General features: G+C 39.4%; 6 protein-coding genes and 1 long non-coding RNA gene across 11 annotated transcripts in view; 3 read left to right on the top strand and 4 right to left on the bottom strand.

The window, feature by feature from the left end:
* The first annotated feature begins 34675 nt into the window (after nucleotides 1-34675).
* On the top strand, nucleotides 34676-37078 carry ciao2b (cytosolic iron-sulfur assembly component 2B). The gene is made up of 5 exons (XM_058651869.1): nucleotides 34676-34904; nucleotides 35562-35639; nucleotides 35959-36084; nucleotides 36248-36293; nucleotides 36489-37078. Exons 1-5 carry the CDS (start codon nucleotides 34776-34778, stop codon nucleotides 36587-36589), a joined length of 480 nt encoding a protein of 159 aa, XP_058507852.1. The 5' UTR covers nucleotides 34676-34775; the 3' UTR covers nucleotides 36590-37078.
* A 2742-nt stretch (nucleotides 37079-39820) lies between these two features.
* Nucleotides 39821-59088, top strand: wipf1b (WAS/WASL interacting protein family, member 1b). Of its 3 annotated transcripts, none has more exons than XM_058651170.1 (10): nucleotides 39835-39936; nucleotides 47323-47417; nucleotides 53377-53481; nucleotides 53671-53800; nucleotides 53989-54168; nucleotides 54289-55012; nucleotides 56012-56112; nucleotides 56275-56496; nucleotides 56990-57103; nucleotides 57300-59088. In XM_058651170.1, exons 3-10 carry the CDS (start codon nucleotides 53422-53424, stop codon nucleotides 57350-57352), a joined length of 1584 nt encoding a protein of 527 aa, XP_058507153.1. In that variant the 5' UTR covers nucleotides 39835-39936; nucleotides 47323-47417; nucleotides 53377-53421; the 3' UTR covers nucleotides 57353-59088. The 3 variants fall into 3 exon arrangements, with proteins under 3 accessions (XP_058507154.1, XP_058507153.1, XP_058507155.1); XM_058651172.1 differs by lacking the exon at nucleotides 39835-39936 and adding an exon at nucleotides 44997-45146; XM_058651171.1 differs by lacking the exon at nucleotides 47323-47417 and having other exon boundaries at nucleotides 39821-39936.
* A 1014-nt stretch (nucleotides 59089-60102) lies between these two features.
* On the top strand, nucleotides 60103-69993 carry gpr155b (G protein-coupled receptor 155b). Of its 2 annotated transcripts, none has more exons than XM_058651168.1 (20): nucleotides 60103-60214; nucleotides 61573-61760; nucleotides 61915-62062; nucleotides 62276-62405; nucleotides 62523-62701; nucleotides 63135-63287; nucleotides 63379-63446; nucleotides 63685-63856; nucleotides 63948-64103; nucleotides 64508-64591; nucleotides 64689-64812; nucleotides 64947-65031; nucleotides 65193-65280; nucleotides 65407-65635; nucleotides 65739-65816; nucleotides 66098-66249; nucleotides 66363-66458; nucleotides 66571-66635; nucleotides 66724-66861; nucleotides 67382-69993. In XM_058651168.1, the coding sequence occupies exons 1-20, from the start codon at nucleotides 60197-60199 to the stop codon at nucleotides 67962-67964; spliced, it is 2934 nt and encodes a 977-aa protein (XP_058507151.1). In that variant the 5' UTR covers nucleotides 60103-60196; the 3' UTR covers nucleotides 67965-69993. The 2 variants fall into 2 exon arrangements, with proteins under 2 accessions (XP_058507151.1, XP_058507152.1); XM_058651169.1 differs by having other exon boundaries at nucleotides 67324-67522.
* Nucleotides 69994-69995: 2 nt separating this feature from the next.
* Nucleotides 69996-77266, bottom strand: LOC131473707 (transmembrane protein 41A-B-like). Its single transcript, XM_058651173.1, has 5 exons — nucleotides 76880-77266; nucleotides 73625-73775; nucleotides 73320-73481; nucleotides 73089-73227; nucleotides 69996-72663 (listed from the first exon to the last, which is right to left on the bottom strand). Exons 1-5 carry the CDS (start codon nucleotides 77005-77007, stop codon nucleotides 72428-72430), a joined length of 816 nt encoding a protein of 271 aa, XP_058507156.1. The 5' UTR covers nucleotides 77008-77266; the 3' UTR covers nucleotides 69996-72427.
* Nucleotides 77267-81982: 4716 nt separating this feature from the next.
* Nucleotides 81983-83365, bottom strand: LOC131474285 (uncharacterized). Its single transcript, XR_009242280.1, has 4 exons — nucleotides 83235-83365; nucleotides 83036-83144; nucleotides 82879-82938; nucleotides 81983-82076 (listed from the first exon to the last, which is right to left on the bottom strand). It is a non-coding gene; the product is annotated as an uncharacterized LOC131474285 (long non-coding RNA).
* Nucleotides 83366-84592: 1227 nt separating this feature from the next.
* On the bottom strand, nucleotides 84593-121649 carry bean1 (brain expressed, associated with NEDD4, 1). Of its 2 annotated transcripts, XM_058652400.1 has the most exons (6): nucleotides 120979-121649; nucleotides 117660-117706; nucleotides 113839-113955; nucleotides 93544-93747; nucleotides 92945-93086; nucleotides 84593-88526 (listed from the first exon to the last, which is right to left on the bottom strand). In XM_058652400.1, the coding sequence occupies exons 3-6, from the start codon at nucleotides 113861-113863 to the stop codon at nucleotides 88136-88138; spliced, it is 762 nt and encodes a 253-aa protein (XP_058508383.1). In that variant the 5' UTR covers nucleotides 113864-113955; nucleotides 117660-117706; nucleotides 120979-121649; the 3' UTR covers nucleotides 84593-88135. The 2 variants fall into 2 exon arrangements, with proteins under 2 accessions (XP_058508383.1, XP_058508382.1); XM_058652399.1 differs by lacking the exon at nucleotides 117660-117706.
* Nucleotides 121650-128297: 6648 nt separating this feature from the next.
* cdh5 (cadherin 5) overlaps nucleotides 128298-128919 on the bottom strand; it is an 18527-nt gene continuing 17905 nt past the window's right edge. Inside the window, exon 13 of the mRNA XM_058652140.1 lies at nucleotides 128298-128919. This exon is cut by the window's right edge and continues 3944 nt beyond it. The gene's annotated coding sequence lies outside the window, so the exon portion shown is untranslated.

Genomic DNA, 128919 nt, shown 5'->3' with positions numbered 1-128919 from the left:
CTGTAGATGGTAATTGAGCTCTTTGTGCAGCAGCAGCTTCAGGTTCACAGTGTTAATGGGATTTTACAGGCAAGTACTCTGCAACACAGGCTGGAGGGCAACACAGCACACAGTGAGTGTAGGAAGGGGAAGAGATGACAACATTGTCAACGTGTATATTTCTCTTTGTTTTTCTCATTTACTTCTATACTTAAAAATATAAGTAAAAATTTACCAAACACATGATTGAGACATCACTCACTTGTTTTTCAAACCTTAGTGTAATTTACACAGAAAGAGAGACACAAATCTCACATGAATGGTGTTCAATTAAAGGCAAAATGACAAAACATAATATGTAAACACACAATGTGTCAGTGAACATGGGTCAAAGGTAACAAATGTTACTCACTCAGGGACCTTAATTAATGCCAATTCACCTGTCCTCATCATTCATTCACCTGTCCTTGTCATTCACCTGTCCTCATCATTCATTCACCTGTCCTTGTCATTCACCTGTCCTCATCATTCATTCACCTGTCCTTGTCATTCACTTGTCCTTGTCATTCACCTGTTTAAATTCAAGTACAAATACATTAGTCTATGACCATGATCAGGGCCTTGCCTGGTGATAAGTCCCTCCTGTGTTGCTGGATATTTGACTGACTAACTTTTTTTTCCTTTAATACTCAAATGTGCATCTGTACAAATCAATATCACGACATGATCAGAAAATCCCTAATGATTCCGCTGTAAGTGAGCGGATTCAGCTATGTTACAATCCTGTAGAGATGTAATGAATTTGACTAAATTATGAGTGTTTATTTGCCCTCTTCACACTTCAGAGGGGGAAAAAATCAACTGAATAAAACATGCAAGGCTTTCTACACATTCACTGTGCATGCAAAGGCAAACATGGCGACACATAATTAGTGCGAGTGTGTGGCAGTGTTGCATTTGACGCCGTCCTCCTGTTGTGCTGCTGCTCACTGTTGCACTGAAGGTCGTCGAGCAGACAATTTTTCATCTGCTGAGATGAATTTCAGCCGCCTGACTCTATCACTGCCTCTCTCTGACTGTTTGGTGAAAAGAAAGACGATAAATCAGATAGCCTAACTTCTGTCTTTGTCTCCGAGTTCTGCAGGAAAGAAGTGAGAATATAAAATGTATTTTTTTATTTTTGCTGTTGTGCCACTTTTTATGACCTCTGCATTGAAGTGCTGTGTCAGAGTTTGACTGGTTGGATTGTTTTTGTTAATTAGTTTTGGCTTCTGTGGCCACAAAACTTTCAATTCACTGGCTCACTCCGTTCAGAAACTTTCCAAATGAGATCTGAGTCCTAGTTTATATAGTTTAAACAATTATTTTAACTCATGTTTTGATGTGTTTGTGCATTTTGATTCTTTTAAGTCGCACGACAGAAATGAGATAAACAGTGGGGAGGCATTTTTAGATTACTTTGAAATGGATTAGACTGTGTGTTTATGTTATTTCTTTGTTGAGGTAATTGCTTTTCTTTGTATGCATTTGTAAAGGACTTGCACATTTCTTATAGGACAGCTGTGGCTCAGTGGTAGAGTGCGTCATCTTTCAGCTTAAAGGTTGTTGGTTTGATCCCCAGCTCCACTAGTCAACATGCCCATGTGTCCCTAAGCTGCTGCGGTATGAGAGATGTGTGAGATGGGAAAGCGCTGCACATAGACATGCTGCATTAATGTGTGATTGGTGGGTGTGAATGCTTGAATGGCAAAAACTGGAGTGTAAAGCATCTTTGATTGGTCATCAAGACTTGAAATGCTGACCATTTACAATAAGAATACTACAATCAGTCAGAGCAGAGGTTTGGGAAGCACAGTTTGGCAAATGTCTTTTTTTTTTCTAAATCAAAAAATACCATATTTGGGTACAGAGGGTATGGGGATAGGGCGAAGGATGGAATTTACAGGACATGTCAACAGAGACAAACACAAAACCCTGAAAATAGGCTCTAGATAGTGCCAACTCTCAAGAGTTAAATCATCACCAAATTCAAAGCAAATCCTTCATGTCTATTTAATGATGATGAAATGTTGACAAAGCCAAAAAAACAGAATTCAGTGCAGCCTTGCAGGAGCAGCCTGTCTAATATATTCTGTGTCCCTTTGTAAATGTGTCATTTGTTGCATTTCAGTTTGTTGCTTGTGAGCTCTGATAAGGGAAATTGAAAGAGGGACGCTTGGATGTCTTCCAGGTTGTTGTTGTTGTTTTTAAAAAAATGCTACTCTCTTGACCTCCTTCACTTTAAAAATGTCATCAGGGGCTCTGTGAAGGATCATAGTGGTGGATGTTTAAGTCCACACCATTTGCATAACTGTGGAGCAAAGCAAATGTAATGAAAATAAACACATTTTTAACAAATGTTTGTAATGAAGCAACCTGACTGTGAATATAAATAATGCATGTATGAATTCATGAAAAGCATAATATGGGGTTTGTTTACACCTTATATATTATTGGTTGATAGTTCATTTTCACTGTTATTCTTTTCTTGAGCACACAAAACAGTAAGATTTCTACAAAGAGAAATGGAATGAATCCACTCACTGAACTCGTTATTGGAACGGTGTCCATTAGAGTACATTGCACATTAGTACAATGTTCCTAATAATAATCCTCAGTTCTTTTTAATGTTCTCTCAGTAGAGTGTCTTCAGTCTCACACAAGTCTCAGTTGTTCATGAATTCCAACACCACTTTATTTGTAAAGCAATTTAAAAAAAACAAAGTGCTGTAAAGAATAATAAAGAAAAAACAGAACAAATAAAAGACACAAAAGCTCACTCGAGGCAATAATGCCAATAATTCCTAGCAACGTTGAAAACACTTGTGTGAAGTTCACTGTCATGCCAATGAAAGCAGTTTGTGAAAACTTTGTGAAAACATGCACTTGTGAGTGACGACGTAAACGGCTTTATTCGCCCATGTATGATACACACTGATCCTATGCAGTCAACAACATGCAAACCAGTGCAATACCCCAAAAATCTGAAGTTATGTGGACCATATAAACCGACTGTGCATGCTCTATAGGAAGGACATTATATGGGCTGGTTCAAATACACTAGTTTCTATAGAAACACATAAATGGTTGTGTGCACAATGCACATCCGTTGAGACTGTATCTGTTATCCTGGATGCATGCACATCTCATTGAGGCAGATATGCTAGATTTAAATTCCTCCTTACACAGTTGACCACTGCATCCCTGTGTCACATTTAACCTACCCCAGGAAGAGGTATCAAGGGCTCAGCACTCATTCTTTCATTCCTATCTCACAAACAGAACCTTTTCAGTTGCCCTGCATGTGACCTCTACATCAGCTCAGCTAGATTGTGGTGTTCCAAGGTTCTGTCTTAGGCCCTCTCCTGTGTTGAATCTACATGCTATACCTTGGCCAGGTCATCCAGTCCCATAATGTATACCCAGTTGCATGCACCACTGAAACCCTCTGACCCCTCCAATCTTTTTTTAGATCTTTTTTGCTTCTTTGCAGATGTAAAATCATGGATGTCTCATGAATTTAGGAGTCATCTTTGACTCCAAGCTCTCCTTCTATGACCATGGATTCATGCTGTTGGTGCCATGCAGTGGATGATTTGATATGTTTGTTTACGAGAGTAAACGTCTGGTTGTTGCCTAAAAACAGAAATACTGTGGTAAAAACTGCACAACATTATTCCCTGCAGTGTGAAGCAGCATTGTTTAAAATTCTGATGGAAGAAAGTACAAATTAGTTTTCCAAATGGTGGAGTTTACAGTTGGTGACTTTACATCATCTGCCAAAGAGCAACAGCTTGTGTTCTACGATACACATGATCCCAATAATCTACAAGGTTGGTGTTTTTACTCCGTCTGGTTGCCTGCATTAAATTAATGTAAAAATCAGCTGGCAGCATGCTGATTTCCTGTTCCAATCACAGCTGATCCAAAAGCTGTAATTACATTTTAAAGTGGAAAAAAAAGAAAGAATAAAAATCACTGTTAGACCCGCCTTATCGTGACTTGCTGATTTACCCAGAGGAATGGGTGATCGTGTTTGTGCCTGCCATCACACACAAAAACCTTTAACCAATCAGTGGTCACAGCAGTCGTCTCTACTGCTCCATTAGTGGTCCCTGAAATAGAACTTAACTGATTGATATAATCAAATATGGCTTAAATATCGGACTGTGTATGCGATGGCTCTAAATAACAAGTATGTGCCAGCCTTTAAAGAAACGTTTAACAAATGACGTTTAATAAAAATGTCATTCATTCCTGACAGCAATCACTGCTCTGCTAACCCAGTCACTCTTCACACATATGTCCCACAGTGGAACTTTGCATTAAAGGGGGCTTGAGTTTGGACAACTTACATGCAGTAAAACCAGGCAATTTAAAACTTTAAAAACACCTTGACTCCCTGCGTTCTGTCCCTGAATCCCACCATCCCAGGGTATACACGGTATAAATACCTACTTATTTTTCAGTCAGCATTGCATATAACCACTTCTAAATCCCCCCCTGATACGCACCATTCAGTAATATCTGTGAGCCAGATTGCCCATTTTTTCCTCAAGGATGGTGAAGCCATGACCCACCCTCCTCTGCCTCTAATTGGCTGGTACTCGCTGCTTTCACTGATTAGAGTGGTTAACTTGAGGAAGCACTTGCTAACTTTTAGCATGAGGACTGATGAGCCAATCAGAGGCAGAGTAGGGCGGGTCATGCCAAGGAAAATATCGCTAAAACCTCAGGTGCCAGTGAAAAAAAAACAAACAAAAAAAAAACCTCAGGTGCCAGTGCCACTTGACTACGATAACGGCAGCAGACCAAACAACAGATGAAGAAATAACACAACAAGCGGCGGTGTGTGTTGAGTTTTCAGCAGACACATAACAACCTCACTGAGTTTTGTTTTATTGTTTGATTTTCTTCGCAGAGGAAAACACACGACTAACTGTTGCTAACTTTGAGTGCCTGCTTATTTTAGTTAGCGGGCACTCTTATTTTTATCTGATTGATATTGTTTATCTGATAAACTATCTTGTTTAGTTTATCTGATTGGTTTTGATGTTTTGCAGAGAATGATTTGTGCGATGATTTGAAACACCATGTTTGGCTCATGATAAATACATTTTACCCTGGTGCAGTTCTCTTACAGTGGGAAATGCAAACGCACTATCAGTGAACCAAAGGGAGGAAGTGATAGAGCGATAGTTAGACAAAGAAATAACAGCAAAACTAGTAAAGTGAAGTGGTGAGAGAGCAGAAAACTGCTAAAAATGCTAAAAAGCACATAGTTCTGGCTTATGCAAACAGCATGTGTGTGTGTGTGTGTGTGTGTGTGTGTGTGTGTGTGCGCATGCGTGTGTCACAAAGCTGCAGCAGGAGAAGACATGTCTTCCTCACAGCAGCATCTCAGTCACTCGCTGCAGAAGCTAAGTTCATGTCTGCTTTTTCCTTCCAGCAGCTTGTTTCTGAGCTTCAGATCATAATCACTGAGAAACGATTTTTGGCCGATCTGATCATGTCAATTAATGTTACTAATAATAGAGAAACCTGACCTGAAATGTTCTTTGTATTTGCACAATTCAAAAAACGAGAACCAGCTGCAGGGAGAATAAAATGTCTATTTTTAATATGATTAAATGATCAGTTAGTCACTTATATAATGTTCAAATGGTTATTTTATACACATTTGCATCATCAAAGGCAGGAGCTGTTCAAAAAAGACGGACACCAAGCCTGTCTTCTTCTACCGCTCTGGTGCTTTTAATGATGTTAAATGTGCTACTTCAGTCGCAGAGCATCAGAATGATTGACAGGAGCCACGTAAATAACGGAAGTCACACATTCAGTGGTTGGAACTTGGAGGCAAAGACTTCCATAAAGCAAAAAAAAACTAAACTTATTCCTCACGGCTCCTTGTGGAGAATTTACCTTTACACTTGTTGTTCTGCAGGTGGTTCAATGGTCAAGGTCAGCAGTCAAAAATAATAACTCACAAAGACAAGATTGATTTGAAATACCTTTCACACACTGAAGTAGATTCAAGGTGCTGTACTGAGACACTCTGTAAAAACATCATGGAGACCAAGTTGAAAGAAATCAATGCTATGTCAAACAAAATACTGAATTTCTGAAGAGGAGCCGAATACAAAGAAATAATAATAATCAAGCTTGATTAAAAAAAACATACTGTGTCTAATAAAGGCCAAAATGATAATATACAGTAATATGTTTGACCCAACGTGCAATCAACCGAGTATAATTGGATTGTTGTACCATGTTGTACCATGTTGTCTCCATGTGCATGTTCCTCCTTCCTTTCTTATATGTTTGTTAAGGTGTTTGCAACAAATGTGTGAGAAGCGTGTGAATGTGAAAAGCTCTGTAATCAGTGTGTTTCCTTATCTGTTCCTCCAGCTCTCCTGTTCACACCTGCCACATACTGTACTCTACCCACCTCTACATCTACACAATAAGCAAATAAATACATATATGAATAAATAAATAAATAAATAAAATGCTTGTTATATTTCAGTTGTCAACACCTAAATAAATAAAGTTAATTCAAAGCAAAGTTACAAAGTTATACAAAATGATCTTAATTTATTTAGGTGTTATAACTGTGCTAAATGTTTTAAAGTTTGTCAACTCTTCTTTTTTCAGTGATTTAGCTCAGAGAGTCTAACAGCCTGATAACTGCTGCTTCTGTTACTGGTATAAAATTGAACGACATAACTGATATCATTAACCCTTTAAAACTGAGTGCATCACTGACAACACATTTGCACAAGCGAAAAAAGTATGAAGAGTATGATAAGCAAAAAAGGCCAGAGGGACATTTTGAGGCTTAAGTGTTAAAGGGTTAAAAAAGCACTGGTCTAATGTGCGATTTCTCCTGGTTTTCCATATTTTTTGTATTTTCTTGCATTTCCCACTTTGTCTTTGTCCTGCGTTTCAATCAGATTCACTCAGAGTACCTTCTGCTCCCCCGCTTTTGTCTCTGACACACACAGACACATATGCAAATCTCAAATTGCATAAAGGCATGAAAATGTGCTGGATATTAGTCAAGAGCTGAAAGACCCTTCAACGGAGAAGCTTCGAGGATGTGGGGACAACAGTGCAGTGTTTTTCCGTCTCATTAAAAAGCAGCAGTCGTACCACTTGTATCACGACAGTGTCAATCAGAGTTTCAGTGATACTATCTGTGAGTCAACAACAGTGCACGGTCAGTAACAGATGATTAGTAATTGTTGGGCTGGAGCTGTTGTATTGCACCACATCAGCAGCATGTGCAGGTTGGAGATGATAACAGTGTCAGATTTTAATCACTTAAATTGATTTTCTAGGTCTTTAAATGGCATAAACACTAACATACGGCATGACTTTAAAGCCCACTTTACAAGGATGTGTGTGAAGCATTTAAAGATGATCTATATATGTATATATAATAGATAATATATAATGTATCATGTATTATGTTAAGGAAAGGCTTCACTGATACTGACTTAGTAATACAGCTCTGAGCACTTTAACACACTGGATACCAGCAGAGTGAGCAGAAAGCAGCTAATCCTCGGAAATACTGAACAATAGCAAATGTAAAAAGCCTTGGTACCCCTCTCAAAATGTCTCGACCAGAGGACAAGAACAACAAGTGTGGTCTGCGGTGGAGATGCATTCAAATATAGACTATAACTGAAACTTTCTATAACTTTAACTTTGTTAAAATTTGCATTAAGGTTTGCAGTAACCATTTTAAACGCTGAAGGTTGCCGCTATACACATTCCATTTATATATCACCTTTAATAACTAATGATAATAACTTGAAACATACCTTTGCATACAAATATTTCAATTTATGAAACTAAAATGCTCATTTTACTCTTTTATACTTTCACATTACAAATTATATTAAAATTCAATTATATTGTAGTATTATATATCCCATATAGGATATATAATAATTACATATTTACATATGTAAACTATTTATATTTTGAGTTTTAATGCATGTTTTTTTTGCCTCTGACTTTTGTCTGTCTACAATTGTCAATGCAATATAATTTTCTGTGCAAACAGACAATAAAGTATAATCTTATCCTATCTTTTCTAGAATGTAGTTTAAAATAACAGAGAAAAGAATAGAATAAAAAATAAGAGTGAATCATCTAATCAGTGGGTTGCTATATTAGAGACAATCACAGTGCAGATGTAAACAATGTTTTACTTATTACCACAAATCCACTAACAGTCTTTTGTAGAATAGATTTTGTGTTACTGTTGAAATACTGCAATTATGATGTAGGTTTAGTTTTTATAATGCAATACCTTTTAGCACATAAGCTACATCTGCCAAGAAAATTACACTTAAATGAATACAGTTATCATTCATATCACATTGTAGGACTCGTCAGTTACTGCTAAAAACCACATAATGCTTCTCCTTCCGAAAACAAGTCTAGTATACGAGATTCCAATTTGAAAGTCAGCGATTAAGTAGCACTTTCTTAAATAAGTAATATAAGTTGGTTTGTTTGCTGTCCAGCTGATGGAGTAGGGTTTGATTGCTGCTGCTCTGGAATATGTTTGGAATAAACAAGCGCACACAAACATGATGCCACAGTGATGTTATTCTTTCATATTGTCAGGATCTGCAGAACATTGTCTACTTCCCCTTTGGCGCTCTGGTGGTTACCATGCTTCTTGTAGATTGTTAGTCCCCAGTTCAATGCCCTCGCCTGGTCTTTGTGTGTGTGTCTTATGCCTCCTACAGTGAGATTTCAGCAGTTTCATATGATCATTTTTAAATCGCACTCTACAAGATGGACCTAATAAACTTGGCTAAGACAGAGAAGTCAACACCTACGTCATCACCTGTATGAATGTATTATCAGTTTCAAGTCAGGAAAAACACAAAAACTGAATTTTATTTCGAAAAGAAACACTGTAGTTGTAGATAAATAAGAGACTTTTTGCATTTTATTTTGAAATTTGAACAGTATAAAACATTATGTCCAATCAAAAAGTCACCACACGATACAAACATGATCCGTTGGTCTCAAATCCAAACCTCAGTTTGCTGCTGTGTGCAGAGAGGGGGGGACACAAAGGCCCTGATTTGCCGCCTCCTGCATCAGCATCAGTGAAATTACCATAATAGCCACATAAGTGCAACTTCTCAGCTTTCAGAAACTGTTGGAAATGTTCTGATAGCACAAACTGTCGCGTCATTCCCGTAATGTAAAGAGCGCTTGCCCAAACGTGTCTCGACGATACGCTCGGTGTTAAAGAGCCACAATCAAAGAAATCCCCAATGATTACGACTAGGACAGTTCAAAATTGTACAGTGTATACCAGGCTTTATTCTGGCTGACCTATATTCTGCTCTCCTGCCACATCCTCAGTCACCTGGCTTAAGCCGGGCTTTCTTCTCTAATCTTTGCCAGTTTGTTACAGTATCTCCACGGGTAAGCCAAATCTCTGCCAAGTTTTACTTGGTTTTTGGACTCCTGCCTGAAAACCTGCTCTCTTTGTGTCAGAGCCATAATCACCTGCTCCGTCCAGCATCGCGCCTTGCCAGTCATTGCACCATAGTAAGTGCTCTGCTCCTACCAGCACACTCCAGCACGCTCATCAAGATCACAGACATGCACAGTCAGCTCCAGGTGTCTGGGCTCTCACTCTACCTGCCATTTACATTATCAAAAAAAAACAACCTTACTTTTGTTTGCTCTGCATTGCTTTAAAATGTTAAACCTTTGCAAACACCACTGTATTGTTCATGACAGTACAAATGTAAATGAAGTAAAAAAAATACCATAATATTATTCATAATAAAACTCAAACCACAAAAAGAAGTACATATGTAAACAGGGTTCTGATGCTGCTGGGGAGGGAAAGAGAAGCCACAGCTATAAAATGGCATTAAGAAAAAAGACAAAAGATAAACCTGCAGGTGTGGATGATGTGATCTCGTTTGCATTTGCACTCTGCATCCTTGAACTAACTGCCCACAGGGAGCTGCTCTTTCCAGAGCTGACTAGGTTTCCTCATTAGATTCAATATTTCTTATTCTGTTCAATTACATGGACAGGAAAATATTTGACTGTACAGGCTTAAACCTTGCGTGTTAAAGTAGCTGTGTGCCAGATAATGAGTTTATATTTCAGACGGTATAGATTTAAAACGTGTATACGTTCCTCCATCTGAACAAACACACACACACACACACACACACACACATAACCACATACACACCTTAATCCCACAAGTGTAAGCCTGGTTGCTGGACACTGGCCTGGATCTATCAGCTTTCCCCTCATCTGACTCTGTGAGTTTGGCTGGTGCCATGTGAGGAGCAGACATCTGTTCAGGAGGAGAGCTTGTCCTGTCCTTTGGCTGTGTCTGTTAAAATAAAATATCATATTTTTTTTGTTATTTTTACCCTTGAAAAGAATATCCAGTTAAATAATTTTATGGTTTATGGCCTACTGCAATTTCTCTCATATTACCATTTTAGATTAAATATAGTCCTGAAAGACTGAAGAAAACATCTTTGTTTCTCATGGATCTGCACAAATATCACACAGTTGTCATTTTAAATGTATTCTTCAGATGAAAACGAGCAAAATTATGTAAAGATGACCATTCCCTCTTTAAATAATCGCAATAAGATATGTATTAGAAATCATTCAGCCCTAGTTTATATTAACACTGACAATTTACTAGTAAACATTTGAGTCAATAATATACTACATGATCCTGAAGTCAGACTTGATCTGGGTAATTCCTCCCATCCAAGAAAGAAAGTACTGCCCACAACATGTCAAATTTCAACTGATGACATTCACGCTTTGGTTTGCTATCGAAAAGAAATCTCAGCCTTATCTCAACACATTTGAAACCAGAAATCTGCACGTTTAAGATCTTCTGCCTCGTGTTATTTGAATTGCATTTAGCACAGAATGACAAGGGCTTCAGATCCGATCAATGACTGAGTCATTTGACATTCAGCTTCCAAACCCATTTCACTAAACTGTCACATCATCTCAGCTCAAACACTTTCCAGTAGAGACATCGTTACTGAGGCAAAACAAGGAAGATGCCAGTGTGCAAAGCAAAATATTAAGTCTTACTTCTTTACACTGATGAGGCGGGTTCACATCATTATCTAACACTTAAGTCATCTCAATACTAATGACAGTAAATTCATTCACAGAACAATAGATTGACCCAGATGAAACACACTTTGTTTGCAGAAAGTCCTCTCTGCTCGTGCATTTAACACATTTAGCCATTGTTTGCTGCATTATTTCACAGTCAGTGTCTCAAAACCAGCTAAACACTAATCCAAAACAGAAAAACTATTTCAGACTAAGACAGTCAATATATAAATGTTTTACCAACTACTAAAAAAACATGTTCAGAGATGTGTGATTTATAAATTTATGCTGCAATAATTGGATGTGATGAAACACAGGTGCGTGTAATCGGCTCGTGCCAAGCTGCTCCTGCACACACAGAACAGGGAAACAGCTAAAACTAATAAGGCCAATGTGGCACTTAAATGTTGAATAATACAGTATACACAGCATTTTAAAAGCTCAGCAACCTTTAAAATATGTTGTTGTTTTTTCACGTCAAAAACAACCACAAGTGGAACCATGCAGGGATTTATTTGATTTTCTTCCCTTTTCATTCTTATTCCCAATAATCAACTGAGCAGAAACAAAATCTAAATCTAAGTAATACTTGCATGCCTCTCCTGGGATATACTGTACACAATCGATATTTTTTGAGTTCATGGTTTTGCAATATAAACTTCAGAAAATCCCCCTCTCTCCCTCTACCAAATCTTTTCAGATTTTCTCTTTTAAGGAGCTGTTGCAGAAAGAGATTGATAGAGAACGAACTTTGCTGTTTGCACCCTGAGAACTCCTGGTCGCTGAACGTTTAAAATATTGTGTATAGAGCTCCGGTAGCTGACGTCAAACAACCAAGGTAACACCCTATTATTTACATATCTTGATAAGTACTCAAAGCTGTTTTACACCACCGGCTTTGCCATTCACAGCCAACAGCAGCAATGTGACTTAAGTGTCTTGCCCAAGGACATATCGGCATGTAGCCTTGCAGAGCTGGGATTAAAACCCACAACCTTTGACTTGAAGGACCGCTCTACCACTGAGCTACCATTGCCCCTTAACAGTTGTGGTTAACTCTTGGTAAATCATGGACTCAGACTAGATTTACCAAGAGCTAGTTTGCAATGTTAACATTAGAAATAATTCACATTAAACTGTCTGTAATGATTAGACGATTAGATGATTAGTTAAAAAACAAGTTTTGTCATTTCACAGCTTTTTATGTAGTTTATGTAATGCAGTTTGAAACATACACTGTAGACTACAGAATTCTGGGCACACAATTCATGACAAATGCACTTTTATTTATTAAGGGAAAAGTTTTTATACGCTTTTTAGTGTCTTTATTGTTGGTTTGCAAATGCCCAAAACAACCTCATGGTAAAGAGCAATTGAGTAACAATGAGTAATTGTGTGATTAATTATCTTATTAGTCAAGCTGCATCTTAGGCTGCCATGGTGGCGGTTCATAGAAATGATGTCGATCTCACACCAGTGCCACCACTCCGGTGTCTGTACTTCACCAGTACCTCACTCCTCCCATTGTCGTCTCCCCACATCTCCACTGCCCTGAAATGGTCATTAAACTTAAAAGACATTTTCCTGCCTCTGATTCTGCCTCAGGGTCCAGATTATACACACGCTTACATTTGTCTTATTACAGTTTTAACAGGCCCTCCATTATTGCCCCATGTATTTTGCAGCATTGCCCGGTTTTGTCTTATTCTAATCATCTCACCCTGAACAGTTACTTTAAAGAAGGTTATTGTGATTTGGGTTCTTTATTTTTTTGCTGGGCATTTTTGGATATCTAAATTCTTTATTCTAAGCATCTTAGTGTCACAAAGGCATTAAGCAGCTCTGTCCTCGGCACTAAGCCTGAACAGTCTGAATGGAAGCTATTTAGTGCTGAGGGCATTTCTGTTTAAATCCCATTCAAGATGATGCAGTTTATTACAAAGGATTTGAAGCTGAAAAGAGGAGAGGGAGCATCCACAAGGACTCGGAGGTGAGACTGTGGCTCTCTGTGGTAAAGTTAGTGACAATTTATGAAAAACCAAAACAACTTTCACAAATCCTGGTGGCTTCTTGGTTAAGATTCACATCATTTAATTATAGAACCTCATAGAATAAAGGGGAAGTATAGCTGTAACATTCCATTCAGGTTATGATCAACCTTGGAAGAATAGGAATAGGAGAAAAAAATGTTCCTCTGCAAAGAAAGATTGACTCTGAGTCTGTTTGACTGGATGAAGGTTACAGTGAGGATCATATTTCTGTCTGAATCCAACTAATCTAACCAAACCCAAAAGACAGTTTAATCTGCGGGGTCTGATTCAGGGATTTCTTTCATCCTGAGCTTGGCTAACATCACCTCAGTTTCTACTGCCTAAAATATAACTTACGATGTTTAAGATAAAGCACCGAAGATTATGTAGCCAACGTTCAAAGACATTTGCACAATGTCAACAGTGGCGATTGCTCTCAGACAGCAAGGGAAGCTCAGCTTCCTCTAAAATGTCAAAGTCAAATATGTGCTATGTTGTATTTACATTTCAATGCTAAACGTGCACTAGTTTGTTCAGAATCAGCTGTTTATCACAGATGACGGATCGTCTTACATTTATTTTCATATCTCGTAGCAGCCTCCAAACCTGAAACTAAACTCATTTCCTGAATAAGTCCTTCAACATATTTGTGTCTGCTATAAAACTAATGTTGCTCAGAAAAAATGCATTTTGTTGCTTTACATAAATTTCTGCCATCATGTAAAAGAAGCATATTCATATGGTGGTAAATAGAATTGGTCACCTAGAATAGCTTACAAATGCATTATGCATTATGCATTTTCAGGGAAAATAAAGTTTAAAATAAACATTTTAAATGTAGTGTTTTACAATGTTAAATGCACAAAAGAGTAATATAATTTATTGCTGAACATGGGTGTGGTCAGAAACCTGTAACCACACCCAACAGTGATGTCACAGTGAGGTACTGTTCATCCAGCAGCTGTTTATCCAACATGTTCTCCCTGAATTGTGCTAAAGATGTGTTTAAAAAGTGAAGCCATGGTGTCTTGAATAAACGTCTGCATGAGCCTTTGCTTTATTTGGCAAAGGAAAGAGAAGACAAGAGCAGTAATTTAACATAGATAAGCTAGCTGCTATAACACCTCAAACAAACAACGGACAAATCCCAATTTCCTATTTAGATTTCCTCTTAATTAGTTATCACAATAAGTAACACAATTGTCTACACTATTAAAAACTGTGACACACACATCCTGAATTACTTGAGCTATACACTTTGCACCAAAGTCATTATAATGAAAAAATGTACAGTATTAACTTGAGGTCATTCTCATACTTATAGTCTGTGTTTGAATTTGAAATACATTTTGGGGGATTTGAACACTACTTTGGGGCACATCACGATCTTATAAGGGACTCAGCAGTAGGTTGAGTGGGGTTAAACGGGTTAATGAAGGTGCTGCAATCAATGTGATATAAAACAAGGCAAAAAAAAGTGTAGCTTTCTCAGGGCTGTGGAAAGAGCTACCCATCCATGTCAAACTGGCCCTTACTCTGGAAACCTTTATATCTCATCTTAAACCTCATTTTTACTCCTTGCCTTTTTGTTTACTGTGTCCAGCACTTTGGCAACCATGTGTTTTTTTTTAAATGTGTGGACGACAAAGTGGTAGAAAAATGGATGGATAGGATCAAAGGATGGAGGCTGAAAGCATGTAAGTGAACGTGTTTTCAGGATAAAAGGGGGCATGAAACTTTATACAAAAGTCTTCTACTCTCAGTTACAATCTTAACTGCAATATTATGTAATTATATCCATTACATCTGCACTGAAATGCAGACATAAATGAATTAAAACCAATTTCAGAATGAATTACACTCTTCTTTAACACAGTCACAGAACTGGATGAATGGATGAGTAAGGATGAAACTCCAGTTTTATATTTAATGAGCAAGAGAGCTGCTGACTCTGAAGGACTCACCCTGTCCTTACGTTCTTAAATGAGCTCATGTTTGTATTTATTGTGTCGTCATCATCATCTCTCTTCCTTTCTTCTGATCACCTGATGTGAAGCCAGCCAACAAAGAGAGAAGGGTGGGATGAAAAGAAACAGAGATTTATATTTGTTTTTCTTTTCAAAAGGCATTTCTTTAAGATGCCCCCTTCCCTCAAACACACACACACACACACAGATCTCCCTTAGTTGTCCTGCTTTCATCTAGTGTCACATTCACTCAAGGTTATGGGATGTATATGTTGCTGTATCTCATGTCATGTTGTCAGCTCTTATGGTTACAGCGTCAGTGCTGGAAGTTTCCAGTGATGGATGCAATGACGTGAAGTTGGTGCCCTGTCCTCTTGTTTGGACTGTGCGGGGGAAACTCTCCTGTTCTGGCCATTAAATGATTTAATGTCATTAGATCAGCAGATTGGCCTTTAATCTCATTAACTCAGGAACATGCCATTCCCCCGTCACTCATCAAGCCAAAATGTCAGAGGAAAATTAACGCCTTTGCCCTGGGTGCAGCGAGAATTCATATGGGCCTATGAAACGCTCACCGCCCAGAGAAACCTTCTGTTTTCCACCTCAGAGTTATAGCACCTGAATTATCAGTGAAGCCTGGTGCTCTATATTCTCATCCATCCAAAAAAGAGATTGCATGATATATCACAGCATACATGGTGCTGAGAAACACAGCAGGTAAAGAGCTGCTGCTAAATGGGCCTAAATGACTGTGGGTTCATACATCACATTTATATTGTAGGCAAGTAAACGGACGTTCTGATGCTAAAAAAAAGCTAATCATTCCCTTGATTTAAAGTTGTAGTGCAAAACTTTTAAATATAAATGAATGTCTGTTGCATTTTAGCCATGGCCAAATGAGCTCACACATTGCTGAATATGTCGATCAGCACAGGCAACTCTGTGTGTCTCAGTATAGTTAGGACCCAAATGCAAAAACGTCTTTAATAAAACAAAAATGCAAGAAGTCAGGAGGGCATGAAATAAAGTAAAACACAAACAGAAGCAAATGATCCAACAAAGACACTGTGGAAGCACAGAGGTGAAATACATGAGGGAGGCAGATCTAATCAGACACAGGTGAAACTAACGAGACACAGGTGAAACACATTAGGGTGTGCCAGACAATCAAGAGAGAAGACAAGGCAGGAAATCAAACTTACACACAAGGAAATACTACAAAATAAAACAGGAAACAAGGCACAGAAAACCAGACATGAATAACTAAAAAACCCAAGGTTAAAGAAAACACGACAACAAGCAAACAGAATTTTGTTGTTGTGTTTTTCAGTTTTATTTTTTGTTTTTTGTTTTGTTTTTTTAATCTTGCTACACTCCTGATGTAATCATTTGTGTAAGTAAAGACTGGCAGAGGCAATGAGGAAGTGTGTCACAGAAATATGGTGCAAGTACAGCTGCAAACATTTTGGGTATGGCTGAAAACATCCAAGTGCCCATAAAATGGTTCAGCAGAGAATTCCGCAGTTGTTGTTTTTTGCAATAATTCAATTATCTTGGGCGAGAGTCGTATTTCTTCCACAGATGTTGAAAGTAGGGGCATCACAGTTACCAAATCCAAAATACCCAACAACAGCACCCTTAATAAATAAATAAATGAATTAACATTTCTCTGCACGCTAACCTGTAACTTTCGGAGTGAATTCTTACATCTACAGTATCCCTGTGTTATATCTTTGAGAAAGACATTGATCTTTCATGATGAGACGCAGCACTGTGGGAGGCAGCAAGGTCTCACTCAGTAAAGGCCTCTGGCCAGATTTTTGAGTATATAAATGATAAAATATTCAAAACCTTGCTCGAAGAATAGTGAAAGCAGAAGAATGTGTAACAGTAGAAGATATGAGGTAAAAACCATGCATTTCTGATAAAATCATATCTGTTGTATCATTATATTAATGTGACACTTGCACAATGTGTGGAACCTTGCAGTGGTACTCGGCATTATTCATAGTCATCCATGCAGTAGGCAGTAAACTTTGCTTTAGACTGAGTTGTGAACAGTCTCATTGCAGCCTCACTAAAAGTGAAGGATCTTCTGTCCACGTTGGCTATGCCCTGATCCGTGCTTGGACATATTATGTATGTAACCTGAATGCAACTCTTCAGCTGCAGTGCATAACTTTTGGTGATTTCTGGTGTTGTCGGTGTTATTATTCTGCCTCTATTTGGCCTGCATGAACAGAAAGCATCTCACATTATTTGTATGCTGCATTCCACATCGGAGCTCTGTCAAGAAATACTGTCAGATTTGACTTGAGGGAGTGTTTAAGTGTATACAGCGACAGTGCAGGGGCGGGAAGTGTCAGAAAAGTATACCTTTCGTGGGCGCTTGTTTGTGTTCTAAGTCATACACTAACCTGTTTGACATGAGATCTGAACACTGAGATGCTGAAAAAACAAAGAGAGCTGTGTGGAGCTGAATCAGCAGTGTGTCAACTGAATGTAATGGACATTTTTTTGGTTAGTTAGTTTTTTAGTTTAGTTAGTAGTTATGTAGGTTTTTTGCATGTGATTCTGACCGTTGGCCGGCCTTAGGAAGCTGAGGTTTGGAGCGACAGGCTTGGAGTCACTGTACCTAGGCAGAGTGAGGCCTCTGTCCTCAGCCTCTGGATGTCTACGGTCAACAAGTCTTCAGTGGTAAGACACCAGCAAACAGTGTGATATGAATGAAGAATGAAGTGATACGTCATTGTGTGTGTGTGTGTGTGTGTGTTTGTGTTCTCACCTGTCTGATCCCAGAAGTCTGAAGATGCGTGTGCTGTCCGAGATTTCCCGTGTGATCTGATCATTAAGGAGAAGAGACACAATGTCAATAACTTCAAGTTTAAAGGGTCTAATATAGAAGAGGTAGCTGAATATGTAACAGAAAACAGTGATGATCTGTACTGATGGTTAGATAAAGAAGAAGTCAGTGAAAACACAGAAGAAGCACATGGCACAAAATTGCCTTTGTCCTTACTCAATGTGCAGTACGTAACACGCACTGCTGTTAATTGTTCAGATAACAATACATTATTTAATTTGATTCAGTTACCTTTGATAAATCAAGGTGTTCAAATGTATGCACATTCAACTTTAATATCATACACCAGTTGTTGCTCCTTGATAAGTCTTTATTTATTTATAATAACTTTATTACTGAGCAGGTGATGTTTATTAGCGATAACGATATTTTTCTGAACGTAGAACATTCAAATGAGTTTGCTTCAAATTCAACATGAATTATATGGATCTTTAATCCATTCTTTCCACTCTTTGTTTATGACCATGGTTTGATTCTCACCCTTTTATTTTCACTTTGCATTCACTGCTGAAGCAATGAGATTCAATAGATATTTAAGACTGAGAGAGGGAGAGAGGGAGAGAGAGAGTGAGAGAGCGAGAGATCTCTATTAAGATAGTTGTGAGGGACTGCAGGGTTTAACAGCTGAGCAGCCTCTTCTCCAGCCAATAATGGAAAGCAGTTGAAACCACACTGCAACAGTGAGAAAGATGAGCACAGCACCGGCCGAATAAAACCCCTGGGAAGCTGTTCTGCTTCATAGAGTGCTGCTCTGTATTTATGGACCCTTTTGTCCTATTTATGGAGTCTATTACAACAAAGGACCGACCATTTTGCTTTATTTATTTCACTTGGGTTTACAGGGGAGGTTTGCAGTGCATGCACACGGCTCCTCAGTACTTTCATCAGTCAGGACTCCCACAGCACAGAGACGATAATGAGAATGTTCAATAATAACCTTAGAGGGTTTGCTTTTTTTTCAGTTTGCTGTCCTATATTGCAGATTTTCTTCAGAAATGTATTGTGCACATGAAGTGTATGCAAGCATGCATATTACATATAGGTGTATACACCCAGTCTGTGAATAACGAGCAAGGAAAATGACACGTCCAGTGACCGGTATGAGTTTGCAACCACAGCATTAATAAAACAATAACAAATTCATTTCTGCATTAAGAGGTTAAAAATGTTCTTTATCCTAAAACAAATGTTGGTCTGATTATTGGAAAGCTTGCAGTTAAACCTTTCGTTTATAATCCAGTCACATTTAAGATATGGGAGGTAAACAGAAAGACTTTGAATCAGCTCCATTCTGAAAGAGCTTATAAATGACTTCTCAGACTTCTAAACATCACCTGGGAAAAATGAATGGTCCACTTTTGGTGTGTGTAACACTAAGGCAACAATTACATTTGGACCGGCTGTGAAGAGGCTGTCAGTCTGCAGTTTTGGTTCATCAAATTCATAATTTGCAGTTTTGTGTGCTTCATCCTCCTCCCCAATGCTTTCAAGGTGCCGGTGATAGTCCGTGTTAACTCTTGTTCTAGAAATGTTTAAAAGCTTTTGCATGATTTTATCTTTGAAGTTTTCCCTCCATCCCTGAAGGTAAAGCCTCGTAAGTCTATCACACGGAAAAGCAAAAACTCCCAGTAGATCAACAGATATCCCTTTATATCGGCGAGATGTGCTTGTTTTAGGTCTCTTTTCTTCCCAAAAAGTTGTATATAAAAAAATGCAAAATGCTCGTCTTCCTGTGTCTTTTTCCTCCCCAAACTACACTCAGATGAATGTTGTCCTACATGTCATATTTCTGCTATGTGACCCATATTTTCCTGTAGAAAACATCTTAAAAGCCCTTTTTTTTTTCAAGCTAAACCTCACCAAGCCCAAGAGAAAAACCCAAAAAATACTTATACTAATACCCTTATCTCTAATGAAGGGAAATCTTAACACTTCAGCATATCAAGACATTTTGGACAACGCTTCCGACTTTGTGGGCAAAAATTTGAGGAAGACCCTTTTCTATTCCAACCTGATTGCGCTCCAGTGCACAAAGCAAGGACTATAAAGACATAGTTTGACGAGTCTGGTGTGGAAGAAGTCGACTGGCCCGCACAGAGCCCTGACCTCAACCCCATCGAGTGCCTTTGGGGTGAACTGGAACAGAGATTGTGAGCCAGGGCTTCTCATCCAACCTTAGTGCCTGACCTCATAAATGCTCTAGAGTGGATGAATGGACACAAATACCTAGAAACACTTCAAAATCTTGAAAACAGTCTTCGAAGAAGTATGGAAGCTGTTATAGCTGCAAAAGGTGGACCAACTCCATATTAAAGTAATGTATTTGAATAAGTCATTAAAGGCCATACAATGTGTTTAAGGGCTGAGGAATTAAATCACTTTATTTTTGAGGTAATTAAAACATAATTTGACACTGCATATGTCCTCTGTCAGAAGAGCAGCAGTGTGGATCGTACACGTTTCTGCATGATTATTTTAGGAAAGTAGATGAGACAATGAATTTGCAATGGAAGTGCAGCCTTTCTCATGGTTTGCAGAAAAGTAAAATGCCAAATATTTTCTGGGAGACCAGGCTGTAGGTCATACTTATTGTCTTGTTTTAATATTTTGGTTGTAATCTGAACTTGTATTTATTCTTTTACAAGGTCGCCTTGATCTCAATGGGGAATATGAAATACATACCAAAACAGACGCTTTCATGTCAGTCGATGAAACATGATCCAAAATAAAAAGCAAGCATCTAATACGTTAATCTCTTTAGGTAGTTTTTATTATTTTACATTTTTTTTAATCATACCGATATGTGGATATTTCAGCTTAATTTCTGTAAAGTGGGAGGAATTGGAGATGTGCTGCGATGTTTGCTACTTTGACAACATTTCAGCACAAAAAACTCAAATCATTTTACATGAAATATTTATTATGAGACTTCACTGATTAGATTCAAGCTGAGTTGCCCTCATTTGACATGCACGCCGTTGAAGATGTTGCTTTAGTGTAAGTTAATAGTTCACCAGCACAGGCTCACAATGTGGGAGCTGATCTGTACAGTGAAGCTTATTCACCCTGAGATGTTGCATCGCCTGTTTTGATTTTCATCCAGAAATGTAATAGGGATAGATAGATAGATAGATAGATAGATAGATAGATAGATAGATAGATAGATAGATAGATAGATAGATAGATAGATAGATAGATAGCAGTTCTACTGTAGAGCCACATCTGAATCAGGCAGAGAGCAGCACACAGGCCTCACTGACAGAATATAATTACAATAAAAGGTCAACAGAGACCCAATCTGCCCAAATGACAGGATAGGAAATGTTGGTCGAGCCCAGGAGTGTTGGACACTGGCAGAGGAAGAGTCACAGCTGCTGGTCATTACTGAACAGTCTCAAGCAGGAGCATTTACACTTTCACAGCAACTGTGATCATTTTTGGCAACATGGTCACAATTCTGCATGACACTATTGTTGGGGATCAGCTTGTTTAAGAGGGAGCCAACATGCATCTTGGATGGAGACCACATGGCCCTTTGTTCAAAGACAAAGAGGGCCTTCAAACTCAGTCTCTCACGATCCCCTATCTTTCACACACCAGTGTTAAAAAAACAAAAAAAACAATACAAAACTCAGGTCCCTCTCCACCTCACTCTCTTCTCTCTCTGGTACTCTTGTGAGAAGAACCCTGACTCCTCTCCTCCATGCAGGCCTCCTGGGTGGAGGAAGGACACAGATGCCTCTTCAGCCTGGACATCCAAGGGCCAGACATCAACTCTTCAACTAAATGTCCTTCAGTACAGAGCTAAACAAACTCCAAGCACGTCTACTTGAAGCAGCCTGTTATCCTCCCATCAGAGGCAGTGACACATGCCTAAGGATCAACAATAGATCCAGAGCCAAGTAGCCATGCGGTCAAGAAGAGGCCATCTTTGATTCCGCCATCTTGTTGTAGTTTATTTGTCAGCTGCCATCTTGATTTGCAGTCTACCTCAACCCATTTGGTCTGTACACACACAGACATTAATGAGTGCCACCCTCTTCCCAGTCGAACTCCAGTTAATTATTTAATTGAATAAGTTCATTATTAATCATAATCCAAATTGGCTAAATTCATGAGACTGAATCAAATAAATTGGCAATTTTGTTCTTTCTTTCGAAGGGTGGTGCCCCAAGGAACTTTATTAAAGCAAGTCATTAATATGATATTAATAAGATTTTTTTTCATGTTCATGTTATAATTAATAATCTTTGAAAGCCAGTAACTGACACAAAAGACCCCATTTTATGGTGACTAACATGATACAGGGTAATGTCTCCCAACACTACTGTGTTTATTTAGGTTTCTCTTGAGAAACCAAGTTTGCTGTAGGCAACTGGACTTGCTTAAATGAATATGGAGATGTTTCACCTCTCATCCAAGAGGCTTGTTAAGTTCTGACTAATTGGAGGGAAAATCCAGGTATTTACTGTTTTCAGTGTAGAGCACAGGACAATCCTCATTACATTGCTCTGCATAAACCACATTGATCCTTGGACTTTTGTCCTTTAGGTGAACGAGTTTCTGTCTTAAAGTGCTGCAGGATTTGAATTTTACAGGAAAGTGGTATTTGTTCTCAGAGACTCCAGCAATACACAGATTAACAATGATGTTGTTCCATTTACTGCTATTTTCTCCCTTGTCTGAGGTTTTGACAAATGCCCAATTTGGGTTGCAGCAGTTGTTTTGCTGTTGTTCCTTCACCTTTCCCACCTTTTCTTTTCTCTGGCCTGGTTGATGAAAGGGTCTGATGATGATGTGTCAAACAACAGATATTGGTCTGTGTGTTGTTTTTTTCCTGTCTACTTCAATGTTGAGGCTTTTGTCTTCCTGGAAAGTGTAGTGGTCAGACTCTTAGAATGTACTGAAAGTAATGTTCTGTAAAAAAAAAAAGGAAAAAAATCCTGGGCTCTGATCTTGACCCAGCTACTGTCCACATAGCTGAACCAGTAGCTTGGTGCAACCACTGTGAGGGAGGCCAGGGCTTTACTTTCCACCTCTTGTATGTACATTCCTACAGCTAACTGACCTGGATGACTTAGAACCTTTACTTGACACTTTACCCTACAGTATGTTATGTTAATTCTGTATTCATATTTCCTGCATTTTTTAAACTTGGAAGTTTAGAAAGGACATTTGTGTTTGGTCGATTATTTATTTTCTTTGTAACATCATGTAATACATCTTATACCGTTGGAAAGCCTGCTCATTTCCCTTTTAAATGGTGCCACATTTGTAAGGAAAATGCATTTGGACCAGTGGAGTCCAAAGAGCAGCAGAGTTCAGAATGTGGGTTATGCCCATGAAAAACTTGCCAAATCTTCTCTATCAATCAAACCGATTATTCTGCTATTGACTCTTTTGGTGTTGTTTACTGGATTGGATGATTGAAGTTCACGAAACAATTTCACTATTAAACGTACAAACAATTTGGACATTTAACAATTTATTCATTTAACAAACAGGGGCCTCAGTAGCATGTGGAAGAACCATACACAGCCACAAAAACCTGGCACCTCCTCCATGTGTGTTGTTTAGGTTTCAGTCAGTTGAGTATTTAGGTCCTATATAATGTGCCATCTGTGATACTGAAATGTGCTGCTGTTACAATTACCCTCGTTGTTTATATCATGCATTTTGTATGTTTATATGTTTGTTATCAACCTTAACAAACCAAAGCAGAATGGATTACATTTTTATACTCCCAAATCATTATAGAATTATAAAGGTGTATAATGTGTGTTCATGAAAAGCACATTGCTGTTGCTGTACCAAATACAAAATACAACTTGTGGTGTTTCTCTGCGAAAACAGACAAACTGGGGATTTAAAACATTGTTTGTGTCCCTGTAGTGTTAAATCACATGATAAGAGGGGATCATTGATGAGAATGAGCCATTAAAAAAGCTTTTAACATCAAGAAAAGATGAGACTGAGATGCTATAGCTTCAGGCTGTGATGCTCCAACACCAACACACACACACCATGAAACATCAATGTTTTATCAGCATGAGTTGTTGTTTTCTCTTGTTGAAATCCATTTCTCCTTGAACCTCCCTAACAACAACGAGTGTTATGGAGCAGCGTCTTTGAATAAGACTGTCCATTATAAATTAATTTGCACGAAACTTGACTGCTCTTGTATTTCAAGGTAGCTTCATAGATTATTGTTTGGGAAACCTTAACGCTGCTTCTTATTATTGTAGATATATAATAAACCACCAGTTAAACCTCTAAAAAGTTAAATCTTTAGATTTTTTTTCAGATTGACACTATTAACCAATTTCACTTTTAAAAGGGTTGAAAAAGTTATGGTTGTGTTTCCGGTGAATGAGTCACTGAGTTTCTGGTCACTCACGGTATCACAGTGAGGACAAACTGACAGACTGCGGGTAGAACATAAGCCTGTTGCACAAGTTTAATTACACGGAGTAACAGACCACACTTCAGCGTGGTAGGTGGCGACCGCAGAACTACAACATTAATGCTTGTTTGCTTCCTACAATAAATAACGGCTACATGGCTACATTAGCTAAACGATGGCCAAGGGACCGAGCACTCAAGCTTTGTTTCCACCCAACAAAACATCTTAAGCCATTAGTATGGAAGCATTTTGGTCACTCAGAGAATGATCAGGGGTTGTTCAACCCGCAAAACTTGCCAAGAAAAGTCACTGCTCACACATCTCAGTGACCTCTTTCCAGCTGCACATGATTAAGTGGAGATAATGCACTAAGTAATGGCTAAGTTAATGAATAATTACTAGCAATTTGCTTTAAGTTCCTGTGCAGAACCTCCATCGTCCCCTGTGGACCTCTGACTAAAGACCACAACACTGTGATCCTACAGTGCAATAAAACCTACAAAGATGTTTATGTAATTTTACTGTGTAGTGATGAAAAATAACAATTCATTAAATTGTAAAACCATAAAACTGTGTTTTTGCTCCTCAGACTATCACTGTTCCATTAAAACCTATAATTGTTGTAACCTCAACACCTGAAGATATTTTGGTTGCTCTGAATTGTCAAATGAATCCCTTCCTTTTATATAATTGTACTAATCTGGTCGTCTCTATCTTCCCCACATATAGTTTCCAAGATAGAATAAGGTTAATTGCTATTAAACAACCTACATTCTTAGGTGTTAGGCTCTACCCTTTCTGCTATAGAGACAGATAAACGATTTAGCATGTTAAAAAAACCACAATCAATTTACTTAATTCAAGTAAAGATTTATTTAAAATTCATAATAATACTTAATAAAGTGGCGCTGATGAATGGGTTCAGTGTCGGGCAGCTGAGTAAGCAGCTGTGTCTGTGCTAATGATCTGCCTTATTTTCTTAAAAGGTCTTTGCTTTTAAAAATAAGCACCCTTGTCTCTGGTATTTTCTTAAGCTTTTTTAATGAAATGTTCTACCTTTTCTACAAAGGAAAACATAAAAGATGAATCCTGAATATAAATATTTTTCACATAGTGCTTTCAAGTTGCCGGAGTTTAAACTGAAGTCGTTTCAGTCTGATTCATTTTTTCCAGACTTCCACTTTTGTTGACAGAAGGTGACTGTTCAAAGGTTCTATAGTTATGGGTTTTAAAAGATAACTTGGATATGGAGGGCCAAGGTTGTTATAAATGATTGTTTTTGTTGTTGTTTTTTAAAAAGAAGATTACATTTAAAACTAATAAAAATGCATAATGGGGAGAAACCAGACCACTCAATGCTAAACACTCTGAACAGAAGACATCAAACAGCACCAATTGTTTAATCTTCCATAAGCAGCAGTGAATTAGACATAAAACAAGAGCAGCTGAAATAAATAAACAACTCCTCTTACCAGCATCAATTTGGGCAATAACTGTATGAACGATGGGCTGATGAAAAGATGTGACCTGCAAGAGCTCAATCAATATGAGCCTTGCAGATTATGCTGGAAATTAAATGAGCTGGGACGTGGACTTAACCACACAACACATTTGAAAATAACACTCCTTCAGGTTACTCATCCCAGAGATTTTGGCCATCAAACTGGGATGAGAGAAATGTGCAATGCTAAGGACCATGTTTTGTCAAATTGTCAAAAAATTGTTGTTCTAATCTACTAAACTTTAGAGGGAAATGTTCAGATTATTCCACTACAGTTATAGACATTTCATTTATAGATTTGTATAGCATGTATGGGGGCAACATGTACAGGGGCAGCTCTGTCAGAAAAGCCAGCTGTGGGGCATAATGTTGTCAGTTGGAGCCTCAAACTGCAGTTTGGACTACCAGAATAAAATGGTTAAAAGTTTTCCATGAGCACATAGTTTAAAATGTGTCATATGAACATATTTAGAGTGAAGTAGTTTCATCAAGCAACAGATTTAGAGGTTTAGACCAAACGCTATGAGAACAGAACATTACATTGTTTTGTAGAATCCAAATCAATGCTATGATGACAACCTTTATCTTTTGCAGTCATAACCAAATGCTTTCATTACATTGTCGCTAAAATACTACCACATGGATTTTCACATTTACAGTTGTAATTTTGTTCTCTCTCACACTTTTGTTAGGACCTAGAGTGAGATTATGGGGACTTGTCTTCCTCATGGTGATATTAATCAAGTCCCTATAAAGCACATCATTAAATTTTAAGGTGATGAAGTCATGACGGAACTTGTGTGTGTTTGTGTGGGTGATTGATGGATTGTGCTGCCACCGAGCAGAGATCTGTGGCAATAAATTATTGCATGCTGCTATCATGGAGCTGTGATGTTTCCCACCACCTTGTGAAGCCTCATTTCACTCAGCATTATAAGCCAACAAATAGCCAGAAAAGCTCTCAAGAAAGGAACTCATACTGACATATATTTTGAGGGTTTTGGGTTGCTGGGTACCAGAGTCTGTGTGACTGAGGGAAGCTGTGGATTGGAGGAGTGAGACCACCACCACTCATGTGAAAGACCTGTCTTTGAGCAGCCTGTATTGGTAAATGCCAAGCTCAAATTACCGCTGCGGTTTGTGGAGGTAATTAACCCACAGTGAACCACAAGCATACTGTCCTGTGACAAGAATAGTAGTGTTATAACGATCAAGAGGTGACGCGATGGAGATTGTCAAATTCAAATACTAATCTGACAGTTTTAAGAGTCAAATTGTTCAAGGTGAAAAGATCTCAGTAATAAAGAGCCATGATAGAAAGCATCATGTTCACTATGTCAGTAACAGCGTGACCTGAAAATGTACAGATTACATTTGCATTTAGCAGACGCTTTTATCCTTGACTTACAAAAGAGGAATAAACTACAGTAGTCTTGGAAAGAACTCCACTAAATAGAAACAGTGGGCTGATTTGACAGAGGGTGAGAGTGCCGAGGTGGATCCAAGTGCAGAAGGAGATAGTGCAGGGGGAGGGGGGAGGGTAAGTGCTAGGACAGAAGATGCTCTTGGAAGAGCTGGGTTTTCTGAATTGTCTTGTGCGGGTGTTGGCACCGCCTAACGACAATTCTTTGATGAACGGGGTAGTGGAGGGGTAACATAAGTCTTTAGGAGAGCATTACTTTATATTAAATAACTCAATGCTGCTGCGGGGTCCCATCAAAGCTGCACTGGATAGGTGAGCTTGCATAAAAACGCTAGTGCTACGGAGACAAACTGCTAATTTATACCTTTGACACACATTTCATCAATCATTCACGTGATTAATGCAACACAATCTAAGGTTAATCCAGAAGTTTCAGACTGGGACTGTTCCATTTATAATTCACCACATAGTCTGTAGTCACAGGCAGTATTATGTAGGCTCGTGATTCTACCACTTGGGTAGGCAGTGGTGGAGTGGGCCATAGACTAACCGGACACCATGGTTATAACTGCCGGCTTCAAGCCACACAAGAGGAGGAAAGGGCTATACAAATGCAGATTCACTTTTTACATAGACTTCTCTAGGCTAGCACTGTTGCCTCACAGCAAGAAGGTCAACAGTTTGAATCCTGGTTGGACCAAAGGCCTTGTGTGGAGTTTGCATCTTCTCCCTGTGTGTGTGTGTGTGTGTGTGTGTGTGGGTTTTCTCTGGGTACTCCAGTCTCCTCTCACAGTCTAAAAACAAGCCAAGGCTAATTGACAGTAGTGTGTCAGAGTGAATGGTTGTTCATGTGTATTTTCGCCACGATGGACTGGCAACCTGTCCAGAGTGTGCCCTGCCTTTCACCCTATGTCAGCTGGGATCGGCTCCAGCTCCCCTGCGAACCTCATGTAGAGGATAGCGTGGTAGATTTCTCTAGTTAAACTGTTTGCATCTGTCTCCACTTGGCTGTCGCAGGGTTTTCAACCATAGATCACTAACGCTTGGTATATTTGACCTGATATAATATGCCTGAATAAAAATACTTCTTATTAAAATATCCATCCATCCATCATCTACTGCTTTATCCTCCACCGGAGGGTCGTGGGGGGGGTTGCTGTGCCAATCTCAGCTGGCATAGGGCGACAGGTGTCACCTACGGTCAATTAAGAGTGTCTAATTGAACGAATCCCCATGTTTTTGGACTGTGGGAGGAAGCCGGAGAAAACCCACACACACACGGGGAGAACATGCAAACTCCATGCAGGATCTTCTTGCTGCAAAGGCAAGTGTCTTATTAAAATATATTAAAGTAAAAGAATACATGGCAAATACTCTTCAAAGTACTCTTTTTTTATTTCCAAACATTCAACATCTCATAAAACAAAAAAGGCATCATTGGAGGACCCTATACAAAGCCTCTAAAATTAGTGAACGTTAACGAAAAATACCCCCACCAAACAAATGATGGAGCTGGGAACTTGTTATTTGGTCTACCCCTTCCTGGGATATGTGAGCCTTGTCTGGTGAAGGCACAGCATCCCTGCATCACTGACAGCTGTGGGAGAGATAAACAAACAAGGGCATTTTTTGAGAGGCGAAAACTGACCAGCTGATTTTTACAAAATAACCATTAATTGATATTTATTCATAACCTTACACTAAATAATGCACATTGCAGTACCACTGTAACTTACCTTATGCCTTTCATACAGTCAGTACAGGCAGGGCAGTAGTGGAGAGGGCGCACCGGTCGATGGCAGACGTGACACCTGCGTCTTGTCTTCCTGTCGAGCCTGTTGGGCAGTCAGCCCCCTTAGTGAGGACTAAGGGACCTCTGCTTTTTGTTGTCACTGGTCTTGCCACCTGCAGCAGTGACAGGTGTAGGGTAGATGAGGACTCTGGGTTGACAAGATAGACTTGAAGAGGGGAGCCTCTGCTCTGCCCATGGCTTGATTGGTGTCAGTGTCAAAGCCTGCATATACTGCCTCCTCTTCATGGCATTCTCTTATGATCCATGAAGATATCACACCAGCGTTCATCATGCCATAGAACACGCCACCTCTTGGTTTGCCGGCCAGGTTTTACTCACCGTGTGCTGCATATGAATAATGTCTTTAAATGGAAAATTGAAAGATTTATATGATCCAATCATGCAAAATACATGTATTAGCTTTTCAACAGCAACAACACGATACCTTTAGTGAGAGAATAAGGAAATGTATAAAGATGTTGGGATGTTGGAATGTAGGAAACATGGAACATTACTTTTCCTCACAGTAACGGTGCACACAGGAGAATATGAGCAGGACAGTGGAAAAATACATGTGTTCCTGTTATAATGGAGCACATATGATAGGTTGACACATTGTACTTGTGACTCACAAGTGATGGACAGCAGTGTTTTCAGCAGGTAAACTAGATCACAATGTTTTTTTTAAATCCCACATATCCAAAGCTTCACTGTCAGAATGCAAACAGAAGTTTCAAACTAGTTTGTATTTCTCAGCTGTCGATGTTCAACCTCATGATTGTATGTTTTATTCAGTAATTCATAAATGATGGGGTGCAACTCGTTATGTGAGAGGCTCTCTGCAGATGCACAAACCCTCTAACAAAACCAGTGTCTAATATATTCCATGGAACTCACCACTGGCCAAAAGCTATATAATACAGAAGGCCATGGTCCCCGTGGGCTTAATTATAGAGCCAGTAACAAATCTTAAACAATCTAAACCTGTCAGATACAAATAACTGACCTCATGAATAATTGGTCAGCTGTCAGTGAACAGTAAAGTTGCTGTCATGCTAAAATCACTCACTCATTAGTCACTCATTTCCATATTGTGGCCTTAGAGCAATAAACAGACATGTGCACTTTTCTTTGTCGAGTTTTTGCTCAAAATATAAAAGTTTGACTGATTCTCTCCTGAATTTTCAACAAGAATTCCAACAAAACACAGTTCCCCGCATGTCAAGGACCATCATCATTACACTGCTGTGTGTTACATAACAATAACAAACAATTGAATTACCGGTATGTTGTGTTTGAAGGTAAAAGTGACTCAAACTGCCAAAAAAAGTTGGTGTAATCATAGAAGTAATGGAATAATGTCATACAAACTGGGGACTAGCTATGCTCAAAGGTATTTCACTCAGACATTCAAGACCCCGACTCGCTGTTCTGTGGTCTGGGAGTGAGCATTGTTGTTCCCTGAATATCAAGGACCAATGTATTCCTTTTTTCTCATGACATGCACATCAGCTGTGCTGCTCTTGGGACACCAACTACAGAGTTAGTCGAGGATTAAGACCCAGTTCTAAATAAATACAGGAGCCATCATGTATGCGACGGCAAGAAGAAACCAGAATAAATCATCTGATACACACAGTGCATGACAGCTGCTGACACATGTAGTCAGTGCTACTGAGTTACTGGCGGCGTTAGGAATTTTAAAAAGGCTGGTTTAAATGCAGAGGGGCTGAAGTTTCACCACTCTGAATGTTAACCATCTTCATATTATTCATTTTTTTCACCAATATTTTGACAAATTGACGTTATTTATTGCACAGGATGAATCTGTATGCATAACAAAGCCCACCAGGCCTCTACATTTGTCACATCTAACTCCAGCATATTTGTTATTGTTTTGCGAGCACATTTTCAAGTTCAGGTACAACTTCAGAAACAAATTTCAGAGATAAATGATTGGTTTTTTTACTTCAGTTGCTTTAGTTGCTGTTTAATTAACATTTTTTGTCTGCAGGCATTTCCTGATATATGAGATTATAAGTAGAATCTTGTTAAACTAATAATGTAAATAAATCTTTTTAATGAATTTATGATTAAAATGAGCAATCCTCTTGAACCACACCCAGTTGAACTCTACAGAAGGTGGGCGCATGAGGAGCAGCCGCAGGTGGTGTACAAAGAAACCAGTCTGGAGAAACAGGAAGTCAACCAGATAATAACGTGTTGATCGATGGCGTTGTCCATCCGTCCATTTTCTACCACTTTATCCTCCACAGGAGGGTTGTGGCAGGTGCTGTGCAAATCTCAGCTAACATAGGGCGATAGGTGGGGTCACACCTAGGACGGTTCCGTAGAGACAAACAAACCATTCACACCTACAGTCAATTTAGAGGGACCAATTTACCTAATCCCCATATTGCATGTTTTTGGACTGTGGGAAGAACCGCGTGGCCTCGATGGCGGTGTATTTAGGCAAATCACTTTTTTCCAAACACTGTCACCTTCTCTCGTTTACACATTTGAGTATTGTTTTCACACCTGAACAGCTATTTTCACCTTCAAGGCAAGCAAGTAAATCAGCATGTTGTAAAAACACATGTAGCTCATATGCAAAACCAGCCTAACACGCTACCAAGAGAAGCTACCTGCCATCTGAAACCCTACAAAGTACAAAGAAAACAAGCGCTGTCTTTTTTTTCTTTTCTCTCTCTACAACCAGTACTCACTGAATCAGCAGTCAAAGAGAAGCAAAAACAACATGCACGTTACGCAGTGACATACTGTAAATCATAAATTATGTCTTACCTTTGCTGCTGTTTCATCAAAATAACTTTTTAAGTTTGAGTCCAAAGCTCCACTGCACTCTGCCAATCCAATGATACTGTGGTACTGTGAAATGATTCCAGGAAAATTTCACTGGTTTTGACTTCCAGGTCAAGGTCCAGCTGTGAAATAGGTCCCCCACTGAGAGGTCAGCCCAGTTTGCCCCCAACACAGCAGACTGACTGAAATAAGGTGCTTTAATGATGCCTTTTGCTCAAATATTCGAATCAGGTGCTGATCACTTGAATTGACCAATGACAGCAGAAGCACATTAGGTGTTACACCTAACACTACAGGTGTTAGTGATTTCCCAAGAAAAAAACAACTGTATTTTGCTGGAATGGATACTAATTTGTAACATATATTCAATTAAATGAGTTTTGTAGTTAGAAAACATTTGGCACAGATTGTGCTTTAAGGAAATTCACTTAAAATTGTCTTATTTACTCTAAAACTGTGATCTTTGGTGTGTTTCATCATCATTTACTCTGACCCAGTACTGACGCTTACACATCACTTGTGTTTACACACTTTCTATCAATACATTTTTTTTGTATATACCTTGTAATAGTTGTACAGATGTTCTCCATGCACTCCTACTCCAAGAAATTTGACTCTGGTTAAAAAAAGGTAATCGTTTTGTTTCCATTGACCATCTTAAATGCAAAAAAAGAAGCAAATGTCAAGATTGTTGGTGTAAATTTTCATAATTAATAATAAAACACTTTGTTATTTTCCTGCGCTATTGCCCTTCTGTGTGACATTTAAATTACCAAGGGCTGGCGTGTCAACAGTCAAAGGCAGCCTTATTATATGCACATTTTTTAAAAGGTGAACACATCGCGTTGAAATGAAGCTTTTTATATCGACTTCAGCAGCTCATTAAGATTCTGCACTGATGAAATCAGCATTTAGATGTGGCCACGGGCTCTGCTGGTGATGGACTTGTCACTACTCAAGTGAAGGATAGAGAGCAAGGGAACTTTTCTCCTTTTTTTTAAATAGGTCTCCCATCAGTCTTTACTGACAGTCAAAACATGACTGGGCTTTCTAGTCAAATATGTTGAAAGCTATCAGGCTGGCTTTGAATGTAGAAAGTTCAAGTGAAATAATCAAAAAAAATGTTTCAACTACTTTTGTTTATCATAATAGATAATGATGAATTATACTAGAATATGTGGCATCCAGAAGCTTATGTTGTCCTTTGACTGTGTATTTCAAGACAAACTGCACAATTTTACAATACTGCTGCATTGTAGAGCTAAAATGAGCTGCCACTGCCATCTGGTGGACAAATAGAGTCACTACCAGACAGTAAGACACATTTCACTTTCACATCTTCAGGTACATCCTCTGGGTGTACACTGCATGTTACTGCTGGAGTAAAAAGTACAGAATTGTTTACATTAAAATTCAATTCAGCATTTATGTACCATACAATAAAATGCTCAAGTTGAATAACAAGTGCCTCATATTTGCCAAAGAACACTAATAAGAGCACTACATATAAAATTAACAGGCAGTTTGTTTACAATTTCTTCCACAACCCAGTCATTTCTGACATGAATTTAAAATTTTTGGGTCTGCATCCTGTGGCTCTAGAGCCGCATGTGACTCTGCAGCCCCTCTGCAGTGGCTCCCTTTAACACTGCAATAAAAACAATGTGTTTGTATTAATTTTGCCAAAAAAACAATTGAACAACGAGGTCTACTTAATTCTGTTTTATTTTATACAGAATTAAGTAGACCTAATTCATACTAGTGTTTGGTTTTGGGGGGTAAACCACATTGGGTTTCCAATGAAAGTGATAAGCGACCTCCTTGTGATGTTGTCTGCAGTTGATCTGCCCTCTTTATTGTTTCCTTCTTTAAACTCCACATTCCTGTACCTTTTCTAAATTGTTTTCTCAAATGCCTCTGTCATTTTCTGTTGTGACTGCTTGGTGTTTTCCTCTACCTTTCGTTATGTGTTTTCTTGATCCTTTTGTTTGTCCTTAGCAAATTAACAGTAGTCCTCAGGGAGTGTTGTTGCAGACAACTACATTTTAAGAACATAGCATTATTGATGCAATATACAGCACTACTACACAAAGTGCGTTGGCAGTAAGTAAGTGTTTATCTACCATTCTCTTAGGCTACTCATGTACCATTCCTCAAGGAATATATTACTAAATTAATAAATTGGCAATAAAACAACTATGGTGAACAAAACATTAATTATCAAGTGAGTTGCACCCCAGCTGCAGTTATATATAAGATGTGCTGCACCTGTGGCAATAAATTAATATTAATTAACACAAAACTGCTTACCTTCAGCCAGCGGTTTCCTGAATTGATGGCTTCTGATAGGCGCATGAGCAATCCAGCGTATTTCTGTTGTACGCATACACATTAACACATAAATGTCAGAACATCGGCATCACCCAGTCATTTTGTTTGGTATGAAACCATAAGCAATATGACTTTTTTTATTTATTTACATGTAATGCCACTACTGGCTTTATTTATTTAGCTCTTTATGTTGTGAAAACTGTTTGAAGAAACAAAATACAACGAGACTCTGAACATTTCAAATGTTGGTTTAGAGAACGCCTTTTCAGTTTATCAGGTTTTTTAATTATTATTATTTTAAACCGTACTGTCTCTTTAACGCGTTTTCCCTGTCGCCCTTTTGGACTCTATCGCTTTCCGTTATTCCAGGAAGTGCACGCACTACGCAGTGTGTTTGGTAACTATAGCTAGTTTGAATTTAAATTCTGACTTTCATTGTTCGTCGTGGACTAAAACAGCCAGTAAACATGTCTGGAGGGACTCGTCTGGAGAACGCAAACCCTGTTATTTTCCAGCGGTCTGGAGAGAGACTGTTGACGGCGTCAGATGAGGATGAAGACGTCCATGATCCGATCGACGACAGAGAAATATTCGATATCCTGTCGTAACTTCCGTTAGTTTATTTTTCTCTGGTTTTACTAACATACAGCAAACTGTGCACTTCGTAAACTGTATGATTAATGTATGGCCAGTTTGTTTAGTTCCGCATAGTCTATTTACATTATTATATATTATACATGTAGAGGAATCAGCTTCATGTACAAATATAAACTATTGATCTTTGGAATTTAGCCATTTGTCATTCAATAATTGGCAGTTAATTGTTTTGAACCAGTAGTTTAATAAAAGGCACAGTAAATGTTACTCTATGCGGTCATTTCCGGTGAATATAACTATAGCTGTATTAAATAGCATCACTCTATTTAATGGTTTATTTGAACAGTAGCTATGTTGACATGTTTTAGCATGTGTTACTGATCACATTAACGATTGCTCTTCGTGAAGAAACGTGAGTCAGCGTCATTATATAATTCCATCTCTCAAGCTTTGGCTCTTTGACAATCTTCAATTCAAGCTTATAAGCAGATGTGATAAGGTGCATATTTGATTATCATTATATTATTGAAATTGCATAACTTCAGATTGTTACTATTTGGAAACACGACAACATTAATAATCGTGCTACAGTTTATTGCACATAGAGGCAGGACAGTTGTTGTTATGTTGTCTTAATTCTTTAACTAAAGCTACATCTGATCAGAGCCATCAACGACCCAGAGCATCCTCTGTCTCTGGAAGAACTCAATGTGGTGGAGCAAGTCAGAGTCAAGGTATCACCGTACATTCATATTTTTCCTGGTTTGTCATTGTTTCCCTCCAGGTTTATTAGAATGTGAACAGGGGAGAGCAAGATAACTACAGCCTTTACTCCCTCTCCTTTGTTATTTTTAAATTACAGGAGAAAAGTTAACTAACATTCACAATTTAACCTTTATCAGCAAATTATTCATTGTCTTCTCCATCCTAATTTCTTAAATGAATACTCTGACCCTGAAAGCAATTTTTAACAAATGAAGTAAACTCTTTAAGGCATTCTGTAAGTAGAAGTATGTTGTTTATGAAGTATCTATCTGTATGTCTTTATCACAGGTGAATGATGCAGAGAATTCAGTGGGTGTTGAGTTCACACCCACAATCCCTCACTGCAGCATGGCAACACTCATCGGTCTGTCAATCAAAGTCAAGCTCCTACGCTCCCTTCCAGCCAGGTTCAAAGTACGTTTGTGTGTTTTGGCTGAAGAGATGTACATTTAACACCACTCCTTTTGATTTGAGTCTTTAAGTTAATATAAACACAATATTGTGACACTTCTATGTGTCTGAGTTTTATTTTGAAGGTCCACTCTAAATGCAGGGGTGTTTTTCTGTTTCTGCTCAGATTGATGTTCACATCACTCCTGGGACTCATGCGTCAGAGGAAGCAGGTAAAAAACAAATCATAGCAAGTCATATGTGATAGTCCCAGTATTATTTACTCGCCAATATTCCTTGTGTGCTTCCTGTTTATTCTGGTCAACATGAGATACACTGTAAACAAAAGTATTCTAGTGTAATAGTTACTGCTCATTTGTGAATGTGTTGGTATATTGTGTGAGATGTTGTTGTTGTCTTCTGTGCAGTGAACAAACAGCTGGCAGACAAAGAGAGAGTGGCTGCAGCTCTGGAGAACTCCTCGCTGCTTGAGGTGGTCAACCAGTGTCTGACCAACAGGAGCATCTGAGCAGCCTATCATCTTTATTTGTGCCTTCTTCATTCCGCCTTGAATGTATTTTCAACGGTCAGATGTGTTTGGCTCTTTCTTTGACAAGTGAGATGTGTCAGCCAAGCTGTCTGTCTGTCTGTCTGTCCACATACGGTATCACCTCACTGATGAACAGCTCTGACTTGTGGACACTTTCTGATCCTGCAAAACAAAGTCACAGTTTGTTTTAGAAGTACAGGGAAAGAAACCATGTTGACAACTGTGTCCACCCACAGAGAATACTGCAGAAGGGAGAGATTATTCAAGTTGTGAATTTGGGGGGAAATAAATTCTCCTATTTAGGTTTATATCAGAAGTTACCGCCCTTTCTTATAGGGCGGTATATTGTCACATGAGAAAACAATTGGGACTCATCTGCTTAGAGACTGTTCAGACACTTGTTTTCTGTACATTATTTTAATCCTTTAAAAATGTAATTCAATGTAATTTAAATAAATGATGACAATATTTGTGTTCTCGGTCCTTCTCTCTAAACTGGAAGATTTCCATTGATAAGTGAATAGTCTTGACTTAATCTTTTTAAACAATATGTATATGGTTATGCACCTTTAGTCTGCTGGAGTTGGTCCAAAAACTCCATATACATCATAAAATGTACAAAGACAGCAAAATAGTAGAGAAGGGTGCAGAGGTAATGATCATAGACCTAATAAGATAAAATATGCAAACAACCACCAGTGTCAAACCATGCTTGGGACCTATGGTGGGCAATGAAGTCTCTGGGAGGAAAAGGGAAAATTAAGTTATCAGACACTAATTATACAGCATGTACTCAATTAAACAGGCTGTCAGTAAGAGGTCTGACCTTAATCCACCTCTATCTAGTTATTAAATTAAAAAACAAGTTGACATTTACCATCCATGGTGCAAACTGCCTGTGTAATGTCCATATAATTCCACTAGATGTTGACATTGTCCTACTCGTGCCAATCGTCTCCAGCTGTGGAGGGAGACACTGTGGTGAAATTTCTGTCCATCAGACATGAGCACACAGCAGAGAGTCGTCCAACATGTTTTTCCACACACTCCCACCTCATTTACTCCACTAAACACATCTAAATGTCTTTAGGTCTTACTCAACCAGTTAAAATCTTGCCTAAAGTCTTCCATAACTGAATAAAATGGCAGATTCTGTCTCAGTGATACATTAATAAGAACCGTTTCCTCGGATATCTGACTTACAGAACCATGAAACCATGTTGAAGTTCACACTGTTGTGTAAGTTATGGTGAGAAAAAAACACCAAAACAAGTTCAGAGACTATCATTATCTTAGTGCAGTTGTATAACAACATATGTAACTATTTATTTTCAGATTATGATCTACATTTTTGAAAAAAAAAAATCATCAAAAATACATATTAGTAACAAATAAAAACACACTTCTTAGTGCCAAACACACTATGCCTATTACAGACACATTTATTTGTTGGGAGGAAGTAATAGCTTTTCCTGAGGCTCGACTAAAAAAAACAGATTTTTTTTCTCTCTCACTTGTTCCACATCTGGAAAAATTGCATCACAGCTAATACCCCGGATAAGAAAACCAGACGGCACAGCTGCATTAGCAGAAGCCAGAGTCCTGCAGAAACACAGTTAAATCAAACAAAACTGTACTCAGAGCAAGAAGAAGAACAAGAAGACAGTGTAGGAGAGAAACAGAGGACTTTGCGACATGTTACATATTTCTGTCAACATAATCTGTTGCACCACTGAAGAACAATATGTGATAATATGAACTGTTGTTTGTAGGCCGCGTGTGGCAGAGCAACCTTTTACATTTAAAATGTGATCAAACTCTGATCTAAAGTTATCAAATTAGTCAAATAAGTCAAATAAATAACACCCAGAAAACCTTGAGCAGAGGCCGTTTCATTATTTTTATATGTATGCTCATTATTTACTATATTAATTAATTTAACTGAAATTTTACTTTGATTTGGTGCTGACTCATGTTCTGTTTATTAACACAATGACCAATCGTCTAATTTAATTTCAACTCTCCTGTTCAGTAGGTACAAGTGTCTGTGCCTGAGGTGCCATAGGTGAAGTCTCCCTCACTGTGTGTGAGTGTGTGTGTGTGAGGGAGAGAACATCGATGCACTGTGGAGGTCAACAGGGGTCAAATACGTTCTGCAATGTGCACAAAGTATAGATACTTCAAAGCATAGGGCCACAGTTAGTTTTCCTTGTGACAGTTTTGCTCATTGACAATTTATGCATTGAAAATTTTAACAGACTTTATTTTTGGAACTAATTTTAGCTGATTTCTATAACCTACACAGTTATTGTGAACTCATGTTAGTAACTGGTTAACTTTAATATAATGAATGCTTCTTATCAGTGAGCTTTTAATGATTTAGGGGCTCATTTTGCATAACTTCAGGTGACATTTTTGAGGATTCAAGGACTTTTGAGTTTCACATGCTCAGAGATACAAGGTAAAAATACTGAAATGCACGGTATGTGTACGTATGAGAGAGAAAGATAGAGATCATCTGTGCAGACATACCAAGAAAATAAATTAAGATACAATAAAAGGGTCTAATTGCAAGAGCATAAAATATAATACCTGACCTGGTGTTCAAGAAATAACAGACACATTGTTTGACATTAGTATTACTAGTGTGCATTATTTGGGTAAAATATGTATGTACTTGCAATGTTTCTGACATAACGTGTGATTATAATATGATTTGCTACATTATCAGTTGACTTTTAGTTCACTTGTTACTGTGTTTATAGATGTAAAAACCCCAAAATGGAGCATTTACACATTACACACTATTAGCATATACATTGCAACACTCAAATCTCAAATGCAGAGGTGAGACTTCCTGCTTCAAAGTCCCTGTTAAGTGACATAAATGTCTCTTCTGACTTTGCCACCACACAGACAAATATGTTAAAATGCCTCAAATGAATGACTAAAATAGCCAGTGTGTTGTTTTAGTCATTCATTTGAGGCATTTTAACACATTTTTCTGTGGGGTGGCAAAGTTGTTGTTGTTTTTTTTTATTTTTTTTAAACAACAACATTGTTTTTAAATTAGTGGAGAATGTGTTGAGGATGGCTGGAGTGCAGATGTATGAAAACTCCTCCTCTGAGCTGGAGGAGAGACTTGACTCACCCCTCTGTTGCTGCTCTGTTTGCGGCTGAGGTCACTTTAACTGCGCGTCCTCCGCTCTGACTGCTCACTTCAGCAGTGACTGCACAACAGTCCACAGCTCCACGCAGTCCACTGACACTCCACGGAAGCCTGTTAGCCGCGAGCAGCGCCGCGTCTCATGCTTGCAGAGAGAGAGGTACGTGAAGCAAACATTTTGGACCGGGTGTGGTGGTTCAACTATTTTTTTTCCTTTTTGTTGCGTTTGCGTGCGTGTGCGGAAAATAGCTGAAGAGAAGCGGAAACCGCGGGACCCCACAGTTCAGCCCAGTTCAGTTCAGTTCAGTTTACGGGCGGAACGAAAAGAAGTTGTCATCCTGCAGAAAAATAGCTGGGACTGACTCCAGCAGTGATGGCGAATGAATCGAGGCGAGTTGTTTATCTCAGCGTTTCAAGACGCGGTTAGTCGTTTACAGACAGGCAGACGTGGTCCATGGCTGTGTGTGTGTGTGTGTGTGTGTGCAGGGGCTTTGGCAGCTGGCCACGGTTTGTCCTTTCCTCCTGTCACAAACTGTGTGTGTACATTTATGTTGTGTTTTTCTAATGTGAGGATGTGTCTCATCATCATCATCATCATCATCAGCACCGCATACAGAGAAGCTGAACATGAGACGTGTGTTTGTGTAGTTGCATAGAAAGCTGCAGCAGCGCGAGGAGAGGGTGACATGAAGGAATGAGCTGTGCACATGTTTGGGTTTTGACTTTGGACACAGACACAGAGCCGTTGAGCTGCCTTAGTATTGAGAGGAGAAATCTAGATATCCTTTTTTAGATGTATTTGGATATTGAAATAGTTTTGAGCTGCAGTTATTTGGCTTTATTTTGGAGATGACTATTGCTCATTTAGTGCACATCTGTTCCAAGTTTTTAAAAAAAGTCATTAAACTGGTTTAATTCAAGTTCATTATCACTGCACTCAGTGGTTCACTTGCACATTTAAGGTTGGATAAACAAGAGTGACACTGGTTTAGTGTAACAAACACAAGTATAGTTATTGCAATTTAAAGTGATACATTGCTATCAATAATAGTCAAGGTACTCGGATGTGGTGGCCCCAAGTCAAATTCTGCTTTGTTTTGGTTTTGGTGACGTGAATTGTTGTTCGGTTTGGTCAGGATTAGGCCTTGACTGTGTTATGGTCAAGGAAGGTTGATAACCACAACCATAGTATCCCCAACTCTGATTTAACCACGTTTCAAATCTTACAAATAAACTTTATCAGAGGTTCTTCCTCAGTCAGATGATGCTTTGGTATCCACGGGCAGTGCCTGTCCTAACAAGGTCAGTGTTAATGCCAGAAAAAGGGAACTTGAATCCTTGTTCCTTATGATCGAACAAAAGACAAACACTGAATGACATCACCGCTTTGTTGTACTGTGTCTAAATTCATAAGAAAATAAAGCTGGTCCTTAGTCATGGAGCCCTGTTCTTTGTTGAGACACTGCAGTGACCTCCTTTCTTCGCTAACAGCCTAACCAAAAACCAAAAGTTATCCCTGAACATAACCATAAACAGTTCATGCCAAACCGTCACCTAACCACAACGCACATCTTTAGGCCCTCAGAAAATGAGGTTCTTCCTCATTTGGAGGAGGTTATGTTCCATATGAGGCCTACTGGTCCTGACCATGTCATGGTTTACATTGGATGAGTTGACGTGTAGTCAGAAGAGGAATTTGTGTGTGTTTGTTCACAACCTGTTTGACAGAATGTCATTTGGCCGTAAGCATTCGTCCTGCGTGCACTTACATAAACACACACTCTCTCTGAGGCTTGGCTATAAACATTACAGTTTACACAGGACGTTTTTTTTTTTTTAATGCATGAATTCAGAGTAAACACACGTGGATATGACACTAATCTGAAAGCTCAGTCCAGTTACTCTCTGCTCCGTACTGTCGCTGGATTTTCAGACATAGCTGGCTTGGAAATGAATAAACGGACACTATTTGTGTTGGGTGTTGCAGTTATGCTGATACACATGCAAGCTGGTATAGTAATCATTCATTTCATTTTTACTGCTCACCCGTTTTAGAACCAAGGGGGAAGCTGGAGTCAATCCCAGCTGACAGAGTCCACTCTGGACAGGTCTCCAGCCAATCACAGGGCCAACATTCAGCAGTTATAAAATATTTATTTCCTGTAGTTTGATGCACCATACCTGATAAAACTTATCAAGTCAATGTAAAAATAAACCTGCTCAGTGTTTGATGTGATTGTATCACTGAACATGTATATAATATTGTATTTATTTCATATATTTACACTCGTTATGCAGCAGCACCAAAGTCCATAGAGAAAATCAGCATTTTTAGCGTGTAGAGACCCAGGAGCTGTTGGTCTGCTGCTGCTTCATTTGGTACGTTTGTGTCACGGAGGTCAATCCGAATGATGGTTTTCAAACACTCAAGTCACAAAATAACTCGATTGAACTCACTGATGGAGGCAGCGGTGGATCAGTAACCTCTGTGCGCTGTGATGTAAAATCCCAGTTTTCTCTATGGGGTTTGGTGTGGGGAGTGAGCAGTTTACAAAGCGAGACAAACCTCAAGGCGGTGAAACGAGATAAAGCAGCAAATGTTTTCTTATGACAGCGTACACGTCAAGTGGGCATAGATTTTATCAGGTTGGCCTTTTGTTAAGTGGCATAATATATCCGTGTGTCTCCACTGGCTCAAACACAGGGAGTGGTTTTTACTTATTTTGTCCACCTCAACTTCCCAATTTAGTTTTTCTTTTACCAAACAAACAAAGACTCAAACCTGACCTCAGACCATGAAAAGTATTTTCAGAAATGTATTTGTCACAACGGTGATGTCATGTTAGCGTTTCTGATAAATACTTGCATCATCAAACTATTTTTTATCAGATGATGTTAGATCATACTTGAACTGCTTCCTTTGCTGGACGTCACACAGGCGGAGCACAGATCGTTCAATAATTCTCCGATTCCAGTATTGTGTTGCAGACGTGAGGCTTGTTTGTGCGCTTGTGTCGTGTTCTCATCCGTGTGCTTTGTCACAGAACTAGTTTTAGCTCATTGTCGCTCTGAGTTCTTGGCATTCCTCAGGGGTACAGTGGGATGAACCCAGTGTTGGTTAGGAAGTGAGGGGCTGGGTTTGAAACCGTAGCTCGTCCATTTACACGAGCACATCTCCAGTCGTTTCCTGAAATAGTCAATAGCTCCCAACAAAGGACCTCATCATTTCCTACTGTGTAATCAGAGATAAACAGACTGAATGTATGGAGTATTATTCAACAGTGTTCACCACATTTTCTGCTCTAACAATATAGCATGTGCATTTGGTTTGCGAAACTGTGCTGTAGCTGTTTCCTGTGTAAACCATGTGACGCTGGCACATCTGTCCATCCTGCACTGCAACTCATGACCATGTGCCTTGTGTGTTGCTAACGGGTCAAAGCTGGTAACAGCCATTATAGGAGTGTAAAAGAAAAGGATTTATACGGTCAGATGAAATTAAAAATGATATACATTTTTTAATGTATAACACATGATATGGTATGAACCATATCATGTGCAGTGTTTATTTGCATTTTTAATATTTTAAAATATAAGTATTTTGATAGATGAGTAATTGGTTAGTGTGTTTGTTTTCTGAATCATCATTATCCTTCCTGAAAACAAGGAACGGCCACTGAGAGTAAGCTCTCTTTTCAGGTTCATTATGCATTAAATAAAAAATAAGAAAATGGGGGGAAAAACCCTACATATGACACGGAATAAACAAATGTAATGTTTTTCCAATTGTGGGAACAGTCAGATTTATTTTTTTAATGACATCATGAGATCTTGTCCACATGGTTGGTGTAGTGGTTGGCACTCTGGAGTTTGCATGTTCTCCCCGTGTGTGCAGGGGTTTTCTCCAGGGTTTTCTCCAGGCCTTCTTAAATTAAATTATTTGCCTATTTTCACAAACAAAATCTAAATTTAGTTTTGAGTTCAGAGCTTTTATTCTGAAAAAATATGTACTGATTCAAATAGGTTGTGTTGCTAGAAATGACAGTTAACTTAAACTAAATGTTTGGTTTGAAAAATAAAAATAAAAACACTGCTGTTGTCATGGAGACAGCCAGGTTTGGGGAGTCAGTGTCCGTAAAATAACTACTTGCATATGTTCAGGCTCAAAGAAGAAGTAGTCATTTTTAAAATTGAAATGATGCACAATAAATATAAATGGCACATATGCATTTGTCTTCATAACAAGCTGGTGATTAAAGGCAACATCTACATTATTAAAACACACACCCTGTGTAAGCTAATAAAATAATAATTTATCCCAAAGTTCATATTAACGTCTCAGTCATATTTCAGCGTCTCAGCATTTGAATGAGCATTTGTGCGTTTCATCCTTCAGAAATAGTTGTCACATTGCTGAAGCATTTGAATGACATCCTGTTGCAGCTCCGCTTGGCCCAGAGTATGTGAGTCATATGTGGTGTGATGTGTGATCACAAAGCATCTAAAGTGAGTGAGCAGCCTGCAGGCGAGCCCCACTAATGTCCATGTGACTGTGCCACAGACTGAATGGATTCTTTTCTCCTTGCTCCTCGTCGTTCTCCTTTCTTTGTCGTTAAGTGATGATTTCATTTTTAAGTTCTATGATTGCCTTTGTGTGTCAATGATTGCAAGTTACAGTAAGCGTTGAGGTTTTAAAACTGTTGAACTTGGTTGACATTGCTCCACAGAGTCTGTTGAGACCGAGAGCCAGCGCTGGGCGAGAGATCTGTGATCTAACTGTGTCACAAAGAGGAAATGGTGAAAATGTGCAGTGCAGCTTCTGTTGTCGAAGTGTCTGTCTGAAACTGGAGGTTAAGCTGCTACACATGCGGAGACGATATCACAGTTCTGACACAAGACGGTTCAGTTCAGATTTTTATTGTTCCTCATTTCTTCTGCAAAACAATTAAAGAAATATAATAAACAAGGATGTAGAACAACCACACGCACACACACACACACACACACACACACACGCACACGCACACACACGTAGCGGAACGAAACTTGACTTAAACCACTCCCAGTCAAATTTCAACTTCATAAGAGCAGTCAATAAAATGCAATAAAAAAAACAATGCAACAGTAATGTTTTGATGTCTTTGATGTTCTTTCTGCGACCCTCTGGCCTACTAATGCAAGTTTCCTTTATCTTTGATCAGTGTGATGTCAGACTCGTGTTAAAGGTTTTGGGGAATTATTAGATTCTGCAGATCAGTTTTACGGCATGTAGCAAGTAAGAACAGCGTCTGCGTGACTTGATCATCTTGATTATCTGTGAAATGTCCGACGGAAACAACACAGCAGAAGGTTGCGACATCGCCTTACAATGTAATGTCTTTTTTTGTTTCTTTTTCAAACACAAAGTAAACTGTAAATTTACAAACTGTGACGTATGAGATTCGCTCTCCTCATCTGATGAACATTACACTGGGATTCAGCTAAATGACCAAAGCTGAACTTTGAGTTACTTCATACATGGCATCGTTTCAGAATGTAAATGTGTTGCTTTTACTTCATAAAGGCTCCTTGTTCTCCTTTTTTCGAATGCTGTAACACTTTTAAACGATCCAATCTGGACTTTGAGAAAGACTCTTGTTTAAGCTTCACATGTGGAGCTTTGTTTGGTTTTTAGATGTTTCTTTCATTCTCAGTCACTTTAACAGTATCAGTTCCAGTATCTGCAGTGAGGAATAGCCTCCTGCTGTAGGATTGTTGTGTTGAAAGGTTAGGTGCTACTTAACCAATGCAAGCTTTTTCCCTTTAAGCATTAGTTATGGCCTCGCAAGGAACACTGGCCTTTTTTATGGTTAACCTCAGACATGTTTTTCCCCGGCTCACACTCTCGTCCGGAGCCTGGTAAAGAAAAACCAAAAGCCAAGGTGTCTCTCCCTAAGATGCAGCTCTGTTTCTGTAGTTTGCTGGAAAGAAAAAAGAAAATAAGGGGAGAGGAGGGGGAGAGTGCTGAAGTGCGGCCGATGTTGGGTTGGCGGGCTGCCACTGACTGTGTTGCGAGGCAGGAAGTGTGACACTGAGAGCACAGGAAGTGACAGCTGTGGAGCTATGCTAACCCTTTTTGTCTCGCAGCAGCGAGGGCTGGGATCAATTCACTTTGGGTCAAATGGAAGCCATACTTTTTTTTTTAATTTACTATTAATAAAACACCGGAAAAGGCTTTCATTCTGCGTGAGCTTATATTGAGTTCATATTCCAGAAAGCATTTTGATTAAGTACATGTGAGGTAAATGTCTGACCAGAATCCAGCAGTGATTAACACACACTGAGCCTATATATAGTATATATCGTGTATACATACAAATTGTATACACGAGGATATTGCTGCCAAATTTTATATATATATATATATTTGGCAGCAATATGCTCTAATTTATCAGAGCTCTGCATTGGTATATTTGCCTTGTAGCAAATAAGATGACATTCATTGATACAGACCCTGATGTTTATCAGGAAATAAGTGAATAAACATGTTTCCAAAGTAAACATGTTTTCCATAGTTTTTTGTGTGATTAAAGGTACCTGTTTGATGAACAACAAAAAACAATTTGAAACATGTTTGAAAATATTTAAAATCTTTGTCATTGCACATTTACACTGTACAACAACATTGCAATCCTACCGGTGCAACATCTATTAAAAATGTCAAAGTAAATGTAAAGTAAGACATTTATAACTTCTAAATGAATGGTAAACAAAATAGTCCGAGTAGTATAATGTGGATGTACGCAGAGTGTAGAAAGCTGGATGTTTTTCTCTGGTTTTCTTTTTATTCTAGTCACTTTTTTTTTTTTTTTTTGTCTCATTCACATCTCATTGTCTCACAGCCATGTCTTCCTTCTTTATTGCATTCATCAGGCTTTGCATGGTTACATGCCTAGTAGTAGTAATAGTAGTAGTGGTAGTGGTAGTGGTGGACGGACATCATGGTCGCAGGTTCAACTCCACCCCTGGCTGATTGTACTCAATTCCGCACTCAAGTTGCTTTGGATAAAAGCGTCTGCTAAATGACATGTAAATGTGTGTGCGTGTGCGCGACATCATGAATTTTAAATGGGTCATCAATTGTGTCCTTTTGTTCCAAACAATGTGAACTCAGTCATTGTCAGTGAATTTCATTAGATGACATATTTTCACATTGTGATTCTCATGCAGGAATTTTACTAACTTTGATCCGAGTTCTGTTTCTTCAGCTCGCAACTTTGTTGAAGACGTTTTAAAATCTAAGCCCCAGTGGGAATCCCTCCCCCAGGTGGGGAACTGAAAAAGAGGAAGTGGCGTGTGCTGTATATTAGGCTTGTGTGTGTGTGTGTGTGTTTGTGCACACGTGAGTGTGTGTGCGCTTGGGAATCTGTGTAGATGCAGATGCAAACTTCTCTGAATTTGCAGTGCGAGTTTAGAGGAAGAGGAATCAAGAAGTTCTGCATGGTGCAATCTGCTACATTTAAACATTTTTAGATGCTGCTAATGTTCCGCTTTCCTCTGCTTTCAGCTGTATGTGGCTGCTGTTTAGCATTTTTATGAAGAAAGGTGCTTCTTCTACCGTCTTCTCAGCGTACTGCTGATACGTCTATGGACACAGGCTGAGTAAGTAGACTTTGTCGTCGTCTCATCAGAGAAATGGATGGATGAATTGGGACATACAGTGAGAAATAGTTTTTCTTCCCTTTTATGCACGTCTACCTTTCATTATAGTGTTGCGTTTCCTACTAAAACATGTTCTGTGCATGTTTAATTTATGAATCCATCTCCCGAGGCAGGTCATAGGTAGGTCCAAGTCTTCAGCTACGATGGGGAAATCAAAGTCAAACATCAGTCGTAAGTTTTGCAGATGGACACTTATTTAAACTTGCTCGTACACTTACATATGCAAACATTAAAACCATTACCATTGTTCCTGCCATACAGAAATACTTTTATCATTAAACACATCACAGAAAGACCTTTGTACGTTCTTGAGCTGGTTCGTTGTCTGAATCAAACGTCTGTTAACCGGTATGTGTTTGTGTTTCCAGCAAATGCATGTGAACACACCACAGGATGTTAGCTTAGCCACTCAGCACTGTTCGTTCACAGCTGACACATTTATTGCTGCGCCCGGCAACATTCAAAATGTTCTAAAATAAGCAATTGCCCAAGGTCAGGCTGAAAGTAAACTTGATCTTTTTCTGTTAACAGCACCACTGCAAATGGAACATTCTCAACACTTACTCTGAGCCATTTGACATTGAGTTGAGTGAAGGTTTGGGAGGTTCTCGTGTAATGATATATCTACTTCCTCCCACTGCAGACGTCGCTGTAAAAACAACACATTTATACATTGAACCACAGTTCTTTGATTATGCTTAAAAACATTTTAGTTAAGAAAACAAATGTTATCTGTTTAAGCTTTAGCAGATGATATTAATATGATCGGGAATGGGTTTTATTTCCATATCAAACAAACAATTTCTGCTTCATTTCTATTCTTAAAACATTAAATCTATTTTGAGAAATGGTTTTGGTTGTAAAATGAGAATTTGGCAAAACTCTTTTGTATTTACTATGCGTTTTCCTCCTGTGAGCCAACAGTGACATGTCAAACGTGCAGTGTTGGGGAAAGAATGTGTGTGTGTGTGTGTGTGTAGAAACTCTAATGAGGCTCAGTGGCAGGATGGAGAACCCTTTTTTTACGGCCAGCAGTTATAAACTGAAACATGTGTACGCTATAGTGTGTGTGAGTGTGTGTGTGTGTGTTTTTGACGGTTTCTCTTCAAAGGATCCACACCCTGGAAACCCCTCATATCTCCCTCTGTGAAGGCAGCCATTATGAACGTGTGCATGTGTGTTTAGTGCATTTTGGATTATGACGGAAGTATCAGTTTCTGTATCCAATTCTGTACAAACTGACAGATTTATAAACTGCCTCGATTAGTTTGTTTCAGTCACTGATGTATTTTAAAGTACATTGAACTAAGTCTTTCTAAACTCTCATCGAGACAAAAGGAAGGAGGGGTTTTCCATCACCTCTGCAGTTCTGTTACTTCATGACTGCTGCAGGAAATAAGTCACCATGTTAAATCTCATATTCATAAGACTTCACAGCATTCACTCGCAGCTTTTTTCTCTTTGACAGCTTCCCTTTGGCTTCTGTGTGGTGTGCATGGAATTACATACATTCAGCATATTTTAAAATCAATTCGGCAGCCTCAGCACAGAGTTATAGAAGTATATATTCCCTGCCTCAGAGGGTTCTATCATGATGGGGGTCAAACAGAAACACCTACCGTGTTTTGAACAGTGGGAACATCCACATGTTGCTTTAAATCTTTAAATTCCACCACCGCAGCTTCTGCGGCCAGGTTTTGCTGAGAAGTTCTCTACAGTGACTGATGTTTTCTGGTTCAACGATAGTTTGTTCAAGCCAAAAACTTACCACAGCCAGGGCGGTTTCCTTTTCTCTAACTCAACTATGACTCTGAAGAAAATTACTGTTACTATTATTGAATAAGCAATCAACTGGACACTGGGTCAAATTAATCAAGCTTTAAATTTGATTGTGTTCAGTAATTGTCTGATATTTAGTCAAAATGGCAGATATTTGCTAGCTAGTTGCTTAATATTAGAGCACTGCATGAGCTGGCGAGACTATCTCTCTCTCTCTCTCTCTCTATATATATATATATATATATATATATATATATATATATATATATATATGTATATGTATATATATATACACATACCTGTGTTCTGTACCTGTATCTCAGGACATGCCATCTAAATGGAACCTAGCCTCCACTGATTTGATTATGTACCCCTGTGATTGTAGGCAACATGTTAGTAACCTATTATTAATCTTACTGAATGTGGGCCATTATAATATAGAGTAGGAAGTGACACACTTGGTGTAAACGTCACAAAGTTGACACTACCACTCACTATGAGGCAACATTAGAACAATTTGTAGTGTGTGTTTGTCCCTGGTTTTAAAACTGACTCTAAATGATGTGTTATGTAAAAAAATCACGTGTCCATGTGCTCCAGTCTCGCCATTAATATTTTCCTGTCGTCACTTGCAGACATCATGGACAGTCATGGTCTCCATGTCAACTCTAGCAGGTTTTAGCTCTTGATTCTGTGGCATATAATGTGCTGTACATGCTGTCCTGTTCATGCCTGGCTCTGACTCAGTGATGAAGCTTATTTTCTGTTTCTGTTTCTAACCAACATTTCACATTAGCACATTAGATGTTCAACGGTAAAAGTGGCATTTAGAGTGTATTATAATGGCTTATGCCAGCATAGGTGTTTTCCCACTACAACAGGGTGTTTGATCACATTAATGACGGTTCTGTTCTGTACCTGTATCTCAGGACATGCAAATCTGGGCAATCTAAATGGAACCCAGCCACCACTGATTTGATTATTTACACCTTTGATTTTTGGCTGCTGTACAAAAGCCTAACATGTTTATAACCTATTATTAATCTTACGGAATGTGGCCCAATATAATGCCTGAACATTGATTGGTATTGCTGCCTGGTATCATGTAGTATCAGTATCAGTACAAATCAATTGTGGAACCCCTGAACTTTGCAAATTGTATATTGTGTGTGTGTGTGTGTGTGTGTGTGTGTGTATGTATGTATATGTATACATATATGTATATATATATAGTTATATATTTATATATATATATATATATACATATACATATATGTGTATATATATATATATATATAGTTTTATATATATATATATATATATATATATATATACATACATACATACATACATACATGTATATATAGTTTATAATTGTAATGTTTGATATGGAGTTCAAATCAGGGTAATGTCCATATTTTACAAGCTGAACCGCTGAGAGAGACAAATCAATTGTGCAACTGTGAAAAAAGCTACAGCTGTTCAAGTGAGGTGAACAGCTGAGCTGGAGATATGACACACATTCACACATTCAGTTAAACAGGCCATGTTAACTGCTGTTTTCTCATGCCTCTTTCCTTTTGCTTTTGACCTACGAGTAGAGCAAACACCACGATCTAATCCATAATGAGAAGTTAAATTGAATGGAATGAATTCTCAAACATTTATTTATCATGCTTTTTTTTTTTTTTTTGTGAATTGGCATAGAGCAGTTAAAATGTCAGTGTGGTCCAGTGTGATCAGACTATGGAGAACTGCACTGGGATGAAGGAATGCATTCAGGGCATTAGAGGATGAACATGGACAGGCTGTAAACAGATAATGGTTTAAGGAAGAGAAATGAAGGTGATGAACATCTCAGAGGAGATGATGCATGGTTGAGAGAGAGAGAGAGAGAGAGAGAGAGAGGGAGGAGAAAGTGGGAGGAGGTGCATTCACAGAAAACGTAGCTAGTTTCAATGCAGAGGTACAATGTGATCGCCATCATCACCATCATTTTGGCAACCGGATGGCTGCGGTGCTGGAGCTGTTTGTTGACTTCCTGTTTGTCAGCAGCATACAGGAAGTAAGAGCCTCCTTAGAGGATGGTCTAAGGATGTGTTAAGAGGCCGAGCTGTGTGAATAGTCTGCATGGAGGAGTTAATTATTTTATTTTTGGGTTTTTAATCAACAGCAGAAAATAGTTTGTTAAATAAAATGTAAATAGACTTACTAGGACACTTTACTTTGCAGAGTGTGTGAAAATTATTCAGTTGCATTCATGGTGATGCTGCTGCACTGCTCTCTGTGAGATTAAAAAGACTTGCGCAAGAGTCATTGATGTTTTGCAGCTGTTTTCAAAGGAACTTTGTTAAGATTGTCTGGTGTGTTCCTGGTTTGTGTTGTTGGGCCCTGAAATTGAACTTGACTCTGAATTGAATTCTGAGCTGCAATAACACTAACAGAAAGCTTAGCTTATTTTCCATACACTCTAACATTTGGTAATATGTGTCACCTGACCTTGAGAAATTCAGTTCTAGATATATGCAAATCATGTTTTGAGGTTGTAATTTAGGGAACTTAACACTCAGGTTTCATGCGAAGTTGTACATTTATTGTCAGCCATCACAGGTCAGTGTTATATCACCTGAAGGGAAACCTCTTGACTTTTTAAAGCCACTGTCCTTGGGTTATGTGTACTATGAGTGGACTGTTAATCCCTCTGGGAATTCACTACATTATAAACACTCCCTGCTAATTTAACTTCTCTTTCCAGTTATTCCATTTCTGACAGTCACCTGCAGGTTTACTGAATGCTCAGCACTTGCTGCCATTTTGGGTGTTACAGGGGTTTGAAAGTCCAGATCCATTGACACGGATAAAACCTGGTTGAAACTGAAAAATTGTCTTATTTTTCTAGCCTTGATGACAACTCAAAACTGTACACTACAGATTTGCCATTCACCCATTCACTCCCACATTCAGACAGTGCCGACAGCACGTCAGGAACCACTTGGGGTGTCTCAGGTGTCTTGTCCAGGGAATCCAACGTTTGACCTTCCAGTTGAAAGACAACTCACTTTTCCACTTCTCCCAGAGGAGCAATTTTCCACAACAGTGACTTCCCACAAGAGCACTCTGTATTTTTTTAGACCTTACTTGGGTTGGGGCAAACCCCAAGATTTAAAGAAGGGAAGGTATTGTCAATAATAAGTACCGGGTCTTGCTAAGGGACAAGTTAATACCTCTTGGAGTTTTTTTCAAATGTTAGCATAGTTTTTGCTTCAAACCAGGTTTGTTTTTTAAAAGTTTGAAGGACACAAACTCTCAAGTGCATCAGGGAATTACAGTGTCCTTTGCATATCAGAAAGGATGTAAACGTTCTTTTGTAAACTCACTTCCACTTTCCTCCCTCTCAAGTTTATGCATTACATGCACCTGTTTTTGTGTAGTAGAAAATCATATTGTGATTATGTTTGACGGATATTTCGGTACTATGCAAACATTTGTACGACTGATCATTTTGCATCTTAATTTTAACACACACACAAAAATTGTGTGATAATTGTGATAATTTGAGGTTTTTCTGAGTCTGACAACAAACAAAACATCCTGAGTTTGTGTCTCTGTCACAAATTTGTATCTTACTCAAATAGTTGCAGTGATTTCAATGTGGATATCGGCATTTGGAATAAGTCATATTGCAAATTTGGATTCTTTCCTGGTTAATTGTGCAGCTCTAATAGTGTGTATAGAGCTGCACCTAACGATTATCTTCATAATCGATGAATCTGTCGAATATTTTTTCGATAAAAACAGATTATTGGCTCATACAAACATACTTTTCTGCTAATAAATGTCACACACTGGACCATTGTCCAAATGTGAATCACACTAAAACTGTTGTTTTGTCTCTGAAGCAGAGACAAAGATTTTACTCAAGAAAAATGTTCTCCGTGTGTGTAAAATGGCAGTGACTATCATTATAATTATAATTATACAATTATTATAATTATAAACAATCTATTTCCTGTCCTTTTTTCCTGTCTTGGCTGCACTACAACTGCTATATGCCTGCAGTGCTGGAATGTTTAGTTATTTTCTGCTGTTTCATTAAGTATTTGTGTGATCTGTCTTTCAGGGTGCAGCGTCCAGTGCTAGATTAGATTAAAGTGGAGAGAGGAAGATGCCAGTCCCACCTCCCCCACCACCCCCTGGACCTCCCCCTCCTCCCACTTTCACTCAGGTATGTCTGTTGGTTTGTCCAGTGAGCTCCGGCTGTTGTGATCATGCTCAGCAGAGACCTCTTTTGGCCAAATTGCACCACAACACATTACACATTATTTCCAGTCAGTTTAATCCCACTTTTTTGTGCGCTCTTTGTGTCACATTATGTATTAAATTTTCAACAGTTTCATAAATGTGTGTGTTTCAGGCCAACACAGAGAAGCCAAATCTAAATCGATCCCAGCAGCATGGAAGGAACGCTCTGTTGTCAGATATTTCGAAAGGTGCCAGATTAAAGAAGACTGTTACCAATGATCGCAGTGGACCCGCACTGGACAGTAAGTCAACACTTCTGCGATTGCTGAAATAGGCCTGGTTGGTGTGTAGCTAGGTAACACAGTCACAGTAACTTTGACATAGTGATACAGTACAATACAAACATGCAGCAAAAATAAATTGTACTGTATATAGAAAATGTATCATGTAAGTATACAGTTAATTTAAATGTTTTTCTTAATCTTACCAGAACCCAAAGGAGGAGGTGGAGGTGGAGGTGGAGGTGGCGGTGGAGGTGGAGGTGGAGGCGGAGGTGGAGGCGGTGGAGGTGGAGGAAGTGGCGGTGGAGGTGGCGGAGGAGGTGGTTTAGGAGGGCTCTTTGCAGGAGGGATGCCCAAACTGAGGTCTGCAACAAACAGAGACACCAATGGTAAAAAAAAAAAAAATACATATAATTATAATTTACTTTAATAATGATGATTATAAACAACATAGAAGGCATTGCTTTTAGGACCACATCTAATATATTTGATTTTCTCTTGTGCTTCAGACTCGGGACCCAGTCGAGGACCTGTCCTCCCCCCAGGAGGCCGCTCTAGTGGCCCCAGCCCCTTTGGTGGGAACAGTGGAATCTCCACTGGTCCCCCTAAACTCCCAGGAGCCCCTGTTGGTGCCCGCAGCAATGTCCCTGATCTTCCCAGAGGACGCCCAAACTTCTCATCCAGACAAGACACTCCAGGAGGTCCACCTCCTCCCATACCCAACACACCTCGACCAACCCAGAACTTCCTGTCTCGTGGGGGCCCAACTCCACCGTCACTCCCCGGAGGACCCAGATCCACCCCTTCTTCTGCACCTCCACCTCCCAGTGTTCCTCCGGGGAGACACGGACCTCTCCCTCCAACACCAGGAAGCTCCTCATCTGGATCTCGACCAGGCTTCTCTGCACCTCCTCCTCCACCACCAAACAGCAGCCGACCTCCTTTGCCTCCAGCTCCTGGAGGGAGACCTCTGCTTCACGACGACCGCCCCCCGCCACCACTAGGTCCTGTGGGAGGTCATCGGCCATCTATGCCCCGCGACATGCCCCCTCCACCCCCTTCTGTCAACTCCAAACCTTCTTCTTCTGCCTCATCGCCTCGTTCCTCACCCAGTGGGGGTCCACCTCCTCTTCCACCAGGGCGACCTGGCCCTCCCCCTCTCCCTCCCACTCCAGCTGGAGGGGATGACCACGGTACACCTCGGCTACCCCAAAGGAACAGCTCACTCAACAGGTACTGGGAAAGTTAGATTTTTTTTTTTTGACATCCAGAAAACCAAATTTATAAACAGTTAATGGATGAGTAGCATTTAAGCCAGATGTGTGTCCAATGCATTTCCTGTCTGGCAACAGATGCTGAGATTAAATCTTCATTGGTGGCTGTGTCAAAACATTGAAGCAGCCAGTCCTAGTATCCTTGTTTTCTACATCCTTTCTTCTGAGCTTGAACCAGATGCTCCTTTGCCCTGCCACCTCTGTCAAGTCTTTGAGGGCTTCTTTTCAGTTTGGAACCTCTACTTTCATGTGACTTTGGAAAGTAATTTGTGGATGTTCCAGTGTAGCCTCTGCATTCAATTTCCACTGTGGAGTTGATGATCTGCAATCCTGACTGGGAACCGTCAGCTGTCAGAGTTTTCTTTTCTTTTCCTTTCAAAAGCAGAGGGCACCAAAAGTCGTTGGACCACAGCATGTTGTGCGGTTATAATGTTGGGGTAATTTCATAGGGAAACTACACCCTGCTGTCCAAGCTCAGTCTTCATGTTCCAGTCACTTCTCAGTGAAAGAAGGGTCTTTTCTGAGTACCTTAACTAACATTTTGCTAACTAAAAACTCAACCAGTGTTGTAAGTAACCGACACATGTAATGTAGAGTTTAAATGAACAGTTCCACTACCTGATAATTGATTTTGCATGGCACAGTGTGACGGACAATCTCTGCCAACACATGAAGGGAGTGAAAGTGGGAAGGAAAAGGGAGGTGGTGTTGGAGGTGTTGATGCCATTGAAACACTCGCTGTATTATTTAGGGCTTTGCTTATTGAGATTCTGTAATTGTGCTCAGTAACTTCTTTCCTTTATAAGATTCACTCACTCACTCATCTTCATATGAGGGCCACGGGGGGTGCTACTGCCTCTTTATAAGATGATACTTTTTTTTAAATTATTATTATTATTATTATTATTAGTCATTGTGAAATTCATAAATACATTAAAACTAAACTTCTTCTCACCAGTCACAGTCCAGTTCCACTTCATGCCAGGGCAGGACCTCTCCCTCCTCCGCCAATTGAGAGACCGCCCTCTCTTGGTAGGACCCAGTCCTCTGCACGCACAGGTATACAACCTATCAATAACCTGACCAGTGGGTTACTGCTGCATTCAAGTCATTTAACAAAGAAGAGAGCAGTTTATGTGTGTACCATTTACATGAAAACATGATTAATCTCAAGAATCGGCTATGAGGCAACTTATCAATTTTTATTTTTGCCTCCAAAAGGGCCTCTTCCTCCCCCTCCTCCCTCAAATCGTAACATTGGTGGGGGCAGTATAAGGTCATCGCCTGCTCCTCCCCTTGGTCGGCCAGGCCCTGATCTCCCTCGTGGTGGACCTGGCGGTAGACCTCCCCTTCCTCCAGACAGGCCAGGGACTGGAGGAGCCCCTACTCCACCACCACCCATGGGTAACGGCTTCCAAAACTCTCACCACAACCAGATACAAGGTAAGGAGGTTCTTCAAAGTGTTAGTCTATTATATTTGAATATTGACAAAAACATTTGTGGGTGGAAACCTACAGAGCAGAATGCTAAAAATAATACAAGGCATATACTGTAAAAATACATTAGAATAAATGAGCCAAACAGGATCTAATATATTATCCCATGGACACCAGTCAAATGACTCCAATTATAGGGTTTGTGGGTGATCCTCTTTATTTTTGAAAGACTTTACTGTTGTATGAGTTGTTTTTACTGTGTTCTCTGTCAGAGAAACATTCTGACCTCCATTTGTGTTGTTTTATCCCACTGAACTATTGACTGTAAGTTGGATTTGCAAAGAAAAGTCCTATGTGCTCTGCCCTGAAAAGTCTCATTTGCAGAATCTGCAAGTTTTCTGTTAAATTGACTCTTGCTTGTAGCTTATATGACTTTCCCTGCATGTGCATGTGTTTTGTCATGAGAAAACCATTGACTTCTATGTCACTCCATTAACAGATGAGTGGGAGTGTCGCTTTAATTTCCACCCAGTGTCAGACCTTCCTCCACCTGAGCCTTATGTGCCCTTCCAGAAGACCTACCCAAGCAAAATTGCCAAGACCGACGGCAGAGGTATAGATACAAAACATGCTGTTGGGTAAATTCATGTTTTTTTTTAAGTAAAACAAATGAAGGGTGAAAAAAAAAAAAGTATTTTAAGAAAAAGTGGGTGCTACAGTTTCCGGTAAGTTGGACTGTAACACAGTGCCTCCCAGTGGAGGAAAGTAACATCGTTCTAATGAAAATCTGTTGTTTTTTTTCTTTCCAGGTTCTGGTAAAAAGGAGAGAGGAGCACCTCCTCTACCTCCGATACCCAGGTGAAGAGGAGGTGGCAGCCATGACAACACCTGGAGCCCCCCCCCCCCCCGTTTTCCTCCTTCTCTCTCTTCCTCTGTTGCCTTCACTGTGCTTTAAGTGGCAGCATTTGATTTTGTTTATGGACTACAACAAGTGATCTGAAATACAGTTGACCAAGTAAAAGGACAGACTTACATCATACTGTAAACCTCTGCAGCAGCAGAAGGGTAGCATCTAAAGACCAAAGCCTGTTTCTACTGTGGTACACTGTGTTCAGACAAAACGTCAAATATGTACCTCTTTGGGTACTTGAATATTTTGTGTTGCTTTTTTTTTTTTTTTTTTTTACACCTATGTTTTGAGTGGAAGATTTCTGTTTGGGCTCTGATGTGGCTGCTGTGACTAGTAAATTCCTGATAAACAGTAGCATTTTCACAAAACTCAATCAACATTCTATTCACTAACATGTTTTTCCAATTTATAGATTCCATCACATTACATTGCTTGCTAATATTGCATCAACCAGCTGCACTTTTAAAAAAAAATAATTCAGACTTAGTCTTGATAAATAGCAGAGGTAAAGCCCTAAAATAAGTTCTAATGGCAATAGTATAGTCAACATTGCAATCCCACGATCATAATGTAGTAGTCCAGGGCATTTAACCGACTTGCTGCCTTCCTCAAGTGTTTTAATAAGCTGTTTCTCTCTCTCTTTATAACAGTGTTTCCATTGTGCCTTTTTCTATTTAGGATTCAGCTCCAAAATGTTAAGGGAAATAGTATTTTGTGCCTTTAAATAATATATACAAGTCAGGTTACCTGGGTTAGACAACCATTTGTTGATTTAAATGTAGGAACAGAAGCAATAAGGTTGTTTTGGTTGCCATGTTATCTGGGAGGGAGGTTTCAAAGACAGGAGACGGGTCTCTCTGAGGGGGGCGTCACACAGTGTCAGTGGAAGCTCAGTGAAAGGAAGTGGAATTTCATCACAACCTTGGGATTTTCCTAATAAATTCCTTCGGAGAGAGCATTTTTATGCATTTAATGCAATCTAATATTTGTTTCTGACAACAATAGCTGGCCATCTTTCCTCAATAATTTGTTGTTTATGAGATCAAATCACATAATCATAGTTGCATAGGCATCTGAGGGGAGGCCCATAGTCTCAGTCTTTGAAAACCTTTGATCTAGAATCTAGATCTAGTATTGTCTTATTTACAGCATTGACACTCAGACATGAAACCAACTCCCTGTCAGCGCTGTATAGAGGATCAGGGGAAATATGCACGTTTGATTTGTCAAAGCCGTGTGTGCCTTCACAGTATGTATGTATTTACATCTGCATCTCTCTGTTGGAACAACTTAACGGTACTTTTAATTTGATTGTTACATGCAATATGAGCTTACGTTTGATGTTCATGAGATATTTTAAAGGATATTGTGTTGGTTCACGGCAGCATTGGTTTACAATTGAATTGATTGTTATTTTTGCTGTTTTGTTAAAAGCTGCCCTGACCAACCATGAAGGACCCATGTATGTACTTGTATGATTTATCAACTGGTATTGAAAGATTGTAATATTTTAAGTTATGTTTAAGAACTGTGCAGTATTATGTTTTTGCTTCACCCAGCACTGCTTTGAAAGGTCTGTTGTATACATGATGTATTATTATCATGTGTTGGTCAAAGAGGCATTTTCTTTTCGACAATCACACACAAAAATAATCTATTTACATTATAAATAAAATGCTTTAAGATGCTCTATGTTCTCTACTTGAGGTGAAATGTGCTTTCATTTGAATTCACAGCAGAATATGAAATAACTTGATTTCTAACAAGGACGTTGAATTGCAGTGTCAGCGTCCAGATAGAGTGTCTGACTTTGTATTCAGATATGGTTCATTTACATGTTTGTGCAATACAATTGGGCAATCATTTGATACAAATGTGGCACAATATTTAAAACATCATCAAGAACTTATGACACATTTAAATAGCTTTTTGCATATTTTTTATCCAATGTCCTATCAAATCTGGATTCTTGAACAAGTATGTGCAGGTGTTAGTCATCAACCCAAACATTGTGAAATTAGTGTGAGCGACTGTAGCTCTTCAGCAGGATTGGCAGTGTAACATTGTCACTGCTGTTCAGTGACATTATTAATCACTGAACAGCAGTTATTTTAGCATGTTTTAGCAGGAAAGGCACAGGTGATACTGATCAAATTAACGGTGTCTCTGCTTGGTTTATGGGTGTCGGAACAGTGTGACTGAGAACCAGTGTGCACCCTTAAACTGAGGCAGCTAAATCGAAGTCAGGTGTTATTAATTTGGCTATTTGTGATTTTCCTCATGTGACCTGTCAAACTGACGTCCGTGCTGAGGGTTTCTTTGAAATATCAACCTGGCTAAGTTTGGCATGCTGTGCCTCCATGGTGTTTTATTTCACATAAATAGAACATAGTAAGGAAGAAAAAATAGCTTACTTTAAGTTGAGAAACGTACATGTGTAGTGCTGTAGGTTGTTCTTTAGTCCTAAAACACAATAATGATGTTCTGGCTTGAAGTTTTGATTATATTCATCTAAAACATGTTCAATCTTCAGCTGTATTGTAATTTGTAATGCGTTTTTGGGGATCGGGGTTAAAAATCCTATTACCCAGTATCACGTGAATGCACCACCACACCGACCCCCTTTATCCAATCACTGTTAGACTGTTCCGTGTAGCTCAGTGTTGATTGGCTTAAACGTTTGTCAGTCATTTTTTGGGCGTCGCCACTCGGCTGCTGTCAGCTTCAGGAGCTTGTCACTTATACGGTGAAAACACGTAGTGGAACAGATGAGTCTCACGTATTTCTGGAGCAGAGATGGTCTTAACAACACAAGTAAGAGATACAACCACATGTCAAGACATTAAAAACAATTATTTCGTGCGCTTTGTGGCAAACATTTTACTGAACTCCGTGTTCACCTGATGTTTTTAGCCATCTAGCTAGCGCTAACTGCTTGTGCTTGACAATGGTGCTGTCATTGAAATCGTGCAGCTTATCCGATGATATAACGCGATGCAACATTCGTTTTAACTGGTACAATGTCATTAGATTGACATTAGATTGTTCATTATGGTAACTCAGTTGACGGTGTGTTATTGCACAGAGACGCAACTAGGATTCTGGGCTCCCAAGCGAAAGCCCCTCCTGGTCCATATACATTAAAGGTCCAGTGTATAACATTTAGGAGGGTCTATACTGTGAATGCAACATCATTATGTATATATATGTATGTATATATATATATATATATATATGTGTATATGTATATGTATATGTGTGTATATATGTATATGTATGTATATATATGTGTGTGTATATGTATATGTATGTATATATATGTGTGTATATATATATATATATATATATGTGTGTGTATATATGTATATGTATGTATATATATAAATATATATATATATATATATATATATATATATATATATATGTATGTGCTTGGGAGAGGAAGGGGTGAGCAGAGGAGTTCTTTGTTTGTTGTTGTTGTTGCAGTCTGCAGTCTCATCAGGAGATGACACTTCCACATGCAGATTCTGCTTGTGAATATGCATAATATGGTTGGCTGCATATAAACCGAGTAAAGACATGCTAAGCAAAAGGTGGAACACACTGACAAATGGATAGACAAAGAGAGATCAGTCAAAAGCGTGTTACTTATGGATGTAGTTTGTAGATGTTGTGTCTCAACTGCAACTCAATTCTTGCATCTCACATTGCTAGTCGGCAATTGGAATATGGATGTCCTTAACTGGATATTTTCTTCTCACACTAAGAAGCCACAAAATCTCTTACCATATTACCCCAGAGGCACATTTGTCACTAAATGATGGATGAGGTTGTGGCCACTAACCATTGCAGGTACTACTAATTAAATATTAGAGAAATTTGATATTCTGTGTATAATTGATCTTTTTTTCACAATGTCCTGGTGTGTGTCATACGTCAAAAACTCAAACTCATATAGTTTTCAAAATTCTTGAATTTTCCCAGCGAGGAAACATTTTTCCAGTTATTCCAACACCATGTGTTTGCACAATTTCTTTCTTATGGGCCCCACAAACAGGAAGACTTTGTTATGAACATAGATATTTATACAATAGACTGTAATCTATTCCCATATTCTCAGTTCTCACCCATTCTTGCAAGTCAACCGTGAGTTTCTTCTCTTCTTGTCCTAGAGCGCTGATTTTCCACAGCCCAGTATCACCATGGAAACCGTCAGCAACTATGTGCTGATTCATGGGAAGAACATATCCCATAATAGCCTTCCAGGCACCACCGCTGGGGCCCACATGTCCATCGACAAACTGTTTCCTGCTCTTCTTGAGTGTTTTGGCATTATATTGTGTGGCTACATAGCTGGCAGGTAGGTGTGTGCTGAATGTAAACTTAATATTTTGTCTAATTAAGTTTGCAGGTTGCATGTTTAGATGTTCACCAATGAAAATATGAATGTAGCTCGTGCTCAAACAGAATTACTTGTTGTGCATTGAGCGTTGTTTCTTGCTTCCTTCATACAGGGCAGATATCATCACAGAGAGCCAGGCAAAGGGTTTGGGGAACTTTGTATCCAAGTTTGCTCTTCCAGCTTTGCTCTTTAAAAACATGGTGCTGTTGGACTTTGGAAATGTGATCTGGGCGTTTCTCTGGAGCGTCCTGATCGCTAAGGTTGGTGTCTCTCTTTCTGTATCTCTGTATCTGTCTGTTGTTACATTTGTACAATATATGAATACATTTTAAAATTTGATGACTCAGTGTTTCGAGAATATTCTTAATTACTGCACTAAGTTATCTCTGTATAAAGGAGAAAATGTTGTACTGTGATAGACAACCTAATAAATAAACACAGCTTTGACTTCCATGTTCCCACTCTGTGTTTAGGTGTCAGTGTTTGTGCTGGTATGTGTGCTGACACTGATGGTAGCCAGTCCAGAGAGCAGGTATAGCAAGGCTGGTCTGTATGCCATCTTTGCTACACAGAGTAATGACTTTGCCTTAGGATATCCCATAGGTGAGGCAGACACAAAACACTAACACTGACATGTAGTTAATTGTGAGTGAAAAAAACAAAAAAAAACGCTGTTTAAAAAAATGATTCTATGCATCTCTCCATGTCTCTTTTTTCTAGTTGATGCTTTATATCGCAGCACATATCCAGAATACCTCCAGTACATTTACCTGGTTGCCCCGGTCTCCCTAATGTTCCTCAATCCCATCGGCTTTGCTCTTTGTGAGGCTCAGAAGTGGAAGCAGGCCAGCCATCCACAGCACAGCACTCTTGGCATCCTGGGAATTGTGGCCTTACAGGTACGAGTGTCTACAATTTGCATGTTTTTAAACTACAAACTACAGCAAGACCTTTCACTCTGACACAACTGCACTGCAGTGCAGGTCTGGTACCCGTGGTTAAGTTTTCCGTGGGTATGTCAACTTAAGCTGTAGACGAGTGAATGAAGGAAGGAAAACTCCTTCCACTCATACTGTGAGCCATGCAAGTCGTTAAAGATGTATGGTGGTGAATCTTGTGTTCCGCTTAGCTGGTGTGAATGTGGGCTGGTTCTCTGGGAGCACCAATATTCTGATGGGAACTAGAGCCTGAACGAGAACTGTGTCGGTTGTAAGAACTGAGGACTTTCTACCACAGATACTGTATCACCTTGACAAATTTCCAATGTGAGAAAAGTTTTTAAACGTGTTGTACATGAATGTTAAACTTTAATGCTTTGTGTAATATCTTCAGGTAATGAAGAACCCAATCGTGTTCATGGTGATTGTGGGTATCGTCTCCCATTTTGCCCTGGGTCAGCGTATACCCGCAGTGTTGTCAGAGTTCATAGATGGACTGGCCAACTCTTTTGGAGGGGCAGCCTTGTTTTACCTCGGCCTCACTATGGTGAGTTTACTTGAGTTGTCATATTTTATTGCAGTTTACTTACATGGAATGACGTATTTGACGTATTCTATTGCATGTGTTACTGTGGCAGGTTGGTCAACTAAGAAAACTAACCAGAGACACTGGAGTAGCCTTGATACTCCTCATTACAGCCAAACTGTAAGTGCGACTGTGATAGTGTGTGATTGTCATACAATATGAGGTGGCCTTACTAATAGTTAAGTGTTAAGTATATTCGTAGAATATAATATAAACATAAAGTGACACACAAGTTATAGTGGCTGTGTTAGAAATAAGTATGTATTTGTGTTTTTAGGTTGTTTTTAAGTATATTAGTATGTATATCATGGAAAGTGTTAAGAAGCCTGATCTTTGACTGGATCTGTTCTCTCTGCAGTCTGGTGATGCCACTGGTCTGCAAAGACATGGTCGATATTCTAGATGTCGGAGAAAACAGCACAAGTGTCAACCACACCAGTTTATCCAATTTCGCTTTCCTATATGGAGTCTTCCCCACTGCACCGAGTGTTGCCATCTATGCTGGACACTACAACATGGAGTTAGAGGTGGTAAGTTACCACTGATGTTGCAATTGTACATTAAGTCAGTAAATTGTATTAGGATTTCTTATTGTTTATTTTGATATTACGCACTTTCCAGGTGACGTCAGGAATGGTTATCAGTACGTTTCTGTCTGCACCGATCATGTACGTGTCAGCCTGGTTATTAACAATCCCCCTGATGGACCCGACGCCCCTGGTGACTGAGCTCGAAAATGTTAGCTTCAACATCAGTATTGTAAGCCTTGTAGCACTGGTAAGTCTTGTCTGGTGTCTTCTTTGCATACTTATGTCCAATTGTTTCATGTCCTCCAGGCTTCCACTCAACCTAATAGATTTATCTTTTTATACTGTTCTCTTATTTTTTTAACACAGTGTATGGAATCATATGAAAATATAGAACATTAGACTTTCAGAATCAGAATCAGAATACTTTATTAATCCCCGTGGGGGAAATTGTTTTTGTTCCAGATGCTCCGTGCAAAGTGAAATAGAAATACAGCAGTGGAAACAAGGCATAAGATATGGATATAAAAACAGTAAAATAGGCAATAAGATGGAAAAAAAAGGGGAGGGAAAGGATGGAAAGGTTTTGATAAGATAATAAATAATTTCCAAATGGAGCAGTAGTTGTGAGCTTGTTCCTCTTTATTTTCTCAGGTGTGGACCATCGCTGTGATGTTACTCAGCAGGAAATTTAACAGACTTCCTCACCTTTTTGCCTTAAATCTTTTCCTGGCTCAGGTCGGTTTTTTCAAGGTTGAAATATTAGGTTTATTTAAAGTGTCCTAAATCATGTTCTTGTCTACAACCTTGACCAACTGTACTTGTTCTATACTAGTTTTTGGTGTGTGTCAGTATGATCCTGTGGAACTTCTTGGTGAAACAAGATGATAATCTGGTGGGCAAAATTCTGACCTTCACCCTGCTCTACGGATCTCTCTACAGTACTTATGTCTGGACAGGTAAGTGTGTGTGTGTGTGTGTGCGCACAGCAACAGTTACACAACATTTGATGAGCAAACAGAAATGAGCTGTATTCAGTATGCACACACACTGGGGTACCATGTACAGTATGTGTTTGTGCTCTGTTTTTCAGGCTTAATCCCTCTTTGCTTGGCCCTGACTGACAGAGATGATCTGCTCAGACTAAGACCAGGAATATTCATGATGTTGGGTTGGGGGTAAGTTAAGACAACTTAATGATTGCTACATCCAAAATAATACAAAAATAAAGGATAAATCAGTCAGCTGCTACAGCACATAGTTAATATTGATATTAATAATCTGTAGTAAAGACAATGAAACTAAATATGCCTGTTTTGAATATTGTGTATGTGTGTAGGGTCCCATTCCTTGTGGTTGGAGGTCTTTTGATATCAGGAGAGAGGACTGATACCATGGATTCTGCTTTCTTTTATGGCAGAGCTCAGGTTAGAAGTCAACCTGTACAGTGATTTTCAGTCTGTACTGTGTCTTTCCCTGTCTTCACTCTGACTTCTGATCTAGCCCTCATCATTTATTTCCAATAACACATCTTTCCTCTTCTTGTGTGTCAGATCATCAGCACAGCAGTGGTGCTTGCCGTCAGCCTGGGGCTTGGTGCAGTGTCTCTGATGGGGCTCAGCCAGGGAGACCGCGAGCAGAGTGGTTACCAAGCCCTGAGCAGAGCTGCTGTAACAGGCATCGCTGATGAGATGAGGCCCCCTGATGGTTTGGAGGATCCACACCCACCACCACCACAACAAGCTGAGATGGCAACCTCACCTTTATGCAGCATTAACTCAGGTAAGTTACATTTTTGTGTGCTTGGGTTTTTAAACTAGATTAAATTAGACATTTACCTAATGAGCTACAGTCAATATTTGTACATTATTTATTGTATTTTCAGACCTCCACGGTTTCTCTCCTGTTCAGGCTATGCCTGACATGATAGCCAGCACACAGAGGGAGCACACAAACAACACAGGTACCAAATACAGATTTTATCTTTTCACGTTCCAACCACTGAATTGTTCTGCATTCTATTTTTGTGACAGGTATGACATATTTTTGAATTAGTAGGATATTCATTTAGTTCCTAAAACTTAATAAGAAGAATAAGTGTACATGTTTTTATCTGTCATACCAGCAATATTCTAGAATTAATGTCTTTCACATAGTCACTGGTTCAAATTGTCACCCTCATCTTTATTAAAACTACCACTTAAATCTTACCAGTACTGTGATAATGTCTTTTTATCTTGCCAGGCCACAGTGGGGCGCTGTGTGACGTGCCGCAGCAGAGTTCTTCCTCAGAACAACCACTCAACCTGCCACCACCGGGGCTCCAACCCACCGATGATAAACAGACAGTCAGACATGTTCTGCTCTCTCTGCTTCTCTTTGTCAGCCTGCTGGCGGTGAGGAAATAATATTAATACTGTGTGTCTGTGTGTGTGTGTTGTGTACTAGATCAATGTAACTGTATAGATAAATGCTATGTTGTTTGTGTTTCTGCTCTGTATCTGTATAGAACCTGTCCAGCTGTCTATGGTGGTTGTTTAACAAAGATCCAGGAAGACTTTACCTGGAACTGCAGTTCTTCTGTGCTGTGGCAAACTATGGGCAGGTACAGAAGGATAGAGTGTGTGTGTGTGTGTGTGTGTGTGTGTGTGCACGCACATAAATGAGCCGTCGTGTATTTATAGTTTCTGTCTTCTTCTGTCTGTCGTTTGTCCCAGGGTTTCCTCTCCTTTGGGATCTTTGGTCTGGACAGACACCTCATCATCTTGCCTTTCAAGAGGAGGTGAGCAACTCATTTACCGTGGTTTCTAGATTCATTTGAGCAGCACAGGAACAATGGTTGTGTTTCTGTGTGTGTGTGTGTGTGTTAGGCTGCTTGGTCTGTGGTACGGCAGAGACAGTGAGGATTTGAGTCCCTCAGGTGTCCCAGAGGAGGTCAGACTCACCTGTACCCAGTTTGTCCGCTATCACAAAGACCAGTGTGTACAAGACATAGTACACACACGCAGGTATGAGCACTCGTTATTTACCTTTTATGTCATGCTGGACTTTTTGTCTTCTTTTCTCTTAATTTGTCTCTGATTTTAAGAATATTTTTTTCTGCATCCTTTTTGCATGTTCTCGGCAGCATCTGTTAATCCATTTTTTTTTTCTATTTACCAAATTGATTATTTTTCCTAAAATGTATTTGATTTCAAACATGTATAACACTGAGCTGTAAGCAATGTGGCATCCAAAAGGTAAAATACATTTTCTTCCAATCTACTAACTCTAAAAAAAAAAGATTAAATGAAATACAAACTTCTGCTGGATTTTTGAGTCTTCCTTTGGAAAAACTCAAAAATGACTGTTCATTTCCCTTCTCTCTGCTTTATTAACGTTTTTCTTTGCTTTCTTTCCCTCATATTTCCTTTCTTACCTCCCTGCCTCCCTTTGCCTGCCCCTTTCCTCTCCACTTCATCACCCCCTAGTGGCTCAGGGGAGAGTGTTAGTGCTTCCACAGGTGAATCCTTCCTCTGATAATGACAGGTTTTGTGGAGGTAGATGGCTGGATGAGGAGAATGGGGTTGTGAGACATCCCTCGTCCCATCAGCCCCAGCACACAAACCAGGACGTCCAGGAGCCACAAAATCTGCACCAGATTCACCAAAGTCATGAACCAGCTGAATGCGGCCATTTTTTGCATCCACCACCAAGACCCCAGCTCGAGCCTGAACAAGCTTGTGTTTCAAACTCTGACACGTCAGAGGAGCAGATTTCCCAGCTTCCCTCTGACAAATGTCATGATCCAGCTAATCCTCAACACCCGCACCAGCATGTTCTTTCTTCAAGCCCATCCCACCACCATCATCATCAACGTCCACAGACCCATGTCAAAAGTGTGTTTACGGGTAGTGCCTTGGTGGACTGGCTGGTCGATCGGGGCCTGTGTGCGGGGCGAGCTGAGGCCCAGCTGTACGGCGTTCGACTTCAGCGGGGAGGAGTGTTCCATCACTTGACCGGTCAGCACAGCTTCAGGGACACAACTACGCTGCTGTACCACTTCACACAGGGCAGAGGGGAGGAGTGGCTCCAGAATGTGTGTTTGGAAAGGAGGTGTAGAGATCGGTGAGCAGCAATCACCATGAATGAATGAAAGCCGGCATGGAAACTTCCCATGATGTGGTTTTAGTGACAAGCATCAAGTAATTGTTCTAAAAACGAGGGCAATCGCCTTTTTTCCTCCACAACAATCTACCCAACGTCCATCATTGTGGTTGTTTGAATTAATTTTCTACATAAAAGCATGTTTGTCTTGATTAGCGGTTTTGAGGACACGCGTGACGACACTCCTGAGTCTGCATGACCGTAATCCGCCCTCAGGATCGAGCAAAGATCTTCTGACCCACTGTAGTGTCACAGGAATTTCTTATCTCTTATTATCAGCACTCGTATGACACTTTTTTTTTGTAGCCAACGCCATAATATTAATGTTTTTCACATAATTCTTTCCTTGCCAACAGACATGACGTAGGCGTGTAGTTAAATAGTGAGCGGGGAAAACCAGGTCTGATCTCCTGTGATCATAGGAGATGTGTCCAGGAAGCACTTTAATGCCAGGTGTAAACTTCTCTGCCTGCGATCAGGTCACCTGGTTAATACCAGGCCTAAAGGATCCTTAGTTATTTGTGGTGGTTGCAGCATGCTTGTCCATCCAGACTTCACCCCAGGGCCCTCATGTGAAAATGTGTGGATATTTTTATTTCACTGTTTGTTTTGTTTTCTTTCCATTGCTCTGATCTGAGCTGACTATTGTAACATTTTGATTTGATGTAGTCTGTGATTTCTTTGAGCCAATGAGTATGTTCAACATGAAGGAGAAGTAAGCTTTTTTTTTAAGGACAAGTTGCCATTTATCAGTATCTATTCTTCAAGTGTTTGAGTTCCAGTTGTAAGAGCAGACCTGAAAACTGATTGCACTCCATGTCTGCTCACTGAAAGCCAGTGGTCTCATAGTTTTCTCTTCTGAATACATCAGAAACAATTCAGGATCTGTGTGTTATTTCAGTGTTTGATGTTTTGCACGCTGTGTCTTATAACACTGGACTATGCTGCCTTCTTGCATGACTGAGAGCAGTACAACAACTCTGCTCACTACAGAAACCTTTGCACTGAGTTAATGATGACACTCTCTGTGGGTTCCATTTCTAAGTCATAGAACTCACTGGATGTTTGTCTTGTGATGATACTGCACTTTTGAGAAAATCTTACATTATGTGAATTGACACTCACTTCTTAAAAGGTAATGTAGCACCTACTGAAGGACTGACAACACTGACCTACACTACAGCTGTTATTTGTTGTATTAAGTTGCTGTTGATTTGTGATGCTGTTACTACGGAGTTTACAATGATTTGTCCGGGCTGTAGAAGGTGGATAAATGGTGAATACACTTGTGTTCATGTGAGTATAAGGACTAATGCCAGTTAGATGTGATATTTCTGTGGTGTTACAGTTTAGATACCAGTGAACTTGATAAAGAACGAGACATTTTCATCACATTATAATTAGATTTGTATTGTTCTGGAAGGAAATGCAAAGGATCTGATGACCAAACCTTGTCCAAAAAAGTGGATGCGGTGAGTATTCCTGTCATCAGGTGCCTATTTCAGCTGTTTTCACTCGTGCAAATGTGTCACCAAAACAAGTGGGTGGGGCAACGTTGCTGCATCCTGTGATTCATGCAGACCAAGATCACTGTTATTGATTCAAGAAATACAAAAAAAAGTATTTCCCCCCCCTCCCATAGCATGATAAAGATGTACGCAGACCATTCTCAAGTGCTGTGCTAACCCCTGACTTTGTTCCGTGCTGCTGGGTCCATGTGCTCCTGTATATAACCATAACTTGCCGTCTTTGTGACTTTTGCCAACCGGTTTCATGCAGTTCATGTCAGGCTCTTGTGTTTACTGGGTTTGTTACAAGTGAGATTTCTTTATGGTGTGAATGGTGTGTGTGTGTGTGTATAGTCAAGTAGTGAGAGGGAACATGAGAGATTTCTCTCAGATGTGACTGTGTTGTGTCAGTGGATGTTTAGTTTCAAGCGAGTCAGAGTCAATGACTGTGAATACGAGAAAGACACAAATAAACTACTGTCTGCATCCAAACTTCTACATTTCACTTTATTTCACCACTGGTTACTGTTTCTGACAGTGTATTTAACATTGAATTATGTCATAGAAAAATAACTCGAATCATGAACATTTTTATGTTGTCTACAAAATACCTGCATTATACACAGCATATTACATTAAAGCTTCTTTTTTTTCAAATTCTGTCTCCCCTAAGCAAGCTTATGAAAACGGGAACAGTGGAGTCCTGAGTTCTACATAAAGCAAACGCAACAAGGACAAATACAGTTCAAGCTGCTCACACAACGTTCAGCAACTGAGCCTGAGGAATAAGTATAACCACTTTAAATATGGCCTGCACCATAGGTCCCTATGCTGACTGCTGCATGTCTCCCTACATTTGTAAGCAAAGGGAACAGTTTTGGAGCTTTTGTCACTGCAAAAGTGCTCATTAAAGCTGCTGTCAGAGAGACCGTATATCTGGCACTTGGGTTGTTTTTTTCAGATTTACAAAACAGTGGAAGCACCAAGCTCACAGAGCAATGTGACAGCAAATCCTGAATTTAAACAAAAATTCAACACATACTGTACATTTTACAAAAGGCCATCACAAGATCAGGTTGATAATGACAGTAAACGATTCCGATACGTTGCAGGATTTCACTGTCCCTTTTTGGTTGTGTTTTTGTGTTAAGACGCAACAATTAAGACTTTTTTCTAAATGAAAAAAAACAGACAAAAATCTTGTAAGTTAAGTAACAGTTAATAGGTTGCACTGATAGCAGCAGACACAAAGTGCATCACCTGTTAAGTCTTATATTCACAGCAGCAGATGTGATCTTCTCATGACTGTAGGAAAGAGATGGTATCAAAGTGTGATGAGGGAAATACAACTTTTATTCAAACTGAATATTTATGACAAATGGATAATGCATGGGAAAAAATGAGTCTGATTAAAGTGATTAAACAGATGTGTTCTATCTGTGAGTAATTATGTTGCCAGTCTGATACAGGTTTGGCTTTTAAGACTCTTCCTGTGCCGCAGAAACTCAATCATGAGACGATCACAACTGTCCTTTCGCAGAGCAACTGTAAACAATCTGCTGTGAATGCAATCACAGCTCCATTAAGACACATAAGTAAGTGCTTTGGGAAAAGACAAACGCACAAAACACAACAGTTTTCCACAGAAGTCTCTGTGAAGAAACTGTATGGCTGCAGGAGGTATTGAGTAAATATTATGCAAAAAAGTAAAACTTATCATCTAGCTAGTCTGGTCTTCATAATACACAGCAGTGTGTAACAATCAACAAATACATAACATGCAGCTGCAAATGCACGTGTGGATATCCAATGTGAACAAACAAGCCAGTGTACCACAGATCAGAATATGCCACTATCACACACTAAACTATAAAGGTTTAATAATGGTCATGTATAGGGTTCATTCTTGTGTGTCTTGAAGATATAATATGTAGCATTTCTGTTTTTAAATCCACTGAAATTCATTTTTCTATTCAAGATAGAATAAGGACTGTTTGATTTTGGTGACGTCATCACTAATGCAATCACAACTACTCATTCCTGTGCAAACGCAAAAGGGAGCCCAATGTGAACCAAACAATTCCCATGATCCCATTCTGCTTCCCAAGGTCAACAAAGTAGGTCTCTTGTCGTTGTTTTGACTCAGAGACACCGAGATATAGTGTGCGTTTAAGCATTTTTTAATTCAATAAAATGATACTCATTCATTTGAATCTGTACTAACATTAACTTTAACACAACTCTCCATCATATGAACTACTGAGCTCTGTCAAGAGCAACACTAAACAGCTGTAACTTTTAAGACTTTTATTTTATAATACATGAATATATAAATCTTGCCTTCTCAGCCGCCCCTGAAACTTAAACGTCTGAGCAGTGAGAGATCACTGGTAACCTTAAAGGTCCAATGAGCCTTTTATATTTATACCACCGCTTGTTGTTTCACAATCTTTGGAGTTTTGATGCTAACTGAAGGCTACATAGATTCTCCAAGACACTTGGAAAGGAAATGTGAGGATATTCAGCTGCAACATGCACCGATCCTTCTGACTTTTTGTTTTTTAAGCAGGAGGTGTCAGAAAAGTTACCTCAGTGATAACTGGCTTGTGGCGACACAAGCGTTCAAAAGCATTTTGATCCTTCGATGTCGGCTCTTCCTCTCGTTGTGAAGCAGAATTCACCGAGCGCCGGATTGTTCACCCACTAATACGGATCGTGAGCTGGGTTTTTTATTCACCAATAAAATAATGTTATATTTGAAACACTGTACCTTTAAAGTTTGGCAACAAGACCTGAAGATCTTTCTACACTTGTGGTACAGACCATGCTATTGCTGCTTAATGAATGATGAGCCTCAGGCGTGGAGTAGATGTGACACACCTGCTACCAAGATGCTCTACAGTCCTCCTTTGTCCCAGAATCACTGTCTCTTCCGGGCATTCTTGATTTCAGCTTGACTCGTTCCATTGCTGTCCAGGCCGTCCACCTTGAGACAATCTTTACTGCAGTGTTTGATCAGTGCTCCAGGAACAAGAGCCATGAGGGCGATGGCCAGGAGCTGAGCCAGCGTACTCCAGGAGAAGATGTCGTCCAGAGAGGAGATCTTGGAGAGTATGGAGCCCGTGCGAACGCAGATGAAGTTGTAGGGAATCAAACCTGGAGACGAGAGCGGCAGCTGAGTGTTTTGTTTTTTCACTCATTTTCAGCCCCCCCCCCCCCCCCCAGTGTGACATCAGATGACTTACAATGAATGCCACTTTTACCACATACCTTTTTGTGTGTTTGTGTCAAGTATGGGCTCAGTGCTGCTTGATATGATTTTAATCCATATTCCTTTTTGTTATTGGGAAGCACTTTATGCACAGTGTATACAGTACTGTGCAAAAGTACTAAAACTTGGTCTTGTATATTACCAAACTGTCATGTTTTTATAGATATTTTTCAATGTGAAGCAGTAGAACAAGCACAGGTTTTACCAATAACATTAAAAAGAGCTGTGTTCTTCAAGTGTTAGGAAGGTCACACTAAACAAACCTATTTTATGTTGTTGATTTTTAGTGCTGTTGTGTGTGAAGTCTCACCTATGAGCACAGAGAAGAAGAAAATAGACATAGGGATGTTGAGGACGGGACAGGTGATGTTAAGGGTCCAATTAGGAGTCATAGGGAAGAAGCGAAGGAAAAGTAGGAAGAAGAATAAACTGCTATGATTTTCCTCCACCTGACAGAGGGAGGGAAAGATAAGGAAAACAGAGAAGGACAAGGAGAAAAGCACCCATGTATGTGTCTTATGAAGTTAAACCACAGGCTTACCTTCCTCTGCAGCACGGCCACCGTCTCTGGGAACAGATAAACCACGTAGTGCTTTCCAAACGCAGAGGAGAGCAGGAAGCATAACGTGGAGCCTGCAGTGGAGCACACACAGGCCAAAGCCAGACCCAGCCAGGGCCCAAATATCGCTCCAGCTAACATGTTCTGAAGGAAGGATGGATCCATACGTGAATATTTGAAATAAATTTATATAAGACCATACAATTTACCACAGAGCATTATTACAGCCAGGACTAAGTGGTACTTATAAAATGAATTGAAGAAAACCTTTCACAAATGAGACTCACCAGTAAGGAGGAGCCAGGTATGGCAAAGGACTGTTTGTAAAGGTAGGCACTGCAGTACAGCAGCAGAACATAGCCATAATGCTCTCTTTCATAAAACTTGAGCGTGTGTGCGAGCTCTCGCAGCTCATCCAGGTCCGACGGGAACTTCAGCCTGGAAGAAAACACAAAAGAGAACATTTATTTATTGATCCGACTAAACTGTCATTCAAAATAAGAAACTGTTCCACTTCCCTGACCTCAATGTGGACTATTTTCCTTTGGGATTATTCCTCCGGTAGAAAGGTTTTGAGGTCTGTGGATTATCCACAGTATTGATTTATAGAAAACTCCATCCACTTTCTTTAGTTTGAGTGAAAATCACCCTTTCAACAGGACATAAACTCTGCTCGTGTGTGTGTACCTGGTATTCCTTATGTTGTGGGGACCTAAATCTGTTTATACGGTCACATTATGGGAACTTGTCTTCCTTATGGGGACAGAAATCAAGTCCCCATAATGTAAATGACTATATTTTAAGGTGAAAACACATTTTAAAGTTAGGCTGAGGTCAGGGTTAGGTTAAGGTTATGGCCAGGGTTAGGATTAGGCCAGTAGTAATAATGGTTAAGTCTCCAAGAAATTAATGTAAGTCGATGCAATGTCCTCTGAAGTCATGGAAGTGTGTGTGTGTGTGTGTGTGTGGTGGGGGAAACAAGATCCCTTTGATTGAGAGACAGAAATAGAATCAGTGCCTGTAGACTTAAGCAGAGGTTCGAAGGAGCCTTTAAACACGCACACTTTGTCTTTCTGTAGTTCTCAGACACATTACACCATGCCTTTATAACCTAAACTAATTCTAACCCGAAACCAAAGTCTCAGCCCTTTTAAAAAGTGCTTTGACTTTTGAGGATCAGTCAAAAATGCCTGAAAACATCTAAAATGTCCTCACAGTCATAGAAAGACATGGACAGAAACACACACACACACACCAAAAATCCCCCCCCATGAAACTCAAGACGCCGACTTCCTCTCCCACCTGCTCTGACAGTCAGCATTCCTCGCTCCTACTGGTCAGAGGAGAAACATGCTGTTCTGTCACTGGTCAGCAGGTCGATGATGCGTCAGCGCTCGGACACATGAAACTGCATGAATGTGTGCAGCATCTATGGAGGGAAATGTGCCATCGAGGGCACACGCACACTTCACTTTGTTACAATATTGTCACACTGATATACAGCTGGAGCAGGTTATTATCATTATCTGTGTTAAACGTGTTGAACCATTAGCATTAAGTATAAAATTGATCTGTGGATTATATGTACCTCAAATGAAAATCAATCTAAAAATACTTAACGATCAAAACAACTTTACAGTTTCCACGATGACGTCTTATTTGCGACTTTAAATATTATGTCCTTTAAAATGTATACTATATGTATGCTAAATTTGTATAGTGCTGTGTGATTTTGTTTTTTGTGTATTAGAGATAAGTAACTTTGGTGTTACTTTTTATTTATTTACTCTTAAGTTAGTAACACACACACACACACAAGACTAAGCAAACCTGTTGCCAAAGGTTAAATGACTTCATAAGTAACAGTATAATGAGTTAGGAGCTACATCACACACACACACACACACACACACAGATGAATCCCCCTCTTGCTTCAGAGTGCCTTGGTCGGCGTTATTCTATCGTCCCTAGACAACCACACACATGACTGTCTGGCACACACTACGTTCATGACACACACACACACACACACACACACAAACAGATGCATGAACACACTAAGAACCTGCGCACACATTCTGAGGAGTAACACGATCAGTGGCCTGAGAGTCTGTATTTAAAACACACAACAACAAGCCCGGCAAAACATCTCATTTCACTGTCATATTGACATTATTATATTTGTGACACAGATAGTATTGTTGTTTTAATATGACCTATGTGTGCTATTTATTTAAAAGTAATTAAAATGTGTGATATTGTTATAATAATTATGAAAGACTAGTGCTGAAAGAGGTTCCTGTTTAAAAGGTAATAATAAGTGGCTGGTGTGTGATTCTGGACTAATGGTTGGACAAGAAACTTTGAACAGGGCAAAGCGACACAACCACAGGTGTAACTAATCAAACTACCGATGGCTGAGTCGTTAATGTTATAAGTAACACCTGGACTTATTCCCCCCCCCCTTCTGAAACATGTCAAAATGTCTGTTGTGGAAAAAATGTCCATAGACTGAACAATTATATGAGGAAATAAAACACAAACGAGAAAAACATGTCTCACAATCAAAGCTTTGGACAGTTGGGTTTCTCGATGTTAACGTGATGAAGGGGAAAGCCCAAACCAACAACCACTTAAATCCTATTGACATTGGGATAATCACATTTGAGAAGCTTAAACCATAACATGAAATGTCTGTGATGAAAAATCAATTGTAGGACTGTTTGTTTTATTAGTGTTTCTGGGTTATTGTCTTCTTACTTTTTGTTACCTGCGTCTTGCTAGAGTGGGTAAAATAAACCAAGCTTTCCTGCCTATTTACATCTTGTGCTCATAAATAAATAAATACAGAAATTACTCAAATACCTGCTAAATATTTTAAGCAATACTTCCCAATTCTCCAAATAACAACAAATGTTTTGTTTTGTCCACAAACCAAAGATGTTTCCTGGTTTCTTTGTTATATGGAGCAAATATAAAATTAATTAATATAATTAAATATTCACATTTTAATGTGAATTATTGTTTAATGTGAATAATCGTTCATCAAAAATATTTGGCTTTTAATTAATCGATTAAGTAGCTATTATATGTTGAAGCCCTAATGATTAATCACTGTAGTCGGACTTGATTATTCACTCAATTAATCAAGTAATCGTTTGGTTCATAAAATGTAGAGAAATGTTGATCAGTGTTTGTCAAACCTGGAATAAAGTTCTCAAATGTCTTGTTTTTGTCCACAAACCAGAATTCATCCGTTTGAATAATTTCTTTGTTATATGGAGGAAATAAACCAGAAAATATTCACAGTTAAGCTTAAAAATCACACAAACGTTGTTTAACTATGGAAAAAAAACTCAAACAGATGAATCGATCAAAGCAGTTGTCGATTAATTTAATAATCGATGAATCGAGTAATTGTTTCAGCACACTGTAGCCCTAGTTAATCGATTAATCGATGTTCTATGTTTAATGAATCACATGTTGTAGCTGTATTGCTATGAACTGCATGATATGGTAAAAAGTAATGATAGAGTCATTACCGGTACTCCTGGACTCCCTCGGACTCCCCTTTGACCTTCCTGGGTCCCGGGGGAAGATAAGTGGACAGCAGGTACAGGTAAACACTTGCCGCCGCCGCGATGGCAACGAGTCCCGCTAAGGAGCGCATGCTGCTCCCCGGATAATCAACAACTGGAGGCGGCTCGGGCTGAGTTTAACACGGAGGTGAAGACCACCTCGACCACCGGGGAAGAAAGAAAGAAGAAGACGTGTTGCGTCTCCGTTGGACGGTGCCGAGCAGAGGAGGATGAGGTGTCGTGTATTCAGAAGAAGGACACGAGTGACGGCTGACATTCCTGCTGGGGCTCGGGCATGGATCACATGGCAGCCGGTGACCAACAACTTTCTCCAGACTCTGTTGATGACATTTGTGCAGCTCGATCACATGACTCCTCTCTCTCTGTCACTCACACACACACACACACACACACGTGGCTCTAAGTCTCTTAGTTTCACATGTTTATCTTTGAATATTGCATAATGGAACGCTGCCTCAATCAGTGAGAAATAAAATGAGCTGCTTATTTAAACTGAACTCTTTATATATAAGAGTACGTGTACTTCCATGATTTAGCCTCTAGAGGGCGACGTAGGAAAATCAGACTGTGGATAAAACCCACGTGGCGTTCAGACAAGATCAGGTTCAAATAACAACGTAATAACATAATACTCACAGTAATAATAACAAGATAATATAATAATAGGATAGGAAAATGTGACCCAGGAACTTGTATAAGCATGAGAAAATTACAAAACATTCTAACTAAACTATTAAATTGACATATGCAATAAATTAAGAATAAACTATACGAACCGAATTAATAATAATCAAATTCCCCCTTTGTTAATATTTTGTATTGTCTTTAATGAAGCAGGCGCAACAATAAAACCACATCAACAGAGAGATAAACATTTCTTTATTGTCTTTATTTATTTATGCGTACTTTGGCTCAAAATACATTGTCTTTATTTTGTTGTTTGTTTTTGATGTCCTCTCCTGCAAGAGAAATATTGACAGTTAATAAATAAATAATATTGACTACGACACAGCAACAGAACATGTTCATTTAAAAAGCTCTAAAATTGCTCTGAATCAAAAATCAATTCCGTTCTGAGAATATGACATTCTGGTTCCAGCATGTGCTGTAGCTGAATGGTGTATTTTCACAAAAGGCAGGATTAATAAGACTATTAGTTATCATCTTGAATAACAAATTCCATTTTAATTTTTCCATATTTATCCTCCACATGCGGATTGTCATTCCTGAACACTTAAAATGTGCCAGTAGGTGTGAATGAGAGAGTGAATAGTTGTTTGTCTCTATGTCTTTGCCCTGCGACAGGCTATACCTGCCATTGTATATATTTAATATTTATTTTTTACATGTGATCTAATTGAAACCCAGTGTAATTAAAAGCTTTCTATTCCGAAACTTTTTTGCATTACATTTCCAAAAAACACTTTTTTGCAGTTTTATTTGCAGTTTTTTTTTTTTAATCACAGAGACCACTTCAATTTGAAATCTACACATTGAGGGATATTAATTCTGATTGTTTCTGTACTTGAGTGTTTTCCACTGTGTGTTAACGTCAGAACCACTTGCGTTTAAGTGTTACATAATGCTCTGAAAATAAAAACAGTAAATCACAGTAAACAGCTGGAAATCCCATGGTTAAAGTAGCTCATGCACACCAGAGGTGCAGCAGTGGCAGAAAGACAAATGGGGAAACGTCTGACCTGGAGAACCTTCTGATGTATCTGGTTGTATGGTTTCAAAAATATCCTTGAAGATTGTTTTCATGGCCACATAATCTGGTATAACTGCAAGGTAAGAGCACACATGTGGTCAGTAACAAACCCTTGAAGATGCATTTGAGGCTACTTTGTCAATATGAGAGTGAAGTTCTGTGAGGTCTATCAGTAGGACATACCTTCATCATTTTCATCATCATCAGACGCAGCCGTAGATGTTGTTTCGAGCAAGACCAGAAGAGCAAAGAGCAGGAGCACAATCTTATCTTTCATTCTCTACAAGACAGTAGTTTTATGAGGAAAAAATAATGTTCCTTTGACAATTTTTAGTAGGAAAATGTCTAATTATAACTCACCTCTGCTATTAAACCCAGCAGCAGTTGTGCGTAGGTGGGTCTGTAACAGTGATTGGACTGGGTTATGGCACCAGGCTGTTTATGTCCGTGTCTATAAAGCAACTTGACAAAGCATCCAGTTCTGTTTGAAACAAAGTGTATTCTAAAAATAAACCCCCTCTTTTCCTCATTTAAAATAGAACACATCTATTATTGCTCTTGCATGGTATGTGGATTAACTGAATGCATGAACTGACTGAGACACAGGCGTCACTTTGACATTTGTCATTGTGTTCACAGTACAATGAGTTGACGCTCCGCTTCAAATTGATGAACAGACTACTTTTTGTAGTCAAATGTCAAAGAGACGTCTTTGGGTTTATCTTGCTGTATTTTAAATTCTGTCTCTCAAACCAGTGTGCCTTTAAAAACCTTTAAAAAATCATCCTCCTTCCAGCTCCAAGATCCATTTAAATGTCCTTACCTTATTGTGTTGCAAGTGACTTATTATTTTCTTGTCCTCCCTATATTACTCATTTGTACATTAACCATGTTGTTTATCCTCCTCCTTTTAGCGTTCTGTTTACTTTGCCATTTTTCTATCACTTTACTCCAAATTATTACTTTGACCTCTGATTTGCTTAATGGTTATTTTTACTGCTCATTTAGCTAAACTTTCTCAATGCCCCTTAGACGGGCATGTGCTAGAACCTACATAAATGTAGTGATCAGAAAAGGTTGTTGTTAATGTGATCAGTAACACATGTGCTTTTCCTATTAAAACATGTCAAACGGCTGCTGTGTGAAGGGTCCATTAAGGGAAGCATCTGACTGAGAAGCTCTTTCTCTTGGATGTTGCCCTGGTCATCTTTTAAAAGCCCAGTTTACTGCTTACAATCATTCACTCCCATTCTGTTTTGCACAAAGTTAACAAAAAACCTGGATTTTAAGCTGTGTGTAGTTTGTATGGTTTATTGCATTTAGTGTGATTTTAAGTGTCGACCTGCTTTAATTGTGTGAGTATTATTTGCATGTAGTGCAGTGGTTTTTGTTTGGTTTGCTTTTTCGCCATAGCTTGTGAACTCCTCACAGACTCATCCCCAAAGCAGAGATGACCTGATATGTGATAGGTGCACAGGAGCACTGAAGAACTCAATTACGAGGAGAACGGACAAAGCCACTCGAGCCAGGAGTGAACTGCAGACCAAGCACTGGGAGTCTGAAACATAGCAGCCTTTGTTTGTTTGGCATCATCACTGCAGCCAGGACCGATGATAGGATGCTATCACCCAGGAAAAGTGTGAGTACTTGGCGTTCCAGTACTTGGTGCATTACATTTGTAGCCAAAAGTCAGAATTGAGTTGAAGGAGCATTCCTCCAAGAGGAACACACCCTGAATTTAGATTTCCAACTTGGAAAATCGGAGCAACCTCACATAACCTGACAGAGGATTTCAACATAGCTGCCACTTGTGTCAATAGTTAAAACTGTGCTGCTTTTGCTGGTAATTGCACTTACAGTATGTCTTATTTTCATAATAAATAATATAGCACTGTTCAATCTTTATCTGTGGCTTCCATCCATCATATACCTGGCTCTGCTTGTCTATATGTGTCCTTAAGCAAGACACTTAACCCCATGTAGAAGCATGTGAATGTGTACGAAAGACGTGTGAATGGCAAAACTGCAGCTCATCGCGACTAGAAAGCTCTATAAATACAGACTATAATACCAACTCCTCTTCTTCTGATTTTATTTTGTGGAAACAAGTATCAAAGATAGTTAAAGGAAATATAGTGGAGTAAAAAGTAAAAGTTGCAAGAAATATAAATAACAAAATAAAGTACAGATATGTATGTTGTATTTTAATGACAAAGTATTTGTACTGTGTCACATTACAACACTGCATATTGTACATAAAGAATCTGACCTTGCTACACACTCAAACATTGGCACAGTTTGCAAAACTGAAGTCATTCATGTAAGTAATGCTGTTCTACAATTAGCAGGTTAAGTGGTAACAGGTATTGAGTTTCAACATAAAAGGAGCATCACCAAAGGCTTATTCTCTGCAGGCAAGGATGGAGTGTAGCGTGTCACTTTGTGCAAAAGAATGTAAGAATGTCTCACAATCTACAGTTGATTTTATCATAATCAGATTCAAGGACCGGGGGAATCTTGGGGTGTAAAAGCCAAGGGTGGAAACGGCTGCTGAACATCGATCCCTCAGCCACTAACAAACTCACCTGAGGTGGACTGAAGGATGATGGAAATGTGTTCTGTGTGGCGAGACAAGTTCAAGTTGCAGTTTGTTTTGCGGGAATGGACATCAGATTGTGCATCAATGAAAGATGCAAGAAAACTAATACGAGTGATGCTATTTCAGTGACGCCCGGTCCCTGAGGTCAGCTGATCAAAGGGGACAGAGCGTTTGCTGTTGCTGCATTGAGATTGTGGAACAGTCTCCCACTGTCCACTTTTAAATCTTAAAACCCATTTTTACTCTTTGGCTTTCGACCCAGTATGAGATGTTGGTTTTACCATTTTTTTATTGTATTATTGTATGTTTTACTGTTTGTTTTTAGGTCTCATAGGTTTTCATGATGGGAATTTTGCTCCCATCAAGATGACACACTTCTCCAGGGATATGGATATTTAAGGTGGGAAATAAGAGATACCTCATGAAGAGGAGAATCAGCCAGCGGTGATCATGGACTGTTGAGCAGCTCAAGTCTTGTTCATAACAGCAATGGACAAATATTCCACTTGTAAACACACAACAATTCTCAAATATTTTTATTAAAGACTATAATTAAAAGCAAAGGTAACACAGTGGTAAACTTAAGTTGCAGGTATCAATCTCTAAGCATGTTTGAATGTTATAAATTGTCAATGACAATACATTTTGTCTGATAAATGTTGTAGTAAATCAACAGAAACGATTTTCATTTTTACTGCAAAATGTCTTACGCCCAACAAAACCACAGTAACACAGATCTATGCATTCCTTTATTGTCTTTATTTATTTAGCATATTTTGGCTCAAACGGCTTGGAGAAAGGGTTTCTTTATGCTGCCTTGTTGTCTTCTCCTGTCAAAGAAATGAACATGTGGTGAACACATCTTGACAGCTAATTACAACACGGTAATAAATAATACAATAATAAATACTCTACTGAGAATTTCATATAGCATGTGCTATATCTGAATGGCATCTTTTTTTTTAAAATGATGTTGTGTAAAGAAAATGGAACATGTTTGCAATTCAGCACTGATATCATTTTTTTCTTTTAAAATCCTTTGAATAAATGACATCTTCTTCAGTCTTCTCTGCACAAACCTGAACCGTTTCATCTTGAGAAGCAACAGTAATGACACTTCCCAACAACTCCTTAATTTCAGACTAATGTGTGCATTTGAACTGCTCTTATATTTACACATAAACATAAACCATCACTACACTTTGCTCATACTGTACATTTTTAAACTGTGAAACAGTGGTGCACCATGTAGTGGTTAACATGTGTAACTACAAGGAATGAAGACCACTTTGGTATACGCACAGATGACCAGTCACATGACTCAAATAGTTTCTTATTCATTCCAATCTGAGTCACATCAATGGAAACAAATGTAGTATTTGTGGAGACAATTAAACAATGCAGTTTGGTGGTCTTTTACTTTTATAATAAATAAAAATGGATTGTTGCTTTGAATGTTGAGTGATTTCCACGTGACTATGAGGTCAGAACCACTTTGCCACGACGTTAAACTACAACACATTGCTCTGTAATTAGTCTCCTCAAATCCTTGTGAAATCCCAGCAAAAGAATGAAATCCTGAAACTCTGATTTGGAGCATAAACACAAAGAGAAGTGGGGGAAAAGCCTAACCTGGTGAATCTTCAGCATCAGAATCAAATATTGTTTTCAAGGCCTCGTCCTCTTCAATTACTACAGGTGTGGTCGGCAAAAAACACATGAAGATTTAGTTGAATGTAAAGCAATAGCTCCATGTATGTGAGTTTTCACCAGTACACACAGGACATACCTAGGTTGTCACCATCTTCATCTTCATCATCATCAGACGGATCAGCGGCTGTTGCTTTGACCAAGACCACAAGAGCAAAGAGCAGGATCACAGTCTTGGCTTTCATTTTCTACAAGAGAGTAATGCTGTCTTCTGTTCTGTGATCAAATGAATGTTTCTTATAAAAATCTGCAGTGAGACATTTAAAACCATAACTCACCTCTGCTCTAAAACACAGCAACAGTTGTGTGATTCAGCTGGTTATGACTTCAAAATACCAGACTGACAGTCTTTGTGCCGGGACGTATGTCTGTTTGTTGAAAAGCATCTGGACAAACCACCCAGTTCAGTTTAAAGCAAAGTAAAAGCTAAAAATAAACCTCTCACTGAAGTGTAACAAGTATTCATTTCTTGACAGAAGTGATTGACTGACAGATAGCAGCCAGAAACCTTTGTCCCTGTGGTTGTTTTTGTAGTTGAAGTTCAGTGACACAGGTTTTCTTTGTTGTTTTTTTCTCTCTCCTTCCTTGTGAAGTTTAACTCCTCACACATTCTTATAACCAGACCTGGTTCACTATAAGCAGCCATATTTTATATTATACGATAAGACACAAACCATACTCTGTTTCAATGCTTACTTATTAACTATAACTATAACTAACTATATGTATCAGACCTAACACGAATCACACCTTGCAATCTCTTTGTCTTGGGTCTGTAACTGTAACATAGCTGAGGGCGCAGGCTTAGATAATCAAAACTCCAGGAATCAAAAGCACATTTTCTTTTATTATATTAAGCAAATGGGATTAATAGGCAGGTTTAAATCTCTGATCCACACTCGGGGGGGTTGCTAACCAGCATTAAAGTAGAAGATGAAAAAGAAGCAGAACTATCTGAGTCCGTGACAAGTGAATATTTACACAGTTACATAGTTTTTTTGGTGCCACACCTGTGGTTTAGTCTCATCTCTGTTTTTGATCAGCTGGCTGCATTCTTTTGTTAACCCTTTTTCTAAAGACATCTGATCGGCCTAGTACTGTCTATTACTTTGTCTTTGTTTGGCACCAATCTTTTACTGCTGTCTTATATTTTGACCTTAACCTTTAGAATGATAGTTACCGATTGTTACCGATTTGAATCTGATCATTATTAACTGTCACAGAAGTATTTGAAAGTGTTTGAAATGTGTGAATAAGAGGAAATCTTTACACATTTAAGGGTTTTATCTTTCTTTTCAATGATATCTTGTTATTTCTCATCAAAACTTTCAAAGTTTCCTCCAGTTTCCAAGTTTCCAGTTTGGCCTCTTTATGCTGTTTGTTCTCAGGAGTGTGAAAGTAAATCATATTTATTTTTACATAAATCAAGCAATCCCCAATGTTGCTATCAAGGTGTTAATTTTATTCTAACGTATGTTTTATATTTATTTATCTGGGTTTATTTTATTTGGTCAGGTGCAGATTTTACCACTCTTGCATCAAGGCAAGGGCATTTCCAGTGTGACGTGGGTCTTTGTGTGTGTGTGTGTGTGTGTGTGTGTGCGTTTGCGTTTGCCTCCATCATCAGCCACTCAGGTTGCTATAAGAGTTCTGGTTTATTCACTCTTCTCTACAGAAGAAAAAAAAACGTTAACAAAACCTCTAATACAGAACATTAAGAGACATCATTAACCACTGGTCCTTATTTATACAGGAAGTCTGATGTCTTGAAAGATGATGTGAGAAAGGAGCAAGGAGGAAAAACATGGGAGGTGATTTACACATGATTGACACTTACACAATCTACTAACAGCAAACGCACCAACAACACGGCCGCTAACCCAGCTGACAACACGTTTGTCCATTATGCTGATCTGGAAATTCTACACTAATTCTCAGATACGGACAACTTTAATCTTTACTTTTTACTTTTCCTCTTATCTAATAGGCTTTAGCCTTAACATTCCCCTTACCATATACACACACACATACAGCAGAGTGGACCTTACTGTCTCACTGATATCCAGGATCAAACTTGTTAATTTGCTTCTTGTGCATGTGTCTTATTACAAAAAAAAAGAGTGATACCCATGAATGTCATTATGTAGTTTTGCAGCAGCGCCCCCTGGTGGGCCATAGTGAGAGAGTGCAAGGGGGGGTTTGTGTGTGTAAATCAATGTCAAGTCAATGTTCAACACTGGACGACATCAAGACACATGTTACAAATATAACATAACACTGGTAAATACTGAGTTTTTGTAATTATGACATAATTACAAAAGGTAATATTTATGTCACAGCATCTTTTAAACCAAACATATAGCATTTTTCTTGTTGCTACACAGATTGTAATACAGCAGAAAAAACTAAATTATGAACAATAGGATTTATTTGAAATATAAATATAAATACTAGTTGTACACCAAGTAACCGACTTTATTGAAACCTACTTTAATAAAGTAGTCACGTTACGAAGTAATATAAAAACATTATACTCTAGTTATTTAAATGAGTACATGTTTATTCTGTTCATTTAATGTGCTGTTTAAGAAATCAGCTGATGCAGAAAGCTAATGTTGGTGACTGCACTCCTTTTTCTAAGGTTTTTTTTTCTCCAATGACTTTCGTCAGTAATGTTGTATTAACTGAGTGCATCAGCATAATTAATACATTTACACGTGACATTAATTTGATCAGGCCAATTAAACATTACACATAGCTATCGATGATTGATTTACATACGTTATAGACAAAATCTATCATCTGTATGTGTTTAAAGCTCATCCACGGCGACAGAAGTATCATCAAATAACGAGTGACAAGTGATAACGACATGACTCTACCAAATTTGAAGATTCCTTGAATCCTGCGAGGGGGAAAAAAGGAAAGAGGAACAATGAAAGATATGAGGAGAAAAAGAATGATCCCACCAAGATGGTTGATTACACTTATAGTGAAGCTGATACCTCTGTGACTCAAAACTGGAACAACAACTAAAGGTTGTGGATTGTATGGGAAACTCAACTGTAGCTGCTAAACTGAGCTCGATGACAAAAGCAAGCTGATTGCTGCAATGATTGCGTGGCATGGTCAAGATGTGTCTTTTTTTATTCTCATTGATAAACTCTGTCATCACAACCTTGGCTTCTTCAGTATTCAAATAGTGGGAAGATCGTCTTACATATACAGCACAAAGCACTGTGTTAATTGCATTGACACATTATGGCTACAATTCAAGCTAACAGTCTGAGGGCTATTAGGCACTAAATTGTTTCTTAACACTAAAAACAATGTCACAAGAAGGCTAGTTTCTAAATAAAGGACCAAAAGTCACAAACCAACATGGACAAGTTATTCTAAAATGATGGTTAGGGTTATTAAAGGTTACCTCATGTGACTTCCTGCCTTATAGTGGTAACTGGTGATGTCTTGTCTACAGGTTGAAGTGTCTCCAGGATAACACCCAATGTTCAGTGTTTGTGCTGCCTGTTAAACAGTGTGAAATACAGAGATTTGAGGTGATGCAGCACAGACTCTGGTGAACACTTTGGCACCTGCTGCACTGAACTGTTGATTATATTCAATTGCACACATGCTGCCCGGATTATATCCTTCTCCACTGTTTCAGACATAACATCAAGTCTGTGTAGTCACGCTTAAGTTGAGTTTATGTAAAAGGTCTTGGGAAAAGTCAAGAAAAGTAAGTTATTACAGTTCAGATTCAGTGACAACAGGACAAGAAGCAATGAGGCAAGAGTCCAGAACAAACACTCTCAATTTGTTCCAACACCTAAGTTTACACATCACTGTTTTGCACATTTTCTTAATCTGTTTTTATTTATTTACCCATTAAAATGCAGAGTAGTTGCATTTGAATATACACTTAAACAACTTTTTGGCCACAATATGTTTTGTTTACACTTGAACTTCTTTGCAATTCATTCAAGTCAATCAAAAATAATTCAACCACAGTTATAGAGAAATTCATTTTACAAATCATTGGTCAAGAAAAGCGTTTCTGTTTGTGGGTGTTAGTTGGACAACTTTTGGTTCATTTTAAAGGCCAAAACAATCAATCACTTAAGACATTTTTCCCTGTGCTGTTCACATGTCTCTGCATCTGATGAAAACATGTAATCAACACAAACCTGCTGTTGCTTTTGCAGGTAAATGAAGACGTTTGCACAGCTACTGCTAAATGTCTGGACTCAGGCCGGTGGGTTATTCTCCCATAAGAATGAAACTGACACACAAAACAGAATCTTCAGTGTCTCCAGTTTTGTGTGTAACTTTTCTGGTGCATCAACTCAACCTTGTCAAGAGGTGGAGGAGAGGAGGGCTCCGAGCTACATTTTGCTGCTGGGTCTCGTTACAGCACTGATATTAAAAGCAGAGCCCTTGACAGAAATTTGGACAACAGCACTACAGAGGAAACACGACTGTATTATTTTGGTCACAATCATTTCATCACAAAGTTATTCTCCTAACTAGGACACGTCTGTCTCTAAATGTTTACTCACTACAAAGACTGGTAATCAGCAGGGGTATGCTGGTAGTTAAGGAGGTTGTACTCTATACAACACCATACTGCGTATACTGTCCTCTAAAACATCGTAAAAATATACCGACGGCAGTGGGTCATACCAAAATAAATGGGAGGGGTGGAGTCTGTGTGCTTGTGTTTACTTTAAACTACACTCTAACTCAATATTTCTCTGTCACACCTACACTATGATACATGTTAGTTTAAATTCAGCCAAACATGACACATGACTCTCTGTCCTAAAAAAAACTAACAAACAAATGACCAGCTGAAAACACGGGGAACTAAACTAAACTAATTAAACAAACAATGGTGTTATTACAATGATGAAGTCATTGTCCAAAAGAGAATCACTGGGATGAGGAAAACTTGTCAAATGTTGAAGTTTTCATTTCAGGCTCTCTGCGCTGGCTGCACGTCAGTCCACAGAGATGTACATGACCGGCCTTGTTAGGTGTTAGAAACTGTGAGCATCACATTAGTGTCCATTGTGTGGTGTCACAGCTGCTTCTAACAGCCACTTTGTGCCACACGTCGCAAGTGTTGTTTACTTCCAACAGTACAGGTGAAAAAAAAAGAAAGACAAACAGATCCGTCCTACGAGATCTGGCTCGCGCCTGGTTGCTGGGAGTCTCCTGCTTCCCCCCTCTCTGACTGGTGTTTATAAAGGTCACATGGCATGAGAGGGAGGGGATGCACCTGCTCTGCCAACACTGACTCATAGGGTGGCGCAGTCTCCAGGGAGAAGGAGATGGATGTGATGTGTTGATTCTCCTGCTCCTGCAGTCCCAGCGGGTAGTGGGAGGAGGAGAACCAGCCTGCACTGGCTGAGGTCTCTCCACAGTAGGGGGAAGGATCTTCTGTGGTGTGGTGAGGCTGCTCCTGCTGCTCTGGCCCCCTCTGGCAGGGGTCAAATAGGGAGTAAGGAGGTGGGTCATCTGTCGGTATGTAGATCTGAGTCAAACCAGGGCCAACGCACTCCTCGTAACTGTGGGAACAAACACAAAGAGGCTGCTGATAATAGAGAACCACAAATTGAAGTACAGCAGAATACTGAGAAACATCTGTGTTTATTTATTTTACAGGAATCTAGTGATGTAGAAGTGACAGGCCAATATTGTTTTCATGTCCTGGACACACATGTTGTGAATTATAAAATAGTGTAGTATCTGACTCAGCTAGTTTGACTAGACTGTGTTAGAGATGTGCATTGAGAAGTAAACAGCAACTTCCTCATGAGAGAGTTGACTTTGCATCCCCTACAATCTGGGTACAACAGAAGTCTGTATGCCAGACCTGAAAACAATGCTTGTAAAAGAAGCGCAGATGCTTCCTGTGTTGACTGAATGGCACCGATGTCAAAACCTGAGCACTCTAAGATGTACGATCATGATTATGTATAGAATGAGCTGTCACAACTTGTTTCCCAGGAAAAGGGGGAACCGTCAAATGTGGGGTTTGAGATAAGGATGTTAGAGAAACCCTTAAAAGTATAGGTACCTGCTCCTAAGCAGGCAGAATTGTTCGGAGATTCGGCAAGAACATTCTCCCGAGCTGCTGCAGCGCTCGGTCTGATGCTTGACTTAACCAAATAAAATCCCTTTTGTTCGGTACGAGTCTTGTGTCTGAGGGGTTCTTTCTACACCATCAACTCATCACCTATCATTCGTAAGAAGAAGGAAGCCTGACAAAAACGACAATAGTAATAGTGTCACGAGCGCTGAATTTATCCATGCACTCTTTGTGTGGACACTTGTCTGTTTTGTTCTTTCTGGGTTTTTTTGTTCTGTTCCTTGTCTCCTGTTTTATTTTGAAATGTTTCCTTGAGTGTACCTTGTCGAGTTGTGCTTCCTGTCCTGTCTTCACCGTGTTCACATCAGCCCCGCCCTAACGGGTTTTACCTGGCTTTCACCTGTGTTTTATTAGCCTCACCTGTGTCTAATTATCCCTGCCTCCCTATGTATGTAATCTCTGTGCTCCCCAGTTTCTTGGTTGATTTGTCTCATGTCACATTTCAGTCTGTTTGCTGCACTGGTTTTTATTCCGTGGTTTTCATGTCTTCCCGGTCTGATCTCTGTGTTTCTGCTCCACGTTAGTTTGCTTTATTTAAGACGCTTTTGTTCATTTTTGGAACTGGGTCGTCCAATTTTTTTTTCCAACAGAATAATTTGACAAAAAGATTGGAGCCACTGACTCATTTCTTTTTGCTTTGGGACATCTGACCTGAAACATTCACATCATTGAAGAGTGTTGAGGTGAAAAATGGAGGTGGCATTAGGTGTCATAACAAGATGCAAATCTCTGTATTCCCACAGGAATTAAAAGCCCATCTCCTCCCCTGCATCCTTATACCTGTAGATGACACTGGTGTCAGTTTCTCATACACAACAGCATCCACATTATTGTTTTCCATTTAAAATGTTCTACCACTGTAGTACATTCAATTAGAAGAATGTTACTCCACTAGTCTAATGTATCCTTGTAAAGCAGCTTTGAGTGGTCACCAAGACTAGAAGTGCTATATAAATACAGACCATTTACCATTTTACTGGCATTAAACAAGCATTAAACTGGTAGTTATAACATCAATATACATACAGCTGAATATCTATAGATTCAGTTTGAATCTATAGATATAGATTCAAACTGTGGAAACTGTCATTTTCAATGTCTATTGTGTGTGTGTGTGTGTGTGTGTACTTGTATGTATATATGATCCTCACAACCAGAACTGGACTGAACAGGATCTGCTTAGGTTTAGGGCTAATATTTGAATTGTGGTTTAGTTAAGGTTAGAGTTAGATATTAACTGGGTTATTAACTTTGTTTAAGATTTGTCCAAATGAATGGAAACTCGATGTGGAGTCCTTAAGGGGACAGCTGTACACGCGTGAGTGTGAAAGCTTGCCCAGCTTCTCCCTGAGAGGAAGCAGAAGCCATTCTCCACAGGTGAGCTGCTGATCCGTGAGAGCGATAAAGAGAGAGAGGTTTAGAGAGAGAGAGAGTTGTGTGTGTCGGAAGTGTTACATTCACAGTCTCAGTAGGTGAGTTCTCCGAGTTTCCCTCAACCATCTGTGGCCCACACTCACACACGCATACACATACACATTCAAGCCAAACAAGCCAGCCAGAATGATGGTAAACATAGGTTGAATTGCATGTATGTATATAGTCTGAGTGTGTGTAAGTTGGCCAATGTCCCATTGTCCATGCCAAAAAGTGCAGCTCTCACACAGACTGTCCAGAACACTGTGGTTCACTGCCAGTGCAACTGACGTAGCTCAGTAGCTCCCCTCGCTTGTTTCTCATTCCCTTTCCTGACATTTCCCTTCTTTGTGTTTTCCTGTCGTGATGCCAGGATGTTGTTTACTTGTTGTTTATGCTGTGGTGAGAACAAACAGTGTGTTACGGTGTCTGTCCTGTCCTGCTAATCAACATGTTTGTGTGTGTTTTGCACCAACACTCAATGGAATAATCAGAAGCCATGTGGTACCTGTGACCACAGATGGGAACATCTTCTTGGCCCACATAAGGTCTTGCAGAACACAGCCTCATTTCAACACCCCCAGCAAACCTGTAAGACCCACTGCTGACGAGATGTGCCCTTTTCCCAGATGATGTATTTCTCTAATGCGTTTTTCTGCGTTGCATGGTAGCACCAAGAACACGAGAGAGGCTTTGGTTTGGACCCTCTTCTTCACACTCAACATGATAAATGTTTGGCAAACAAAATAGATCTGTGCCACACTGTATGGTTTCAGCACAAATCCAAATCCATGTGAAACACTTCCAACACTGAGTTCACTTCACTAAAGCCTGAAAACATACTGCATAGGCTATTGCTATAACAGCATGGATGATGATGTTTGAGGAAAAATGTCATTAATCACACTTGAAATGAGTAATCAACAGTTTGGTCATTAATTAACACATTGGTTTCCGTTATTTTTGTTGGGCCTGAGCTCATTCAAGATTGCAACATCATGGTTCTTAGATGGAGATGACACGGCCCTTTGTGCAAAGACAAAGAGGGCTTTAAAAGTCTGTTCAGTACAGGATTATGCTGCATTCACACCGGACGTGATGTGAATTTGTCGCACAACATGTTTACATACAAAGTCAATGCACATAAATCGTGTCCACTGTAAACATAGCACAACACAAGCACTTCCTGTCCAGCAGCTAGACGACCCTCTCTGTTGATGCCCCAGTGGGCCTCCGTGAGGGCCAGAGAGCAGATCTAGAGCAGAGTTACTTCTAACCAGACCAACATCTACACCAATGTAAAGCACCTCAAAAGGACACTTTTCACCCTTTCACATACTCTGACCTATGTATGTAAGACCTTCCCTAACCCTTACCTGAGTAAATGCCTAACCCCATATAGCCTATAGCCAATTCTAACCATAACCCTAAACCCAAGTCTTAACAATGAAAAAGCCCTTTAAAGTTGTGAGTACCAACCAAAATATCCTCACAAGGTCAAAATGTCTTCACAAACAGGTTTATATTGAAATGTGTCCACACACACACACACTGCAGGGAAGGGGTGTATGAATTATTAAAGTTGCCAATTAGACCAGCTGACATTTAGATCAAAAACACCATGACACTGGCCTTTAGCAAGTGCTTTCTTTCTCTCATTCACTCACTTGCTTTCTCTAACACACAGACACACCCACCAACACACACACGCACACACACACTGAGCAGACCCTCGTTTCACACTCTTACAAAGAGCACCAAAGGAAGCAGTGCTCTCAAATGGATACAATTACCACAGAAGGAGGGTCCAACTGAGCGCACAGAGACCAGTGGGGGACGTGGGATGAGCCATCGCTTATATTTTAAAGTTGACATTTGACAAAAATTAAAAAGACAAGAGAAGTGGCCCACTCTCAGCTTCTGTTGGATGAGGAAAGACTTAAGACTTATATTTATAAAAATGAAAGTATTGCCAGCAACAGGAACTTAGCGTTGCAGAAAGATAAATAGTTGTATAATGTACATCATATCACATGTTAAATACAGATGACAGTGCTGCGTGCACTCATTTTTTTAAGGAAGCAAGCAGCCAACGGCAGGTGAGTGCAAGTTTAGTGACCAGGGACACTAGAAAAAAACAGACTCACTGATAATATTTACACCATTTTAAGAGTAAAGTTAAAGTGTGAAACCTTGTAAACGTCTAATATCCTCACACCAGTCTCCATTGAAAGAAACTCCCATTTTGCAGAAACAGGAGTTGTTGGTTAACAATGAGTTCAGTGTTTCCATGTCCTGTGAACCAAATTTGCTCTTTTTGTCAGTGGACACTGTGAGTAATTTAAGGAGCGATGCAATGATGATATGAATGCCACATTCACACTGAGACCACAGCTACCTTTGATCCATGTGAGGACTTACCGTGGAGGTGAGTCTGGGTACATGTTGTTGACCTGCGACAGAGTCTCTCTGTATGAGTCAAAGTCTAAACCAGGTGGAAAGTCTTCTAAGCAGGTCGACCTCAGTTCTCCCACTGAACCGCCATAGGAAAAACCATCTGGTCCTGCAAAGACAGAGACGTTGATCTAATGACATACTCTCGTGGAACTTTATTACATCTCAGGTGTCCATGCACTAATCTTTCATATGTCTGTTTTCATCTATTGTTCAATATTTTCCTTGAAATATTGACTTTCTCTTTAAAAACTAAATTCGTGATCAAGACTTTAGAAAAAAAAGTACAGTGAGTTCCAGGAGAATCAAAGTGTTTAACAGTATTTAAGTAAGTTTAAGATCCTGTATAAATGAATCCTGTGTCTCCAGTGAGGTTTTTTTTTTCATTTAATCATATTACTCTTTTAATTAGTTAAAATACCACTGCAATCTCAAACCTTGTTTCTGCTACTACTACCTTTATGAAAGCGATGTGATGTTTCACCTGTTCATCAATGACCTTATCTCTAATTGACTAAATGGTTTTGTAGGATCAGTGACGAAGAGACGGAGACGGACAGACTGACCATAGCTAGCTCGGAGGTGTGGGTTGCGGAGTCGACTGTCTTTGCGCAGGCTGCCGATGATGATGGTGATGCAGGAGAGGAAGAGGACCAGACCTATAACGATTCCCGCCACCACCAGAGGAGACACCAGGAGAGACGCCTCCCCTCCCGACTCCCTCTCACTGCGGCAGTCTGGGTACTCCCCATGGCTCTGGTTGGAGCTCACTGCAGGGGGATGGAAAGAGTTGGAGGATTATGTACATCAGTTGAAATGAATTCAGTTTATTGTCATTAGATTGAGTACAGACAGTGAAATGTGCAGTATCAATCAGGGCAGCAGCAATAACAACGACGTGAAATCGCTAAAAAAGGAGAGCAAAGTCAAACCCATACAATACAGGTCAAGTTAACAAAAGCAGATAAATGAGTTCATTAACTCTAAGACGGTGGTGGATGGGAATCAAACAGTTTGTCATTGTGTGATGTTTGTTGTCTGCCTGTTTGTGTTTATAGGGGCTCAGGTTTAGCCCTCATTACATCATCAGAATCTTCTGTTGTGAATAATCGATGACAACAAAGAGACACAAAATAACCACAGAGGCATAAAATGACTACAAAGAGATATCACAATGTCACTCTCTCGACAATTCAACGAAGCGTTCAAAGTGGACAAAATGGCCTCATTTGAACTTATCTTGTCTGTGAAGTTTTGAAATCATGAGGCTGGAAATAATGGTCTCTCTGTCTTTAGATGTACAGTCTTTGAAAATCTACATAAGGAAACACCATATAGATACATACAGTAGCCCCTTATATTCATGTTATCTGTCTGTCTGTCTGTCTGTCTGTCTGTCTGTCACTCATCACAGTGACAATAGTGCACCATGAGGTCATGTTATATAACTGTTGTCTTAACCTGCACACATCATACTCTCTTCTTATTCTCTCTCTATCTTCGCGTCTTTCCAGCCACCGCTTTCTCCCTGAGGACTCATTCCATTTCAGTGTGACAGATAATTAGAGGTAGGGTTTATACACACACACACACACACACACACACCCTCTTCTCTCTCTCTCTCTCTCGCTCTCTCTCGCTCAGCCGGCATCATCATTAGATTACGGAACAATCCTGTTCCCCTCGTCTTCTGTTTAATGTCTCATCTGTCTGTTTGCTCTGCCTCTGTCCACCCTCTTCCTGTGTTGTCCGTCTTCCTGCTGCCAGTCACCCAAATCTGTCCTTCTATGTTTACAACACAGCTGAGAGAGGGTTAGGCTCCCGTTCATTCTCTTTCTTTCTGTGGCTTTATTCATGTCGCGACAACAAAGTGCCGATGCTGCCGCTCTTTATCTCTTATGTTTATTGATGTTACCATGGTGACAAATGCTTCCTACATAATTTCCCCCTATCCTGATAGAGGTCAGAGCTGAAAAAGTTAATTAATTGATGAATTTATGAATGTGTTGTTCTTCCTGGCATATTTTGCCATTTAATTTGGAAAGACTGGCTGGCTATTGTTGCTAATGCTGGCTATGAATATCAGTAATATTCAATCAAGTGATCAAGGAAGAGATCAGACATTCTGTTTACAAACAGAAACATCACAGCATGTTGGAAACTTATCTTAGACTAAATCAGAGTCAATGTTGTAATTAAGTTTTAAATTCCTGTAAAATATGTATTATGTATGAATATATATATATATATATATATATATATATACATATATGCATAATATAATATAATATAATATAATATACAAAGGTATACTTTTTTAAATACTTAGTTATTTTTCATTTAGCTGACCTACTAGAGCAGGTAATATATAATAATACAGCAATATTTTGACACTTTATGTTTAAGTAATTTAATCTGTTGTTATTTATGTTGATGAGTAGTTTCTCAAACACCTGAGAGTGAGCACTTTGTTGTGAAGATAAACCTTTCAAATATTACATGTTCAGCCTATAGCTGTAATAACCACATGCATTTGTTTCAAAATATAAGTTCAGAAATAAGATGATGTGTACTAATTATTTGTATCCCATTGTTCACATGAAAACAACAATATACATGGGAGTTATTGATCCTAGTCTCATTTGTTGATCAGAGTCGTGATTTAAGATTCATTTGAACCTCAGAGGATTTCCAGATTTCAAAGTGGGCCCATATGGCTGTTGTACATATATGAGACATTTCAGATATGCAGAGCTGCAGCCACATGTGGCGCAGGAACAGTGGCCTATACTGCAGTAGTAAATGTGATTTTTTTTCCTAGTGACTGATCCCAACAGGAACTGCATGCTTTTTTTTCTCTTCATGCCACAAATTGCACTGAATATAAAGCAGAGGAGTAACAGAATCTCCCAATGATGTACACTCACAATATCTTTTGTATTCCAGTCTCTGTGCGTCCCTGTTATTCACTTCTCATCTCTTTTCCTCCTTCTGAATGTCTGCGTCTGTAATTCTGTTGTCTACAGTAATTTGGTCTCACACAGATTGCAGAGACGAGGAGAATGTTCTCTCACCCCAAACAGTTCCCAGCAGACCTCTTTCCTCTCTCAGTAACGTCTCCTCTCTCGCACTCGCCTTTGTCTGCTCTTTCTCCCTCTGCTAACATGATTTTCTCTTCATTTCGCTTCTCATCTCTTCCTCATAAACTCCATTTTCTCCAGAGAAAACTTACATGGAAATCTATAATTATATGGATTTAAATCCACATACACTCCCCTTGTAAGGACACATACACACACACCTGGCAAGATTTGTTTCGATGTAAACGATTTGAAGTTAAATTGTGAAAAGTCTCATCAAAACATTAACATTTATAAATGTGATTTCAGTGTTCTGTAACAAAACTGTCCAGCAGATGTCCTGTTTGTTCTTTCTAGTTCAGTGCAATTTAATACAGAGAACTGAGAAACAGATGACAGAGGAGGCAAGCACAAAATAATTACGATCCATCAAAGAAGAAAGGAAGAGAAAGACAGAGAGAAATAAAGACAGAGACAAAATAGGAGAAACTGCAAATGGCCCCAGTGTTATATTTCAAAACCCTGTTGAAATGAGACGCATTAGCGCGTGCCTTTATTTGTAATGGTGAATATTGACAGTGTGAATCTTAGTGTACACAGTATTTGCCACATATCTCACAAAAGCAATCGGTTTAAATGAGGGGGAACAAATTAACTAGAGACCTATAAATCTTGAGACATCCAGGAGTCCTGAATCTCCTGTGTCACACTTTCCTCACACTAATGAAATTGAAATGGTGAAATCAATTAGGGAGTGGTTAGGGTAGCAGCAGAACACCGGTCTGACGATTCCTTTGCAAACCGTGGCTGTTTTACGATGAACTCAAATGCAACATGTCCACATATTTCCTGTTCCTTGACTTAGGTGCTTGGAAGAAAAGTTCCAGCAAACATCCACGGCCATTCGTGCTCTCTCACAGGGATTTTCTTGAAATCATCCAGACGTCTGTGCATGTCTGACAGCTGCTCTTGTTTTTTCAAAAAGGTAATGTGCTAAAAGACAAATCTGCAACTCAGCCCTCCCCAACCACCATAAAAAAAGAAGAAGAAAACAACGCCTGCATCAGTAAACTTGTTGAAATCCGCTCCACAGCTTACTTGGTGCCTGCCAGTGTAGTTTTCCACTCCCCGCCTCTCTGCCCACTCACTCCTAATCATTTCACTCTCACTCACCTGTGCTCCCAGCTGCATCTCATTAGCAATCAAGCCAACATAAAGGCCTCTCCCGCTCTCTCCCACACTGCTAGATTGTTCTTCCTGCTTACATTCAAGACTCTCCAGCATTTGTTCCCTGATGGATCTTTTGTTAATGCCCCTGCCTGCCTCTGACCTACAGTACCCTCACTCAGCCTACCAATCCTACTTCAGCTTTTCCTGCTTTCTGCTTCTCTGCTGTGGCGAGATCTGGTGAGTCTCTTGTTTGGACTGTTGTGTTGTTGAGAACAGACTCACTTACTTGTTACCCTATTCACTCCCGTGTCTATTTTGAGCTACTTTAAAACCCACAGAGTTTGACTTCAAGCCGTTTAACAGCGAGCGTATCGCTGACAACACGTTTGCACAAGCGCATTCTGTCAATATATTGCAGTAATAATCACTCGCGCTCAAATAATGTTATTGTAAATATGTTTTATACTGCTCAAAATTTAAAATGCAAAATATGTTGTTCAGGGTTTCTTCTCTAAAAATCTATTTCCTTTTTTTGTTTTTCCTTCATTTAAATCCTCATAAATTGTTAATACACTATTTTAACATGCAGTAACTTTGACAAATGGTCAAAATCCCTTTTAATGGTTAAAATAAGCAGGACATTTTGAGACATAGGTGTTAAAGGGTTAACATTGTATACTGTTACTACTCAAGTTTTATTTCTTTTTTAATAAAAAAGACACTATCAGAGTTAATCCCCCGTCTAGAGCAGTGTTCCCCAACCCTGGTCCTCAAGGAACACTGCTCCAAAACACCTGATTCAGATGAACAGCTCGTTATCAGGCTTCTGCAGAGCTTGATGACGAGCTGACCATTTGAACCAGGTGTGTTGGAGCAGTGCAACATCTAAAACATGCAGGGCAGTGTTCCCTGAGGACCAGGGTTAGGAAACACTGGTCTAGAGAAGCAGGAGTGCAACATAAAGGCACAAAAAACAAACCCTCCTTGTTCTCCTTCAGGTCCCCAAACCAATAATCCAAAAATTTACAATTTAATTCAACTGTTGATGGCTCCCCAGGCCACACCCACAGACCCAACCCCTAGGAAGAAACCTGAAAAGATCCATAAGAGATTTGAGCAACAGAGCACTCACTCCCACCCAGAAAACGGAAAACAAAAATGCACAAGAGGAAAAACAAGGTTTTAGTGATAATTAACTATTCACATGCAGTTTATAGCTCACACCCTTTTTCAAATCTGACTGTTCCGAGAGGAAAGTTGAGTGTGATGCATCTTGAGATAGTTGTGTATTCCTTGAGTGCCCTGCTCAGAGGCACTTCAGCAGAGCTTATTTTTTTGCTACATGAGCAACACGCAGTGTTCTGTTCACTTCAACACTTGATAACTGCTATGGGTGGGAGGGTATACATGGTATCCTATATGTTCATATATAATGAAACGGCAACAGCGGTAATTCACTTTGACAGGTTGTCACTAAAGCTTACTGTTGAATATGCTTCCACCTCGTACTTTGTACTACAGTGTGACGCAAAAGAGCAGTTCTCCTGATGCTGAGTGTTCAGACTTTTAATGTGTGTTTGTTAGCTTGAAATATTCAGGGGTTTTTTGTATGGAAAGGACAACTGGACTCTGACTTGATCCCTGAGTAACACGCCTGGTGTTTTGCACCAACAAGAAACTCATGAGATATGAGACATCCAACTGTTAGCTTGTGACTTCTGGCAGTGTCTTCATTTCAAAAAGCAGGGCCACCTTTAACGTTCATGGTATAGTGATATTTAACAACCTGTGTGGAAGTGGAAGAGCTCAGTTCTTCATCCAATAAAAAGCAACAGAGGGAACAAATGTTGTGCAAATGCCTTGAGCACACTCATCCCTCTGTGTGAGGATATTGGAGCCTTTGTATATAAATAAGGTTCATTTAAATGGAGTTCTTATGAACACTCCCATCATATATACATGTTAACTGTGCATTTGACACATGGGAACATCACAAGTTGTTCAATGGCATTGACATCATACCTCAAGCAGACATGATTCGGTCATTCACTGCCTGTTTCTACAGTAAATGTTGCAGTTAACAATAAGGTGGATATGACGCGTATGTTGTGATTAAGGGTTAATGAGTTCCACTTGAATGCAGCAGGGTTAATGTTGGTCAAGTATTTTTGAATTGAAAGGTCAGAGGAAACGCGTCATTACTTTTGATTGATTGATTGTACAGTGGAACTACTGTGGCTCATTCTTTCATCCCCTTTTGCCAGAACGTGTGCACTAATTGAAATGTATATTTTCTTTCTGTGGGTGAACGTTAAACAACATTGTTTCCGGTAAGCTCCACTACACAGTACATTAAACAAAACTTGTGCAAACATCTAACAATTGTGGATTTGTATTCGGAGGTTTTTGGGACAGTCATTATGGAAATGAAGGCATGTAACTACAGTGTAATTAAAAAGATGTTATAAACACACAGACAGCTTTCAGGCAGGGGTTTTCAGCTGTTTAGAAATGAATAATTTGGGTGATGTATAAGGTCAATAGATGCTGTGTGTGTGTGTGTGTGTGTGTGTGTGTGTGTCAGTCCAAATTGGGGAGTCTTTCATTTTGGGGTGTCACAAGCTATAAAGGTTAAGAGCCTGTGATATTGACTACTGCTGCGTATGCTGCATCACTTCGTACATTAGCTGCATACATTATACAGGAGCGTCAAGCGACCACTCTGATTCAATCTGACAGCTTGTCATTATGAGTTACAACCTCCTTCTCCTCAATATGAAACCTACCACAGTGATGGCCGACCATACATCGTGGCAGAAAAGGTTTGTGGCAGGACGTTCGATGAGGGACAATAATAAACTCGACTGAAGCCAGCAGCAACGTCGTTGTCAATTATGAGAGTAACATCGTGACTTATAGGACCATATACAGCACCTTTCTCCATACACATACATACTATATATACACTGTGTGTGTTATAGGGAATTATTTAAAGGACCAATTTCTTTTAACAATCTACATGTGCATTTAACCTCGTTTGGACTTTTAAGGATTGACATAAAGCCCTTTAAACCATTCCACACGGACTCAAAATGTTGAAAAAAAAATAAAAGATTGATTTTTATAAAGAAACATTTGCTGATTTATAACAATATGTTTAATGGTTGATCTAAAATGTCACTGCATCATGCAAAAAATACACAAGATACCATTTAAAATGAAATATCAGGGATGTCCTATTAAATTTGACGTTTATTCAATGTATTTTTTTTTAATGTGTTAGATCTAAGACCTGGGTCCTGTTGTCTTAGTCTTGTCATGAAGTTCCAGGTTCCAACGGTTTCCCCCTCATCACAATATACTGATTAGAAGCCCATGAATCACATGACTGCTGCAGGGAGTGACATTTTTCTCTGCATTCAAAGTTGGCATTGAGCATCATCTTTATTTCTTAATTTTTTTTCATTGCTGGGTTGACTTGATTAAATGCTCTGCTGCAGAGTTTTCATATCCAGAGCTATGAGGCACTGCTAGGAACTGTCTCCTCCTCCTGATTTAGTTTCTCCCTATTTTTTAATGTTTTTTTTTTTTTTTCAGCACTGACTGAAAACACATCTCTTGAGCTGGATTTGCATCAGCTCGCACAGACACTAATTAACCTCTCAGCTGGTGTTTTTGATGTTCAATTATGATACATTTCTTCAACATTGTAACTCAAGGGGCAAATATTTTATAATATTTTTTTTACATTTTAAAAAGTGTCTTGCTTATGGCAATGAAACACTTGTGAGTTGTTAAATGTTGAATTGCTGTTAAACATAGTGATTACAGCTGTACACCTGTATTCCTACATACATACATATGTTTTCAGTGTGTGTGTGTGTGTGTGTGTGTGTGTGTGTTCAGCACCAGGAATAGCAGGATGACCTACAGTATCTGAACCTCTGGAGATATTCCACTGCTTGCAGAAACAATGTTGTTCCTCCTTTTCTGACACGTGAGCAGTCCCAGAACTAAAAATATCCCCCTCAGAAAGACTGGAGTAAAACATGACTCTTTTTGTTGAATATGCAGGAGCAAGAAAAACCAAACACAGGTAGAGCTGCAGGGCGCTGAGCACCACCTTACACAGAACGAAAAGAATCTTAGTTTCCAGAGTCTTATACTGTATATATTCAAAGTTTATGCTACTCAAAACATTAAATAACATGTTTTAATGTCAACACTAGGTATTTAATTGGGAGCGATTGTAACAAAAAAAAATCCTCAACGATAAATCCAATCAATCAAATCACTGATGGGAAAATGTATTGTATTCACTGAAGCACAGACGGCCATCCGTCATGCCTCACAGTGTTTATTAATTAAGCCTTTAAAGACAAAATAAGTTCAAACAAATCCATCACTGACGCAGCCTGTGGGACGACGGTGACACTGATGCTCTCCATCAATAACTCACAGCTATAGGTTCTACATGTACATAGTGATGGAGCAGTGCTAAAGTGCTGTCATGTTTGAATAAATTCATGAAGAACATTCATGTGCCAAGCCCACGTCTGCATGGAAAAATCCATTACTTTAAATGAGATGTATGCCTCCACTGACCAATGCAGTATTTTTAAGTCTTTAGTTATTTGAAAGGGAAGGTCTACACAAAGGTAGTGACACAGTGGTACTGTCTAAAAGACAGGAGACGAAGCTGGAGGTAGCACACCTGGCAATGCTAAGATTTTCATTGGGAGTGACCAGGAGGGACAGGGTTACAAATCAGCGTATTTGAGGGACAGCTCAGGTTAAACGGTTTGGAAATAAAGTAATAGAGGCAAGGTTGAGATGGTTTGGTCACATGCAGGTGAGGGATAGTGATTATATTGGACAAATTATGGTGAAGATGGAGTTGCAGGGCAGAAGGAAAAGAGGAAGACCACAGAGAAGGAGGACACAAGGGATAGGGCAAGATGGAGATGGATGATCTGGTCTGGTGAGAAGCCTAAAAAAGAAGACTTCTAGTCATTTAACAGGGACTGTTGAATGTTGATCTGTATTCTAAGTGAATATCCACAGGAATGAGCTCATATGATACTTGGTACCATATTGGTCTGGTCAAAATGGCTGGTTTGGATAATGCACACAGGAAAATGTACAATCCGACCTGATCTATGAACCCTAAATATGACATAAATGCTTTATAAAACATGGCAACATGCTCTGAAGAGTGCGGTCATGTGACAAAGACATGAGTGAGGACTGCAGAAAGACGGTCAGTGAATCAGCACAAATGTCTGAACATCTGAATTGTTTTAATTTGGTAAAAGAGAACACTGCACTGTATCGGGCACACAAGTGCAATCCAGCCCAGAATCTGATCATATCATCTTTATGTCAAAGTGAACATTACTAAAAGAGAGTTGTTGAGAGTTGAGATATCCTTGTTCTAAGACAAAGAGAAAACAAAGACATTTCTAGAAACAGCGAGACATAAAAAGGTTTTCCTAACTACTGAGTTTTAAGGTGTAATTAAAAGCAGAGTATGGACATCACACCCAGTTTAAACGTGTATTAATTCACCCTGCCCTGTGTATTTTTATTTATTTATTAATTTCATATTGCCCTTTCCACAGCAGCCATGTTTTGACATGTCTGCGCAGGAAAAGCAGATGTGTTACTGATCACATTAACGAGGGCTCTCTCATCAGTTCCTGAAAGTCAGTGCAAGCATCATGAAACTGTCAAACAACAGCAAAACAGTCTGAAAAACAACATTCCTGATAAGCTGAGGAGTTTGCTGCGATTTTTCCTTTGCACTGCAAAAGCACTGTGAAAGCTGTACACACACATGTGCACACACACACACACACACACACCCTTCTCCTCAGGCTAATGCTGTTTCAAGGTTGACAACACATCACAATGACTGACAGGTACAGTGGTATAAACTGAGTGACTGAGGGTGGTGACATGAGTCACGCACTTTGCTGACTGTGGGCAAAAAAAAGAATTTGGCATGCTTTCTATTGAAATGATAAGTGTCATTTGATGTTGACAGACTTGGCAAGAGCAAACCCTAACCCTTCTACAACTGCAAACAGCCCATTTTTATTTTGTCTATTCTGACAAAACTATTTCATACCTGATACAAATATTCTACTGTTGGATGTTGACCAGCTGCTGTATTTTATTTCAGTACAGACTGTGCTGTCTTTTAAGCAGGGACAGAGCCTCCTCTGCCAGGGTCAGAAGGTAATAAAACTAAATAAAAAAAGCCCTACTGGGCAAAGGCCCAAGGGCTCTGGGCTTCTCATACATGTATGAATTGACTGTTTTTTAATGCTGTAAAGCTGAGCAAATACAAAAACACAAAAAGTCCCCCAAAACTGACAAAGAAATATAAAATAACTACAAAGTGACATAAAATAACCACAGAGATATAAACTGACCACAATGAGACATAAAATAACACAAAGCGGTATAAACTGACCACAATGAGACAAAAAAGAACACAAAGCGGTATAAACTGACCACAATGAGACATAAAATAACACAAAGAACTACAAAACAAAGCGTCACAAAATAACAATAACAACAGACAAACTGACCACAAAGAGACTGAACTGACTATAAAGAGACACACATGACCTCAGAGACATGAACTGACTACATTGTGATTGAAAATAGTCACACTGACTATTTAAACTGACAAACATGAACACAAGATGACTACAACGAGACATGAGCAGAACATAGACACAGGATGACCACAAACAAATGCAAACAACCGCCGACACAAAATGATTACAAAGAGATGTATAATGACCAGAATGAGATGCAAAATGGGGAAAAAAGGACAAAGCAATCAGACACACAAAAAGACCACAAAGAGTTTATAACAGACGACAAAATGGAAACTTGTCAGAATTATTTAGAACCAGGGTGGCACCTGCATTTAATTTGTTCCTAAACCCTCATCTTACCACAGTGCATCCTGTCTCCAGAATATTAAAGCGTGTCTCACATTCAATAAAAATGATATTGAGCTCAATCCACTGAACTGCCAGCATCACCGGACACCATAACCTCACAGTGCACTGGCATGTATCCACTATGTGGGTTAACTAGTTATTGAAGCTGTATCATAAGCACAACATCTCATTAATCCTCAGTCACACTCATACCAGTATTAAATTAGGGTGTGTATGTGGGTCACAAACCAACATGGTTTAAACATGGAATATGGGTCAGAATACATCATACATCCCCTTAATCCCCCTCTCTCCCTCTCTCTCTGGAATAGATGGCAGACAGATTATCACACCCTGCTGGCCCACATTCTTGGCTTCCCCTCATTTAATCATACACCTCTTTTTATTACTTGTTCCGCTGATACCATCCCTTACAGTTGTGGTCACTTGCTTGTATTAATTATCTCAATAAACATTTCCTGACCCACCAATGACACCCAGTTTTGTTTGAAACACTGCGTGGTAAATTCAGAGAATCACAGTTCGGGGGAATTAGGTTTTTAACTTTAGAGCACAAACTGTTTATTCCCGTTACTATTCTCATTATCTCCGACACAACGGAGATAAATGAATACATACTGTAGATGGAGAGAATGAAAAATAGGAGTCATTTTTGTGGGATGTTTTACAAAAAATGGGGGGGGGGGGGGGGGGGTTTCTCCAGGTACCCCAGCTTCCTCCCACAGTCCAAAGACATGAAGATTGAGGTTAGGTGAATCGGAGACTCTAAACTGATCATAGGCGTGACTATGAGGCTATACAGTATCTATAATACAGTGTGAACTGCAGCATAAACTACATTTTTTTTAGATAATAATCATATACCTTTTGAAAAAGGCGTTTCATCTCAGAAATAATCTGCATTGATGCTCACACGCCTGAAAACATATATCATATAATCATTCAGTTACACTAGGCATGTGTGGGTGGGTGTGAACTGGAAGTGGACTCTCTCCTTGTTTTTTCTGAAATTACTACGAATGAAAAACAATAGTGGACAATGTTTTTTCATTTTACAAGACTGACAAGGTGAAACTGAAAATGAAAACGATTTTATAGCTGATTGTGAAATAGTGGCTGATAAAAAAAAAAAAAAAACAATCAGGAAGTGAATGCGCATCCTTGTTTTCAAAAGTCTCTGTCTAAAATGCAGACACCAGACAGGTTTTTACTTTGGCTAAAAAAAAAAGCCAGAGTAATATGGAGAATTGCTATACTTTTAAACAAAAACAGAGTCGTGTGGATGCAGAGTTTGAATGGAAGAAAGAGGGGAAATATTTTTATACAGCAGGTGCACTGGGCCCATAGTGCAGATCGTTACAAAAATAACTGTAATAATATATTCAGCCTAAAAGTGGGTTTCTCTGTTTCAAATACAGATCGCGAACCCATTGTGACTCGAGCATCTTTGTGGAGCAAACTAAACTGAATATAAGTCGTAGCAATGAGTATATCCACCTGCGATTGGTCGGAGCTGCTCCGTAAATCCAGCTTTGATTGATCAGAAAATACTGCAGATCAAGTCATGATTGGCAAATGTCAAACCAGACCGAGGGGGGATGAGTCTCAACGACTCGGCTCCAAATGGTCAGGTCACACTTTAAATCCGGCTATGATTGGTCAATCAACACTTGGGCACTGCAAGAAAATAACATGGAAGAGTCATCTAGTGACACACACACAGGCTGTGGCCTCTGTGTGTGTCTGTGTGTGTGTGTGTGTGTGTGTGTCCAAACGTGCATGTACAATCTTGAGCATTTCCACTGAGGCTATCTGCTTTAGGAAATAGGCTGTGATTACTCTTTTCACTGGAGAGTGTGAGGCACAGATGCAGTAGGGGACAATGTGACTATTTTCCAGCCACCTCACCTCACAACAAGTCACAACAACAGTACTTAGCAGTCACTCGATCACCTCAGAAGGGCAGATGCCCCCCCCCCCCCCCCCCCCCCATCTAATTAATAAATAACAAGTTTCAAGGATGCATCTACATCTATCACCAGTCCAACTAGAACAATCTGAGAAACTAAATAAGAAATAAGAAAAATAAATAACAAAATGAGAGACATTATTCCTCTATGACAAGGTCACTTTCAGCTGAAGTGGTCATACATTATGTACAACGGTATAATAAACAAAATAAATATTTCAAATTTTAATTTTTGGATCTGATGTGTCTTTATGTGTTATGCTTTGCACACTGACAAGGATATTGAATATATTTCCATTGTGCATATTTAAGACTTCTGTCGTGAAATAAATACTAGAAAAATACTCAAGGCAGGTCATTACAAACAGACTTAGTTCAAGGTGCACACACGGTTTCATTTAGATGGTTTCCATCTACCCCTAAAATCTCATTTAAATCTCATTATGTGATTTCTGACATTTGGTTTGAAATAACAAAATAATCCATTTTTACCACACTGGTAAAAATGGATTTTTGTCACACTGTATATCACTGTAGTTGTTGAGCTTTGCGTCCAACCACAGAAATGTGGTCTGCCATGCACCACAGGGTCCCAGACTGATTTGTTGAAAATCAGCTTCTATCTCCACACCTATCAGACAATCTGCCTAAAAGTGTTTCCATCTATGTTTTTTTATTTACTGTCAGCTCTTCTCTAAAGGAGGATTGCTCTCAATCCAGTAAAAGCCAAAGTAGTTGCAGCATCATATCAGCGAAGCCCATTTCAGACGTACCCCTCCCTTATGATTTGTCAGACTATGATCTCTTTTTCTCTCTGACCTGCCTGGCCTCACACGTTGACGCTCTGTCGTTCTGTGTGATTCCCTCTGTGGCTCTTGGCCTTTTTCTTACCCCCCATCCTTCCTTCCTTTCTCTCCCTCTCTCCCCCTCCTTCTCTCCCTTCCATATTGCAGTGAAGGGGATAATGACAGGCGAGAAAGAGGTGGAGGAGAAGCAGAAGGCATGATAAAATAGAGAGAGAGGCACTGTTTGATCACATTAAAACAGCTCCTGTTCACACCTCTCTGTGCAGCCTGAAACACACACATACGTACAGTATTAGTCTGCATTATCGTATTTGTGCTATCAGAAAAATTCCAATGGTTTCTGAAAGCTAAGTTTTTTTTTTACAGTAATTTCACTTGCACTGTTGCAGGAAGCTGGCATCTTTGTCACCAGAGAGGAGAGAGTTGGAAAAACACCAGTACATAGTTTCCATTCTTTTGGTCTGTTTTTGTACATTGAGACAGAGACTCAAACAAATGTTATTTTGAATATGTTTTCTACTGTTCAAATTTAACACGCACAATCTGCTACAGAGTATATTCGAAATAATCTGTTTTGTTTTTCTTCATTTTAAATAGTTTATTCACTATTTCAATATGCAGTAAACTTTGAATAACTGCCAGATATTGAAAGTTATTCTGGAAAACTGGGCAAAATCACATACTCACAGGACATTTTCTGGCACTTTTATGGTTAAAATAAGCAAAAAAAACCATGGACATTATAAGGCTTGGGTGTTAAAGGGTTAAAAAAAATACTTGTACAGTTCAAGTGTCAAGTATTTTGTGTAACCCACTTGAGCAATAGCAGGAGTCTGTCTTTCTGAATCCCAAATGGAGTGGAACACAATGGTAACACATTTGTTTTCCTTTAACGCCATGTTTAAGGTGTGCTTGGACATTATATATACATGTTGCACATGTTTAACTCATTAGAAGCTAGATAATACATATGACCCACTTTCAGTCAAACAATTTTTAAAATGCTTAAGGTCAAAAGAAAAATATGATGAGTTATTATAATTATTATTATTATCACTGTAAACAGCCAATCCTTCCATCTACTCATGCTGTAAATACACTCACACCACTTCAGTCATGTGTTTACAGATGTTTTTCTGAGATGTTTACATGGCTAATCACAAAGAAGATTTCCTTATTTGTGCTGTTTACATACAGTCATGCGCATCAGATCAGTTATTATCATGTAGGGGAAAACATATTGATACACAACTCTTTCATATTGTTAAAAAATATGTGAGTTTCTTTTTCCATCCAAAAAAAGATCATGATTATGGTTCAATAATAAAAAATATATTTCTGGTCATTGACAGCATAAGCTCTTAACATTTGGATGTAAACGGCAGGGCATCCTGCCTGTGTTGATGCTGAGCATTAGAAATGAACAGATTTTCACGTGGAAAAAAAGGTGAGCAGACTGAAGTGTTAGTGCGAAGCTGAGATATCTAACACTGACGAGTCAGCATTGAACAGCAATATGTTTCTTTTCCATGTGTTCGTGTTTGCTCTCTGGCGTCCAGGTTGAATCTTAGCACGATGAAGGAGGCTGTGATGCTTGTTAAGAAATCCCACCAGCAGTTATATTTACCACAGAGTTGCAGCTGTACAGTGACTACAGAAAGCCCCAGATTATTTGATTGCTTGTTATTGTTTTCTCCAATAAGGATAATTAGATACAGTGCAGTTCCAGTTCTGTGTTCAGCTTCATGCAGGAACCACAAACTGATTTGTGGTTCCTGCTCGGTCACATGTACTCAGAACTGTACGCAGTTCTTTTTAGAAGTGACTTTAGTTACAGACAATAAGAAGTGGACATGGAGATTTAAGTTTAACATTCAGTGTTTGTTGTCAAATTGTATTATAGTTGTGTCCTTGTGTGTCTTGTCTAGTTTTACTCCTTGTTTTTTTGTTTCATTGTCTGCTAACGACTCCTGATGTGTGTCACTTTCTTTTCTTCCATCCCCAATAGAATTGGTCAAATATTTCTTTTATTTTGACTCTTACCTGCAAATGAAAGGCCTTTGCTTTTTTAGAACCATGTGTCCACTCAGTGCCAATTCAACGGCACACTATTGATTATGTGACATTAATAAAATGATTCAAATAAGCAAATGTACAGCAGGACATTCTCAAATCTTCAAATTGTCTGACAGACATCTGAACCTTTGTCTTAAAGCAGTGACGTGCTAAAGTTTAAGCTCCTAACCCATAACAACTTCTCCCCTCTCCTTCTGTGTTTGCTATGTTCAGGCATTTTATTCAGTATTCAGTAAAATGACTTCATATGATATTCAGAAACCTGTTGTATTTATTATAGTTTATTTGCATCACAGACCTCATTTTTCCACAAAAACCCTCCACAGGTGGGCAAGAGAATGGTGTTGATTTATAAGTGACCAACGCACAGATGGTGTTATTTTTCAATCGCCATTACAATGTGCACTCAGGTCTAGCCTCATAATTAAAAAGCCAGAGGTTTTTCTATACCTGCTGTAGAGCTGCTACTGTCTTAACTGTGACATGCTTTGAAAAACAGCTTTGTAGGAAAGAAGCTTAAGACTGCAGCAGTATGGTCCTTTAATGTTTGGTATTCTGCGTTTCCATCTGTCCATTCAACCACATGACATTGAAAAGATGAGCCAATACGTCCATTTTGAAATGACAGAGCTAATGAAGTGAAAAGGAGGATGCAGCTAGTGTGCTGAAGTCAAAGGGAGCCAGCGTTTGTCAATATTGGCACCAAGACATTAGCAAAGACATTTACCCTTCACCTCTCCTTCCCCCCCTCCCTTCCTTATTCTTCCGGCCGTTCCAAGTCACCTCCCTCAATTTCTCCCTCTGCTTTTCTCCTTTACTCTACTTCCCCTTGAGAGTGATGCTGCTGTTCCCCTCAACAGCCATTTCACTCCCCATACTGTACCTGGTTCCTGTCCAATTCACTCCTTGTTTCATCTGTAGCTCATCTCTTCTGTCTCTTTTATTTCACACATGATTCACCTCCTCTCCCCCTTTGCTTTTCCAGAAGTTTCACTGTACAATAGATGGACAGACACACAGGCACACATTTGGCCACCTGTGGTGTGTATTAATTGTCCATGGGTCCTGATGGGGGGCTAGTGAGGTGGAACAACCTTGGTATTTGCTGACCGACCAGGCCGTGAAATCTTCCTGCGTATGCTCACTCCTCATATCCATTTAAATAGATTTAAATAAATGACCTTACACTGTGACTAGATTGGATGCAAGCATGGATGGACGGCCGGCCAGATGGGTGGATATAGATACGTGGATGAGATAGAAGGTAAAATGCCGTTAAATGCAGTTTTTCCAACCATTTCCATAAAGCATGGGAATGTGATGATTGATGGCTTGGCGGCAGGAAGGCGAGGCGATGTGGCACTGTGCTGATAGATGGATAGATGATGTGTGTGCAGTGAGGGGGAACAGAAGGTGATTCCATTTCAGATCTGCCCTCATCTGATGCACACTCATGCCAGTGCTCTAATATGTAGATTGTTTAGCTTTTATCTTTTATCTTCCGGGACACACAGGCATACTCACAAATATCAACACCCACAGACCTTTCTGTATATTGGCCACGCAAAAAATGGTATGTTTGAGATGTCATCAATCAACTATTAGACTGTTGCGTCACATGATTTTGTTTATTAATATTAGGTCATTACTTGTGCTAACAGCTATTAGTCATGCTCCAATCACAGCCACTTTCACAAAAGTAACACTCCTCACTCATTTCTTGCTACACCAATGCTGCCTCACTCAGTGTTCCCTGCATTTGGATTAGTTTGCTGCTTGGCAAGTCCTGGGAGAATCTTAAGAGCAGAGCAAACGGCGCCAAATCTAACTGCATTTCCATTTGTTGCAATACATTGTTTAATTATGACGAGAGTTTTCCTCACTGAAAGATGTTTATGCTGGCAGTTGGGGACTAAATGCCCTTCTCTGAGGCACAGCAACAGCAGCAGAAGCAGCAGCATCAGTAGTAGCAGCAGTAGCAAAGGCAGTATCAGCAACCCCCGGGCACAAACAGCTGCCATGTGGGACATGTCTGCTGAAATCTACTGAAAAAAGCTCCCGAGGATGGGTTAAAAAAACATGCCGTCTGTGTGGCAAAGTAACGCAGCTCTGCTTTGTTTTTGTTTTTACATGTAGGCACTGTAACAATCGCACCCTTTACACCGGGCATTAAAATGTGTTTTCTGTGATCAGATTGCAATGGGATAGCGCCTGACCACTTGTAAATACTGGTGTAAATACACCTGAGGACGGATGGTTGTCCGATCTGCCAAACCACTTTGGGAGGTTGTCTGAGACGCATTGTGACCAGATTGAACAGAAGTGTAAATGCGATCTGTCTCCGCACCAATGCGTCGGTACTTGGTGGCTCCAAGCACAACCAGCGTGACAACGGTGACAAAACTGCACATTCTTGTCTGCTTTTGTCGGTTTTCTGCTTGTTAAAGTTTTCTTTCTTCCCCTGCTTAGAAAAGCAAAGTGGAGTTTATTCATTAGTGGATGTGGACACCGGAGAGTTAATACCAGGTGTAAATGCATTTGGTGAAGCTCAATCCGATCGCCATCTGATCACAGAAAACATATTTTATTGCCAGGTATAAAGGGGGCCAGTATTCCTCCTCTAGGGAAAATGACTTAAGTTGTTATGGAATTTAAAAGTTCAAAGACTTTGTTTAAAAATGTATATATTCTGAAATGAAAGAAAATAGATTTTACTTGTTATAGAACTAAAACTAAGACTAAATGAAGAATCAACAACTAATTTTCTGCATTGCTGTACAATTACATATCTATGCAACTAGTTTAATGTTAATAACACATCAACATCAGAGGTCATAGTTCCACACACGATTTTTAAAAATACAAAACCCGACTCTTAAGTTTCAAATTGACATTTTCAATTACATTTAATAAGCAACATATTTTCCAAAACAAGATTACAGTAGGGCACTCTTGCCTTTGCAGCAAGAAGACCCGGTCCGAACAAGGGCTTTTCTGCAAGAGTTTGCATGTCCGGGTTCTCCGGTTTCCTCCAACAGTTCCTCTAACAGGGATTAGGTAAATTGGACATTCTAAATTGACCTTAGGTGTGAGAATGAGTAGTTGTTTGTCTCTATGTGGCTCTGTGATGGCCTGGCGAACTGTCCAAGTGTACCCTGAGATTGGCAGACGCAACCCTCACGTAGGAGGATAAAGTGGCAGAAGATGATGAAGATTACAGTATTATCTACAGACATACAGTACATATCAATAAAAGTTAATTCTATGTTTGTCTCTGTCCCTAATGCAGATGGGAGGTAAGAAATAAAAGTTACATTTCCCTGTAACGTCATGCTCGAGCTGAATCACATGGAAAACAGTCTTTTTGCAGGTTGACAAAGAGCCTGTGTAAAATGTCAACCTGTACAATACATCACACAAAGAAACACCTTGGCATATATAGGCTAGAGCTGACCGTCCCAAAGCTTTTTATCTGTCTCTTCACTCTCTCTTCTTTTATTCATTGTTCTGTTTCTTTTCCTGGGAGGGAAGCACCGTTGGTGGAGAACTAAATGCCCTGGAGCGGACGGAGGGATTTCAGGTGTCAAGGGACAGAGAGAGAAAGAGTCAGAGAGGGATGTGAATAATAGATCAGAGAGGGGAAAGAGAAAGTCGGCAGGAGTTGAAAAAGAGAATGAGGGAGACATGAAAGGTTGGAAATGGAGAGAAATGATGTGAAAGAGAAAAAGAGATACAGCAGAGGACAGGGAGTCAGATAAGGTGGAAGTCGTGGGGGGGGGGGGACTTGAGAGCATAAAAAGAGCACAGGGAAATTAAACTGGCTGTGTTCTTTGAGGGCAACTGTGACAGGAAAACATGCATCTGTAAAAGTCATGCATCAGTCCATCTGTTCATCCGTCCATCTGTTCCTCCCTCCCCTCTGTCTGTTCCCTGCCTCCGGTGTGGTCAGGAGTTGTTGCATAACACAGCGATTCATCGTTTACTGAGATGGGAAGCTACTACATCCACCTTATACTGTAAAGGTTAAAAAGCTCAACCAGTGATCCAGCTAAAAATAAACAACGGATACTACGTTAAATCATACTGTGTATATACAGTAGCCTAAAATACTTGTTTGATGTCTCCAAAAATAACTGATACAACTCTTTAAAAGTAAAATGCTCCTTTGTTGCCTCCATTGATGACATTATTCATGACAGCATCTTGAAATGCAGTGACGTGAATCACATGTTAATAAGTCTCATTATTCTGCACTTCTAAGTACTTCAATGCATCATATTTGACGTGCATATTTCATATGCTGTGTCCTCGTTGACAAAATGGTGAAAAGGTTAGGAAGGTTTTATATTATTTTTTTGTGAAAAAATCCATCTTTCTTTTTTTTTTATCTTTCTTTGTAATTAAAGTACTTGAAACCTTTCAACAGAAAAAAAGTAATAGTTTATCAACCGGGTCTAGAACATGGTAAAAATGCAATATAAGACTGAAATATGCTGTTTATTTAAAAATGATAACTTTAAAAAAACAACTCAATCAGTCTGGGACATACAGTGGACTTTGATTTTAAGATCAGGGTTTATCGCACTAAACGTGCACTGAAGATGAATGACCATGCCTCTTTTTCTGTCCTGTATGTGTGTTTCTCACATGAATCAAACTGAATCAAAATCCTTGTGTCCTTCGAGAGAAACGTTCCTCCCCTCTCAACATCTGCAGAACAGGTCAGCAAACAACACTGCGTAGAGTAATGAGGAGAAAAACTGCTGTAAGTGTTTCTTACCTGAGCAGATCAATTTCATCAGCATGAACCCCAGCTCACAGTGTTTCCTCGCACATCTCAACAGGCAGGAAGCCAACTTCTACCGCTCTCCACCACACAGAGCTCCTGTGTGTGCAACTACAAAGAGAGAGAGAGAGAGAAAAGGCGAGGAGTCAGGCAGATCAGAGAGTGTGGGGAGCCGGCAACAAACAGCAGGTAGATCGATGGAAAATGAGAGACATAAATGGATGGAGCGAGAGAGATACTGTGTTAAGCCACAGAGAGAGAGAGAGGGAGCAGAGACTGATGTGCGAGTCACCAAGCCCAGCTGTTTATAAAGCCAGAGGCAACGTGTGTGTGTGTGTGTGTGTGTGAGGCAGTGAAGTGGCCACCCACGCCACATTGCGTGTTAATATGTGTGTATTATGTATGTATGTGTGTATTCACTACTCTTTCCAGTACATGGCCACAGGGTTCAGATGTTCCAATCAATACCTGAAACACACGCACACACACACACACACACACACACACACAGGTTTGTGCTATTCTTCCGAGCACACTGCACTGACTTCCATTCACATGGTCAGCCTAAACAAACTGTTATCCCTAACCTTAACCTAATAACAATTAAAAAAAATATTCCCTAAACGTAGCCAGTTCCTCGTCATAAAGAGGTAATAAACACAGGCATTTGTATGAATGCAAACATGTAAATACTATAAAGCCCTCCTTGCACATTTTAAAACAACGTGCCCGTCAGAACAAACTCCAGCTGCTGTCGGATTGAACGAGCTAAATTTGGAGCTGAATTTTGCAATCCCTGAACCTCCTCCAACTTAAAAGCTGCCCTGCCCTCCCACTCCACACTACATCAACGTGTCATCGACAGCTCTTCCTTCATGTTGCACCGCGCTCTAATCTTTCTCGCCACACACCCCCATCTATTTATCTAACTGCACTTTTACATTACAAACGACTCCAACTGCGTTACTGCTTTCAAATGAAACACTGGACAATCCTATATTTTGATGTTTTTGGACGCCACGTTCATGTTTTGTTATCTGCACCCCGTTGCACTCCTTTGTATGTATCATTTCATGTCTTGGTAAAACCTTCTTCATCACACATGGTATAGAACAACAAGAGTGCCTATGACATTAATTAAAGTCTTTTCCTCAACCAACACACTTCTGTCAAACATATTGTCGCTGTCAAGTCCAAGCAATGAGATGCTGTACTCCACTTGTTGTAATTGTGATAAATCATGCACACACTGTGAAAAACGAATCTCTCGCTTCATGTGAACTGGCTTGTTCTTGTATTCTTGTGGGATCTGGCAGCATCAACATACTGGAACCCACACGATTAACCCTTAGAACACAGAGCATTTCGGCGGCTTTTTTCCCATTACTATATTTAAACAGTACAGTATATACAGAGGCTATAAGAATGTGCAATACGGAGTGTCTTATATCCTTTTTTTCCCAGCACAACTTAGACAATCTGATGGAAAAAAAACTATATACACACACCTGAACAAAAAGGAGAGTCTATTTTTGTGTCTTCTGCACAATTATCCCTACTTTATATCACTACTAAAAATGTGATATAAAATGAATCATAACTTTGACTCAACAACACATAAGAAGACGGAAAAGAAAAAAATTAAAGCCTGAATATGTGAAACAACCCCAGAATGTCCCTATAAGGACTTGTGTATTATTCCCACGGCAATTTACCAAGGGTGCTCTGAGGGTTAAGGGGTGCAACTTTGTAGACTCATTGGATGTAGACTGTAAGTATAAGGACAATTCGAGACTGTCCTCCAAGGAAACATACATATAGGTCGTATGCAGGAATTACGACTTTTTTGCCCTAACCCTAACCTCAGTAACATCTGTGCATATTTGAGTTGGAAAATACATCACATTCAGGGGTTTGAAAAAAACGACCCACAGTCACGTTTTCAGAAAACGACCTATATGTACGTTTCAGTTGGAGGACAGGTTGGACAATTCCCTTCACTGCAGCAAACAACTAAAACAGTATGTGAAGCACGTTTTACACATAAAGTTTGGATTGTGCATCATTGTGCATTTTTTAAGCCATTATCAAAAACGTGTTGGTGGAGAAAGGTATGGATGAAGGAGAATAGTGAGGAGACTAGAGTTAGAGTTTTAGTTGTGAAGATGGGACTTCACACAAATGTGTGTGTGTGTGTGTGTGTGTGCACGTGCAAGCGAGTGACACACTCATGAGAACCTATGATGTATTCTGCTTTGTTGTTACATAACAGTCCCCTCACTCACAGACAGATATCACAGACAACACACTCTGGCAGCTAGATTGAACTTTATCTCCTCTCTCCCCATCTCTCTGTCTCTCTCTCGAAACTTGCACACACACACACACACACACACGTGCAAGTGCTCACACACGCGCACGCCACAACACATACAGTGGGTTATTCTCACTCCACTCTTGTAATCGTGTGTGTGTGTGTGTGTGTGTGTGTGAGCAAGAGGGAGAACAGAACTCACAGGATTTGTGTCAACTCCAGCTCGAGTGCACAATGCAGCTACAGTCAGAAAAAGAGAGTGGGAGAGGAAAATCACAATCCACTCCCCACTCTTTTTTAACTACGTAATTACACTAAAACTCATTCTGTTCATTCAAAAAAACTTTTTTTTTTTCTTAGTCCCCAGTGTGATAAAATACCACATTACAGTGTGGTTAATTATAAATAGCCGACGCCCACAACAGATTTAAAGGGGACATATTATGCAAAATCAACTTTTTAATAATTTTAATACTTATATTTGGGACTCTGGAGGCCCTACCAGTCACCAAAGTGTGGAAAAAGAATGCTCAGTCCTTTTTTCGTGGTCCCCCTTAGTGTAAGTATACGGTATATGGTCAAAAATGTAAACTGTTGCATGTTGCAACTTGCGTAACTGTGTTAATATAATCAACCATCATGTTGATATCATGTTACTACATAAAGAGTCGATTTTTAAAGGTTTACAAAGGAGTTTTGAAATGACTGAAAGCTGCTGACACGTTCTCAAAATAACGTGTAAACGTCCTTGGAGAGAGTTTAGTTGGAGATGAAAGGCTCCTTAGAAATCCCAAATGGAGATTCAGAGCCGAGTAAATAACAATAATGACATGATGCGCTGAAAAAACATGATCACACAAACTCTACACAACACAACTCTTGTTGCTACTGACTTTTATCCATAAAGGACATCTTTCTCAAATTTTACCAGGTTTTCCAAACCTTAGTTGACAACAATTCAATTAATTGTCAAGGACTTTCCGGTGTAGTGCCGAAAAGAGACTGCCCCCCCCGACGGGAACGCGCATCAGTTCAGAGGAAGTGCGCGTTTACACCGCTTTGATCTATAAATAAAGTTATATTTCAATATGCATGTGTGTCACTGGTGGTACATCAGGGATGTGCCAAATGGGTCTTAAGAAAAAACAAAACTACACCTGCAAATCCTGCAACTAAAACAAAGTGTCCAGGCTGGATGGGTGCCTCGATGGTGAAACATACTGGACTATGTTCCTGTGTTCTTGTATTCTCAGATATGGACCATAAATAAAAAACTTGTGTTGTATGATTTAAGTACTTTCTTCCATTCAGATATCTTTACACATCAATCAATGGCTTTATTCATACCTTGAAGGATACAGAGCAGTACATGGTGACCAGCACCCTGTAACTCTTGATTGGTAGGGGTTACATTCTCTGTATTTTCAGCATGAACAGTAGAGGAAACCAGGTGCATGTACAGTGAATTTGGTCAATATCACTGCTTGCAATAAAGACTTACAGCATAGGGTGCAGTCACTTTTTGGCAGGGCCTTCCGAAAAGTGCATCTGGCAAACACAGAGAATGTTATGCAGAATGTAAAGGCGTTCCGTTACAGTTACAGTTCTATATATACTGCATTATTGTGTTCATAACTATACTCTTAAAAGTACAAGTTATCCAAAAAGTTACTTAAGTAAATGTAATGAAGTAAATGTAACTCATTATTACCCACCTCTGATAGCACTTTCTCATTATGTGTTATATGATTGCTATCTAATATGACATTAAACACTTTCTACATTGTTTTCTGCATTTATTTCCTAATCTTCATAAAATCATTGAAAGTGAGGTATTGAAATATAACTTTATTTATAGATCAAAGTGGTGTAAAATCACATTGCAACAACGATAACAACAACAACAACAAAAGTGGCAAGGTAAAGCATCTACCCTCATCAATTGTTGACATCTAGCCTACATTATGGAAACATCAGGTTACTTTGTTTCTATCTGTGCCGTTCTTTTTCCGTAGCCTCTTCACTTGGGCTACAGGACATTTCTATTGCACAGTAAAAAAACATTTCTCTCGGTGCTGCGCCTGCCAGCTGACCCTTATATTATATCTACGAGCAGACCTACGCTCACTTCCTCTGAACTGATGCGCGTTCCTGTCGGGGACAGTCGTTTTTCGGCAAGCTGTCTCTTTTCGACACTACACCGGGACCAATTTCCTCAAGTTCAAGGAACAAATGTGCTGACACGGCTTAAGATGGAAGGACATCTTGTAAGAGCTGCTTCAAAAGTTGTGCAAAAAAACAGAGCATGGAATACAGATTACACAAAACAGGTAATGATAATGCTAAACATAAGGAGGGCGGAATGAGGGACAAGACCAGTCAGAGGAGAAGAAACAGCCAATCAAGTATTACCTGCAGCCACAACAGCACTCCATCATTTCCACATCTCTCTCTCTGGTATTCCCTCCTCTCTCTCTGATGCGTTCTCTCCTTTTCTGTCCCTCTCTCCCTCCTCTAATCCATCTCCTCCCAGCTCTCTGTGACAGTCTATTTGGCCCATACAACCCTGTCATCCATTCAACCTGTCAGTCCTGCCAAAGGCACCGATCTCACACTGACTCGTATTTGTAGCTGCGCAGGCAGGACCCGCGGTCAGGGCCCCGGTGCCACCGCTGAAAGCTGCAAAGGTCAGAGGTTCAGTCTTTGTGGAACATCATCCTGTCCCTTTCAACAAGTTTCCATTCAATCTTCATTCGCCACTGTCGTATTTAAGTGACTTTTTTCACTAAATATTTCATACACGTGATGTTAATGCTTCTTCTAACACTCTTCACAGAGTCTGAATATGGGAGCATGACTGAGCAGCTACGTTGTCTTGGTAACCATATCATTTATAAGACTGTAAAACTACCACAAGTTCAGAGGCTGTGTGTAAGTATGTTTGTATATGTGTATCATCACTTTTTACACACAGAGTATTTGGTTGTAGTAGAGCCTAAGCGAAATAAAACCTTTTAAATATGCTTGCTTTACGGAGGCCTTGTTTGCATAAATGCGTATAAACCTGATGAATAAAACCACAGAAGAAGAAGAAGAAGAAGAAGGAGGAGGAGGAGAAGGAGGAAATGACAGAGAGAGTGAAGCGAGATGTGAAAGAGAGTTTATCCTCCCTGACATGTTAAGGCCTCAATAGTTCCTTTACATTCTTGGAGAAGGGAGGAGTGCATGGGGAGTTGCACTGCACACTCTTACCATTAGATGTCACTTATTCACTTACGCTGGCTCTTTAAAAACAAAATAACTGTTGTTCTGTGGAGGCAGACAACACATTGATATGATGGTCACGTGTTTATATTCTACTGTGACGCTTATTTTCTTAAATGAACGCATCTCTCAGGATTTGCACTGAGCCACAGTCTTCTGACTCCACCGGCTAATCTCCGTTACATGAATTTGTCAAAGGCTTTCAGTCGTGTTGACCTTCATGGCTGACGACAGAGTAAAAGCCATTTAGTTAACCCGTGGTGGATTCTGGTTTCCTCTGGGGAAGTCCACTGTCCAGTCCATGTGAAGATCATAGTGTCATTGATCGAGTCACACAAATCAAACCGGAAAACTGGCTTTTACCAGAAAAGACACAAATATAAAATACACATATGCTTTGTCACTGTGGGGACAAAGCATTTCTGTTTCAGTTTCTGTTTTTATCTTGACCCATGTGTGGATTCCCTCTTTTTTTAGATGCATCTAATGGATCACATGCATAGCAAGCTGGTGCAATTAAGTGAGAACACAGTGCCTACATTTCCCTTTGCATTGTTACTGTTACTGTTACTGTTCCGATTGTAAGGCTACTGTACTTCACTGCTGAAACAAGAGAGTTAAAGTGTGTGGGAGTAAAGCTGAGCGAGTGAGAGCGAGATGAGCCACTCCAAAAATCACTGTAAGACGCCTACGACGGTCCTATGGGAACCCACAGAATGTGTGTGTGGTATCCTGGAGTCAATTTGCTCCATTTCTCTAATGTAACTAATGTGAGTTTCAGGATAGATGATGTGTAACAGTGAGTGTATTTTTGTATTCACACTGATTTTGTCCCTGCACTTCACTCTGGTGTAGCATATATGACACACACAAAAAAATATTATTATAAAAATGGTTTAAGATCAAACATTCATGCCTTATAAAATGTAAATCCAAAAATGAAATGCAGTAGGAAAATGTGTTCAGACGTTTTAAATGTAACACACTGTAATTTCTATTTGTGTGTGCCAATTTACAAGGCCTGCAGTTAGAATGTGTCAGCTACTGCATTGTGATCACAAAGAGACATGCATGTGTAAGTGGAGTTTTCATTTTATGTGGCTGATGTAGAGCTAAATGCTAACTTTTTAAGTATATTTTTTATTACTTAATATACAATATATATAACACTGTTAATGCTTAACTCATGTTGTTAAAACAGTACAGTCAATTAATAAAGCATCTGCCCCCTAAATTCTAGTAAAGTGAGAATATAAAGAATTGGAACGCTCTTGAACTCAAGTTTGCACTAAATGCAGCTGCAAATTTTCCAGTGACTTGTTTAAAAAAAGACTAGAATATTCACATTGAGTAACAGAGCAATTACAATACCAGACACATTTGTGTAGCATGTGCACAGCTTATAGTTTTGGATGCACGAGAGAGAGAGAGAGAGGGAGTTAGAGAGATTTAAGCTTGGGATGGAAAGCGCGAGAGACAGAAAACAGAGAAATAGATAGAGAGAGAGAGAGAGAGAGAGAGAGAGAGAGGGCAAGAGTGCAACATTGGCTACTTACCTGCAAAAATGTATAAATACGCGTCCACGCGCTGGCACGACTCCTTTCATCAGCTCCCAAATTTCGCTTCACATCACTGACAACATCAGCAACAACATCCCGGACTGTCACTGAGTCCTGAGGTCCTCCCCCTTCTCTCCCTCTCTCGCTCTCTCTCTCTCTCTCTCGCTCTCTCTCTCTCTCTCTCTCTCTCTCTCTCTCTCTCTCTCTCGGGACTTGGCCCACCTCCTCAGAATAGCGTTTCCCTCAGCTCTCCGTGATACCTGCAGATTTACCCGCACGATGATCATCAACACAGTAACGCACTGATCACGCGAGCTTGACTGTCCGCGCGGTCCCGTCCTCACAGCAGCCTCCTCACTACCATCCTCCTCCTCATCATCATCATCATCATCCCTCCCTCCATCCACCCCTCGCAGCTTTATGGCCTATTTAATTCTTCAATTTGACTATCCTTCGTCCGTTCATCAGCACCTGTTTTTCTTCCCCGCATCCTCATCCTCATCCTCTTATGTGACTCTATCCTCGTCTCCGGTTTCCGCACCGAGTCTCTGTCCCGTGGGTTCGCTCCGTGGCCCTATCAGCTCTGCAGCTCAGTAAGTGTGTCATGCCCGGGATGATGAGACGCATCATCCATCCAGGTCCAGCGTTTAACCACGCTGCTGCTGCTGCTGCTGCTGCTGGTGGTGGTGGTGGTGGTGATGGTGGTGGTTGTGGGACAGCCAGCCACGAAATGCCTCACTGATCAGTTTAATGTGCAGAAACCGCATCATCATGTTCCCATCAACAGATTACAAAACTGCCCACTCTGAGAAAAAATAAACAAAGCAATCAACAATCACAACAGGTGTGTGTCATTATAGCCTATTTCTACTGTAACACATTTAGAAATCAGAGTTCAACTGCCTTCAGGTTAATTCAATGTCATGCACCAGTTGTGTTAGTTCTAGTTCAGTGTCACTTCCTGTTTTATTTTGGTAAAGGGGGTTTTTTTCTTCTCTTCTCTTCAGGTAGTCTGCCTGATTCCCTGATTGTTTTCACCTGGTGCTCCTTACCCTCACTCCCTATATATACTCCATTTTCCCCATTTCCTGTTGCCAGAGAGTCTTTAGTGTGTTGTCAGTTCTGAACCAAGAAAGAGCTCTGCTGTTGCGTTAGTCTAGTGTTTGTTTTTGTTTGTTTCTCAGTTATTTAAGGTCAAGTTTAGCTTAGCGTTTATCTTTTTTCTGAGCTGTTCCAGCTCCCCTCTTGTTTGCAGATACTTTCCGATTATTAGCTATTTCAAGTTCATAATTCATAACTATTTTAAGTCAATGTTGCCTTAAATACATTCTACTTACCATTAATTTAACATCACACTGTTGCAGGTACACCCTGGACACAGAGACAAACAACCATCCACTCTTGTCAATTTAGAGTGTCCAATTTACCTAATCCCCATATTGCATGTTTCGGACTGTGAGAGGAAACCCATGGAAACCCTCGCACACATGGGAAGAACATGCAAACTCCATGCAGTAACACCAGCATACAACTGATGTGTTAAAAAATAACAACTTTAATTGGTCAGGAACAATTTCCGTTTCTCAATCCTCAGCACAACACTGCACTTCAGCAGCATTACAGTTTTATAGTACGAGTGTCTCGGGCTGTTTTTCTTTTTGGAACCTCAAAACTTTCAGATATGAGTGTTGACATCTTTGACAAAAATGTTATTTATTCAAGACAAAAGACAAACTGTACGTTCAACTTTATAACTCATGTTTAAGAAGAGTAGTGTTAAAATAATTTATTTCACATAGGGGGCATCATATTTATGTTAACTGTCGCTGTACAGTGATGCCACAAAAAAAACTAAGAGATTAAACATACCATCCGTTGAGCTAATGTTTGATATAGTCATTATTTTAATAAATAAAAAGCGAGTATGTAGGCAGAAATCATGTGAACACACCAAGCCACATTAAATGTTTACAGAAAAGGTGCCTCAAATGTTTTTATTAATGATATAGCACATGCAGACCATGCAAAATAGGTGACATCGTGATGTAACACATTTTTACAAAACCTTTTGCTTCATTCAATAGTTAATTACAACCACATGGGTTCACTAATTCATAAAAAAGTAAATTCAAAGCATTTGATAAATCTCAAAGTTTGTGACAACACTTGAGTGAAGGGCAGGTCCATAAAGACATGTTTTTTTTCCCAGATTTCCCACAACACTGAAAAGTGTTCCCACTAGCTGTTATGGCAGCATATTAATGTACACACTAAGATGCATTTTCTACTGTATATATGTATCATAAGTCAATAAAATGAGTGATAAATGAACATATTTGTTTAGCTGCTCTGGAACATTATACATTAATTTACTATACATCAGTGTAATGGCATTTTCAATCTGAGTAGAGCTGTAAATTAAAAAGGCTTTAAAATCAAATGAGTCATTTCATGCTCAGACATGTTCAATATAATATAATATAATATAATATAATATAATATAACAACCAAATGCATTCAACACTAGGTGTATTTCTCACTTTCAACCACAGTGTGGCGACAGAGCACTGCTACTTGTCAGATTGGAAGTTATTTTTCAGATTGTCTTCCTTTGTTGTCTGACAAACTCAATTATCTTGTCTCTCATGCACACAGTGAAGGTGATAATAAAACCAAATCAAGTCAAAGTCACAGACATGTAATTCTCCTGTTATGTCATCAATAAAACCTTCTTATTGTTGGACATTTTAATAAGATTGAATCAACTATTTATCCATAGAAATACAATTTATTGTGTCTCATCATGTGTATGCATACTGATATGAATCATTCAGATGTGTTTGGAGGTAAAAGCACAGACAGAGCCTCAGTGGATTAGGGTGTGATTTGTATTCAGGATGCAGAGAAGTGGAAATCATGTGTGAGTGTAAATATGTGATTTTGAAAATGATATACGTACACAACTCTTTATGTGGGTATGGATTTACTGATAAACATGACAATGTTACACAGCTGTTCCCAGACAGACATTCACCAAGCGTTGCTTTCAGTTGATAATTCACTCTTAACCTCCTCCAAGATGATTAGTTACAAGAACATTCCATATTTTTTTCCAAAGAGGGAGCCACATCGTGTCTGGCTCTTGTTCCAGGAGACACTCGGACCATGGCAGTGTCTGCAGCTGCAACAGCTCCTGCTTTTAAAGTGGCTGTTTTGAACTTGGGGTTTATTTGTCAGTGTGTCAGTGGCATGTTTGATGCACATCTACTCTTGTGATGGTTGACTGCGGTGCTTTTCAAACCAGGAATGAGGACCAGGCCTGTTCCCAGTGGGAGGGGCCCTGATGTATTTGAGTAATCCTGCTCTGCTGTGACTCACAAACTGGGAGTTGAACCCCTAAATCTACTAATGCCATATTCTACCTCTCGAGCTGCATGCCACAGCTTTATTTCTGCTCTGAGAAAGACACAACCACAGCTTCTTTACACACCAGTAACAAAATAATCCTGACTCACATCATGAGCCCAGAGCCTGTGTGTTTAGTTTGTAGACACTTGCATTATTCTCTTTGGTGGAATATTGGCAGAGACACAACAAAAAAAATAAGCTTTTTCTTGTCCTGTAATATGTCACAAATTGAAAATATTCCTGAATGAGAGACCGAAAGACAGTTATATGCAACCAGTTGTGAATGCCATGGATTTTTGTCATGTCCTGTTTTATTTTGAAATTCACATGTTGTCTTTAAGGTGTCTTCACTTCCTGCTCTCCTGTCTTTTCTGCCCCCTTGATTACCTGCACCTGCCCCAGTGTGTTCCACCTGTGTCTAATTATCTCCACTCACCCAGTGGACTATGTATATTTATATACCTGCCCTTAACTTATCTTCTCTGTCTTTGTCAGTTGAGTCAAGTGTGTTCCAGCGTAACGATTCCGTTTGTGATTCTCTGGTGCATTTAGATCACATTTCTACGAGCATTTTTTGGGTTCTACCTGTTCTTAGCTTGGTTTTTGATACTATTTCCACTTTCCAGTTGCTGAAAAGATGTGTGGTGTACAGGTGTTATGTTTTACTCTTTGTTTCACCTCTCGCGATGGCTGCACCATTGCATAAAGTACAACATTAACCCTTTAACCCCGAGCGTATCACCGACGACACTTTTGCGCAAGTGCAATTTGCATGACAGTAATTACACGACAATTTGTGCAATCGGAAAAATTGCAACAGTTTCTGAAAGCTGAAAAGTTGCACATTAAAGCCAACATGTGGTTATTACAGTAATTTCACTCCCCGCTGTTGCAGGAAGCTGGGGAATCAGCGTCTTTGTCGCCAGAGAGGAGAGAGTTGGGGGAAAAAAGCCTTAACATAGTTAGCCTATTCTGAGACAAAGACTCAAAAATGTGTCGTACAAGTCATTGTAAATATGTTTTATACCGTTCAAATTTCAAATTTAACATGCAAAATCTGTTGTTTGTGTAAAGCTACAGTGTTCTTCTAAATAAACGTCTTCATTTTCAATTGTTACACTATTTTAGCATGGAGTTAACTGTAAATAATGTTTAATAGTTGTCTGTTTTTCCCACAGAATCTTTGTTTTTTTCCAAAAAGTACAAAACTTAAACGTGTGATTGGATCTGTGAGGTGGTAAAAATGGCACCACTGCCTGACTGGAGGCCTTTCCTTTCATATTTTGATAATAACAATGTGTTACTGCCCTCCAGGGTTACACTGGTAGCAGTGCAATGTTTTACAGTGAAAGGTTTATGTTACTTCATACAATAACAGCACACAGTGTGAATTTAACACATATTTCAAGAGATACGAGATGATTGCAAACCGTTGCAGTAAAAAGAAACATAAATTGGTACCATATGGCAAAGTCGGGATAATTTTATTTTTAATAATGTGAAGCTGCCAAAGTCACATCTCGATAGAAAGTCACATGCACAGCAGCAAATGGGAATTTTGATGTGAAAAATTCCCCTTCAGACCTGCATATAATACCTTGTGGTGTGTGTGTGTGATACAGAAAACGTCTACTGTTGCCGTGTGCACAGAACACCGTTTTTCATGCTAACTGCTCTTGACAAGATGTAGCGTATTCTCTAACTGGATTACATGCTGCAGTCATGTAAACAGCTCCCCATATCAACTCCTTTTACATATAAACACATGCTGCAGCCCACTTCAAAATTCAGACTTTCTTTGATTGGGCTTCAAAGGATTATCTATTTGCAGTCCCCCATGTAATTGTATTCAAGGATAAAACATGCCTCGGTTTAATAGTCTGGTTTTGTAGTTTTGACCGTACCGCAATGTTTAGCATGTTGCTGCCAGCTGGTGCTGTCCCATCCTCACCACAAAGAGACCAAAGCCGAGCTGAGGCTGAGGAAGGAAACAAAGGGGTATTTCCACGGAGCGGAAGTCCATCTCTTCTTCTCACTCGATCATCGTGTTTTTTCTTCCTTCAGTCTTTGTCCTCCTTGCAAACTGACGTCACATCCTCTGGCTTTACTCCTCACCTAAATAAGTGATGACTGTGCAGGTCATAAAACTCAAAATGTCTTCAAAATGCATGACTTAAATGTCTGTTAATTCACATTTAAAGGGATATGAATATATCTTGACCACAAGCTGCCGGTGAACAGCTTCTTCATGTCCAAACACGAGGGCGTCAGTATTTCAGTCGGCCAAATGGACGCAAGAAAAAAAGATGAACTCTGACCTTCCAGTCAGAGGTTGCACCTAAACAGGAAATGCACACTCAAATGTTGTGTGTCCTGCAGGCTTCACTAGACTAGAAATGAACCATGGATGGAGCACGTATTCGTTTGACTGGATTAATGTGAGAGGATCTTTAGGACATCTGGTACATATAGGTAGAAGTTTCTCAATCTCCGGACCCACTGGCTTTGGATTTGTTTAGAAATACACATTTTGGTGTTTGCTATAAACAGAGAGAAGTGAAAATAAGAGGGAAAATGCACAAAGGCATCTGAATTGACAGTGATCGTCAACATGTCCCATGTCACTGCTTCTGGGGCAAAAACTATGGGCTGAAACTGACAGAATGTCTTCAGTAAATGATTCTTTGACTCTTGACTCTCCTGTCATAAAAAAAACAAAACACAAGAAGGTATAATGCTCATTAATCACACACCGCTAACGAGACAGTACTTAATTCATATCATTTGAAAGAGTTATTTTTCAAAGCTGTAACAAATAGAACAAAATTCAACGTTTTGGTATCACTACTATTGGGACCAGGCAGGGATTAACCTTCCTGAAAACATATGTAGCCTGGAGGTGTTTAGACACCTGGTCCTAGTTTGAATGCATCATTTGTCAGCCATATCAAAAATCACAAAAACACCTCTGTGTTAGTGCGTATAGTACCAGCAGAATCTCAACTGAAGAAGTCAGGGTTTTTTTTTATTGTACCCTCGACACCCCCAACTGTTTCTTTGTATTTCTCTGTCATTTTTCAGCCCTGTGATCTTGTACACTCCCTCAAGTCTTTCATATGGACACAATCACATATATGGAGATCTGACCCTTCAAGTCGACCCCCGGCCCCTGCAATAATAAAACAGCCCGGGTCTGTGGTGGATTTACACTTAGTTTTAAAGAAACAGAGAAACATAAGACATCAGTTTTGATCACATGTCAAAGTGTGTGGAGATCAGAGCTCTCCACACACACACACACACACACACACACACACTGCTGCACCGCATGTGTAAGACGAGACATGTTGGTTTGTTTTACAAAAAGCTGATCTTCACCACATGGAATCTGATACGTATGAAACACTGACTGCATAAAAACCACCAGGTAATATATACACATTCTTTTGTTTCTCCGATCAATGTCAACACCCAGGCTTTCATTTATAGTTTTCTTACTGAAAGTCTGCCACGAATCATGATCCTGACCTCAGCTATGGTTGGGCTGTAGCAGGAAATGCCAAACGCTCCTTTTTCGCAGGCCTGAGGGATGATTTCTGTTGTTCAAAACACGCAGTGTCTCTGTTTCTCTAATTAAGTTGGATCCCAATGCCCAAAATGGATTTGGGAACATCAAGCTGACACTTATGTTATTGTAACCTAATATCTCTGCAATGTTGTCATCTTGTCTTATTTACATTTTTTTGTCGTTTTCATCATAAGGAAAAAAAAAAGGAGACTCAATGTCAAGAATTGTAACAGTCTCATTAAACTCAGTAAGTCTTAGTTTCAACAATAAACTAACGTATATTCTCTGTATAAATGTTGTAGAAACGTACGTAAAAGCACAGATCACAAGACACTGAAACTCTAGTGTTTATTTTTATTTTGCACTTACAAAAATGTCAGGTAATAAAAAGTAGTTGATATACACCATAAAAAGATTTTAAAAACATTGTGTTCACCACCAAAACAAAATAACAAAAATAAAAATAAAGGAATTACAATATATATATATATATTTTAAAGAATAAAGGCACGTGTTGCTCCCTTTGAGACCTTTACTGTTTTTAACTTGTTCATCAATGTGGTTGATATTTTTGATTGGTTTGACACTCATTTGTGTGTATGTATCTACAGTGGCACAGCTGCAAGCACACGGACACACAAATACATTACAAGCAGACAGAAAATCACATGTTCAAGTCATTTATCTGACACACACACACACACTGCTCTCTTCACTGAGTAGAAAAGGAATCCCTTTTAAAACTTTTTACAGTAATAAAAAAAAGAGATTGTATCAAGTTTAACATATTCTAAATACAATAAAAGGAAAAAAAAGTCACTATTAGGCACATTTTTTTTTTTCATATACATAGATATGTACATTTCAAAAGTTTATGCTTCCTAACAACGCAGATAAATCACATTTTAACAGTGTATTGTTGGATATGGATTGTTTGTTTCTGGGTGTCCAACCTGAAAGAT

Source organism: Solea solea, chromosome 15 (assembly GCF_958295425.1).
Source record: "Solea solea chromosome 15, fSolSol10.1, whole genome shotgun sequence".
Taxonomy (NCBI): domain Eukaryota; kingdom Metazoa; phylum Chordata; class Actinopteri; order Pleuronectiformes; family Soleidae; genus Solea; species Solea solea.
The sequence above is the reverse complement of the archived record's forward strand: the minus strand, read 5'-3'. Positions and strand labels throughout refer to the sequence as shown.

Bases quoted from the DNA above. Each gene is read 5' to 3' on its own strand.
- bean1 (XM_058652400.1), bottom strand. From the start codon at position 113,863: ATGCTGATGAAATTGATCTGCTCAG. The intron at 93,087-93,543 runs GTCAGTCTGTCC...CTGTCTTTGCAG, and splicing joins ACACCTCCGAGCTAGCTATG to GACCAGATGGTTTTTCCTAT. The intron at 88,527-92,944 runs GTAAGTCCTCAC...TTGTTCCCACAG, and splicing joins TACCCAGACTCACCTCCACG to TTACGAGGAGTGCGTTGGCC.
- wipf1b (XM_058651171.1), top strand. From the start codon at position 53,422: ATGCCAGTCCCACCTCCCCCACCACCCCCTGGACCTCCCCCTCCTCCC. The intron at 55,013-56,011 runs GTACTGGGAAAG...TCTTCTCACCAG, and splicing joins AGGAACAGCTCACTCAACAG to TCACAGTCCAGTTCCACTTC. The intron at 57,104-57,299 runs GTATAGATACAA...TTTTCTTTCCAG, and splicing joins TGCCAAGACCGACGGCAGAG to GTTCTGGTAAAAAGGAGAGA.
- gpr155b (XM_058651168.1), top strand. The intron at 63,288-63,378 runs GTGAGTTTACTT...TTACTGTGGCAG, and splicing joins TTTACCTCGGCCTCACTATG to GTTGGTCAACTAAGAAAACT. The intron at 66,250-66,362 runs GTGAGGAAATAA...GTATCTGTATAG, and splicing joins TCTTTGTCAGCCTGCTGGCG to AACCTGTCCAGCTGTCTATG.
- LOC131473707 (XM_058651173.1), bottom strand. From the start codon at position 77,007: ATGCGCTCCTTAGCGGGACTCGTTGCCATCGCGGCGGCGGCAAGTGTT. The intron at 73,776-76,879 runs GTAATGACTCTA...GTTTTCTTCCAG, and splicing joins GAGGGAGTCCAGGAGTACCG to GCTGAAGTTCCCGTCGGACC. The intron at 73,482-73,624 runs GTGAGTCTCATT...TCCTTCCTTCAG, and splicing joins TACCTGGCTCCTCCTTACTG to AACATGTTAGCTGGAGCGAT.
- ciao2b (XM_058651869.1), top strand. From the start codon at position 34,776: ATGTCTGGAGGGACTCGTCTGGAGAACGCAAACCCTGTTATTTTCCAG. The intron at 34,905-35,561 runs ATCCTGTCGTAA...CTAAAGCTACAT, and splicing joins ACGACAGAGAAATATTCGAT to CTGATCAGAGCCATCAACGA. The intron at 35,640-35,958 runs GTATCACCGTAC...TCTTTATCACAG, and splicing joins TGGAGCAAGTCAGAGTCAAG to GTGAATGATGCAGAGAATTC.